This window comes from Perognathus longimembris, chromosome 1 (genome assembly GCF_023159225.1).
Source record: "Perognathus longimembris pacificus isolate PPM17 chromosome 1, ASM2315922v1, whole genome shotgun sequence".
NCBI classification, from domain to species: domain Eukaryota; kingdom Metazoa; phylum Chordata; class Mammalia; order Rodentia; family Heteromyidae; genus Perognathus; species Perognathus longimembris.
The window spans coordinates 125,128,563-125,249,706 of NC_063161.1; the positions used below are offsets into that span (position 1 = coordinate 125,128,563).

The 121,144-nt window shown below is 39.4% G+C and overlaps 2 protein-coding genes and 1 pseudogene across 3 annotated transcripts; 1 reads left to right on the forward strand and 2 right to left on the reverse strand.

The window, feature by feature from the left end:
* Positions 1 to 2,622: 2,622 nt before the first annotated feature.
* On the forward strand, positions 2,623 to 95,030 carry Tek (TEK receptor tyrosine kinase). Of its 2 annotated transcripts, none has more exons than XM_048360047.1 (23): positions 2,623 to 3,014; positions 39,460 to 39,771; positions 48,308 to 48,418; positions 48,755 to 48,907; positions 50,822 to 50,953; positions 51,552 to 51,692; positions 55,701 to 55,829; positions 60,120 to 60,271; positions 62,379 to 62,523; positions 67,253 to 67,414; positions 69,614 to 69,748; positions 74,589 to 74,876; positions 79,377 to 79,676; positions 80,746 to 80,897; positions 81,841 to 82,051; positions 83,340 to 83,450; positions 85,923 to 86,113; positions 87,363 to 87,476; positions 89,569 to 89,639; positions 90,806 to 90,846; positions 91,673 to 91,769; positions 93,090 to 93,189; positions 94,032 to 95,030. In XM_048360047.1, exons 1-23 carry the CDS (start codon positions 2,963 to 2,965, stop codon positions 94,104 to 94,106), a joined length of 3,375 nt encoding a protein of 1,124 aa, XP_048216004.1. In that variant the 5' UTR covers positions 2,623 to 2,962; the 3' UTR covers positions 94,107 to 95,030. The 2 variants fall into 2 exon arrangements, with proteins under 2 accessions (XP_048216004.1, XP_048215925.1); XM_048359968.1 differs by having other exon boundaries at positions 2,624 to 3,014; positions 80,746 to 80,900.
* A 6,512-nt stretch (positions 95,031 to 101,542) lies between these two features.
* Eqtn (equatorin) lies at positions 101,543 to 115,891 on the reverse strand. The gene is made up of 8 exons (XM_048348091.1): positions 115,837 to 115,891; positions 115,030 to 115,329; positions 110,219 to 110,305; positions 108,248 to 108,331; positions 107,302 to 107,346; positions 106,127 to 106,186; positions 103,087 to 103,240; positions 101,543 to 101,810 (listed from the first exon to the last, which is right to left on the reverse strand). The coding sequence occupies exons 1-8, from the start codon at positions 115,889 to 115,891 to the stop codon at positions 101,543 to 101,545; spliced, it is 1,053 nt and encodes a 350-aa protein (XP_048204048.1).
* A 2,735-nt stretch (positions 115,892 to 118,626) lies between these two features.
* Positions 118,627 to 119,077, reverse strand: LOC125355930 (annotated as a pseudogene).
* Positions 119,078 to 121,144: the final 2,067 nt, after the last annotated feature.

The following is a 121,144-nucleotide window of genomic DNA, read 5'->3' on the forward strand; positions in this document are numbered from 1 at the left end:
GATTCTCAGCTGATTAACAAGAATCCTTAGAAAACAGAGGTGCCACAATGATGGCTGCATTGAGCTTTCTAGGGGTGAATTTTGACAATGTCAAGGTCTGAAGTATTTCTTTAATATCTAAGAACTGTGAAAATGTCTTGTACACGGAGAACGATTGATCCTCTCCCTTCCCTTGGAAATCCTGGCATGCCGTTCACTTCTGTGACTTCTCAAACTTGGCAATAAGCTCTTGTGAATTCTTGGACTCCATATATATGGTGAAGCTCACATTGTCGTTCCTGGCTAGGTTCTTCATGCTCTAACATCCATAGGGCATAAATCTGATGTGGAGTGGATCTGGGCATTTTCATGAATGAATTACCTTTATTTCACAGTAGCAATTTGTAGCTTATGTTAAAGAATGTGCTAGCCCATAAAGAGTGTGCTATAACCTACACAGGCTCAGGAAAGCTAGCATCACTTAGCAAAATGGAGCCACTTTTCTGGATAATAATGGAAAGAAACAAAAGGAATGATTTTTGTAGACTGCAAAAGATTACATTAAGCGATTCCATTTTCCTGGAAAACAGAGGACTGAACTAAATTGAACATCCTATCTAAATGGCATAGAGAAGAAGGAGATGGAGTCAACACTTTTACTAATAGAGGGAGATAGAACTTGAGTAACATTTCTGGACAGTGGCAAATCTTATGAAAAATGAGGGAAAGAAGAAAACTGAGCTGCTTTTCTGAATTACAGAGGAAGTCATCTCTGAAAAAGCAGCAAGGTAGCACTTTCATCCCACAAGAGCTAGCCAAAGGAAAGGCTGTAAGCATGAAGACTTCCTCATGGGACCATCAAGCACAAACAAAGGAAGCTTGTGCCTAGAAGGTAGGTACCCTTGAGTTTGTTCCAACGCCTTGCATTAATATTTGCTTGGCTTGGGGCCAGTGGACTTTTCAAAGCTTTAGCTGCCATGTTACTAAAACAGTACATTTTCTGTTCTCCCATACTTTCATAGGGGCATAGATAAAAAGCTAGCATTGTCTTTGCAATGTCAAGATAAGAGGACCTGGGAAATCAACTTGAGGGTGCTAGGATTAGGACAATTTATTTGATCATTTTAACTTAAGTATAAAACCAGAAAAGAAAATAGCCACCGAGTCTAAATACTTTCATTCTACATTTGAGGATAAGGGCTTAGAGATGGAAAGTGACTTGCCTAAGGCCTCACAGTCAGATCATAGCAGAGCAGGAACTAGATCTCCGAATATCTGATTGTTAAGATGGCCCTTTATAATGCCAAACTTAAATCCATCTCTCAGAAATAGAAACGGCTTTTTGGCAGATGGTTTTTTAGACCTAAAACAAAATCAGAATGGAAAGATGACAAGATATAAACTTATTAACTTCCAATGAAAATCTTCAAGGAATTAAGCCACAGTGCCAAATATTTTATGCATTTTTCAATTTTATTTAATTCTGATCTGGGCATAGTAATGTATGCCTGTAATCGCAATATTTGAGAGGCAGATGAGAAAAGATCATGAGTTCCAGGTCAGTTTGGCCTATGTAGCATGACTCTGTCATAAAAAATAAAACAACACAAGAAAGACCCTATGAAAGAGGTATTATAATAATTTTAAACAACTGATCTCAAATCAGATGTGGTGGAATCAGTATTTGACTTCAGGTGTGCTTAAAGAGAGAGTCTAGAGTGAGAGGATCGTTCCTTTCATGATAAACCCTGAGCCAGAAATTAATCTAGACTAAAAGCTATCTTCCTCTTACTATGGGATTAGGGAAAGGGGTGGACAATTCTTCCCTCCTGTGTGAAGACTGGTGATAAAGAGCACAGACTTTTCTGAAGTCAGTTCACACAGTGAAGAAATAAGCATCTGGGTAAGTTTAAGGTATTTGAGCTCATTGTACCTAAAATCACTCCAGTGGCCTTTGTTCCTTTTGGCCATGGACTCCCTATATGTATGGTCACTCTTTTTTATTTCCACAGAACCCCCTTTGTTTATTTCTTACACTGTTTATTTTTAAGATTTGAACCTGATTTTCTTCTGAAACACTGTAACTATGAAATTCTTCATATTACAAAATCTTCCTCTGCCAAGTTCTTTAAGAAATTAGATCACCCTCTGATGAAATGTTAATAAAAATTAAAGCTGCAGCCAGTAGCATGCGTGTGTTTTGGGCTCGTGGCCAACAAACAGGCCATGTGTGTGAGGGAAGCCGGGCTCACAGTTTGGATTGTAGTCTCTTGTGGCTATGTTGAGGGTTGATCTAGCTGGTGTGTCCTGAAATGAATTGCTTTCTAGGTTGTGTTTTCTCATCACAGGATACTTCTTTCCCCAATTCAACCCATCTGGGTTACATGAAAAACAAACAAACAAACAAACAAAAATACAAAGCAAAAACTGTCCCCACTCCACAAAGCCCCATCTGTGGGGGATCCTAAGTGGACCCCAGAGAGTTGCTAGAGAGAAGGGTTGAACCTCATCGCATACCACACATAGGTGGAGGGCTTGTTATTCACAGTTCCCCCGCCTAGGAGAGGACACCCCTATTGTTTCTGAAAAATGCTGACCAGGACTATACTTCCAACAAAAATTCCTCTACCCCTCCAAAAGCAGCGAAGGCAGGAGCAGAAGCAATAGATAAGTGTTTTGATGAATTGCAAGATGGCCAGGACTTGCAGTGCCCCCAGCCCTGCTGATACCAAATGCCTTTAAGATACAGCCTTTCCCATCCTAATCTACAAAGGAAACAGGAAAAAGGAACTTAAAACTCCCTGTGCTCAGTCAGAAATGAGACTGTTACAGCCTGCTTCTGTGCTGTTCTTTCTTGCCTCCAACTTGTAAACAAGAGCTAGGAGAACATGCGAATGGAAAGTAACAAAGCTCTGGGCTTTTGAAAGGATCTTGAGGACCTCATGCACATCTGTGGACGCTGGATGGAGAGATTTGGGGAAGCATGGGCTCTTTAGCTGGCTTAATTCTCTACGGACTCAGCTTACTCCTTTCTGGTAAGGTTTGGTTTTATTTGTGAATAGTGTTTGTGAAAAGTGTTTATCATGAATGGGCTGGCTCAACCAAATCTTAGAGCTTGTTCTCCAAGGGTGACTGTTGTGGCATAGAGGCTGTTTCTTGGTGACTCTCAGTTAATAAATGCAAAGTCCTGGTGGCATGAACTGATTTTTCTAGGATTCTCTTCTTGGACCATCACTTCTTGTGCCATAGATGCTCTGAGGGCTGGTTAATTCATCAGTCCTCTCTGTGATTTGAAGAGATCTCATTACTAGGGTGCATTATTTTCTTGTTTCTCTTGTTCTGGAGTGTTTTTCTTTTTTCCTTATTAAGAATAGAAAAAAAACCTGGAATAAAACCTGGTTTAGCTTGCTTCAAAGAAAACCTTCTGTAAATTAAAAAATAAAATAAAATTTATGCTATTATGCCACTTAAGGCAATATGTAGGTTCTCCGTAATAAATGAGACCCAAAATACCTTTCTATAAAGATTTCATATTCTGTCTAATCAAATAAATTTAAATAAATTCTGGGCTTTTATTTTATCTGATAGTTAGGGTCAGAGACATTTAGGTGATATACTTTTCCTTTCATTTTAAAAGATGTTTGGTATATAGAATTTCAATGTTTATTGGCCCAGTGATGCTAAAGCTTTACCAGGTTACCAATTTCTAGACATAAATTATTAAATATGTGGGGTATTACTGGAGAAATGGTTGGCCAGAAAAGCTTGGGCTTAGTACGTGTACTACATAGAGTTTAGGCAGCTGTGAATTCTATAGCCCAGGTAGTCCATGTGACCCAGGCTGAAAGTGGCTTCACAATCTGAGCTTCGTATCAAATTATGACTACCATTTATCTCTCTTCTTTGGTTTTAAAACATTCTAATGAGAATTGCATTGATGATGTTGGAAATGTATCTGGGAAAATTTTACTGCACTTAATTACAGATTAGCCTATTATATACTACTATAACTACAATATACTATAGTATGTTACATATAGTTTAGTTATGGTATATTGTAAGGTTACCTTATAGTAACTGAAGTCAATCCGAATATACATAAGTAAATGCTGCGTTATTTTTATGTTTTTCTGGGTTTAATGTATTCTATTGAATATTCAATGATTAAATTATTCTGATAGAGTAATGCCACTTCATGTAATGGTCTTCAGTTTGCTTTCAACCACAAGTGTTTTAAGATTTTTAATAATATTTTTAAAGGAAACAAGGCATTCACAAATTGCTGGAAATGAGAGATTAGACTAAGATGGACTTTAGTATTTATATAGAAGTTGTTTGTAGCAGTGTATAAATTATATTTCTCTAGTAATACTGTCTTTTAAATAGTTAGGTTTCTCTATTTTTGGTGTGCTTTCAAGTGCACTATTTACCAGTGACATGAAATCTGGAACTGATTCTGCACAGGGATTAGAGCACTGAAGAGCCCCGGGGTCTATAGTTGCTCTACGTATCTTTTATGTTAAATAATACACATACTCTCACACACATAACATTGTTTTACCTCAGCATTTCCTTGAAAATGTTTATGTTAGGGCACTTTGCAATATAAGCTTAGAAAAGCTGTCATAAAGTAAAACAAAAAGATTCTCCGGTCCAAACAATCACTCTGAATTGACTTTACTTCTCTGAAACAAAACAAAGCACAGCACAACAAAACAAAGCTAACCCCAGTGCTGACTTGAGGAGAAAGGACGGGAGAGGAAGAATGCTCATGCTCTTGTTAGAAGTCAAGGGTAATGGTAACAGTATTAGTTGTTGGGTGAGTGTGTTGTATCAAAGGCAAACACACATTTCTAATCTAAACCCCCATGACTATGAATATTCCAGGAATGGGGCAAGTGCAGTAACGTGAGTCCAGGTTGCTTATGTCTCCACTATAGGAGCCCATTCTTCAAGCCCAGCTCCTTTAATAGGCTACAGTTCTAGGTTACTCTATCTAGTCTGATAGGCTAGAGATCTGCCACTTGAGCCACAGCACCACTTGAGGTTTTTGAGTGGTTAATTGGAAATAAGAATCTCATAGACTTTCGTACTGAAGCTGGTTTTGAACCACAACCCTCAGATCTCAGCCTCCTGAGTAGCTAGGATTACAAATGTGAGCCACTGGTGCCTGGCAAATCTATTTCTTCTAAGCTATGTCCCCAGGATGGAAAGTATCTTCCAAGTCCATCCAAGACTATGGTATATGCTCTGGGGGACTTACATGGGTGGGTTCTGAATTTTCCTGAAATTATCATTTGTCTCCCCAAGGCTCCATTCCACAGAAAACATATGTGGGTCAGGCACAGATGATTCACACCTATAATGCTAGCTACTCAGGTGGCTAGGATCTGAGGATCATGGTTCAAAACTAGCTTGGGTAGGAAAGTCTTTGAGATTCTTATCTCCAATTAACCACTAAAAAGCCAGAAGTGGAGCTATGGTTCAATTGATAGAGCACTAGCCTTGAACAAAAAGCTAAAGGACAGTGCCTAGGCCTTGAGTTCAAGCCTAGGACTGGCACACACACAAAAAGTGACATTATGGTATCTGCTTATTCCCTGTGATGGCTTGCTTGTTAGCACAGGATCAGCATTCATGTAGATTTCTATAAGTAAGAAAGGTGGTTCAACCTTAGTCAGATAAATTCTAAGTTCTGTGTTTGGACTCAGATGGCACAATTATGTGTGTTAGTGTAGCGGAGAACTGGTATACTGAAAGTGCTTTTGATTCACATCTAGGTGATACAAAACAGTTGTGGGAGCCAGCATATTCTATGTTTGCTGAAAAGATAATACACAACCTGGAATAATGTCGCATTAGCAGAAATATAAGGTCCAAATCAGAAATAGTAATTACTTCATTATGCATAGAGCCTATCCATTAGACACTAAAGACCCCGAGAAATTTGACAGCAAACCTAATAGACAAGCTGAGGGAGTTAAATGCATGTATTTTGAAGTCAAAAGCCTGAGATTATTATGTCAAAGCCCAAATCAGATAACCATTACAAATTACTTAAGTTCTTGAAGCCTCTGTTTTTCTGGATGAAATTTTCAGGATTGTCATAATGATGATTGCTGTGTCTAGCTAGTAAGAACTCTCTTTTTAAAAAATGACAGCAGTGTAATTAAAGAAGTATTGTTGCTAGGGCCACCGGGCTAGTTTAACTGATCTAATCTTTTCTAGGATGCAAGTCTCTTCTTACTCAGAGACTATCTCCTACACAACCTCAACATAATCCAGTCCCTCAATTTTTGTGCCATCCATTCCTCATCAACCTATGTACCTCACCTAATACTCAATACCTTTACTTATCCATTTGTCCCTGTTCATTGCCCATCTATTCAGCAAGACCCATCTCCATGGTCAGGCACATTCATTCCTCATTCTATCCATCAATTTAGAAATGGCCTTTTTTTTTTTTATCTCCACTCAACTAAAGCCATTCAGCTTATCCTGCCTAAGCCAATGTTTCCTCTTTATGTTCTTCTCCTAATTCTGTGCAGGCCATGTGGACTGTGTCTTTGAGATTTGGGCATGTATATTTAACCCAATTAGCCTCTAAAATCTTGGACAACAGAGCTTATTAAATGAAGTTTATTAAATGAAGTTTTAATAGTTGTTGTAACGAGTTGTTGATACTCCACAGCTGACCAAAGGAAAAAGGAAATGTTGTAGAAAGGATTTTAGCCATGTTGAAATAATAACACGAATTATATCACATCAACTTTGTATGCATTGAAAGTAATATTCACTCATAAAAGGGTAGTAAGTATTAAATATTTCAGCTTAAAAAGTCAAAAGAAAATGTCTTTCTTACTTTCAGTGTGGAACATAAAGGATACCCTCATAAAAGGGCATTTATTCAGACCTTTGTTTAAAATTAGGTATTGAACAATTGTTGGATGTTACTCATAATACAACCATACTTTTTATTCAGTAGACATCTATCAGTCTTGTTTATGCCAATCTTCATTCATTCATCTATCTTTTTTGTCAGTGGTGACTCACTAAAGGCTTACTTAGGGCCACGTTTTACTGTATGGAAACTCAGAATATAAATAAGTATAGGTCATTTCCTCTTTCAAAGTGTGTGTGTGTGTGTGTGTGTGTGTGTGTGTGTGTGTGTGTGTGTGTTGGTCTAGGTCTTGAACTCAAGGCCTGAGCAGTGTCCTTAAGCTTTTTTTGCTCAAGGCTAGTGCTGTACCACTTTGGGCAAAGCTCTACTTCTGGTTTCTTTGTGATTAATTGGAGGTAAGAGTCTCATGGATTTTCCTGGCCACTCTAGCTTCAAACAGTGATCCTCAGGTCTCAGCCCTCTGAGAAACTAGGATTACAGATGTGAGCCACAGAGGTCTGGCTTCTAAGCTCACATTTTAGTGGTAATAAAAAGGCACTGGCAGGTAAGTTGTAAATTTTTGTAATTAAGTAATATAATGAGGTATTATATAAAATAAATACAAAATCTAAGTTTTTCAAAAACTACAGAAACCTTTATTAGATCTAATGCTATAAAATTCAATTCCAAATATAAATTAAGTATGGATATTTATTTTTTGCAGTGCTGGGAATCGACCCTAGGGCATACACAACTCCCTCACTTTTGTGTGTGTGTGTGTGATGGTCGTAGGGCTTGAACTCAGGGCCTAGGCACTCTCTTTGAGCTTGTTTGTTTTGTTCACGGCTAGTGCTCTACTACTTGTGCCACAGCTCCACATCTGGTGCTTTTGTATCTTTTGGAGTTTCGTGGAGATGAGCCTCATAGACTTCTGGCCAGGCTGACTTTGGACCATGATCATCAGATCTCAGTCTCCTGAGAAGCTAGGATTGTAGAATTGAGCCAATGAAGCCTGGCTAACAACTCTCTAATTCTTAAACACAATATTTAGGGAGATATGGTGATGTGTGGAATATGCATGCTCCCTGGCAGAGTGCTGGTCTAGCATGTACCAGGTCTTTGGTTTGATCTCTAACACCAAAACAAAGACACACACAAAAAAAACCAAATAAATGTTAAGGTCATTAAGGAGAACATTAGTCCTTCTTCTGAATTACTAAGTTTAACATAAAGAAAAAGAATTACATATGAAAATCAATTTTAGGTTGGATTTTTCCTATGTTTCGTGAGCTCCTAAACAGTCATGGATATTGCCAAAAATCACAGCCAATTATAGTTTTGTGTTATACGTGAATCTAAAGTCAAGATAAAGAAGGGAAACAAGACCTCACATTCGATTAGGGGGAGCAATCTATAAAGGGAGTGGCAGGCTGGAGGAGGAGTTGAGTGAAGTTGGAATGTTAGTATGAAAGTATTGAATTGAGGTTGGGATCAGATCAGAAAGTGTCTTGGGGGCTCTTTAAATAGCTTGTGCCTCATTGTGTATACGTTGAAATTTACCAGAGTGTATGTCCTATCATATTTGTGCTGTGCACTTAGAAAATTAATTGTGTGGAGGATAGATTACAGTGACAGAAATTGTTGACCAGGGCCAATTTGGCTTTTCAATATTCCAGGCAAGTAAGGATATGGGAGTCAGCACAGGACTTTCTCAGGAGCAATGTAGTGTTTTCTCCTCCTTGCTCAGGAGAAGAAAATGCAGTGTTTGTGATTTGTTGCTTTTGGAGGTTGACAGGGAGGAGCAATTCTGTTTGGATAATGGCAGCGCTATTTCATGTGCCAAAAAAAAAAAAAAAAAAAAAGGCAGAAGGAACTGGTCAGAGATTGGTTTGGTTGAAGTAAATAATGGTTTTGTACATATTGGTTTTCATGTTACATGTAAAGAGATATTTAGTTAATTTGTTTCTCCAGATACAAAGATCAAAAGAAGGGAATTTAGTGAAAGAGTTTAAGAAACTTTGGTTTATGGTAAGTAAATCCAGGGACAAGGATATAAACCAAGAGCCAAAGAGAGAAAGAGGAGATGGCTAAAGGAGAAGCAAAACCAATCAAATTTCTATCCTGGGAGAATGGAGACTTTGTTGTTGTGGTACCCACAGGAGGAGTGTGTGTGTGTGTGTGTGTGTGTGTGTGTGTGTGTGTGTGTGTACTTTTATTGTTATATATATATATATGTTATTGCTATGATTGAGGAGTACAGAGGGGAGGGATTACTGTTTCCTAACTCAGATAATGAGTACATTTCTTTGTGGACAATGTCACTCCTTCCTTCACTTTCCCCATTTCCCCCCTCCTTTTGATGCCCACAAAGGAGGAGGGAATTTTAAGAAGGAGATGGTAAGATGCAGGCATCAGGGTAACTGCCTTCAGGCTTGGCATCGGGGACCAGTTTACAGATAGGTTATTTTAAGAGCCAGCTTCCCCTGGCGCATTATAGAACCAGAACTGGGAGGGGTGTCAGCAGATCAGCTGGCGTCACTCCCAGCTTTCAGGAAAGGGACGTCCAGAGTTACCTCCCTCATTTCTGGAATTTTAAACTGATAACCCAATTCCCACCAGTCTGGCCGGACTCTTCCTTAACTCACATCCCACGTGAAGAATACTTTTTACCTCTAGCAATCTCACCGTGTGTCTCCCCATGTCCCTTCTCCGAAGCTATAGGAGGAGGTATGAGACAAAAGCCTGCCAGGTGGGTAGAGTGTTGGGTCTTCAACACACCTGTCAACCAGGGGCAGTGCATTTTAATCGTCTGGCAGTATCACCTCCCACTTGGTGTGGGGGTGGGCAAAGACTGGGGAGGAATTTAAAGACCAGCTCACAGGGGCTAGTTAAGTATCTGAGTGAGGTTGTTGTAGGCCCCTTGTCCAAGGCTTGACCAGTGAGGTGTGTGTGGTGGGCACACCCAGCACAGCAGATCTGTCAGCTTTCCCGCTTTTGTTAGAGGGTGATATCATGCTTCCTGGGGGGAGCATTGGAAGACAATGCTCGCCACTTTCCTCCAGATACAATAGGCGGAGTCAGGAAGGCAGTATTGACATTGCTGGGGCCAGGGAGGCACTCACTGCTCTGTGGCCATCAGATGGTGAACCAGCTTAACCTTGGCACACGGGGGCCTGGGTTGTGCAAGGCGTCTGGCTACAGAGCCAAAGGAGACTCCACCCTACAGACAGGAGTGCTTGAGACATCTGGGAATCTAGGACGGGATTCAAATGCTGGCCACAAAACAACAACCGTACCAGTAATAATGAAAACAACTACCATCAAGTGAATGGTGTTTCATATGAGCTTGAATCTGAGCTCTCATATGTCACAACAATCATGCCCACTAGGAGTTATTATTACTCATCATCTGGATAGTTGAGATAATCAAGGCTCACTATAGTTACATGACTTACCCCAAGCTACAATGTAGTGGGAATCCAGTCTGGAGCTGCCTATCCTTCTTTTTGCCAGTCCTGGGGCTTGAACTCAGGGCCTGAGCACTGTCCCTGACTTCTTTTTGCTCAAGGCTAGCACTCTACTACTTGAGCCACAGCGCCACTTCTGGCTTTTCCTATATATATGTGGTGCTGAGGCTCGAACCCAGTCTTCATGTATATGAGGCAAGCACTCTACCACTAGGCCATAGTCCCAGCCCCAGAGGTCTTTCTTTTCTTTCTTTCTCTCTTTCTTTCTTTCTTTCTTTCTTTCTTTCTTTCTTTCTTTCTTTCTTTCTTTCTTTCTTTCTTTCTTTCTTTCTTTCTTTCTTTCTTTCTTTCTCTCTCTCTCTCTCTCTTTCTTCCTTCCTCTCTCTCTCTCTCTCTCTCTCTCTCTCTTTCTCTCTCTCTCTCTCTCTTCCCCCTCCCCCTTTTTCTTTTTCTGTCAGTAGTGGGGCTTGAACTCTGGGCCAGGGCACTGTCCCTGAGCTCTTCAGTTCAAGGATAGTGCTCTACCACTTCAGCCACAGTGCCACTTCCTGTCTATCTTTTTTCAAACCTGCCATGTAATTCTGATAGGACCACCAATCATAAGGGGAGAATGTCTCATTCATCTAATGATCGCAATTAGTTCACATAGAGGAGGTAAGAGTCACCAGCCATTTAGACTTTTTCCCTGCAAATTCATGAGGACTTTGAAAGCAAAATGCTCTCTTTCTTTACTGAGGACACTTTCTGCCTGCAGCTATAGCTTCTCTAGCCACTTGAAGGAAGATGGTGTTTGGTAAGAAAACAATGAGCCCCAAACAAAGAACAGGGCTGTGATAGGCATTCTCATCATATTTGATCCTTGGGTGAACAGGTTGGGATCAGAGGCCTGTCCCCACCTCTTCCAGTTATAGGACCCAATTTCTTTTCTCTGCTTGACCTGTTTTGAGTTGGTTTCTCGTTCTAGAAAGGGAATCAAGTTGAAAGGCCACATACTTTAGTGGGATATGATTTAAACTGAGAATGACCTGAACCTAAATTCTGCAGTCTCTGAAACACATCATTGTGCTGTCTTCTAACTAGTGTTTCATGGTCACCTCAGGCTGAGTCCTGAAAACAATGAAGACACTGATTCATATGCTTTGGAGAAATTTTTTTAAAAGAGAAACTATCCTTTTGTCTCTTGTGGGGCTTGAACTCTGGACCTGGGCACTGTCCCTGAGCTTTATCACTCAAGGCAAGCACTCTACCACTTTGAGATACAGTGCCACTTCCAGTTTTCTGGGGGTTAATTGGAGATAAGAGTCTCATAGGCTTTCCTGCCCAGGCTAGTTTAAAACCATGATCTTCAGATCTCAGCCTCCTGAGTGACTAGGATTGCAGGCATGAGGCACTGATGCCAGGCAGGAGAAACTATTTTTAGTATACTTAGTATGGTACAGTACTTGTGCATAGTAAGCATTCACTAAAAATCAGATGGTCTCAATTGCTTGCTTTATGCACAGAGTTGGATCCTCTTGTCTGTGTAAATCCTTTCCATCTATGTCTCCATGTCCCCATCTTCAATGGTGAGAAGCTCATCTAAGAGAGAAGCCCATGGATTTTTCTTTATAATGCTGGGCTTTATAGCAGGAACAAGGGAAGAAAAACAGAGCTGTCAGTTCTGGTGCTTCTGTTAAAAATCTAGATTGTCAGATAGGAGGAATTCCTTTGTATGGTTCAACCAGCTCCAATTTCTTTTCTCTGGTTCTTGACTGGTTAAAGCACTTCTCTGCCTGCACTGGGGTGTCTTTGTGTATGCCATCACCTCTTCATTTGCCTGCCATAAAATATATTGGAGGTTTAGGTCAGATATCATTTCTTCCAAGAAATCATTCTTGACCTCCTTGTGTGGGTTAGAGCCAGGTGTGCAAAAAACACAACCTGATGGCAAAGGCATGTGTGCAGATAAATTCCCTGGGAGGTGACCCCAGGGCCTGATGGTGATGCATTTGGAGAATGGACTTTTAAAAGGATGCATGATCAAGCCTGTCAGAACTGTTATCCTGGGAACCAGGGTTAATGGATATAAGATCTTGACAGTTTTTGCAGGTGAGGAAGTGAAAAGTCTTTGAGTGGCTCTAGGAGAGCTACTATGAGATTGTTTATAGCTCAGAAATAACTTCTGCATGAACTAGTGCTGAGTTCACATTGAGGTCCCAGAGGTGTCAGTCATGGGCAACCTTGTGCATGCTTTTGATATACGACTTAGAACATTAGATTACAACTCACAGTTCATTTGTTGGCTTTGCCCACTGAGCTTTGAGTGGTGTTTGGAATGTCCCTATTCTTAGCACCAGGCATGCTCCACACTCCAGTGCAGGCAGAGAAGTGTTTTAACCAGGCCTTCGATAAGATGAATTGTCCTCTAAATGCATTATGTCGACTACTGCTGGCCTGCAAGATGAGATTATGTGGTGCTTTGAAGAATATTTTAGTTGTAGCATTTACCTGCATATATTATACTAATATATCCACTCATTTATAGATAAATTCATAAGTATATATGTATAATACCTGCCATTTGATTACATGAGGCTAATTTCTAAAGAGGCTAAGGAAAAAGTTTAGTCAATTAATAATAGGGTTGTTAGAATAAACTGTGTAGGTAGCATATTGACTTAGGTTGCTAATGATGGACAAAGAGATCTGTCTCATCACAAATACTGTACTTTCTCTGGATATGGTCTGAAAATAACCTGAATTACAAAATTATTTTAGGTTCCTAAATACACTGTGGTAGGCTGGATTTTATTTTATTTTTGGCAGGGCCATGAAGAGAAGGATAGTCAGACTTTAAAGATTATAATGTCCTCACAGGATACTAATTCAAAGACAATCTTAAATTATTTTTGACATTTAAAAAATTAATTCATATATATTTAAAGATAGGCTTGTTTTTATGTTTCAGAGGCTAGTCCTAGCCTCCTATGCCAAGTGATTCTCCTTGGAGGATCCTCAGCCTCCTGAGTTGCTGTGACTATAGGTGTGAACCACCTGGAGAATCCTTTTCTTTTGAAATGAGGTATCACATGGAGCTAATGTTTTCTATCTTTCTTTTCTTTTTTTTTTTTTTTTTTCTGTTTGCCAGTCCTGGGACTTGGAATCAGGGCCTGAGCACTGTCCCTTGCTTCTTTTTGCTCAAGGTTAGACTCTACACCTGGAGCCACAGTGCCACTTCTGGTTTTTGCTGTTTGTGTGATGCTGAAGAATTGAACCGAGGGCTTTGTGCATGCTAGGCAAGCACTCTACCACTAAGCCACATTCTCAGCCCCATGTTTCACATCTTAAGAAATGCTGTTTCAATTCAACCTGCTCCTTTTATAGATGCTGACAGTGGGGACCAGAGTTCAGCACTTTGCTGAAATACATGCAGGTCATTAAAGCCTAAGTTTCTTCAGGCATAATGGAATGTGGAGAGTGATGTAAATTAAAGCATAAAGCTGGTGTGTGCAGTCATAGTACCTCAGCCTCCTCATTCTTGCATTGGTTAGTTATCACAGTCTAACAAATGACTTCCAGAATGACCAGTGACGGAATTACTGCTAATGATTACTTATGTCCTTGTGAGTCATTTAGAGTTTGGATGGTTCATGCATGGCACAGTTGCACGGCTGTCCTGGCCTTACAAGCTGGGGTCGCTTCTTGCTTCAGGGTATGTGGGTTGTTTGATGGCTTTGTTTTCACTTCCTCCTTCTTGAATCAGCAGATTAGGAATTTCTTTTTCCTGTTGATGTTAGAAACACAAGAGGACCAAGTGGACACAGGGAAATGAGTGAGGCTTCTTAGGGCCTAGGCTCAGAACTCCCACACTGTTAAACCCAAACTCAAAGGCTAGAAAGTGCACTTGGCCCTGAAGAGGACAAAACAAGTATGTGGATGCAAGGGGGGTTGATGGGAGGAGGGCAATGATTTAACCTACAGCAGCACTATTGGATTTCATGGTGAGAGAAGACATTTGTGTTCTTCTATAAAGCTTACATCATAATGGTACCTACCTCATGAAATTTGGAGGGAAGAATGGGTTAATCCACATAAGCCATTTGGAACAATGCTTACATTTAAAAAACACTAAATAGATCTTAGTATTGTCACCAATTTTACCCATCTATCACTACCCATGTATGATGGAGGCTTCACTATCCGAGGAGCTGAGAGAAAGATTGGTTACCCAAAATGGCCTACTCACTACCCATTTCAACCCACTGAAGGACTTGAAGGAGTGACCTTCCGCAGGGGCCCAAGTCATTCAAGTTTATATATTCCTATTCTATCTCTCCTAAGTGCCTCCCTGCGAGAGACTCAGGGCCTCTGACTGCCTAAGCTTGCTCTGTACTGCCTGGCCTCTCCAGCCTGTGCATTTCACACCCAGCGTCAGCACTGCTTTCCACACAAACCACCTGCCAAGAGGTATGGAACTGGAGCCAAAAACACACAACAGCTGCCGAAGCTCAGCTGCATTCAGAGGCCTGTAGTAATCTACCAGGTCTGGACACAGCCCTGACCACTGAATGACTCTAGAGAGTATAAGCCATCTGCAAAGTATGATTCCAACGTGAGTAATGCATGAGTCTGCCAGCTGCAGGACTGGGATCAACAAAAGGCAGTGCTGTGGCCAGCCAGGGGAAGAATCACTATTACGTGCATCACTGCTTTCTCATTGAGGCCAACGAGAGCCAGTAATTTGGACTAGCTTCAATTAGGAGATCCTTTTTCTTTTTCCTATAGATCACTTCCTGGTGAAACTCACATATTATAAGCCTTACCAAGCATATCTTTGCATCTTCTGGTCAAGTGGATAAGAGGATAGATGCCATGGACAGATAATCTGGGCTGGAGCCCTATTTGACGATGTGATAGCTGTGTGCCTTTGGACAAGTCATTTCATGTTTAGGAAACACAAGGTCAATAAATATTACTTGTTCTAAAGCATTGTGACAATTACATGATATGAATTATGTTGAATGCTTAGCCAAACACAGCTCATAACAATTGCTCCAGAAATATTAGCTGGAATTATTTCTGATGTCTCCCTGTGCATTGGGAGTACTTCTCCTAAGAGTACTCTGTCTTCGACTCTGGATGTAGTAGTCCTGCCTTAGCTGTAGCTTTGCTTTCCACAGTTCTAGTTATCTCCAGTAAACCTCAGGCCAGAGAAACTACAAAGAGAAGTCCAGAAATAAATAATTCATAAGTTTTAAATTGCCCACCAATTTGACATTAAATCATCTGCTGTTCTACTCTGTCCACCCAGGATGGGAATTATCCTTTTGGCATATCCAGCCCTCTAAATTCTACATGCCCACCATCAGCAGAGTAGCCATCTTGGTAGTCAGTTCAATGGTAACAGTGTCATAGTTCTTACGTTCAAGTGACCCTGAATAATGGCCCTAAGTTCTATAGTAGTGGTGCTGGACATTGGAAGATGTCAGAAAGAAGTCATATATGAAAAAAAGTATAAGACCTTGGCTTAATAAGGAAGGAAAAGTATATACTGAGGTTGCTATGCTCTACAGTAAGAATGAATCATAGGCCAGGTGCTGGTGGCTCAAACCTGTAATCCTAACTATGCACGGTGGTAAGGTCTGAGGATTTTGATTTGAAATCAGACCAATAGGATGGATCCTTTTCTCCTGTTAATCAGAAAAAAATATGGAAGGGGAGAGTGGTAAAGTGTGAGCATTGAGCAGAAAAAGCTAAGGGAGAGCACAAGGCCCTGAATTCAAGTCCCAAATACACACACACACACACACACACACACACACACACACAGAGATATACACACTAAGAGAGAATGAATTATATATTTTTTAAATTGTGTAGAAGGAAAAAGCTCATGCTAGTTTGGCTCTTGTCTCTTCAATGGCAAAAGTTATGCCCTTGGAATGTGCTAAGTGCTTAATTAAGATGGAAATGGCATTCAGTTTGTATATGCATAGGAAAGAAATAGCATATACAGGGTCTGATACCGCATCCTTCATGAATAAAAGGACTCTTGTAAATGTCATTCCAGTTCACCTGACCCCCTTTCAACACATCTCATTGCCACCCAACCCTTTCTAGCCTATTGTGCCTAGAATTGGGTCAGATAACTCTGCACATATAAATACAAATAAAACAGTTTGCGGCTAAGGATGTTGCTGCTAAGGTGTGATTTCCAGCTAGATACTCAGTAGATTCCTGTTATCCCTGTTATCATAAGCACAAGGCCAGATTCCTGCAAGCCTCTGGTTATAACATTTCCATTAACAGATAAAATCCTTATTTATGTGTGTTTTTGTTTAATATATGTGGCTGAGTCATTAACACTGAATTCTTGTCCAATAGCACTCTTGCCTGGATAAAGCTTATCTAACTCATATTTTTCTCCTACATTACCTAGCAGGCATCTTGTGCTTAGGAGTGCTAGATAACATTTTGGCATTCATGACTCTTGGGAACCAATGAAAATGGTAAAATTGACAACAAAAAGCAAAAAAAAAAAAATGCAAAAACTGTGACACTACACATAGCACAGAGAGGAAGCGTATTTATCATATGAGAGATGAACAGAAAGGTGCTTGGTGCCCCTCCGTTGGGACCTTGTGTATTGGCAGACTTTGTACGCGTCCAAATGCCTGGGAAAAACTCACTGCCAGCATGGATTTTGAAGTAAAAATAAATTTTGCCGATTGGGAAAATTCATAGATATAAGACTTGTGAATAATGAACATAGGCCATGTATGCATACCACCAGGTAAGTTCAGACAGCAATGAAGTTTCCTTCAAAGCTCAGAGCCAACACAGTTCAAGGCTACATAGGTAAGAGAGACATTGACTCAGCCAGGGGCAGTCAGGCTCCATGAGCAGACACCAGTGTTTCCAGACTTAAAAGAGCATTTCTAATAAAGGAGACAGGAGTGATGGAAGCATGGGGCGATGAAACTGTGTCAGGTGCAATCAGACTCCCAATACTAGGTTAACAGTGGGAAGGTTTCTTGCTTTGGTGATTGTACAGAACCTCTAGCACAGGTCTGACTGGATTCCTTGAAGCAAGATCTTCTTACCCACATCCATTCCAAACCTGATCCAGCATATTTTTTTTCTAAACTTCAAATGGCTGTAAAAGGGGGTTATTTCATTGGTGATAATTAGTATATGTCTAGGATAGTCCTAGCAGAAGATCACAATAGCTCAATAGTTATGTACATATGAACACATAAGATGGTGCTAAGCGAAATGAACGGCAAGTTATGGGAATAAGTGGTTTATCGTTGTTGTTATTGTCAACCTACTATGTGAAATTATACCTTTTTCTTTTGTTGTTCTTCCCTACGGTTTTACTTCTGATGTCACTGTAACTGATTTCGCTACCCTAACTAGTGTGTGTGTGTGTGTGTGTGTGTGTATGTGTGTGTGTGTGTGTGTTTATCGGACCTAGGGAAGAGAAAGGGAACATCAAAATGGAGAGACAAAGGGTAAAAGGCGAATCAATGCAACAGCAATACTTACAAGACAATATGCCGTAAACCAACTGCATAACTCAAGTTAGGGGGAGGGAATTGGGAAGAGGAAAGGTGGGAGAAAACCAGGGAGGAGGTAACAAGTTTGATAAGAAATGTACTCATTGCCTTACATATGAAACTGTAACCCCTCTGTACATCACTTTGACAATAAATAAAAAGGAAGGTTACAATTTGACATGCCCATAGCTTCCTAATCAGAAGAAAAGCAAGTTTTATCCAGAACTGAGAGACTGTGTTATTTCTTTCATCCTCTTTATGAAGATAGAAAAATAATCAGAAATGATGATATATCTCTTATTTATAAAAGGATATACTGTTACTACTATCTGTTAATAATTTATTCATCCCTTTATTGATATAGTAACTCATTTAATCTTCTGAATAGTTTTCTTTTTAATATAGTTTTATTGTCATTGTAAAGGTGATATACAGAGATGTTACAGTTATATAAGTCAGATATTGGGCACATTTCTTTTTAAACAGTGTCTCTCAGTTTTTCCCTCCCATCCTTACTCCTCAATAAGTTGTATAATTCATTTTCAACATAGTGTCTCATGAGTAACCAAACTGCATTTGTTCATCCCTTTTCCCACTATTTCTGTGCTCCTCTTTACCCTCCCCTAACAAGAAAACATGTACAGAATTAAAAATACAGCAACAAAGGAGAAAAACAAACAAACAAAAAAACCCAAAGCAGAATAACAAAACTCTCTTGTTTCCATTTCTTGGGGTTTGTTTCAAGAAACATCATTTTTTAAATGATGGTTCACAAGGCCCAATAGCTATACCCTATGAACACCTAAGATGATGCTAAGTGAAATGAACTCCATGTTATGGAGACAATTGTTATATCACAGTTGTAACTACTTTCAACGTCTCATGTGTATCTGTAGCTTCTATTATTGAGGATGTTCTTGTATCACCTTCCTGTGGTTGTACCTACACTATCTCTGTAATCTTATCTGAGTATATTGGAAACCGTGTATACTGGTATTGGAACTAGGAAATTGAAAGGGAATACCAAAATTGAGAGACACAGGGTAAAAAAAGACAAACAACTACAAAAGCAATACTTGGAAAACTGTTTGGTGTAAGTGAACTGAACACCTCATGGGGGGAAAGGGTAAAGGGGAGGGGGGAGGGGGGTATGAGGGACAAGGTAACAAACAGTACAAGAAATGTATCCAATGCCTAACGTATGAAACTGTAACCTCTCTGTACATCAGTTTGATAATAAAAATTGGAAAAAAAATTTCATTTGAACTAATTAATAGTGGGGAAAGACTTTATTGGAGGTGAAGTTTAACAATGGATGAGCTGTCTTCATATAAGACAATAATAATAAAGTAAATGTTATTTGCAAAAAAAATGATGGTTCAATACTTTAATTTAATAAAATTTGATTCCACAGAGTTAGTAGCATGGCATTTTTGATAGGTCAGAGAGGAAGGGAATTGTGCTGGGCAGTGTGCGAAACAGTACATCGACTATACTCTATCTTCAACTCCCGACCTGCTCCTTTGTTCTCTGTCTTCCACTGCCTCTGCTGTTCTAGGCAATGCCACTTTCACAATACCCATTGCCCACTCTGCATATACCACTCTGTAAAAACACAGCCTATCTGAGCAGGACATTGTATTGTTAGACATGTAGGGCATGGATTTCAGCTTTGACTCCATTCTCAGCTCCAAGTGGTTCATCCGAAGACCCGCCCTGTAAGAGATTTCCTCCATAATTTAGGATAAGCAACAAAAAAAATGCAAGGTCCCAGATGACTTGCCACTCCCTATAATGGCCTCAGCCAGCTGGTCCTCCCAGCATAAGTATTTTCTCATCTTAGAAGCATGATCCCTGGATTCTGTAGTTTCTGTTGCGCCTAGCCCTAGCCACACTAGAGATTCAACACATGATTGAATTTCCACAAAACTGATGACTTGGGGAAAAGAGACATCTTTGTAATGCTTACTTTCAAAAAACTGATATGCACTTTGGTTATTATTTTCTTACCTCTTTAGAGCAATGCTTGATTGTTTTCATCCCATATGTTTTAAATATTGCTTCCTAATATGTCTCACTGCCCTCAGGATATCAGTTTTGAAACCTCACTGAATAATTATAAGGTTACTATAAAAAAAAATAAGGATGTCTGCAGTGGTACTCACAAGACACCATGTTGAAAATGAACTATAGAGATGCAAGCCCAATGTGGCCCATCCAACCCAGTCCAAGAAAGATAGGACTCAGGGAGTAGAAACTGGGAGAGAAATGTCCTTGGAAGGTCTTCCCCAAAAGATGTCGTCAATGAACTTTACCCATCAAGCTAGTAACAGAGGGCTCTTCATTTCTTCTTTCAGTGTTTGAAAGCTTTACTAAGTTTACTAATTGGCTCAACTAAAATGGTTTTAGAACAACCATAATTTTTCAACCTCAAAAAAGAAAAAAAAAAGGATGGGAATATGGCCTAGTGGCAAGAGCGCTTACCTCCTATACATGAAGCTCTCAGTTCGATTCCCCAGCACCACATATATGGAAAACGGCCAGAAGGGGCGCTGTGGCTCAGGTAACAGAGTGCTAGCCTTGAGCAAAAAGAAGCCAGGGACAGTGCTCAGGCCCTGAGTCCAAGGCCCAGGACTGGCCAAAAAAAAAAAAAAAAAAAAAAGAAGATTAACTATATAAATTGGGGAAACAAATAAATAAATTGGGGGAAAATGGGAGGAAGCAAAAGGAGGTATGCATTGTCCAAAAAGAAGGTTCTGGAAAAGCCCAACAGTATCTTAGGAATAACTCTACGAGATCTTAAGGCAGAGTATAATGCTCTAATAACAGTGGAAGGTGGCCCCAAGACTTTGTAAACACAGATACACAGGAAGCATACATGATCTCTTATGAAGGACACAAGTCATTGGAGAAAAAAATAGTAGTTCTAGGAAAATTGGCCTTCTGCTTGGAAAAAAAGAACTATTTAAAAAACAACAAAAAAAACATAAAGAGAAAAATACTTGTGAAAAATATGGCAAATAAAGAATTAAAGTAACATTAAAAATAACAACAACAATGTGAGTTGAAGCTGAGCATTGGTGGCTCAAGCCTATAAAACTACTCAGGAGGCTGAGATCTGAGGATGAGTGTTTGAAGCCAGCCCTGGCAGATTCTTATCTCCAATTCACCACTAAAAAGCCAGAAGTGAAGTTGTGGCACAAGCTGTAGAATGTTAGTCATGATCAAAGAGAGACAAAGAGAGAGGGGGGAAAAAAAGCCCAGAAATAGGACCAATCCTTTAGATTCAAGTCTCAGGACTGGCACAAGAAACACCACCACCTCTACCACAAACAACAAAAACCTGATTGAACTGATAGAAATAAAGGAAAAAATACCAAAAGAAAGAAAGTTGGGGATGTAAAACACTGGCTAAGCCAGAGTGAGGCCCTTATTTTAACACACACACACACGGGGGAGAGGGAGAAAGAGAAAAAACAGAAAAGAAATAGAGAAAACTAGTTCATAAAAGGAGAACTGCAAATTGCTAATAAGCATATAAAAAGTTCGCTCTGTAAGAACATTAAAATTGAATCAAAATGAAACAACATTTTTTTTCAATGTCAGACTACAAAGATTAAAAACAAGTGAGAAAGCTCACTAATATGTGCCAGGACTGGTGAGAGGTCACTCTCCTGTGTTGCAGCTTTTTAGAGAAAACTTGGCAGACTAGAGCAAGCGCCTTTAAAATGTTATGATAAGATTAAGTAAGCATTCAGGATATGAAATTGTATTCTATTTCAACCTATAAAAAAAACTAAGTTGGTCTCTGCAGTTTCTCCCTTACATATGTTCTGTGGAAAAAATGAAAGTTCCATATCAAAATGTTAGTTCCCAAACTTTTCTTGTCTTTGTGTTTGGATAAAGCTGAGGTGATGTTTTACAATAAGGATAGGTCTTTTTTTTATATAATGTTTATTCAAAATGCTTTGAAATAGCTTTAAACATTATTTTTGAGATTTTTAAGAATACTCTGGTTTTTAAAAATCAAATTACTATCACCAAATAGTCTAAAAATGATTCACATTTATCAAGATTGTTTATTTTGAGTCTATAAAATGTGTATGGCTATTGTGATACTCATTAAAGCAACGTTACTGTAGAAATAAATAGATTTCAGAGACAACCTCTCACTTGGACATTTTTATTGGGGTATTCAGATGGCCAACTGAAATAAAAAGAGGCAATGGGAAGTGTTTGTTTCATGGTATTCAGTTGACATAGAAGTTTGAGGGAAAAAACCTGAAAATCAGAACTCTGGGTAATTATTTCAAACTAGATAACATCTGTGTGCTTTAGCTTCATGAAAACATGAATTTTTCTGATTATGAAATAATTCCTGTCTGCAGAAAAGCTTGGACATATAGAAAAGCATCTAAGAAATTTAGCCAATAGTTTAACTCTCTCTCTCTCTCTCTCTGGCACCGGTCCATGTATTTATTTAAATTTCTTTTTAATCTTTAAGAAGCTGTACAAAAGAGTTACCATTCAACAAAGGAACTTATGACTATAATAAATCATGACTAACGTCATACTTTCAACATTCTCACATATCTCTCCCAACTCAATCAATATATTTCTTAGTAATATAAGAAAATACCTATATTTATTTGTAGAAAGAGGATGAGAGAATAGAAAATGACAGAGACAGGTTTTGTTGTTTGGATTAAACATTTGTTATTGTTATTTTTAAACACACTGTAAGCACACTTGTATATGGTGTTTTGTATGATGAAAGCTCAGAGAGAAAAAAGAAACCCAAGGGTGTTAATTTACCATAGAATTGCTGGCTATAAAATGGAAGGACCTCCATGGAAAGCAAAATCACTGAGTTAATGCATGAGGCCCATGCTACTGTAGTGTGAAACAAATGCCTTCTTGTGGTCATCCTCTTAGCCCTTAGACTCTAACCTGAAGAATAGGACGAGTAATGGAGTGTGAAGGTACATACTAGAAATGGGATTAGAAAGTCATATGTATATTAATTAGAAATAATATCTATATTAATTATTAGGAAAATCTGGAGAAGACATGACTTATTTTTAGGGTCATAAAATAGCTGGAAATGTCCAAGAATTCCCAGCATTGAAGGGAGACTCTCTTGATATTTGCTTCTCCATTTGCCTTATAAGCTTAGAAGTCACAGTCAACTGAGTTTGGGTTAGGTGAGGACTATATACAGCATGGTCCTTCACCACTTCTCACTGTACCACTTCGTTATTACAGTGGCTGTGTGACACATCCAACACTGAAAGCTAATATCCTCACTTCATTGCTGCCTATTAATGATTACGTCCAAATCAATTACCAAAGCATGTTTCATCTTTCCATAACTCTCCTATTCGACTGCAGCCTTTCAAACTGGTGTGAGAGAGCTCCAATGGCTCTAAGAACATACCTGAGGGGCTGGTGAGGGCCAGGTCCACCCAGCTGGGAGTCTCTCTCTGTGATCATGTTTCACTTCAATCAGAACACACTTGGGAACTGCTGATTGCAGCTGGAAGATTTGTTTAGGAAAAGACATCCCCACCCTGAGCTGCAAGTTACAGATGGGTATTCTACATGGGGAATTATTTCCAAGGCAATGAGAGAAATGCAAGTTTGAAACTGAAATATGAGACATGGAAAGTAGATTTGCATCTTCCATTTGCTGTAGGCTGGAAACCAGGTAATCATGGCCTATGTGTAACAGCTAGTAGTAAGTATAATGCCGTGATTGAAAGTTTGACAATTTTAGAAGGAATGCATTCTAAATCAGAGACTTTATGCCACTGATTTTTGTCATTGGTGTGGTGAAGTATCCCTTCCATTCAACTGAGTTTGAGGTGGATGAACTGGTACTAAGTTACTATTAATATTTGTACTCAGTATTAAGCGTTAGCATCACCTTGTTTACTCTGTGAGATTTATTGGCCACAAACTTGATGTTTTTAAGGAGGTTGAAGGCTTTAGTGCTTGAACATAGTGATTTCCAAGTGGACATGTCAGCATTGCTCCCTTTAAACAGTAAAAAATTGAAATTAGCTCCACAGACCTCAGCCAAGTTTTAATTTCAATCACTTGCAATAGAGCAACATTTTGGCTTTCTTTGAACACATTCTACATTACACAATCTAAGCACTAAAATCAATTTAGCTGGTTTTTAATTCCTCTAGGGCCTATATTATGGGAATCATAAGTTATATTTGAAACCTAGGGTTCTGGCTAATTAGTCATGTTTTAAAATTTGGAATCCAGAGATTTTAGATTTCAGTTTCTAGAACAGATGGTCAATTTTGTCTTCCAGCTGTAATCTGAGACTACAAATGTGTATTATCTTTAGGTTGAGTCAGGTAATCATCCTTAAATAGTTTGAGATCTGTAACTAGAAGTAAGATCCAGTTAATGAAGAAATAAATAAAGAGAATAGAAATTTTAGTAGCATGAATCAGCATACCAAGACTTAGGGGGAATATAGCTCCGAGTTTTAAGGAATAGTTATGATGACTGTGCCTCTATTATTTATACAGCTTCTTGCCCATATTTTTATCCCTCCTATGCACTATTATTATATAAAAACAAGGATGAAATGAACAAAAATAAATGTAAAAGAATTCTGTTGTGGCTTGCCATGATTAATCTGGGGAGAATTTGTAATTGAGCTTGGCAGTGTTCATTAGCTTGTGCTTTGGAACTCTTCTGTGTCTGTAGATTTAACAAACAAAAAACAACAAAAAATGCTGCCACAAATATTAGCTTTTCCTGGTAATTAACTCTGCAGGCAAATTGCACCTCAGAAGGATCTGCTTGTGGCTATTTTAAAAAAGTAATCTTATTGTTATTGTTAAGGGGTTATACTGAGGGGTAGTTGTGGCTATTTTGCAGAAGACTCACCCCTTTTCCCTTCATTAGCCTTCTAATTTTAGGGACTCACAAATCATTCCATTTATCATCAGTCATGATTTCAATCATATATTTTTCTTTTAAAAGAGAACATGTATACGTATAAATATGTATATAAAAATTGTACATACTTAGGGGGTATTATGATGTTTTTTTTTTTTTGCCAGTCCTGGGGCTTGGACTCAGGGCCTGAGCACTGTCCCTGGCTTCTTTTCTCGCTCAAGGCTAGCACTCCGCCACTTGAGCCACAGTGCCACTTCTGGCCATTTTCTGTATATGTGGTGCTGGGGAATTGAACCTAGGGTGTCATGTGTACAAGGCAATCACTCTTGCCACTAGGCCATATCCCCAGCCCCGTATTATGATGTTTTGATACATGAATTCATTGTATACTGTTCAAAATCAAGGTTAATCTCTCTAATAATCATTTATCTTTTGTGATGAAAAGATCCAAATCATTTTCTCTAGTTTCTTAAAGTCTACAGGATATTATCATGACCAGTAAAATCTTTCTATTGTGTCAAACAGCTTATTTCTCCTACCTATCACTCAATACCCATTTATCAACCTTTTCCCATCCCTCTTTCCCTCTATTCTGCCTGCCTATCCTTCCTACTCTTTTCCCACAACATTCTTAAAATTTACAAAAACATTTCTGTATGTATGTGTACATCTCTACATCCCCAGGGAAATGCTTTGATGTAAATATAGTTACCTCCATTATACAGAAGCTGAAGCACTTGTTTATGGACTTGTATTAAGGTGGCATATATAGAAGTCTATCTCCAGGATCTGACCAGACCGTATTGCTCTTTAGATCAGCCGTGCTAAGCTTCCTATGACCTATCTTGAGGCATCTGGAGATAGTGGAGACATCTTGAGGTCATTTCCATGAAGAAAGTGCTAGCATAAATCTAAAGCTTAGTATGTAGAGTACAAAGTCCTGTGCTTGCCTTCTGGAGAATTCAAATGTTAAAATGTTTATCTTTTAATTCTGTGTATATAATACTATCATCCAGATACCGACACTGTTCACATTTTCTAGATAAGATTAAATTTTATATCTCTAGCTGAGGAATTCAAATGCCCACTGTGAAGTTTCCCTTGTGAATTTCCAGGGCACTTACATTCTCATGGCTTCTCTGAAGCTGATCCTTGGCTTCAGTTTTTATTTAGTTTCATTCATACAGTTCTTGCTGACACTCACCTATGCCTCTCAACTTGGTGTCAATACAGACAGGCAATTCAGTACTGACTTCCCATATTGAGTTGATTAAATAGAGATGTGGGTTAGACTGAGGCAAGTTAAACTACTTCGCATACAGTATTACATGTTGGCCATATTTGTATAGCATATTGCATTGCTTGTCTTTTCTCATTTTTCTTCCTTTCACATGCTTGTTGAATTTTGATAACTGTTATATTATGTTTCACATCAATTTAGAAAGTGTTTTCTTTCTTTTCTTTTTGTCTATAATGGGACTGTCCTGGAGCTGTTTTGCTCAAGGCTGGCTCTTTACCGTTTGGAGCCACAGCTTCACTTCCAGTTTTTAGGTAATTATTGGAGGGGATAAGCGTCTTACTGACTGGGTTGGCTTTGAAGTACATCCTCAGATCTCAGCCTCCTGAGTAGCTACGATTACAGGCATGAGCCACTAGTACCTAGCAAAAGTGTTTGTTTTTCTTTCCAACATTCTACCTTTCTAGTTAAGAACGTAAAATACCTTCTTATGTATTTAAAGTTTATCATATTTATTTCATACTGACCCTTTGCATTTAATAGTCAGTTAAGTCATCTATAAATATAATTGCAATATATTATTGTATTCTTGCCTTCTGGATAAATACTCTGTATCTGTAGTAGAGAACTCATTTACCAAGTTGGTGAACTTATTTGCTAATAATCAGGATTTTTGTTTTTTTCAAAAGTGAAGTAAAGAGCAGTTTTTATTTTTCTAGCTATTCATTTTAAGGTGAGTAACAGGACCATTCTGGCTTAAAAGAATTTATAGATTATAGCCAGACACCTGTGGCTCACACCTGTAATATAGCTCCTCAGGAGGCTGAGATTTGAGGGTCACAGTTCAAAGCCAGCCCAGACAGGAAAGTCCATGAGACTCTTATCTCCAAATAACCACTAAAAAGCTAGAAGTAGAGCGGTGGCTTGAGTGGTACAGCACTAGCCTTGAGCACAAAAGATCAGGGATAGGGCCCTGAGTTCAAGACCCAGAACTGGCACATATACATTTTTTAAATAAGATTTCTACCTTTAAAAAAAGTCTCATGGGGCTGGGGATATGGCCTAGTGGCAAGAGAGCTTGCCTCGTATACATGAGGCCCTGGGTTCGATTCCCCAGCACCACATATACAGAAAACGGCCAGAAGTGGCGCTGTGGCTCAAGTGGCAGAGTGCTAGCCTTGAGCAAAAGGAAGCCAGGGACAGTGATCAGGCCCTGAGTCCAAGGCCCAGGACTGGCCAAAAAAAAAAAAAAAAGTCTCATATTATATAAATTCATTAGCAAAACCAATTGTCTCTGACATAATTCGTACATTTTACTTTTATTGACCATAGGAACTTGTATTTCTTAGTAAAATAATTTAACACGTATTATAAATTTTATTAGCTGAAATTTATGCATAGGATTTTTTGTGATTTAAAATATCATCTCAACAGGAACTATCTAACTTCTTGTTTTTCTCTAAATGTTAAAATAGATTTTAGCTGCTTGCTACTATGAATTTGACCTTGTTAATTAGGCCTATCTTATAAACTTCTAGTTTTTCTTTATGTAGTTATATTTTTTCTCTGCCTTTTTTGAGTCTAAAGTTCTTTTAAAATGGTTTTCTAAGAAGAGTTTTTTCATAATAATAAGAAAAATATTAAAATGATAACTGTCTCTACAGTAGTCTAAGTGAGAGAGTGGGGGTATGGAAAGGAGTTTTCTGGGAGAAACAGCACAAAGCTAGAATGGACATGCTGTGGGGACTGAATGCTGACAGGGAAGGAGAGAAAGAAATGATGGTACTTCAATTTTCAACCACCTATGACTGGAATGATGGGACCTTCAGAAAGGAGCAAGGAGGAGAAGGGGATGTTAAGAAGAAAAAACAGAGGCTGAGCTCATTCTGGGCATATGATATTTAAGATGCTTATCTAAATATTCATTGGCTTTTTCAAAGCCTGTGTTTATAGCTGAGGGGAGTTTAGAATGCGAGATCCAGATTTGTAATGCCTAGGTGATAGCTGAAATTCTGGGAGTTCCTTATGAAAATAGAAATGAATTCTTCTGCACTGGTTAGGCCATAATCTCTGGGTTAAGGCCATTGCCATTCCCTGAGTCTTGGCATGGAGGGTAAACGGGAAGTGAGCTTCAAGGGAAATTTGCTATTTTGGTGCCATAGTCTCACACAAGTGCATGGACTGCTCATGTCCTACTGTGCTGATCAAAGAACAGAGGCAAATGGACACTCTATCAAACAGTGCATATGGTAAGCCCTCTCTGCCAAACTGTCAGGGAACCGGAAAGGCTGCGAATTCTGGATGTTTTAGATCTGAGGTCTCATTTAGGTGTCACTGCTCCTATTTTGTCTAAGTGAGTTTCCTCATTGTATGAAGACAGAAGATCCAAATCATGCAACGGCTTTAAGACTTAAAAAATAATATGCCTAATGTATCCAGACTGTGGTCTGTACTTAATAACTTGTAACTATTTGCAATAACTATAGTAATTGTTCTTGCACAAGTGAAATACTGCTCTTGACAGCAATGATTTGTGAACTGTGTTCCTTAGGGAAATAGCAGTACTAGGGAGGTGCCCAAGGGACCTCTTCAAGGCTGGGGGCTAAGGGACAGGTACAAAGCCTTGCTCCTCCATGTCCCTGCCAATCCACTATTTTGTCTATTCTTGGGTGTTGCTTCAGATAAGTGTGGACCTAGAAAGCAGGTGCTTCAGTAGGGAGGGAGTTAGAGGAACAGTGACACAGGCCACGCTCTCCTCTACATTCCACCTTGCTGGAGCTACCCTTTTTCTGGGACCAGCAGGACACAGGGAGCCTCCACAGGCTCAAAGCTTGATAGTAAAGGGTAGAATAATAGATGGAGAAGGGGTCTGGTGTTCGCAAGTGAGACTATTTATATTATGATTCCTAAATCAGTGTACTAGCTGGGTATAGGTGGTACACACTTGTATGACCAGCTATCTAGAAGGCTGAGGGGGGAAGATTGCTTGATCTTGAGAGTTCAGGGCTAGCCTGAGCAACATTAAGACCTTGTCTCAAAAATAAATAAATAACCCACAGAAATGAAACTAACAACAATAGCAACAACAACAAAATCCAGTAACCAAATTGTGCATCCAATGTGACTGTAAAATGGTTCTGGCCCATGGTCAGAATATCTTAGCTATAATGTTTGATGAAATTGCTCATCTGGCTTTTCATGTCTGTGGCAGCTTTCCTTCAAGAAACTCTACAGATAGGCCCTGTCTCCTTGCTGCCAGGAAAATCTATGCAGATCTTACATCATTTTCTTAAGGAGATAAGGAAGAGCTGTCCTCTAGAGCCATTAGTGTGATGAGATGCATGGCAGCTGCTAGGCTTAAGATCATAAACTGTCACTAGGTATCAAGTCTCTGTGGTTCGTAAGACACAACCTCTGCTCTGTGCTATCTGTCTGTCTCCCGGATAGATGAGCGAATAAACCATGTCTTGGGCAAGCAATTGTTCAGCCAGAGAGGAAAAGTGTCGGAGGGCAATACAGACAGTGAATATAAAGGTCCTAGACATGATTTCTAGAATTTCCAGTGTGTTTGAACTGGTGTCATTTGCTGTTGGAATAAAAGTGGACCTGGAGTGGGCCCAAGAGGATTACCCTAAATATAGTCACCCATGAACACTCTCAAGTCTTCTCTTCACGTCTCTAGAGACATTTAGGCTTGAGTTTGATTGGAAAAAAAGAATTTCCAGTTAGAGTTTGAACTGGCGAATGTGCCAGGTTTGGAAGTGTATAGATTTTTTGAAAAATGGAGACAAGCTCCTTTAGCACAAAAGGCCCAAAGGACAATAGATTCCCATAACAAGGAACCTAGAGAGAAACTGTTCGCAAGGCCTGGGGCTTCTGCTGATGACTCAGTGGGGAGGAAATTGGAGGAATCATTACACAGGCCACGCTAAGCCAGATAATATGAATCCAGGGCTCCTCATCCTCTTCTACTACTTAACAAAGGTCATGATCTCAATAGTGAGCCAGAGGGATTGATGATTCTGAATATCTTCTGAATATCCAGGGAAGAGAAGCACAGTACACAATGGGGAAGAGGAGGAAGGATACACTCAGTAATATTTGCAATGTACATTTTATCATTAGGTCTATATTTAACTAATGAAAGATATTTTTTTGGGGGGGGAGAGAATTAGGGTTAGAAGACCAGTAGGGTTTCTATTATTACAAAATGGCAAGAAAGTTATTCAGCTTTCCTGCAGGAAATACTTTTGTGATCATAGGCATTTTCATGTAGAAGATCTATTTAATTTGTTGTTGTTGGTGGTGGTGGTCATAGGGCTTGAACTGAGGGCCTGGGGAGTGTCCCTGAGCTTTTTCACTAAGGCTAATGCTCTACTACTTTGAGCCACAGCTCCACTTCCAGTTTTCTGGTGGTTCATTGGAGATAAGAGTCTCACAGACTTTCCTTCCCAGGATGGCTTTGAAGCATGATCCTCAGAGCTCAGCATCCTGTGTAGCTCTGGGTAGCTAGCCTGGCTTTAACCTTTATAACATTCTTTTAAAAAAGATACTTTGACCAACATTTTGATGCTAAAATATGGATGTAGAAGACTGAAGTCAGTATGATTTTAAAGCAAATATATTCCACAGAACGATTGGCATGATTAGAATATTAACTGTCCACCAATTTACTTTTCAAGACAAAGAAGAAAGCTGGGTATGGAGGCATACGCCTGTAATCCTGGCAATTGCAAATCTTAGGCAAGGGACCATAAATTGAATGCCAATCTAGGCCAGGTAGTGAGATTTTCTTTTTAAAGAGAGAAATAGGACAATGAAGACTATGTAGGGAATGGTTCTCAGGCCCCAGAGACACATACCTTTGACTTAGATCATGTGGATGGTCTCTATGAGATTCAGTACAATGGCCCATACAAAAGCCCAGGTTCATTACTGGTAGTCTTCTTGCCCTGCCTCTCCAAGGCAGCTATCTCACCACCAAGCTGCATGTGGTTCTGTACTCCTTTTCTTTTTTTTTTTTTTTTCAAATTTTTATTATCAAACTGATGTACAGAGAGGTTACAGTTTCATATGTTAGGCATTGGATACATTTCTTGTACTGTTTGTTACCTTGTCCCTCATACCCCCCTCCCCCTCCCCCTTACCCTCCCCCGCCCTGAGGTGTTCAGTTCACTTACACCAAACAGTTTTCCAAGTATTGCTTTTGTAGTTGTTTGTCTTTTTTTACCCTGTGTCTCTCAATTTTGGTATTCCCTTTCAATTTCCTAGTTCCAATACCAGTATACACGATTTCCAATATACTCAGATAAGATTACAGAGATAGTGTAGGTACAACCACAGGAAGGTGATACAAGAACATCATCAATAATAGAAGCTACAGATACACATGGGACGTTGAAAGTAGTTACAACTGTGATATAACAACTGTCTCCATAACATGGAGTTCATTTCACTTAGCATCATCTTAGGTGTTCATAAGGGTATAGCTTTTGGGCCTTGTGATGCTCTGCTATGACTTGCCTAAACCTGTCTGTACTCCTTTTCAAGAAGCACTTAAAATGATTGGTTTCCTGTTAGGCTCAGCCCTGTAAGAAGGAAACAAGAATCAAAAGGCATTGAAGGAAACACAGGAGCAAATCTTTACTTTCTGACTCCTGAGGGTTTAAAGTATGAAGGAGAGTGAGGGAAGGGTAGGCACCCACAGATTGCAAAAACATTATTACCAGAACTTCTTCCTAAGGCTATTTTAGCTTTGAACTTGGAGCAACAATAAATAAGGCCTTCCCATGGGGTTGATACAGCCCCTGATTTCATGCAGATTTACTTGGTCAAACTGGCTTTGTGTCATGAGAATTAAAATAGTCTGTCATTTAAAAAAATATTTAGAGGCTATTCTCTCATTTTTACAGATGAAGAAAATGAGGCAGCACTTCAATATCAAAACTCTTCCAAGTCCCATGAGTAGTTACTTGTGCGAGGCACAAAACAGTCACCTGGATTCAAGATGAATTGCTTTTGAATGCTAATTTCTGTGAGCAGATGATGACATGGTTGGAACTGTAGATCTGTGCAGGTTCACTTACACACCTGCAGTTAGCTCTATTGGACTCAGGTGGAATGCGTATCTTCGTTATGTGGTCCCTCACTCTGCAGCGGGTTAGTAGAAGCTTCTCCTTAGGGTTCGTAGAGCAATGAGAGAGTGCAAACCAGTGAGCCAACACCTTTCAAGCCTCAGCTTCAGTCACATTTGTTAATGTTTCATGGATCAAGTCCCGAGACCAAGCCTTGACCCTAGGGTTTGAGAAATAGAAATTACATTTCCATGCACAGAAATGTAAAATATTTTTGCCACTTGTTTCCCAGCCTACTTACTGGTTGGCTACTTCTTTCTTCCTCTGTAGATTACTATTGTCTTAGTGACTTACAGATTTTCTTCATATAGTCACATACTCATCTTAAGTTTTACATATAAAATATTTTCCCATTTGATAATTTAGCTTCATTTATGTAATACTCTAAAGCTGGAAAGAAGTTTTGGTAATTTTGTGTAGTCAAATATGCCAATATTTTTCTTTGGGGCCTTGAGTGTATACATGGTTTTGAGTGAGCTGAATATAAAGAAGCCTAATCATGCTTGATTCTTATTTTCCCTCACAGAATATAGTACAGAGCCTAGGACTTACTGTCTATTCAGTGAGCTAATCTATGAAAGGACAGTCTCACTCATTTTTAATCTTTTGTTAATGCATCAGTGTGGCACAAAGCTATTATGTACTAAGCATTATGTGAATTGTTAGAGGTGGAATTGTTAGAGATGAGCAAAATAGAGTTCTCTGGTGTTTAGACTGGTGAGTAATTTTCATTAATAGAACTTATTATCAAGTAGACATCAGTTCAGATTTCATCTTTTTACTTTGTGAGAACCTAAGTATACTCTTGAACAGGCTTGAGTTTCAGTGTTTTTATTATTTTGTAATTTATTTTAGCCTAGAAAGAATGTAAATCTTTCTTTCAATATTGTGGGAATTCAAATGGGTAGTGCTTGTAAAGTATATAAGACAGTGTTAACTAGTAAATAATGATGATGATGATGATGACGATGATGATGATAATGATGAAGTCAGTTTTCTCCTCCCTATGGTATAATTGTATACCTGTTGGGAAGGTTGAGTTTCTCTTGTCAGTCTCATTTTTGAAAATACCTCAGTCCTGAGTTTCTTACATTGTATGTTCAGTTCATTTGTTTGATCCTCTGATAGTTCTCACTTTGAATGATTCTTGGTTATTTTCTTTTTTGTGCAAGCAAATCAACCAAATTGCCTTCTCTATTGGGCCATGAAGAATGGGGAGGTAAGAAACTAGAGTCTTTGGGCAGTGTTGTCTTGGTGGGTGTGGGCATACCTCTTCTGGGGAAACAAAGGGTAAAGAGTAATTTGGTGGGTGACTGAGTCAGGAGAAGAGCATGGAATGAGAAGATGGCTTGAAGCCATAGCCAGAGTGGTCTCACACTGAACACATTTCCTGGTGCTGGATAAACATGGCTCAATTAGAGAGCATCCTTCTGCATTAGTTTTATCATTGCTGAGAAAATGCCTGAGAAAACACAGGGATAGAGGGTACATGTTGGCTCATTGTTTCAGAGGTTTTTTTTTTTTTTAAATTTCTAATCTCTGGCTCTATTGTTTTTGGGTCTATGGTGAGGCAGAATATCATGGTATCAGGAGCATCTGGAAGAGCCTACTCACCTGCTGATGGACAGGACACAGAGAGAGTGAAAAGGACCTGGGACCAGTTATAACCTTCAAAAGTGTTCCTTCTCCTCCCTGTGGCCTATTCCAGCATTGCTCCACTTCTTAAAGTTCCCTTCATGTTCCAGCTGAGGTCCAAGCACATAACACATGGGCCCCTGGGCACATTTCACATCCAAACCATCACACCTTCTCTTGGGAGAAAATTAGATGGGAGAGTTTATTAACCTCAGATTTAGGGCTATCTATGAGGTAGGCAGAACAAATTTTTGAGTAATTCTAGTCTCCTTGTCCTCTATCTTTGCCGTTTTCTAGCAACCTCTTCTCAATGTTATTACCTCCGTTGTCCTCATTTCTTCAAGGCTCTAGGATTCTCCAAGTGCCACCTGCCAGGTTTATAAATGTTCTGAATTATTTCACAGTACATATTGGTAATTTATACAATGCCTCTTTAGATTGACAGAGAGGGCCCTAGAAGGAGATTAAAACTCAAGTCTTGGCTTTACCACTAAGCTTTGTGGGACTTCTGACCAATCTTCTTTATAAAGTGACACTCAAACCAGAAAGACTCTGAGGTCCCTTTGAGGGTAGACAGTCCTTAATGGGATGATACTACATCTCCTCTAACCTCAGCACCTCCCAGAATGGGGTTTGAATGTAAATTCACAGATGAGTCAAATGTCCAATAAACTTTTACTGTATAAGTGCTCTATTTCTAGGAACACAAAAAATTCTCATCAGTTGGCTGAACTTAATTCTAAGTAGAACTGTTATTTTGTCTGAATGTAAAATTTCTGGCATTTGAAGGTAGGAAGAAGATAATATCTTCTCTAGTAGATAGACCATGGCCCCTTCTGCCTGAGAAGTAAGGGTGTAGAAGTAAGCATGCCCCTGGGGGAAACTGGGTTGGCACAACACTTGGTGAAAAGTTTGTTGTTTTGAGATGCAACTCAGTCACATCTGGAATGCCCTTTCCTAGCTCTCAATTCCCAGCTCTATATCACAAAATTAATACTTACTTAGTCTTGTGTCCTTTGGTATCTTCTTGTTAAATGGCAGTATTGTCTTGGAATGAACTTGGAGGATGAATCTGTTGTTCAGAGACTTAATGATATACCTAAAGGGATCACAGAGAACAATTTAAAAAGAAAGACATCAAAATGTTGGAAACAAGTCTGGGAACTGGATTTCTTCAAGGGATACAAGAATGCATAAAGGAGACCAAAAATACTTTACCACAGGAATGGCACAGAGAAATAGTGCCAAGTGGTCTTAGGAATCCAATTTAGAAATCTATGCCAACTTTAGGATTGATGTAAGAAGAAAAATTCAAGAAATGATTCCTAATAATTCTTAAAAAATTATTCCTAATTCACATTTTTAAAACTTGCTACCTAAAAGCATATCCTTTCAGGGAGGGTTCTATTGTAGCTCTCTTGCTTTGCCTCAATAACTGCAATAATCATTTCAGATTAAATGTCCACAGACCATCCTCCCACTACACAAGTAAAGTCTGATGAAATTCACATTCAGTATTCCATAGTGTCTTGTAGTTTTCTCTCATAGTACCTATCATGGTACCAAAGTTATATTTATCAGTGTGATTAATTTCCTACTCCACTCGTTCATATTTGCTTATAAGCTATCAGAGGGTTGAAATCACATCTGTTTTATTCATTTCTGTGTCTCTAGGGCCTACTGCTATATCTAGCACATGGAAGGTACTCTATAAATTTGTTTAGTAAATGGATGAATGGACATAAAAATGGCACAATGTTCTTCAGAAAAATTTCCTTTTCTAGGTAGCTGTTTAAAATAACTGAACTAAAGGTCAAACCCACAATAGCTTTTGGGTTGCCTATATTTTTATGGCTCATTGCCAGGGCCTTAGTTCCGTAAATGCTTTTGACTAGTACCCATTCAATTCATTCTCAGTACCCTGATTTCTAACGTGCTTTTTGTCAAGAAAAACAAATTGTCATTTCAAATATTGAGAACTTTAAGTTATCTACTTCTGTCATCAGAATGACCATGAATACCTTCAAATAATGTGAATGAGGGCTGGAAATGTATCTTAGCTGTAGAGTGCTTGCCTAGCATGCACAAAGCACTACATAAATAGAAAAAGATGGAAGTGATGCTGTGTTTCAAGTGGTAGAGTGCTAGCCTTGGCCAAAAAGAAGCCAGGCACAATGCTCAGGCCCTGATTCCAAGCCCTAGGATTGGCAAAAAATGTGAATGACTTCCCAAGCACCATGAACACAGTTATTCAAAAGATATGATGTATTATTGCAAACATATAGCAGTGAAACTCCACCCAGTACAATCATGAGGTAACAAAAAGCACATGGGAATAGACTCAACTATGTAATGTTTTAACCTGAGTTTTCTTCTTGGCTTGCCAGTGTTTCAAGATCAGGGAGCTAGGTTAATTAGAACTTGACTATCTGCAGCTGTGCTGAACTTGGATACGGAAAAAAGCAGATTAATTAGAACAAGCGTGTTGTGCTTCAGTGGAATTTACTTTAATTGATATGCATGTTTAAACTTTCATTTTTTTCATCTGTTAAAAAAGGAGTTAAAATGAAAGACCTTTGAGGTTTTATAAGTTTTCAATTATGCCAAATACTTTTCTTCCTAAATGAATCTATTGTGGAGCTTGAACACACACACACACACACACACACACACACACACACACACACACACACACACCCCAAAAAGAGAGAGAGAGAAAAATGAAATGTTGAGTGGCTCAGCAAGAGTATATATGTATGTGAGTCTCTGGAATTCATTTTGTCAGTTTCACCCTTCTTATGCTCAGAAACTTCTAGAATGCTGCTGTGGTTTAATGTTTCACACAGACTCATAGGAGGACTTGGTTCTCAGCTGGTAGAGCCATTTTGGGAGGTTCTTGAAACCTTGTCCCTGGCCTCTTTCTCTTTGTGATTCCTGCCTGCCATGAGGTGAAGCAGCTTACCAGCCATATATCTCACCATTACAACATTCGGGTCAACCGTCTGAAACTATGCACCAAATAGACTCTTCCTCCTTTAAGTTGTTTCTGTCAGGTATTTGATTACAAAGTATGGCAAACACAAATGCTTTTTCAGAAAATAACAGTTTCTTGAAATGCAGTTTGAAAATTATGGCTCTGTGTTTAAGTTTTACTTCTCATGGGTAGTAATTCAGGTCTCAAATAATTTCCATCTCTCAATGTATAAAAATATTTTCATGTCTTAGTTAATTGTCATTTTTAAAAGCAATATTAAATCCAAAAGGTTCAAATGCAAGAAAAAGAGTTAAATAACCCTGAGTTCACCGTGAAGATTTGCTGAGTTCCATTACTGTGAAGAGTCCCATGGAGAGTGTAGCACACAGGAAACTCAGTGAAAGGGCCATCTGAGAGCGCTGTGAATCAACAACTGTGACGGCAAAGCATCTGCTAGCATGGCAGATGCTGTAGCATATGGACATATAAACAATAATTAACCTCCCTACAGATAATGATGGAGTACTTAGATCTTTACTACACTGTAGCAATATTAATCCCCAAATATACAGGATGCATGAAATTTCACATGCATCTTACATTTAGAAAACTTTCACCCTTAATGATAGAAATATAAATTAATTAATACTAATTAATGTATTTAGTCAGAGGTCCTCAGGCTGTGCACATGCAGGGGGGGAAAGTCACTAGCAGTCTCCAACAGGACTTGGAATATGTAAGGAAAGGTGTTTGGTGCAGGCATCAGCAATGGTATGAGCCTCTATGGGATATGAGTGATGCCAAGAGTGAAGGAGAGCATTCCAGTAGAGTTCCTTTTGAGGCAGGAAACAGCATGAAGTATTAAAAGACTGAAAGACCAGTGAACAGTTGAATCCCACCTGGGCCTTTGATAGTAGATCAAACAAGATAAATCAAACAAACTACCAAATCTTTCGAGCCTTCATCTCTCCATATATAAAACTGAGATAATGGTGCATACATAAAGAATGGTTGGGAGAATTTAGAGGGCATTAAATGAGATGGCCTTAGCTTATTTGAATCATTTTACAAAGGTCTTTGAGATTATTAGTTGGGCCCTCAGTCACCTAATGTCCTTGATAGGTCCAGTCTTTAATCATTTTATACAAACTGGGAAGTCAACCATCATGACAGCTAGAAAATATTTTCCATCCTTGATACTTCCATATTTAGAGAGGAGAGACTAGGCAGTTCCATCTGCTTATGCTAAAAACTTAGGAAATCAGAAAAGAGACAGGGAGAGACAGAAAGGAAGGTATACAGAGGAGGTAAATGTGGTATGTGGGGTGGGGGAGAAGAAATACTGAGAAGATAAAATAAGAGGAGTTTCTTTTTCTTTTGTTTTTCTTTTGTGGTATTAGAGATTGAACCAAGTGTCTCACATATTCTAAGCAAGTGCTCTGCTACTGAGATGTAACCCCAGCTTGGATTCTTTTCTTTCTTTCTTTCCTACTTTTTTCCTTCCTTCCTTCTTTCTTTCCTTCCTTCCTTCCTTCCTTCCCTCCCTCTTTCTTTTCTTACTTTTTTCCTTCTTTTCTTTCTTTATCTTCCTTCATTCCTCTGTCCTTCCTTCCTTTTATCTTCTCTTTTTTCTTTTGCTTTTGTGGCACTTAAAAATTAGCTTGCATAAGTTAGACAAAGGAGGATTTCAGTGTTACATTTCTGCACATGTTTACAATACAGTCCAATCTCTCCCTATCAATCACTCTATTTAATTTCAGCAGATTTCCTTGTTGTATCATAGTTGTAAAAACTGTGGATTTTCTTGATTACATTATGCTTTATCACTTATGGAATAAATGGGAGGCATCAGAAAGAATTTTTTAATAGTTGGAGAGGTGATAAGGTTTGGGGCTCAGAAAACAATACTGAGAAATCAAATATTGTCATTGATTATTTAGATAGCACAGTACATGGCAAGTTGTGTATTGTAGCTTATTTAATTTTACTGGAAGACAGGTCTTATGAAATATAATTACTAAATAATAATGTGATATTTATCCTATTGCTACTTAGTAATAATGCAATATTTATATTATTTATTACAGGCTAAATATATATTAGATATTTTTATGAAAGTTAGGTCTTAGCACCATTTTTTAAACTTGAGGAAAATGAGACTCAGAGGAAAATGAAGACATTACTTAGTGATGGTTTCTCTATTTTCTTTAGAAATTTGGTATGGATCTGGGCAAATTATTTGACAGAGAAGTTCTAAGAATTTGGCATGGTTCTTTTGAATGCTTTATTTTGGCAGTGCAACATTGGCATCTGTTAATAGCTAATAACAGTTATTATAATAAGTAATAATGTCATTAACATTTCAACTCAACAAACTAAGTACTTAACTATGACTCAGGCAATATATTGGGCATGAGATATGGCTGGTTTGGGTATGAATAACAGGCAGTCTCTGGTAACCTAGGTACTCAGTGGAGCAGGGGGTTGATTAGGATCTAGTTGCTAGAAGAACTTAATACCTTGGTGAGGAGTTTTGGCTCTTGTTCATTGGAAGATAGGCCCACAATCAGAAAGTTTTTAAAGAGACTTCCCACAGACCTATCTTTAGATAAGGTTTTAGACCAGATGGCCTACCCTATGGGATCAGCTTAATAGGTTTCATCATACATTATTCTCTCTGTTTTCTTTCAGGGTTGGTGGAATGTGCCATGGACCTGATCTTGATCAATTCCCTACCTCTTGTGTCTGATGCTGAAACGTCCCTCACGTGCATTGCCTCTGGGTGGCACCCCCATGAGCCTATCACCATAGGGAGGGACTTTGAAGCCTTGATGAACCAGCACCAAGATCCACTGGAAGTTACTCAAGATATGACCAGAGAATGGGCTAAAAAAGTTGTCTGGAAGAGAGAAAAGGCTAGTAAGATCAATGGCGCTTACTTCTGTGAAGGGCGAGTTCGAGGACAGGCCATAAAGATCCGGACCATGAAGATGCGTCAACAAGGTAACACATCCCTAAGCGATGGGGAGATGTGTTCTATGCGGGCATACCCACACATTTGGTTTTGTCATTTGCTGCCTTAAAGGCTGCAGGAGTTCTTGTGTATAGAGCTTGAAGACCTTGTCTATCTCTTCCTAAGTACTGCTTTCTCTCTTTTGTTTATTGTCAAGGTGATGTACAGAGAGTTTACAGTTACATACATAAGATAGTGAGGAAATTTCATGTCAAACTTGTTACCCTTCCCTCATTTTTTTCCCATTTCACTCTCCCCAACCCCCAAAGTTGTACAGTTCATTTCCAACATATTGTCTTGTATTGCTATTGCATTGGTTCACCTGCTATCTCTCCTACATGGAACATTGGAGATAAAAGAGACTAGCTCCCTCACTAGATACATACCATGCAGTCCAAATAGTACAACCCATTAGGCATTGTGTCTAGTTTATAACATGAAATTAAATACATCACATGATCTACTTCATGGCACTTAAAAAATGACTGTCTGTATGTATATAATGCATATGAAACTTGCAGCAATGGAGGAAAATATTACCAAATAATTGGTATTTTGACATTTTCACTTGACACTTTGTGTGATTTGACTTTAAATATGTTAACAGAAGGTAATATATTCAAGAGAAAATTATAATAGAAATAAAAATTTTCAAAAGTGAGCAACACCATAATAATAACAATAAACCAGGCTCTGGTGGCTCATGCCTGTAATCCTAGCTACTCAGGAGGCTGAGATCTGAGAACTGTGGTTCAAAGCCAGCCTGGGCAAGACAGTCTGTGACACTCTTATCTTGAATTAACCACCAGAAAACTGAAAATGAAGCTGTGATTCAAAGTGGTAGAGCACTAGCCTTAAGCAAAAGAGCTCAGGGAGAGTGCCCAGGCCTTGAGTTCAAGCACCATGACTAACAAAACAAAATTGATTCAGATAAGTAGTACAACACTGCTCTGATTGGCACTCCCTCTCTCCCTCCCTCCCTCCCTCCTTCCCTCTCTCCCTCCTTCCCTCCCTCCTTTCCTTCCTTCCTTCTTTCCTTCCTTCCTTCCTTCCTTCCTTCCTTCCTTCCTTCCTTCCTTCCTTCCTTCCTTCTTTCCTTCCTTCCTTCTTTCCTTCTTTCCTTGCTTGCTTGTTTCCTTCCTGCCTGCCTTTCTGCCTTCCTGCCTTTCTGCCTTCCTTCCTTCCTTTGCTGTGAACTCAGAGCCTGGGCATTGTCCTTAGCTTTTTCATTCAAGGCTCCCACTTTACCACTACAACCATAGTTTCACTTCTGGCTTTGGGGTAGCTAATTAGAGATAAGATCTTATAGACTTTCTTGCCTGGGCTAGTTTTGAACTGTCATCTTCAGATGTCAGCATCTTTTTTTTTTTTTTTTGCTGGTCCTGGGGCTTGAACTCAGGGCCTGAGCACTGTCCCTGGCTTCTTTTTGCTCAAGGCTAGCACTCTATCACTTGAGCTACAGTGCCACTTCCAACTTTTTCTTTTTATGTGGTGCTGAGGAATGGAACCCAGGGCTTCATGTATGCTAGGCAAGCACTCTACCACTAGGCCACATTCCCAGCCCCAGAGCTCAGTTTCTTGAGTAACTAGTATTATAGCCTTGATTTACCAATGCCCAGTTGATTGGAAGTTTCTTACAGAAGAATCTGTAGGATATTTTAGATCAGTGTTTCTCAAGGCAGAAAATGTTTATAAATCTTGTTTATAAATCTCTGACCAGGTAAATTGTTGGGGAGTTGGGTCCTGAGAACTTATCAAGATTCTATCTTGCCACACCATGGCAGAGTTCAGAGGTTAGCTGCTATACCATGGTAGTGCTCACAGTTACTTGCTATCTGAGGTTCTGTTTAAAAAATTCATTGAATTTGCTAGTGGTAGTAAGTAAAATATTTTAAGACAGCAAGCTCATTTTAAGGCCCAAAGTGATTAAACCACTATTCATTACAAATAAAGCAAAGTATTTTCTTAGCGAAACTATAATGTTCAACTTTCTGTAACACCAGGGCAAGTGGGAAAAGTGCACAATAGACATTCCCAGGAATGCAGCTCTCCTGTGAGGGAAGGGAGGTTGAACAAAGGGATATGAGGTGTGCCAAAGCCATCATGGCTAAAAGTCAGCTCTATTATTTTTCACAGGTGTCATTTTGGATTGCATTTGTGTAAAGAGTAATGTCATTGCTGAGTTTCCACATTCTGAATGAAGATTTGAGAATGATACCCAAAGGGTTTCATGGGGATCAAATGTGAAGTGTCACCATGGGCTGTCTAGAGATTGTTCTTGACAATGTATAAAGGATAAAAGATAGTCTTAGTGAACCAAAATATTGTTATGTCAAAAAACAACTATAATAATTTCTCCAAACTGAGAGCCCAGGTCATCACATGTAAAAGGTATCTTAAATTCAGTTCAGTGAGGTAGACAGGTTTGGATAACGAGCATCAGTGGGGAGAAGATGTAGTGGAATTACACCCTTGACTTTGAACTTTTTTTGAACTTTTCCTCACCGCACGAAGCTGTGTGTATGTGTGTGTGTGTGTGTGTGTGTGTGTGCGTGTATGTGTGTGCTTATGCACTAATGCATTGGTCCTGGGGCTTGAACTCAGCCTGGGTTCTGTCCTTGAGCATTTTTGTTCAATGATAGTACTCTACCACTTGAGCCACAGCTTCACTTCTGGCTCTTTGCTGGTTGATTGGAATTAGAGTCTCACAGACTTTCCTGCCTTTGCTGGCTTCAAATCTTAATCCTCAGATCTCAGCCTCCTGATTACAGGCATAAACCACCAGTGCCCAGCATGCTGTGTGACTTTAAGCAAGTTATTTAACCTTTATTAGTCTCATTTATAGCTATCTGTGAAATGGATATAATAAAAGCTACAGAATTCTGTTTAGTTTTAAATAAGATGGTAAAAATTGTTGATTAGAAATATACACAGCTTCTATATGTGCACTGACTTACACAATAATGTGCTCTTAAATGCTTGTATAAAAACACATTTCAAAATAAGACTATTGTCTGCAATGGGATTTGATAATCTGACTTTAGTACTTATCTTGATAACCATAACATTTCCTTTTGCATATCAGTCTCACTGTTAGAAACTCTTTCTCTGATTTGAGCACTGGATTTAAAACGTACAGTGATTCCATTTGAAACCCTAACATGCAGCTGTGGACACAGAAAAAAGATGTGGGAGTAGAAATCAGCCGGGCATGGGTTTGAGTCTAACTCTGCACTGTCCAGTCTGGTGCAGAGCAAGTTACTTAATTGAAGTCATTTTTTATTCATCTGAAGAAGAATGGGGATACAGGGTTTTTTTTTACCAATATATTTGAGAGTCAATGAGAAACCTAAGGATTACAGTAAATGTTCAGCATCAACCAATATTTTAGTGCCTTGGAAAAATAATTCAGTGGACCTGATTATTTTCTTACTTAATTGCACAATGTTACATATTATGAATTTCTGAGGCTTGTATTAATTAGGAAATTAAGTAATAAATTTTCCTCCTAACAATAAGTACTAGGTTGGAGAAGTGGTTCAGTTTTTCTTGTTGACCATTCAGCTGGGAAAACATAGCTTGAGGAGAAGAACCATTCTTAGTGGTGAACCAGAAAGACCTTCAAAACTGTCTTCATGCCAGCATTAATCTTGTAGTCAAGCATCAGGGAAACTCAGATATGTCTGCCCAGGACACAGCAGGATAGAACAAACATCACCATATTCCTGCTTGTTGCTGACTCGTACTTCTGGGAAGGAAGTGGAAAATCCATTTGAGATGTGCCAAAACACAGCTGAAATTGGCTCACATACCTCAAATAACCAAACTGTTTTTTTTTTTTAATCAATAGCATCATCTAAAATAATCAACAGTAATGTGCTCAAAACTCAATGGGAATTTCATTTGGGAGTAGTGAGTTATGAAGTTTCTCAGATCCAAAAATCTGTTTGAGAATGATTCTTCAAAGCTATGTAGGGTTCCTTTTTCCTTTGAGGTTTACTAAGGAATAGCTTTGCATTAGAACATCACACTAGCCAAACATGACTTAAGTTGATAAAGAGTCTGTAGGTACGTAAAAGAGGAGCTAGTCTTTAGGCACATAACACAGATGTTACGTAGATATGTTATGTTTCTTCATGATAAAATAATGAGGAAAAACTGAAAGCAGAAGTGTTTGTTTATCCTTTTGCATCCTACAATTATTCTATTTGTGCCATAGATTGGAGAAGCCAGGATCTTAACATTTCCTGAATACTAAGTGTCTGACATCTCTCCTGGCAACTTTACATACATTGCTGTCTAATTTAGTCTTTACTAAATGCATATCAGGATAGCGTTCCTAAGACCCATTCATAGATGGGGGCCTATCACACTTGTAAAAGTTGCTGTCACTCATAGTGAGTGTTGGAGATGGGAGAGTGAATTCAGTCCTGAATCCCACAGACCAGGCTCTATCCACCTGCCTGTGCTGACTTTTAAAACAACATACAGTCCTGATCTCCTGGAAAGCTCTGTCTAGTAGAGGCAAACACCATTTGCAAGGGCATTTAGACAGTAGCTATGAAGCTAGCTACCCTGTGTTCGAGGGGCTATAGGGTCCTCAGAGACACCTAGGTGGAGATTGATAAAAGGATAGGAGTTGGTGGATGCTAGTAGGAAGTTGGACAAGAGAAGGGAGGAAACTCATGATTTGATAGCAGAGCTAAGGATAGGCCTGGAAACTATTATGTCTGGAGAGAAGGTGCTGTGGAATGAATGTGGAGATCTTCAGATTGTGCCTTGACTTCCACATGAACTCACTGTTAGGAGGCTTGAAGTCAGGGACTTTGTCTTCTATAACTCTATGCCCATTTCAGTGAACTGTAGATATGCTGTCTTGATGGGGCTGTTGTTAAAAATATACAAAATAGTGACATAAAAATACAGTATTACCCTGAGTGCTTACCTAACATTAAATTCAAAGGAGACAACAGAAATTTTGCTCAATTGTTTTTCATTCATGATAGGCATATCTGTTTATAAATTTAACTACTGTCTACTTTCTTCCTCCAGAGCTTGAAGAATAAGTTAATTCTGTTCTTAGGGTTCTTAATCCATCCTAATAATTTTAAGCAAGTCATGTTCCAACCTAGGCCTCAGCCACATGAAATATAAAACGAGGTGGTTGGAGAATTAAAATCTCTGGGTGCTAATGTTAGGTAAGCCATGAGACAACCCCGCTCCCCCCTGCCCCAGCACACACACATACCCAGCCAGCTTCCGTGGCTCAAATCCTAACTCTTCCAGGTACTTGTGTGATATTATAACTTGGATGAACTTAAACTCTTTGTAATTTACTTTTTCTCCACATTTTAACTTTTTTTACTTGTAAAATTTGGCTAATGATAATAATTATAGGGATATCATGAATATTAAAATTAAGTAAAGTGTTTAGAATACTGCTTAGCTTATAGTAGACACTATTATTTAGGATCTAGTTAAGTCACTTGACATTACTATATATACACCAAATACAAGCTAGACCCAAGTGTTAGAAGGAAGGCCAAGGTAGGATATGAAGTTAGAATATCTTTATTAATAATCAGCAGATGATCAGCCTAGAGACATAAGCATAGGAGGTAACTGAAGGCAGCAGCTGAATTCTGCTGTGACCGTGCCCCTAAGAAAACAGGAGCTTACAAGGTGCAAAGTCTGAAATAATAAAAGAGCTAGAGGATAGGGAAAAAGCTACATTGGAATTGAGCCTACTGAGGAATCTCAGTTCCTTTTCAGAATACAATGCTGAGAAGTCCCACGGTCAACTGAACAATCTTCACAACAAAGGGGCCATAAAAATATAAACAAACCACATAGAAAGCAACGAGGAGAAATTATCAGAAAAAAAAAGTTCTCATAGAAGCCTAGAAGTCAAGAACTTCACACACACACAGGGTGGCTGAATGAGGCACTTCGTCAATGTGAGAAGAAGCTCCATGCTGCCATCTTGCTATATACCCACTTTGCCCATCCTTGCCGATCTTCCCTGCATAGTTTATAGGACAAGTGTCAGCATAGCCATGTGGTCATTTATTTCTATTTGGGAAGAATACTGCAAACCCCTGGGGGCTTGACTTTTATCACCTAATATTCCTAATAACATTGATGGCAGATATTACTTCTAAATTACAATGAGGACACTGAGATTCCCAGAGGTGAAATAACTCACTCAAAATGGCCCAGTAAGTGGCAGAGATTTAAGCCCTGGATGTTTGATTCTGTTTCTCACACTGCCTCTGCAGCATGTCATGCTCCCCCTGAGTTTGCCCCATGATATCTTCCATGCTATCTTTTGTATTCACACATGGCACACAAGGGGTCCTGAGAGGGTACCAGGCCCTAGTAAGCAGGCAGGGGGCCTATAGCCACAGAAAATGAGTCAACAGTGTGTTTTTGAAGCATCTTCTGCCCTCTCAGGGTAACCATCTAAGCCAAAAGTACACTCAGCCCTTGAGAAATGTCTTTCAAGTCCCTTATGCAAAAGACACAGATGAAATAAGAGCCTAGGCACAGTGACTGGGTGATTCATTCCATGTTTTTCAGGAGTGTCTGACACTAAAAGTTCAGTCCTGGGCTGAAACTCTACAGGAATTCATACTATAGGATCTAGGGTATTTTGCTATTAATTTCTAAGTTAGAGCATTATGGTCAGAGAATTTGTTTTTCATGGAGATGGATTTTGTGACTTAATGGGGAGGTAATATACTTGAAAAGGACATGTATCATACAACTAGGTGCAGGGTTTCATGAATAGTCAACAGATATTTAGAGGTATTATTCTATACTTTTTCTTGGTAGCTTTCGGTCTGAATGATCAATCTGTTTTTTTAAATTTCTGCTGTGCTTGTATATTTTTCAGTTTCTTGCTTTAATTCTGTTAGTTTTTATTTCATGGGTTTTGAAGCTCTGTTGTTAGGTGCATGTACATATTCATGATTATTATCTCTTTCTGAACAAGAAATGTGAATAAAATGGTCTAGTGAAATTTTACTAGATGGTATATAGTTCTATCTTGTTATCTTGTAATGATTATTTTTATACCTAAAATATTAAAAAAAAGCTTCTTTTAGTTTAGTATCCTTCATTCCCAAGTTGATATGCCATTTTCTTTAATATGGTTATGATGTAGTTCATAAAAAAAGCTCATGCTTTCATTCACTTTGTGATTCTCTACCCTCCACCCACCCCCACCCACCGTCGCCGCCTTGTACTTTTCAGAAGGAACAAAGGTTTAGTAGGGTGCTTTATGGAAAAATGACAGGCAGCTATTTCAACATACATTGGTCATAATCTTTTACCATCCTATTCTGTCTTTTCTGTGCCTTCATTTTCTCTATACCTATTTGTTCCCATTTTAGTCATTTGTTTATTTCTGTTCTCTCTTGCCCTTCGTATTTAGGAAATTTGTACTCTGCTACTTTACTCATGTGTCTAGCCCTTTTCATTTTTGTTTATTTTTCAAATAGGGCCTTATGTTTTTGCCTGGGACTAGCTTTGGTACCGCCTTTGCTTTCCATGTAGATGGGATTACAGGCATATAACATGTTGTTTCCTCTACTTTTAATGGTAATTCTTCCATTGTTAACAGTTGGCTTAACTTTAAAAAGCACAAGATTAATTTCCCTTTATTCCACAGAGAGTGAGTGATACTTTGAATATTGTGATATAAATTAAAGGAATTCAGAAACTGTTTCAGAAGGGAGAATGTTAGGAGATTTTATTCATAAACCAAGGGACTCAGACAATATTGTGTTCCAGGACTGATACAGGGGCAGAAGCTTTCAGTCACTTGACTTATGATTTTATAAGTCAGAGAATAACTTGCTGTTTCCTCCTGGTATTGCCCAATTCTCCTATGTCAGCTTGTACATATCGAATGACAGAAGATAAGATAGTAGGTTCCTTCTTTATCTTAATTCTTTAATTTTCCAATATTTATACCATTACTAAGTCAAGCATTGTGCTCACTCCATTTGGGATATGCTTGGAACATTCTAAAAGAATTAAAATTATTTTGAGCAACAACAACTGTCACACAAAAGGACCAAGGGAAAAGCAAGTTGGCAGATGCTCTTTTTCTTTTCCACTTTGCGGAAACTTGGTATGTTTTGGAGAAAGATAAAAGATTCATAGTTAATATGGTTTGTAGTTAATAGCAAGACTTAGTTTGATAATGGATGTTAATCAGCATAAAGCCCCAATTTCCCCCATATAATTACATGGAAAATTGAATTAATATATAATGTATGCGTATGTTTGCCTTTTCATAAAAGTAATGACCATTTTTTTATTTGATTCTTAAAAGATGCATAACTTTAAGCTCTAAAAGTCACTATTGTTTTTCATATTACAAATCAACTGACTTCTGGCAAATTCTGGTATTATAAAAACTCCTGGGAAATGCTGTGTCTTATCTTCTGAAGCTCCATATTAGTTGCTCCTTGGAAATGCATATGATTTCATTTTTGGTATTTGTTTTCTTTTTTAAAGCTTCCTTCCTACCAGCTACGTTAACTATGACTGTGGATAGGGGCGATAATGTGAATATATCTTTCAAAAAGGTGTTAATTAAAGAAGAAGATGCGGTGATTTACAAAAATGGTAAGTGTATGTTTAATTTTGTTCCAGCGCTTTGGTGTGAAGTAAGTTTGATCCCATTCAAGTTCGAGGGCAGGCTGTGACCATGGAAACCCATTTAGTTCTGTCTGTGTTAGATGTCCTCTTAAGCCATGTGTTTGGTTATTTAATAAGAATAAATTAAGATGAGGATCTAAATGCATACATATAACACATAGTGTACATTCATCAATGAACATGATGCATATATAGGCAATACATACTTAATGTGTGAGGTTGTCTGATTGTGAGGACAAACAAGAAAACAGGGAAGGGGGGGTAAAGTGCAACTTATTGTTCTGTACTTATCTCTCCGACCAGGTTCCTTCATCCATTCAGTGCCCCGGCATGAAGTACCGGATATTTTAGAAGTACACCTGCCTCATGCTCAGCCCCAGGATGCTGGCGTGTACTCAGCTCGGTACATAGGAGGAAACCTGTTCACCTCGGCTTTCACCAGGCTGATAGTTCGGAGTAAGTGATTAGGTGTTTTAGGTGCAAGTAGCAGAAACTGACTTCAGATGCTTAAACAAAAACTAGGGATTGGTTGGAAAGACACTAAGGACTCAGAAAAGCCAACAAGCAAGTTCCAGAGGAAATAGAATGCAGGGGGGAACCAAAGAAAGAGGTGACATTGTCCGAGAAGCATTGTACTTATGATCTGACTTATGGAACTGTAACCCCTTTGTACCTCTATTTGATAATCGCAATAAAAAATTTAAAAATGTAAAAACTAAAAAAAAAAATTTCAGGCTCAGTTGTAAATACCTGAGCTTCATTCTCATTCAACTGATGACTGATATCACTAATTCATGATGGTAGCTTATTTTCCTTTGCATTGTGTTCATTCATTCATTCATTCATTCAACAAAATGCATCGATCATAACTCTATATTAAGCACAGAGCTGGTGTTGAGAATAGACCCCTGAGCCTTGGTGAATTCCCAGTCACAGCAGGTATACATGTACTGGGGTAGACAGATGCTACATACTTTTTCAAATTTGAAAAAGTATAGTTTGTCTAATTTTGCCACATGTTACATTGTCTGCTACTTTTTTTTTTTTTGGTTGGTGTTTGAACTCAGACCCTTTGTGCTCTTGTTGAATTTTTCACTCACACCTAGGGCTGTATCACTTGAGCAACTCCTCTAGCTTCACGTCTGCCATCATTTTTTGAACATGTGGCCTGGATCTCCAAAAATCACAAATTGTGCAGAGACTTTCCCCTTTTATATATTAAGGAATCTAAGTATTGGCTTTTTGACATTTTGTGGTTTTGTCTATTATGTGGAAGATTGATAGAAATGGTTCGTGTTGACAGTCTTTCCGATTATTTTAGAGAAAATATTGATAACCAGAAGTTCTTGCCAATGAGATTGTAAGTGACATCAGTGTAGGCTTAGGTCCAAGCTTAACACTGTGAGACTAATGTTCAGAGACAAATAGCTCCATCCCCTTCAGACTTAGACAGGAAACTGAACTCCTGACCAAAAGGTGACCTCCCCCTCCCCCGGTTTTCTTTATTTTATAAGGTATTCTTGGATATAGTTAACAACAAAAAAGACCACCAAGTATTAGAAGTAACTAGGAAAGGTGAATCTAAAAAACATTGTGTCGTTGGTTTTGTGTATCTTGTGTCACCATTTTTTTAATATATTTTGCAGCTGAATTATAGTGGATACTGCTGGCTGTTCCTTTCTTTTTGGCTTTCTCCCTCCTTGCATCCATACCAAAAGTTCTCACACTCTAGTTTGGGAGGGTTTCCTGGGCCATGAATGTTTGGCCTGGTCAGGGACTGAAAACCCTGAAAACCACTGCTGGAATCTCTACCACACTTACAGCTCCCTGAACAAGCCAGGATTTCTTCCCGTCTTCACCCTAGAGTACATTCTCTAGCTTTATTTTCTTTTCTGCTAAGGCAGTCCTAGACTCTGTGTGTGTGTGTGTGTGTGTGTGTGTGTGTGTGTGTGTGTGTGTGTGTGTGCATGCTTGTGCATGCATGTGCACATGTATACATGTGTGAAGTATTTTGGCTTAAACTCAGGATCTCACACTTTGCTCAAGTTTTATCCTCATGTCTGATGCTCTACCCTTTGAGCTACATCTCCACTTCCAGCATTTTGCTGGTTAATTGGAGATAGAGTCTCATAGGCTTTTCTGCCCTGGCTGGCTTTGAACAGACAGCCTCAGAGCTCACTCTCCTGAGTAACTAGGAGTATAGATATGAGTCATGGGTATGTGGGTGGAGACTATATTTTATCTCCATTATCTGTATTTTATTCACTAGTGTTCACTAAAATACTAAAATGATGCTCTCATAAGTTTCTCAATAAGGTTTCTTGAGTGAATGTGTTATACTCACTACTATGTTATTTTTCTTAACAAAAGGATGTGAAGCTCATAAGTGGGGCCCTGAATGTAACCAGGACTGTACTGCTTGTATGAACAATGGAGTCTGCCATGAAGATACTGGGGAATGCATTTGCCCTCCTGGGTTTATGGGGAAGACATGTGAGAAGGGTAAGTGAAGAATACTTGATGAGTCACCTGTGAATGGAGTAATGTGTTCATTCATTTGTTTGTTCATTCATGCCTTGACTTATTAAGTCAGAGTCTGACTACAGATCCCAAACTGGCCTCACACTCATGCCCCTCTTGCTTCACTCTCCCATGCTCTGGGGTTACATGTGTATATCACCATGTCCAGCTCTCAACTGTTGATTAAAAAGTCATTGTTCCTGGATCTAAAAGTTTATATTTAGACATAGATGGAAATGATTGTTAAATGGCCTTTATTAGGTAATAGGGTACCTTTGTGTGAATTAGGAAAAGATATTCTTTTCCTAAATGTCCTTTATTGCCAACTACTGGAATGTTATAATTTATAATACTAGCAATGTGACAATCACATCTTAGGTTTGGGCAGGGCCCAACCTACAAACTGTGAAAGGTGATGTGTTCTCTCTGGGTGAGGTGGTCTCATTTTCTGCGACTGAAGAACACTCCTACTGTCCATGCTGCAGATGAGATTGTCTGTGTTCCTTATTCATTACTCTAATAGAGACTCTTACAGGGGTTGCCACTTGATTCTGAATTAACTTTCCTTTTCCTCCCAAAGCTTGTGAATTGCACACATTTGGCAGAACCTGTAAAGAAAGATGCAGTGGAACAGAAGGATGCAAGTCTTATGTTTTCTGTCTCCCAGACCCCTATGGGTGTTCCTGTGCCACAGGTTGGCAGGGCCTGCAGTGCAATCAAGGTAGGTGCCCATCATACCCTTGAATTAAAGAAGTGGCATCTGGGGCTGGGGATATGGCCTAGTGGCAAGAGAGCTTGCTTCGTATACATGAGGCCCTGGGTTCAATTCCCCAGCACCACGTATACAGAAAATGGCCAGAAGTGGTGCTGTGGCTCAAGTGGCAGAGTGCTAGCCTTGAGCAAAAGGAAGCCAGGGACAGTGCTCAGGCCCTGAGTCCAAGGCCCAGGACTGGCCAAAAAAAAAAAAAAAAAAAAAAAAAGAAGTGGCATCTGGTACACAAAGGTGATACAGTTTTCTGGGAATCACAAAGCCGACACAGCAGGAAAAGTGCGCTGCCACGTATTGCTGGACTACAAATTTTCAAACCACAGATGCTTCCATCCAAAAGAAGTGATATTTTCACAGTAAGAATATGGTGCTCACAGAAAGGTTTTATCATATACATCACTAGGGGGATCTTGTTAAAACACAGATTCTGGTTTGGTGGCTGTATACTGGGACCTGAGATTCTGCATTTCTAACAAGCTCCTAGATGGTTCCATTGCTGTTCACTTTCAGAGGGCACTTGCAATAGAAAGACCTTTGAAGATTGTTTGTTTGTTATTGTTTTTACCAGTGGGCCATAAAATTCAGAGTTTAAGATTCCGTCTAGGCAGACTTAAGGTTTGAAAATGATAAAGATCTTTTCAGCAGTGGGCCTTACCAAAGTGCTAAATAATTACCACTCTCAAACTAATTACCCATTACCTCATAGTTATCTTTTGTGTGTATGTGTAGGGAGAACAAAAATTTGAAGGGCACAATGCATTACTATTATTTATTTTTATTACAGTGTCTTGCAAAATGTAGCCCAGTCTAGATTTATACTCTTGATCCTCCTATCTCACTCTCCCGACTGCTAGGATCACAGGCAATTACAATTCCTGGCTCCACAATCCATTGTTATTAACTATAGTTTCTATGTCATGTATGTCCAATACTTACTTAAACTAGATAACAAAAATCTTTCGTACTTTGACCTACATCTTTCTATTTCCCTCTACCTTTGTGTCCTTGGCAGCCATTATTTTCTGCTTCCATGACTTGAACATTTTTATCTTCTATGTAGAACATCCATCATGCAGCTTCTGTACTGATGGGCCTGGCTTATTTCACTTAGATGGTGTCCTCTAGACTCATCCATGTTGCCCCAAATTGGAAATTTTCCTCCTTTTTAAGGATAAAGTTGTGTGTGTGTGTGTGTGTGTGTGTGTGTGTGTTGTACAAATATATCTATTTTCTTTACATAAAATAGTGAGGTAAAGTTGATTATCATAGTTGATTCCCTATCTTGGCTGTTGGGAGTAATACTGCAAAGAATATGGGAGGAGAGCAGATGTCTGTCAAGATACAGATTTTTATTCTTTTGTTTGGGATTGTATTGAAGTTCTGTTTTTGTTTTTTGAGGAACCTCCACATTGTTTTCCATATTTATATTCTCCTCACCCATGTACAAGAGTTGCCCTTTCTCTAGGTTTTGCTTGTCCTATTTATAACAGCCATTCTAACAGGCATGTGATGGTATCTCATTGATGTTTTGATTTTTCCTTCTTTGTTGACAAGTTGATATTAAACATAGTTACATATGCATGCTGGCCTTTCGTGCAACTTCTTTTGAGAAACGTCTTTTCACGTTTTTTGCCAATTTTTAAATCAAGAGGTTTTTTTTCTTCTAGAGTTGAGTTCTGTATGCATTTTGGACCTTAACCCATTCTCAGACAATGGTTTAGAAGTATATTCTCCCATTCTACCATTGTCTCTTCAGTCTGTTGTGCATAGTTTTTACAGTGCAGAAGAAACCTTTTAATTTGATGCAATCCCTTTTGTGTGTTTTTGTTATTATTTCCTGTGAGTTCAGGTCATACCCCAAGGATCTTTGCCCAGACTAAAAGATTTTCTGTTTTCTTTTTGTAGTTTTACAATTTTGGGTCTTATGATTACGTTTTGAATTGATTTTGGGTTGACTTCTGTATATGATATGGAATGTCACACTGGCTCCATTCTTTGGATTATGGTTATCTAATTTTCCCTGTGCCATGTATTGATTTACTTTCCCCATTGGGTATTCTCAGTGCCTTTCTGGAGTCAACTGATGGTACATATATACATTTATTTCTGGGCCCTCCATTTCATCGGTCTGTATGTCTGTTTCTGATGTGACTGTCCTACTGTCTCGATTACCGTAGCTTGGAAGAATATTTTAAAATCAGGTAGTAAAAAGCACATAGCTTTGTTATTCTTGCTCAATAGTTTCTTGACTATTCTGAGTCTTTTTTGGTTACACATGAGTGTTAAATTTTCTTCTTCTGTTTCTGCAAAAACTCCCATTAGAACATGGATAGGGACTACATTGACCCTAGGGAGATTTTAGTTGTGAATGATAGCTAAAATGAAGACTACATCTGGGCTGGGTGAGTAAATTATCCAACTACAACAAAAATCTTGCGTAGGGACAGGCTTTTTGCATCCGTTTTGGTAATATTATAGTTGACAAAAATGAGGACAACTAGTCAACCGAATCCATTTGTTACCTACCAAATTGTAAGAACCATCTCAGGACATTCAGCGGGCCTCAAAGGTAAAAGAGTGGTTCTGCCTTCACCTTCCCAGGAGTTTTTGTAGAACAGAGCCTATTTAAATGCATTGCTATGCAGTGAACATTAGAAATAAGATTGCAAAGACTAATATTTTAGTTTGCAACAATTTGATCATGATATGCCTTAACATCATTTCCTTTAATCTTATTTTGGGTCTCCTGAACTAGAATCGTGCCAACTTCAACAAATTGAGGATTCCAAACCACAATTTCTAGAAATCTTTTCTTTCTTCCCTTTTCCCTCTGTTTCTTCTTGAACCTCCAGTTACATGTGTGCTGTATCTTATAATATTGTCTCATAGTTCCCTGAGGTTCTAATCCTTTTTCCCTGTGTTCTTCAGACAGGATATCTATTGATTTAGCTGCAAGTTCAACCCTTTGCTTTGTCACCTCCATTCTATTGCTACAGCCATATAAGCATAGCTGTAGTTTTCTATTATACTGGTTCTTCTTGGGTAATTTTTTATCATTTCCATTTCTCTGCTGAAATTTCCATATGTTTCCATTGTTTTTAATATATTTCCTTGTGCCTCACTGACATGCATACTTAGGGTTGCTTTAAGAGTATCTACTCTTTCTTGTCTCTAGGTCTTCACAGTTGGTTTCAACTTACTTCCATTTCTCCTGAGAACAGATTATAGTTCTCCATTTCATTCTATTTTGCATAGCATGGGATTACATCTTGGACACTGGGAATGTTACACTGTGGGAATTCTGGAGTGTGAAGTATTCCTTTGAGGAATGTTGATTTTGTTTTGTTTTAGTAGGTTTAGTAGGAGTCCAGCTTCAAATCCCAACACTTGGGCATCAGGTCAAACTTTGTTCAGTTATTTTATCTTCATCTGAGTTTCTGAGTCTGTGCTGATTTTGTGTGCCTGAAGGGCAAAAGCTTTGAATCTTCTCTCTGTTCTAGGGTTCTCTCTTACTTTCAAGTAACTGCCGTTGCGTGAATTATTTCTTCTGATTTGGCAGACAACTAAGACTACAGGACTTATGTGGCATTTTAACCTTCAATTGCATTGAATAATTTAAGGGAAAAGCTAAAGAAACGAGTCATGAACCTATTTTCCATATTTCACATCTTTGATAGAACCCGCTTGCTCCCCCTGCCTCACAATGCTACATACTTTCAGGTTATTGGTGTCTGAATACAGTTGTATCTTGGGAAGAAACAAACAGGTAGGAACTTATTTAATGCTTTAGAAGCAGACACCCCACTCCTCATCTTTCAACATTTCTGATAAATCAAATAAACCACGCACTAACTTATGTGCGTGGGCAAAGTTGATAACATGATGAGAGGATAAAACTGTTTTCAGCCTTCATTTTTTCCCTCTCTCTCTCTGATTAACACTGTTCTGATGTCTTTACAGCATGCCAACCTGGTTACTATGGGCCAGATTGTAAACTGAGGTGCAGTTGTTCCAAAGGGGAGATGTGTGATCGCTTCCAGGGATGTCTCTGCTCTCAAGGATGGCAAGGGCTCCAGTGTGAGAGAGAAGGTAAAGCCAGGTAACACTGTCATGAGGGTTATTTTTAGCACCTCAGAACAGAAGTTTCTTGCTACATTCTGGGCCCAGTATCAAGTTACTTTTGTCTTCCTCTGGATAAATGTATCTGTAATCTTTTTTTTTTAAGTTCCATTCATCCCTATGAGTTTTCCTTCCAGCCTTCATTTCTCTTTCCACTAGGAATAAACATGTGTTCTTTGTAGCATAATAAGTAATAACTGGCAAGCTAAGAGCTCTTCCTCCTTCTCCTTCTTACCTCTCTAGGACCAGCCTTTTCCCTGGATCTGTACCATAGGAAAAGTGTTACTTGGGAAAAATTTGACAAAGAAAATTTTCAAAAAGGGATGAAAGAATGAAACAAAAGATTACACATACAATGATTGTCACTAGAAGTTGGACCCAAGGTTTTGTACTTATTACACATCTCAAAATGGAATTTTCGGTTTTCAATTTAATAATTCTGGCTTCAAATACAATTCACTGTTTTAGAATTAAAAAACCACAACTGCTTTCTTCACACACACACACACACATATATATGTATGTATACACACACACGTAGTATTGGGGCTTGAACTCAGGGCCTGTACTCTGTCCTTGAGCTGGCACTCTACCACTTGAGCCATAGTCCCACTTCTGACTTTTTGATGGTTAACTGGAAAGAAGAGTCTCACGGACATTCTTGCTCAGGCTGGCTTTGAACAGTACTCCCCAAATCTCAGCCTCCTAAGCAGGTAGGATTACAAGTGTGAGCCAGTGGCACCTAGTTTTTTTTTTTTTTTTTGGCCAGTCCTGGGCCTTGGACTCAGGGCCTGAGCACTGTCCCTGGCTTCTTCCCGCTCAAGGCTAGCACTCTGCCACTTGAGCCACAGGGCTGCTTCTGGCCGTTTTCTGTATATGTGGTGCTGGGGAATCGAACCTAGGGCCTCGTGTATCCGAGGCAGGCACTCTTGCCACTAGGCTATATCCCCAGCCCGGCACCTAGGTTTTGAGCTATAATTTTATTTTATTTTTATTTTTATTTTTTTGGCCAGTCCTGGGGCTTGGACTCAGGGCCTGAACACTGTCCCTGGCTTCTTTTTGCTCAAGGCTAGTACTAGCACTCTGCCACTTGAGCCACAGTGCCACTTCTGGCCATTTTCTGTATATGTGGTACTGGGGAATTGAACCCAGGGCCTCATTGTATACGAGGCAAGCACTCTTGCCACTAGGCCATATCCCCAGCCCCATGAGCTATAATTTTAATATCATGATGTTTATACCTTTGTAATGCACAAGTCAATGGATTTTAGCCTGTTTATGATGTTGTGAAGTTATCACCATAATCTAGTTTTAGACTGTTGTCCTCATGCCCAAAGAAACCTTGAACCCATTAGCAGTAACTCTCATCCTTACCTCCTTTGTCTGGAAATCATTAATGTGCTTTCTGACTGTGACGATTTGCCTACACTTGACCTTTTATACACTGTAAATGGAATCACATAACATTTGGCCTTTTGTGACTAGCTGCTTTCACTTACCATGCCTATATTGAGATTTATCTTGGATGCAATTGTGAATTAGCATATCATTTCTTTGTTTTTTTTATCATCTGTTATTGTAGAGACGATCTTATTAGAGCACAACCACACTCATTCACTTACAATACAAATAGTGGCTACTTTTGTGAGAACTGGCTTTGCAAAGCTGAAATATATTCATTTTCTTTACAGAAAAAGTTTGCCAATCTATATCCAAAAATACACATTAAAAATTAAAACAGAACACTTTAATGTATTTTCAAACTAAAAACATAAATATAAATGTTATGGAATAAGGTAGCTATATTCTTTTCTCTGCCTTCAATATGGGAACGCACATAGCGAGACGATATCTATAGTTGTTTTCTCAAGGCTTTAAGATTTCTAGCTTGTATTCTTTTCTTCTTCTCTCAAGTCTGGAGTTTTCTCCAGAGCAAGAATTAGGGAGTGGCCAGCAAAGGAAGGAAATACTTTGGGACAACCAAAGGTTGGATTTAAAGGCGGCAATTACTAAATTTAAGGATTCATATTTTGTACCTTACTTCTTTTAGTTTCAAGCGGTTGATGTGAAAGGCATGTGCTCTCATTGGGAGAACCTAAAATTTACCCAGATGTCCTAGACCTCAGCTGTCAGAGAGTAGCTTCCTTTAAATTATTCTATTCTTTACCACACGTCTACCTCCATCCAGAATGTATAAGAGGACATCTACAGATATATCAAGGGGTTGCTTTGTAATTATACCTCTTTCCTTCCTGCTCCACACAATTTTGCCCATTTCAGTTTGGGCCTGAGACAAGGGATATCAGAATCAAATACCAGTACTGATGTATTTACCTTGACTCTATCTTTTCCTACCACCATTTGCAGAAGCCCATAACTTATTGCTGCTCTCAGGGCACTTCTTGCTACTGTATACTTTACTAAGTATTGGATAACTTTTGGTCTTTCATTAGTCTGTTTTCTAATTCTATCACAAAACACCCCCAAGCTGTGTATTATATAAGGCAAGGAAACTTTTATATAGCTCACAGTGTTGGGAGCTGAAATTCTAAGTTTGGATGGTTCTGTGTCTGTTTGGCTTCATGATAGATGAGGCAAGTGCATTCAGAAGAGATAATTTAATACTATAGGAAGCCAGAGAGACTTAGGACTCACTATTTTTATCAACTTACCCACTCTTGAAGGATTAGTCAGGATCCTACAGGAGCTGCATCAATCCCTTCTGAGGGAATTCTTCCTAATGACTTTACATTCAGTCCTCTCCTCTCCTCTCTTCTGCTTTCTCTTTTCTTTCCTTTCCTCCCTCCCTTTCTCCTTCCTTCCTTCCCTCCCTCTCACCTTTCTTCCCTTCCTTCCTTCCTTCCTTCCTTCCTTCCTTCCTTCCTTCCTTCCTTCCTTCCTTCCTTCCTTCCTTTTCTCTCTCTGTCTCTTTCTCTGTTTCTCTCTCGCTCTCGCTCTCTCTTGTGCTGGTCCTGAAGTCAGCTGTTAGGTTCTGGGTGCTGTCCCTGAGCTTTTGTACTCAAGACTATAATGCTACCACTTGAGCTACAGCTCCATTTCAGCTTTTTAATGTTTACTTGGAGATTTTCATGCCTAAATTGGCTTTGAACCACTATCCTCAGATCTTAGCCTCTTGAGTAGCTAGGATTATAGGTGTGAGCCACTGGTGCCTGGCTTTAGATCCCATTTTTTAAAACCCCTACCACCTTCAACATTGTAACACTGAAGATGGACCTCCTTTGGTGCACACACTTGCACGACACTCAATCATGCTTAAATGTCTCTTAATTTCAAATAGACTGAAGTTCTCTAAGTCCCTATAGTTCAGAAAAAAATTCAGTTCGGAGAAAATTTATTTCCTAGTATGGAGCTGTTAGCCAAGGAATTTTGATATCATTACCTTCATTCATAATGAATATTTTTTCTTCATTTAATATTAGCGGTACCATTTTTAATTTGACTGTTGAGTACAGACTGATTGAAGGACTCATAATTCTTTTACTTTTTTGATTAATTGTCAATTTTGTAAGCTGGCATGTTATCTGTCATTGGCAGGATTCCCAATCTCTGACATAGCCCTCACACATCTTAAGGCTAAGACTGATGGGCAGGAATATTGTGTGAATATGTGCTGGGTGGAAGAATGAGATTTTTTAAAATATATTTTTATTATCTTTAAATAGTTGTAAAAGAAGAAAGAGTAACTTGTTTTTAGTTATTATACTATTAAAAAGATAGGTGGGAGCTGGGCACTAGTAGCACACATCTGTAATCTTAGCTACTTAGGAGGCTGAGATGTGAGGATTGTGCTTCTAAACCATCCCAGTTAGGAAAGTCTGTGACACTCTTATCTCTACCTAACAAAAAGCTGGAAGTGGAGGCGTGGCACGAGTGGAAGAACAATTGAGCAAAAAGGCTAAGAGATCCCCTGAAAAATATAATATAAGGAAGATCGGAACTGAGAAGTAAGGCATGGGAGTGGTGTGGCCTTATTTTCTTTTTTTTAATACTGAGAGTCTTGGGCACTCTGCCAGCACACAGAATTACAGTAAAGAATGTGGACTTTGGGGTCTGTGCTATACTCTCCTCATCTATAAAGAGGAGAAAATAACATTCACCTCACAGGTTTATGATGTGAAGATAAAACAAAATATTTTCAAACTTCTTTCATTGTTCATAACTTGCTAAGGAATTATTTTTGCTAGCATTGTTGTTGCTATGTGGAAAATTCAATTTCATGGCAATATTTTCTTTATTCAGGCAAGCCAAGGAGGACCCCACAGATAGAAGATTTACCAGATCTCATAGAAGTCAACAGTGGTAAATTTAGCCCCATCTGCAAAGCCTCTGGCTGGCCACTGCCTGCCAATGAAGAAATGACACTGGTGAAGCCGGATGGGACGGTGCTCCACGTAAGAGACATTCTTACTCTGCCCTCCTCAATGAGATTGTGTCAGTACATGTTTACGTCCTCCCCAACCAGTGTGTGGACAGCTTTGCTAAAATACCCTATTCCAGACAATGTAGAAGAGCCTCACCACACCCTCTTCATGCTCAGTGCTATGGTGCAAGGTTGAGAAAATGCCACTGCACTGATGGATACCGTGGAATGTCAAGATGGCCCTCAGTCTAGAGGACTGTCCAGCTGTGTGGTGAGCTACATTTATGTGTCAGGCTGTGCAAGGTGTTGCCTTCATGATATCTCCACATCTCTGAATCCTCACATGAGGAACAGTAAGATGTCCCACTGGCCACAGAAGGGATGTGGCATCCCGTGACTTGGCAGACATCCTGTGCTTTCAGCACACGGAGCTTCATGAGTGTCTACTCCCATCACGCTCTCTGTCAATGTTTAGGGAATATAGAAGAGGAGGGTTCAGCATGATCTATTTCACTCTACATGGATAGATCTTGCATCTGTTCTTGACATTTCTAATTTGGAAACTCATCCACAGAACCCTTTAGGCCTGAGTGTACACATTGGGTTTTCCTATACCTCTTCACTCTGCTTTCCTGTTACTTGCCAAGGATGAGAGCTATATCATAGTGATTCCTCTGTGTTCTTCAAGTCATTCTTCTTTCCTCTCTCTCTCAACTATTCCAAACACGCGTTTCTGTGTTACAAGTGATCCTCAAGAAGATCACATATTTTCTTATCTGCAGATTTTTAAATAATTCTCTTCCCCCCACCAAATGACTGAAAAACAACTAAAGACAGACATGAGAGGTCATTTGGGGATAAGAACTATAAAATGTCCCCCCGCCCTCATTCAATGGAAAAAACCTAATGAGTTTCCAAAAATCTTGTTGGCTTTTTCATGAGTTAGTAGAATTAATGTCTACTACTGGTAAAGGATAGCTATCCTATATAAAACTCCTTTCTTAGGTATTTATTTTCATTTTTAAGATTTTTGCTGATACATAAAGGTTATACATGAAAAATATACAAATTGTGCCTATGGACTGCCATGTGGCATATATACGTTGCATACTGTTTACATCAGATTAAATATATCTACCACCTCAAAAATTTATCCTTTCATTAGAATGCAAACACAATCCTTTTTCCCACTTTTTTGAGACAATTTCTCATTGTGTAACCTAAGCTATCCTAAAACACATATGTCCCTTTTATTTTCATACCAAATCTGGGCACTGTGGTTTCTTCTGTGGCCTCCTCATTTCTTGTGATGGTAGTTTGGTATGTGCCTAGTTTTTCAAATTGATTCATTTGTGGTAAGAATGTTTTTGGAGCATCTTACTCAGCTGTCATCTTGTTCCTTTATCTGCACTTCTCAGTATCACTTGCCTCCCCCACATTTTTTTTTTTTGGCCAGTCCCGGGCCTTGGACTCAGGGCCTAAGCACTGTCCCTGGCTTCTTCCGGCTCAAGGCTAGCACTCTGCCACTTGAGCCACAGCGCCGCTTCTGGCCATTTTCTGTATATGTGGTGCTGGGGAATCGAACCTAGGGCCTCGGGTATCCGAGGCAGGCACTCTTGCCACTAGGCTATATCCCCAGCCCTCCCCCACATTTTTGAAAAAGGGGAAACTGGATGAACAAGAATACTTAACTGGGGAACTAGAAAGTAGCAGGGGTCCATGTGTCCTCAGAGTTCTGGCTTCTGTTCTACTGCTCCTGACAGCCCCTCAAATAGTTAGGAAGACTCTTTGTCTTCTCACCCAACCATTTTTGTATCAGATCAGAAAGGAACAAACGTTATCTGGAAACATTTATAAGGAATTGAACTCATTGCTTGTAAGTGTTTACCCTGCACTCCCAAACACAAATACAACAGCAGGATCTGAGAGGGCTTCAATCCAATGTAAACTTTCAGGGCTACTACAATAGCTTTGGAAATAAGCCAACAGTTATAATGGCATTGCACTTAGCTTCTTAATCTCTCCTGGAAAACTTCTTATTATACAATGAAATAGGGTCAGTGTTATGGACCTTTATGTTTATGCCTCTCTAGAAGGTTCAAAAATATTTTTTGTGTGTGTTTTTTTTACTCTTCCAGCCAAATGACTTTAACCATACAGACCATGTCTCAGTAGCCATATTCACCATCCACCAAATCCTCCCCCCAGATTCAGGAGTTTGGGTCTGCAGTGTAAACACGGTGGCTGGGATGGTGGAAAAGCCTTTCAACATTTCTGTTAAAGGTAATGTAAGCTTCATTTTCCAAAGGGAGAGCCTGTGTTCTTGATGTATGGGGGGTTGTGCTTTGCTGGAGAATCATGGTGCTTCCTGACAGAAATGTTATTTGACTTCTAAAATACTTGAGTTACTTTCCAGGTCATTGAGGGGTGTGTGTGTGTGTGTGTGTGTGTGTGTGTGTGTGTGTGTGTGTGTGTGTGTGTGTCTCACAATACCCTGTTTATGAAAGTAGAATGAAAGACACAGAGTGCACTCTTTGGGGGGAAGGAGTGACAGCTCTGGTTTTCATTTTGTCTCTAGCCATGTTATCTTGTTGATGGCCTAGAAGAGGTGAATATCTCCCTAAGTCATCCTTTACTAGTAAGCGAAGCTTAGTTTTATAAGATATTGTGAGAATTTGTTATATAAAATAATCTTATGCCTTTCAGTGCCACCAGTAAGTGGTTGCAGAGGTAAAGATCCCAGATTCTTGGGGTAACCAACAAAGAATTGCAAGAAAGCTAAGCAAAGAGTTTAATCGAGAGAAAAAAAATACAGTGTTTACGGAAGCCATAGGCTGGAGCTTGGTGACCCAAGAGCAAATATGTGGTTAAGGATTTTAATTTTCTAGGATTTGGAGTATATGGGAGTTCTGGTAGTGATAGCGGACTGATCTTAGGGAAATGAGATCCCAGCTTGGTAAAGTTTTAGAGAGATCTACATGTCTTTGAAGTAGTATGCATAGGAGATACAACCCATATGCATATGGCCTTAAGTAGGAGTTTGTTGGACAAACATACAGTTCCACTGTGTCACCCCAGGTGCCTCAGTTTGATTAGAACTGGTCTAGAGTTTTTCTGTCCTAAGGGAGAAGTATTGACTGAAAACAGACCTCGTAATTACACCTAAGAAGGGGTGGCTCTGGGAAGTACTAGGGAGGAGATAGAACTCACAGGCATGTCCTAAGGCATGTCTAAGAGAGGGGCTTAGGTTTAGCTTCCCCCTCTCCACATATAGTTAATCTGCCACAGCAGAACATGTCTGGCTGGTTGTGGCTGAATTTTACTAAAAGTTTAGTATCATCATTGTGACTTTCTACTCATTGTAAAGACTGATTTGGAGAAACTTTGCTTGGTGAATTACTCAAATAATATAAAACATTACTTCATAATTAATTTGAATGAGTTTTCACATCTAGGATGGTGGCTGTTTTTACTACTTGATTATGAACTAGTATGCACTTGTGGCTTGAAAGGAAGAAGTAAATCGTAGTTAAAATCAAAGTTAACTGGGCTAATGTATTCATTTAGACAAAAGCCCTTAATAGTCCTCTGGTCTACATCCTAGAAAATACACTGAGCTAAGAGCATCACATACTCTCATCCTGTGTAATCTTTGCAGGTCCTTTGGACAACAGGTATTTTTATCTCTACTTTGCAGGCCAGGTAACTGAGGCAGAGGACTTAGTTAACCTGTAGAAGGTGCTCAGCTGAAAGGTGGCAAGTCTTAGTTTTGAGCCTGACTCCAAAGCCAACACCATCACTGTTTTGCTTCTGAGTCCCGTGGTGTTACAGATGAGGAAGCAAGATGACCAAAGGAAACTTGCTTTGGTCCATTTAATCACTAATTAGTAACCTTTTGGGAGACCCCAGAGTTAAATTCCATAGACAAAATGGCCCTAGTATTTAGAATGTAGTTTTTTTTTTTAAGGCCAAAAGAAGCTGTATTATATACACAACCTCCTAGACTTGGATTCTCTATTCTGAGAATCTATGTAACTCATGTCAAATCCTTACTATTTTCATGATAATAGGAAAAAAATTAGAATTGTATTCAGTAGAACATTCACATCATCAAAATAATTCCTGACATTTTCTATGTCTTTGAAGGAGAGGAATTTGTGTGCCTACAAGACAAATTATCTTATTTTTTTAACCTTGGAATGTTTGATGCTCATGGAAAAGAAACAATAACTCAAAAACAAGTCATGTTCATATCATACAGGAGAGGTTCTGCTTTTAATTTGTGTGTGTGTGTGTGTGTGTGTGTGTGTGTGTGTGTGTGTGTGTGTGTGTGTACTGGTACTGGGACTTGAATTCAGGGCCTCATGATTTCTCTTAGATTTTGTGCTCAAATATGGGGCTCTACCACTTGAGCCACACCTTTGCTTCTTAAATTTTCTTTTGTAGTGAATGACACAGAGCACAAGATCAATGCACCAAAATATCTCCAGTCCTCAGGAGTTTTTTGAAGTCATATGGGCCAGTAACTATGAAGTGGAAATAGACTTTAGAGAAATAAATGGGTCTTTTTACTACTGTTCAAAAATAGGACTGAGCTTTCTTTTTTTTCTGAGCTTTCTTGTTAAAGCACACATTGGTACATTGATTTTGGAAAACTAGCATTACAAACTAAAGCTAAACATGACACCGACCTCTGACCCAGAAGTTCTACTTGTCATCATAAGCTTGAAGGAAATGTATGCATTATTTTCCAAAAAGATATCTGCTAGAATGTTCAGAGCACTCTAATGCATAGTGAACTTAAAATGAAATGAGAGATGAACCCAAGTATCCATTAACATTATAGTGGATAATAAACTGAATTGATAATAAAGATTATACAAATATGTTAGTTTGCCAAGATGGTTTTAAGAGAGACCTTTTCAGGATGGGATAGCTTAAACAGTAGAAATTAATTTCATTGCAGTTTTGGAGATCACAGTTTAAGATCAAGGTGTCAGAAGAACTGATTTTTTCCTGAGGATTCTCTTCTTTGTTTGTATGTGGCCTTCTTCATGTCTTCATAAGGTTCCCCATACTCATATATCCTAATTGAATCTTACAAGGATACCAGACTTTATGGATTAGAACATGCCCTTAGGGCTTCATATTTAACTTAGTTGCCTTTTTTTTTAGACATTAACTCCAAATAACTTTACATTCTGAGGTCTTGGAGGTAAGACCTTAAGTGAATTCAGCTCATAAAGTCATGCTGTGGAGTATTAAATTGCAATAAAATAGAATTAATTCCTGCAGTAATATGTGTGAGTCTCCCAGTCAAAATGCTGTGCAAAAGAAAGTACTTCAAAATTTCATTTCTGGCAAATGAAAGAACAGGTAATACTAATCTCCAGTGACAGACAGCAGGATAATGGTTACCTATGGCTGGGAAAAGGCCCTAGGCTACCTCCTGGGAGGAGAGACATGTTCCCTATCTTTATTATAGGTACATAACACTTAGGCAAAATCATTGATCTAAATACACTTAAAAAAAAATTTTTTTTTTTTTTTTGGCCAGTCCTGGGCCTTGGACTCAGGGCCTGAGCACTGTCCCTGGCTTCTTCCCGCTCAAGGCTAGCACTCCGCCACTTGAGCCACAGCGCCGCTTCTGGCCGTTTTCTGTATATGTGGTGCTGGGGAATCAAACCTAGGGCCTCGTGTATCCGAGGCAGGCACTCTTGCCACTAGGCTATATCCCCAGCCCCACACTTAAAATTTTTATACTTCACAAATATACATGTTTCATCGCAATAAAAAATGATTAACAGACTCCAAACATTAAGTGATCGAGTATGAAAAAGATTTTGGGAAAAATTATTTGCTTTTATGAAAGCACGGATGGCTATAATGAAATAGCTGGTGGTCTCATTTGATCATATGAAGGAAGCTCAAGCTCATCAGAAAGATCATCAGGAACAAGGGTCAGGGACCTGGTGATATTGGCTTTGAAGGTGGAGGAAGTAACCCTGAGCCAAAGAATGTAAAGATGATCTCAAGGGGTTGGAGAGAGCTTCTCAAGACCAATCCAGATTCTCCCGTAAAGCTTCCAGAAAGCAGCACAGCCCTGAGGCTAGTAATAGTCTGACTTGAGATCTCAACAACTCTAAAATAGTAAGTGTGTGTTATTTTAAACACATATACAAGAGAATAGGAAAATGAACATGAGTGAATAAATGAATGAGTGCATACACAGTCTAAAGGGAAGGCTAGAACCAGACAATCACATTAATTTACAAAGAGAATAACTCAGAAAATTACAATAAAGGGGCAAATCAAGGTTCTCTGAAAGCATGGGATATAATGATTAAGGCTCTGGAATAAAGGGTTTACTGAGAGGATAATGGGAGGAAGAATTTTCCTCAGAGGAGAAAAACATGTATGAAGAGAAGATCCGAAGTTAGGAAGGTGCATGATGCTGTGTTAATTGGATGAGTTGAAAGCATAACAGGACTGGAGGGTATTGGATGAGGGGAAGAAAGGGAGCGAACATGCAAAAGCTGGCAGGTCGTGGAACAAATGTTAGCTTTTACCCACTGAAGAGTTGTGAGCACAGGAGACATTTAAGGAAGCACTTTATGGATGTTGGGTGGAAGCAAGAGGGAAGCAGATTGCTCAGAATCAGGGTAATTATATTGAATCTGAGCAGAGAACTTTCTGGAAATGGAAAATTTTCATCTTCTTTCCCTACTGAAGAACAACAAAAACACAAAGCATGGGCTGGGAATATGGCCTAGTGATTAAAGGGCTGGCCTCATATACATGAAGCCCTGGGTTTGATTCCTCAGCACCAAATACATAGAAAAAGCCGGAAGTGGCATCTTGGCTCAAGTGGTAGAGTGCTAGCATTGAGCAAAAAGAAACCAGGAACAGTGCTCAGGCCCTGAGTTCAAGCCCCAGGAATGGCAAAAAGCAAAACAAAACAAACAAAATCCCAAAGCCTAAGTACTAATCTGGTTGCTGAAATTTGATTTAGTTCTTCCGAAGCCTTTGAATGCTCCTAATGTGATCGACACTGGACATAACTTTGCTGTCATCAACATCAGCTCTGAGCCTTACTTTGGAGATGGACCAATCATATCCAAGAAACTTCTATACAAACCTGTTAATCATTATGAGGCTTGGCGACACATTCAAGGTAAGGTTTTGACATAAGAGGCTCCGGCTAAGGATAAGACACTAGGAAAAAATATTCACCTGTCTTCCGGATATAGAAATTCTCCTTTTCCTACCTCAGCTGTCTACACCATGGTGGTGATTATAATAGAAGATTCCATTTCAGAATATTTGGGAGCAAATATTCTCAGCAAAAACTCAGCTGGGACACGCTGAGTTCTAGAGCTGATCTGGAATTCACTGTGTGCTGGGGTATACAGAACTGCCCCTTTCCCTGGGTGATTGATAATCCATGTCAGTATCTCCTTCTGGGACTATTCTGGGATTCCCCAATCCTGTTTCCAGTCCTTGACCTTGCTGGTCATGGTGAAAACTTGTGTTTATTCTTTGAACATGCTAACCGAATAGTTGAGCATCTGTAGGAAAGGCCATGAACGTTGATCTACCTAACCCTAAGGGTGATTGCTTCTTCCATATATACTTGTTAATTTATTTTTCTTGCCAGTACTTGAATTTGAACTCAGGGACTCATGCTTGCTAGGCAGGTACTTGACCACTAGAGCCATATTCCCAAGGCCTTGAGTTATGTATTTTTTTTCCTGTCTTGCCCTGACCTGTAGACACCTTAACATGCAGACACTTTTAAAACTATTTGAACCTGAAAAAGATGGGTTATGGCAGAAAGGAGTAGAATTGAGAAGATGAGGGAGTGTGAGTAGAGAGTTACATACAAGCCTCCCCCCCCCCCAATTCTGAAAAGGAAAAATAATAAGCCTGCAAAATACCAAAAGTTCATGCAAAATTGTTACATTTATTTGGAAACCACCACAAATGACGATTGTATTTGTTGCATGGTAATATAAAATCAAAATTAAAGAGGAAAGGAAGGAAGGAAGGAAGGAAGGAAGGAAGGAAGGAAGGAAGGAAGGAAGGAAGGAATGAGAACAGTATTACTAATTGACCAGGCTGGTTTAACTGGGCCATCTTATAGACACACCAGCCTCTATCAAGCTTGTCATAAATATATCCCTCAACCAATACTTTATTCTTAACATGTCTATGATTACCCATACAGCATCCTCTACTTATGGTATATAGAAAGTTATAAAAAAGAAAAGGAGGATTTCAGCTTAATAATGCTACTTGTATGCACTGAGTGAAGTCATAACATAATTGCTTATGGGGCTCTTCATACTGTCTCAGCAAGTCTGTTCTCTGACTACAATATGATCACAACAGATACCAACCAAAATGTAGGACATAAGGGATGTAAAGCTTGCTTGGGAGATTAGAGACTGGCTATTTTTTTGTCATATGGTAGTAATTACGGGGGTTAAACTTTTTTTTGTCAGTTGTGGGGCTTGAACTCAGGGCCCAAGTGCTGTCCCTGAGCTCTTTTGCTCAAGATTAGAGCTCTAACTCTTTGAGCCACAGCACTACTTTTGGTTTTCTGGTGGTTAATTGGAGATGAGTCTCATGAACTGTTCTGTGCAGACTGTGTGTTCCAATCCTGATTCTCAGTTCTCAGCCTCCCTCCTGAGTAGCTAGGATTGTAGTCGTGAGCCACTGGTGCCCAAGGGGCCTACCTTTATGACAATGGGTATCCACTGGCTGTTGTTTTGTTTTGTTTTGAACTTCAGCAGTTTATCATAGGGCATGGCGAAAACTTACCTTTGTAATATTCACGGAGATGCAGGGTTTTCTAGTGCAAATAGTTAAGGACAAAAACCATGCATCCTTTGTTGATGAAAATCAGTTTCAAGCAACTTCAAAGCCCTTCATTATAATCTTTCTGTTAAAAATGAGTTGTATGGTCTGGGTAAGCAAACCCTCAGAGTCTTTCTCTTGATAACATGTTTGCAATTAATGTATATGGTTGAATATAGTAGAAATGAAATCATTCTATAGTCTTTTAATTGTTAAGTTTCTCCAACTAAATCTGTTATTCCACATAGTAATGTTCTATTTACCAATGAGAAAAAATACCCCACTAGCACAGAAATTTGTGTGAGTGTTCCAAAGATATACAAATGCTCATGTATGCCCTGTCATCTTGAACTAGCCTCTTCCAAGCCTCATTTCCCTTGTAGTCCCCTTGAAGATGAAATCACCTCACTGATTTACTAAGACATTAGCTTTCTCAAAGACTAATTTTAGTTAACTAGTTTCAAGGAGGTAACAAAATGTCCATTGAGATTTCCTGGCCTTTCTCTCTTCTTAGTGACCAATGAGATTGTTACACTCAGCTATTTGGAGCCTCGGACAGAATATGAGCTCTGTGTGCAGCTGGTGCGCCGTGGAGAGGGCGGAGAAGGGCATCCTGGACCAGTGCGACGCTTCACCACAGCTTCCATTGGTCAGCTGAAGCCAACAGGCATTATTCCTGAGCTGGGTGGGAGGGGGAGGAAGGGGAAAGAGGAAGGAAGACCAGGAAGGGTGGTGGTGGGTGAGTGGGTGGGTGGGGATGGAGGTGGAAGGGGCTTGCTTTTGAATGGGTGGGAAAGTGACAGGAAGGTTAGCAGCTTCAAGCCAAACAATTCCTTTATTTGGGCTGGACTCCTGGAGGGAGAGTTCTGGAGGCATCTAGAAGGACAGAGAAGGAAGCAGATGAGCTCTCAGGAAGGCAGGGTCATCCCTTAGGACTTGGTATTTACTTAGCAACAACCGTGCTGGGATTTGGCTCCTGCATTTCACCCCCAATTTCCTGTTTCCATCTTAAGGGTCCAGCCAGGCTTCTGCCACATGCAGTTTATTTACTTAAAAAATAATAATTTCTAACTTTTCAAAGTACTCATGCACGTGGTTAGAACATCAAATACAAGGAATGGCTTTTATCTAAAGAACAGTACTTCCCTACTCCATCCCTCCGCCACTCAGTTCTGTTTACTGTTGGCTGCCATTTTTATCTCCTGATGCTTTTTTTTTTGTCATTAGGCTTGAACTCATGGCCTGGGTACTGTCCCTGAGTTCTTTTCGCTCAAGGCTATCTCTCTACCACTTTGAATCACAGCTGCACTTCTAATTTTCTGGTGGTTAATTGAAGATCAGTAGATCTTGTAGACTTTCCTGCCTGGCTGGCTTTGAACTTTGATCCTCAGTTCTCAGTGTCCTGAGTAGCTAGGATTGCACACATGAGCCACCAGCAGTGCTCAGTTTGAAGCTATTTTTTAAAGTATAATTTCATTTTTATTATCAAGGTGTTTACTACAGAGGAGGAGTCACCATTTTATAAGTCAAGTAATGAATACAATTTTTTTTGGACAATGTCACTCCTTCCTCTATAAAGCTATTTTTAAAAAAAATTAATCTCCATGTTGATAAATCATTGCTTTTCAAACACTAGTACATATCAGAATCACCTGGCGAGTTTATTAATACAGATCTATCTATCTATCTGTCTATCTATCTACCTACCTACCTACCTACCTACCTACCTATCATCTATCCAATTTGCTGAAACTGGATACTACCCACAGAGTTTTTTATTTAATAGGTTTAGGTTTAGGACTAGAGTTAAATAATTTGCAGTTTTAATAAGTTCACAAACCATGCTGGATACTCTGAGTCTTGGATCTACATGTTTGAAATAGGATGTTTGGTTTTTTTGTTGTTGGTGGTGGTCATGGGCCTGGGTACTTTCCCTGACCTTATCTGCTCAAGACTAGCAGTCTTCACTTTGAACCACAGCTTCATTTTCAGTTTTATGGTGGTTAATTGGAGGTAAGAATCTCTTGGGCTTTCCAGCCCAGGCTAGCTTTGAACCACATTCCTAAGATCTCAGCCTCCTGAATAGCTAGGATTACAGGCATGAGCCCCCAGTGCCTGGCTAGATACATTTCTTGATTTATCAGGGTTGTGCAGTATCTGTTGGCCTTCTGCTTTGTGAATGGAGAAGCTTGTGCAGCCTGCTGGGTGCTAACCTGGGCTCCAGCTTTCTGCTACCAGGTAGGAATTCCTTTGTTCTACCCAGATGGAAATTGGACAAGTAAGCACATCTCTCTTAGTGCTGATTGTAACTTTGAATTCCAAACCCAGAATTTTTTTATTTTAGCTCTAAATTCAGAACCAGAGCCTTATAGCTGCAATCTTTTAAAGCTGGAGGCTTGTTGAACAGGGCCTAAAGCCTGAATGCCTGTGGCCAGATTTGTGGCTTTCAGGCTTTGGGTGTCCGGATGCTTAGGACTGGGGCCTGCAGTGCTTGTAGCTTTGGCTCCCAGCTTTAACTCTTCACATTCTCTCATCCTCCATAGTCTCTACTTCTTTTCCATCCCTCTCTCCCTCAGCACTCCCACCATTCTCAACTTCTTGCAGATCCTGCCCTCCATGCCATTGCCCTTGATTGCTCTCGAGCCCTCTTCCGCTACCTCCTTGCTACCCAAGACTTAGTAATTTTTGAAAGTATTTTATTGTTATTTTAAAAGTGATATATATAAGGGTTACAATTACATACATCAGGTAATGGGTACATTTCTTTTTGGACAATGTCACCCCTTACCTTACTCTCTCTCAGTTTTTCCCTCCTATCCCCACTAATAAATCGTACAGTTCATTTTCCATACAATGTCTACTGAGTATCACTGCAGCATTTGTTCACTCTTCGTGCCTCCATTTTTTGTCCCCTTTACCCTCCAAAAGACAGATAAATGAACAAACAAGAAAAACAAAAACAAAGAAAAAGAATCTTTGTTTCCATTACCTGAAGTTCATTTTGATCAATATTATTTTATATGATCAGAGGCACACAGCCATTGCACCTTTGTGTTCCTCCCCTACGAATATCCTCCTTTGGTCTCACTATACGTGAATGCCTAGAGTTCTAGGTAGTTTATCATGCCCCAGTGTATTTTAGATATAGCTTCCATATATGAGAGAAAACATGTGCCATTTGCCAGTTTTCTCTCTGAGCTTGGCTTACCTCGCTTAACATGGTTTGTTTTAGGTCCATCCCTTTCCCTGCCAATGACATAACATTCTTCTAATAGCAGTGTAAAATTGCATTGTGTATAAATACCACATTTTTTGATCCACTCATCTATTGTTTTCTTTCACTGTGATATTTTCATATATGAACGTAACAACATACTTTAATCAAGTTTACCCTCTCTACCACTTTCTTATTCCTTAAACCTTTTCCCCATTTTTTTATTTCACAGTTTTTAGTTTATTTATTATTTTTAGTTGTGGGGCTTGAATTCAGGGCATAGGTACTGTCCAAGAGCTTGTTTGTTCAAGGCTTCTCTACCACTTTGAGTCAAAGATCCAGTTCCAGTTTTCTGGTGGTTAACTGGAGAAAACAGTTTCATGGACTTTCCTGCCTGGGCTGGCTTTGAACCTCAATCATCATATCTTAGCTTCTTGAGCAGCTAGGACTATAGGCTTGAGCCAGCAGGACCCTGCTTTTAGTTTATTTCTTACTTAATCAGCTCATCTTCCTCTACCCATAATAAAGACCACAAATAGGCAAAAGACCATTTGGAAGAAGCCTTTATTTATTAGATCATAATATTGCAATACTAGGAGAGGAGGTGCCACGATATTTTTTAAGGCTATATTTTGTTGTCTTTAACTAGTTGTGCAAAACATTTAACAAAGCTGTATGAATACAATACATCTTGATCAATGTGAACCTTTTTGTCATTTCTACCAGCCATGACATTTCAATACCACAAATATACTCCATCTATTTGTATATTATGCCCCTGTCAGCCAATGTAATCACCTAAAGTTTTGTCATAACGCCAGAATCAAATTTGCCCTCTAGTGGTGATAATGAAAGTGCAGAAATGAGAGAAGAGAAATTCTAGTTTGTTCTTTATATGACTTCTGATCTGGAATTTACAAATCACTATTATTAACTCAAATTACAAGTTCCTTTGTTGTTCATTGACACAATATAAATGAGAGAAGGAAGAAAGGTATGATGGAGGAACTAACAGAGCCTTAAATAATCTCCCAAACATATTCTTACTCACTGCTTCATTTATTCATCCTGTGCAGACTGAAGATGAGTATTTTTTTCCTGTGAACTTACAGAGGTTATAAATTTGTCATGGTTACTGAAGTAACATGCACCTATCTGTCTGATTCAGAAGCCCATATTGTTTTTTTTTCAATGACCTTTTCAGTAGCCCGTGTTCGTATGAGTAATTGTGGCCAGGTAGCAGGTTTGATGAGGAGAAGTAACTGTGAAATTACTTTGAAATGTAATTCCAAAATGGTAACAGAAATTCTAAATATTCGTGATCCTACAAGCTTAGAAAATCCACTTTTTATTTTTGACCATTTCCTCTGTTCTCTTTTCCAAATTATAGACTTGTCTCTTATCAAGTTACAATAAAAGTTTTTGTTCATGTGCAATAAATATTTTTATTGGGCTTCCATACTCTACTTAATGATCTCTTTTAATCCATTAGATGGTTGTATCTAATTCATTAAAGTTCCCTAGAGCTGCCTGGTGGTTCACGCCTGTAATCCTAGCTTCTCAGAAGGCTGAGATCTGAGGATTGAGATTCAAAGCCAGCCCAGGCAGGAAAGTCTATGAGACTCTTATCTCAAAATAACCACCGGAAAACCAGAAGTGGTATTGTGGCTCACAGTGGTAGAGCCTTGAGATGAAGAGTTCAGAGGCAGTACCCAGGCCCAGAGTTCAAGCTCCACAAAAGTTCCCTATTTTGAGTATTTAGATTTCTTCTGGTTGATTGTTGCTATTGGTAATGTTATAACAAACATGTATATAGATTATCTACTTTCTATGCAACATTTCTTCAGGCTAAATTCTTGGTAGTCAAATAGTAGGACTAAAGTAGATGGTCAGTTTTAAGGCTCTTGATTTCCCAAAGAATCATACATTTTTATTAAAATAACTCAAACTATACAGTACAATTAAAGATTTGCCTCTTAGTTGAGGAAAAAGCATCAAATGGCTACTTGCTTGTGTTTGTTTGACAGCTTTTAAAGTTGTGTATTGTGCTAAAAGCTTTTAAGCTATCTACTGGGGCTGTCATTAGTGTTTTGTTTTGTTTTTCTTTTTGGTGCCAGTACTAGGGCTTGAACTCAGGGCCTGGGTGCTGTCCCTTAGACTTGTTCCCTCACGGCTCAGTTTCCTGAGTAGCTAGGATTACTGAATGAGCCACTGGGACCCAGCTGTCATTACTTTTATCTTCTGTAAAAACACTTGTCTTTCTGGTTTCTTCTAGGACTCCCTCCTCCAAGAGGTCTCAGTCTCCTTCCAAAAGACCAGACCACACTAAATTTGACCTGGCAACCGATATTTACAAACTCAGAAGATGAATTTTATGTCGAAGTGGAGAGGAGATCTGTACAAAAAAAAAGTGACCAGCAGAACATTAAAGTGCCAGGCAACCTGACTTCCGTGCTGCTGAACAACTTAAAGCCCAGAGAGCAGTACATAGTCCGGGCCAGAGTCAACACCAAGGCCCAGGGGGAATGGAGTGAGGATCTCACTGCTTGGACCCTCAGCAACAGTAAGTAGCTTGTGCTACTCACCTCACTGGGCCATTTGGATCTATCTTCCATCATTTCAAGGCTAGTTTTAAGGTATCAAAGGGAGTTAATTGTGAGTAGAAGCTAGCTAATATCTGCCCACTTGCTCTGGAGCCCTAGAAAAGGTGAGGTGGCTCTTGCTCATGTTTACTACGTAAGTCAGGATTATGTGGTCCTTGCCAGCCCCAGTGTCTGAGGCTGTATTTGGCAACTGGTGTGATAAAAGGCACAGTGTTTCTTCAGCCACTTTTTTTTGTACCAGTAACTTGTGAAAGTATGAACTGTCCTGTCAGCATTTAGGGATTGTATGTTATATGAGTGTATGTATATATGTGTGTATTGTGAATATATGTACACATATATAACTATGTATATATTGTATATATGTGTGTGTATGTATATATATGTACGTATGTGTATGTATACACATATAGGTATGTATATATAGTATATATGTATATAAGTGAGTATATGTTTGTAATTCTGTGAAATTTTAAAGTTACAGAACCATGTAGATACTAACAGAAGAAATACACTCTTGCCATCCATGACTAACAACTGTTTACTGTCATATTTGCTCTCAGCATTTTTCTTCAAAGTAGTAACAATTCAAATCTGTTAAATCCCTCTGCCCTTTTTTGTGCCAGTCTTAGGCTTGAACTCAGGGCCTGGGTGCTGTCTGAGAGTTTGTTCTTGCAGCTTGTGCTTTACCACTTGACCTAGAGCTCCACTTCTGACTTTTGGTGTTAATTGGAAATGAGAGACTCATGGACTTTCCTGCCATGGGGAGATTTAAACCATGATACTCAGACCTCAGCCTTCTGAGTAGCAAGGATTTGTATTAAATCCCCTTTGACCACCCTTGTGACTCCATTTTTGTTCCCTTCACTCAAGAGATGATCAGAAGTATGAGTTTATATGTCTTTCCATTCATTGCTGTATAATTTTAGTGTGGATCCATGAGCATACAATGCCTCCATTCTTTGCTGAGTAAACAACAAGATGTGTGTGTGTGTGTGTGTGTGTGTGTGTGTGTGTGTGTGTGTGTGTGTGTGTGCGCGCGCGTGCACCATTCCTGGGGCTTGGACTTAAGGCCTTGGCACTGTCCCTAAAGGTTTACGCTCAAGGCTACTGCTCTACAACTTGAGCCCACAGCTTTACTTCCAGATTTTTGGTTGTGAATTGCAGGTAAGAGTCTCCATAAACTTTCCTGCTTTCCTGGCTTTGAACTGTGATCCTCAGATCTCAGCCTCCTAAGTAGGATTATAGGTGTGAGTAACTAATGCCTGGCTAAGTAAGATGTTTATCTGATAGTTTGGTAGCTTTGATGTATGTATAAACTTTGTATACGTATATTTTATGATTATACTCTATCATCTATTCATTTCCTTTCAGATGGGCATTTGGATAGTTTCTATTTACTATTACATGTAATAATGCATTAGCTATGTGCATGGATGGGGATCTTTTCTTCTCTTCTTTTTCTCTGGCCAGTCCTGGGCCTTGGACTCAGGGCCTAAGCACTGTCCCTGGCTGCTTTTTGCTCAAGGCTAGCACTCTACCACTTGAGCCACAGCGCCACTTCTGGCAGTTTTATATATATGGTGCTGGAGAATCAAACCCACGCTTCATGTATATGAGGCAAGCACTCTTGCCACTAGGCCATATTCCCAGCCGTGATAGGGACCTTTTCTAGGGAACATGTCCAGAAATGAAACTCATGGACAATGTCACTCCAAAGTGGTACTCATTGTGCACTGCACCCAGGAGTGTGAATGCTTTTATTTCTGAACTTACCTCTATATCTCTGTCTTTTCCCTATTGTTGCACCCCCATCCCTTTTTAGTGTTGTTGAGCTTAAAAGTGAAAAAAGGTATGCATAATCCATAGCCTGTAGTGCTGTGTGCCTGTCATCCTAGACTACAAAGCAGGCTGAGATTGGGAAACCATAGTTCTAGGCCATCCCAGGCCATTTCTCAACAGAGAGCTGGAGGCTTGTGCATGAGCTGGTTATCCTAGCCATGAATGGAAGTCTAGGAGGAAGAGTAAGAGGTGAATTGTGTCAGGAACATGACTGGGCAAGAAGAAAGACCTTATCTTAATATATACCAAGGAAAAGGGGGAGGGGGCTCGGGTATAACATAGTGCTGAGTGCTGTCTACAAAATTCAAGGTCCAGAGTTCAAAGGTTGATACCAAAAAAAATTATTAATTTCAATTTTCATTGCCTCGTTAAGTAGGACCGTTGAGACATCTTATATTCATGGATCATATTTTTCAATACACTTGATAATATTATTTTCTTATTTTCTATAAACTGTCTTTTATAAAAAAAATCTATGAAAAGCTTGGTACTAGATGTAAAGGGGGGCTGGGGATATGGCCTAGTGGCAAGAGTGCTTGCCTTGTATACATGAGGCCCTGGGCTCGATTCCCCAGCACCACATATACAGAAAACGGCCAGAAGTGGCGCTGTGGCTCAAGTGGCAGAGTGCTAGCCTTGAGCAAAAAGAAGCCAGGGACAGTGCTCAGGCCCTGAGTTCAAGGCCCAGGACTGGCCAAAAAAAAAAATAATAGATGTAAAGGGAGTTAAGACATATTGCTAATGAATTATTGTGATTTGAGGGTAATTTACCACATGCTAAACATAGAAAGTAATCAATTTTGGGGCTGGGGATATGGCCTAGTGGCAAGAGTGCCTGCCTCATATACATGAGGTCCTGGGTTCGATTCCCCAGCACCACATATACAGAAAATGGCCAGAAGTGGCGCTGTGGCTCAAGTGGCAGAGTGCTAGCCTTGAGCAAAAAGAAGCCAGGGACAGTGCTCAGGCCCTGAGTCCAAGCCCCAGGACTGGCCAAAAAAAAAAAAAAAAAAAAAAAGTAATCAATTTTGTAAACATAAAAAGCTAGCATCTAATTCTTATAAACTGCCTTGGTTACCTAAGGAATATGATTTGGGGACTTGCTATGATGGAAAGAGGAAATTCAGAATCAAGAAGTCTTTGAGAATTAAGATAGAATGAATGTAACTTAAGACATGACTCAAAGTTTCCAATTTGCTTAAGAGCAAATTTTATATGGAAATGCAATGGTATATACAGTGAACAGCCTGAATCTACTGATTGCTTGTTGGGTCCTATGCAAGAACAGCCCGAGTCTACTGATTGCTTGTTGGGTCCTATGCAAGTCCTTTAAGTAATACACTATAGTTTTCTTGTCTGACATTTGGAAAATAAAAGTATTAGCTCTGCTTATCTATCTGACTATGTAAGTACAGGGTCTCTATGTAGGATCTCAGTATAAAATAGCCTAAGTTACCTTGTAGCCTGTGCTCGTTGGGAAAGGAGTCCCAGAGAGATTGTGGGCATGGTTCTGGTCATGTCATTTTTACCCCTGGAAACCTCAGAGATCTCTCCCTCTCTCTCTTTCTCATGCTGCCAGTCTCCTAAAGAGAAGGTGATCACTTCCCCCAACATTCCTGTAGGGCTTTGTCTAGTAAGTGCTTTATTTACCCTTAGAGATGCATTGGCCTGCTTATTGTACTATATATGCATTTAGAGAAGATGGGCCTATTGGTACAATAGTTAAGATGATAAGACTTGGAAGCCAGCCAGAGTTGAATCTTGTTTCTTCTACTTAAGAGCCATGTAACTTTGGCTGGGTCACTTAATGTAATTCTGCATCAGTACCTACAGTAAGACTATCAGGAAGAGGAAATGAGTTACACATGGAACAACACCTGGTATATTGTAAACAGAATGCAATGGTCTTTTCGTTGCACCTGGCATCTGGAACACTGTATACAAGTTGGTAAAGCACAGAATTTCTGAGGCCTTCAAGAAGTATAAAGTAGGGCTGGGAATATGGCCTAGTGGCAAGAGTGCTTGCCTCCTACACATGAAGCTCTTGGTTCGATTCCCCAGCACCACATATATGGAAAACGGCCAGAAGGGGCGCTGTGGCTCAGGTGGCAGAGTGCTAGCCTTGAGCGGGAAGAAGCCAGGGAAGGTGCTCAGGCCCTGAGTCCAAGGCCCAGGACTGGTCAAATAAAAGTATAAAGTGACAAGTGAGATGCACATTGGCACATTGCCATTTCCCTATCTTTCAAGTATCTTTCAAGTCTGCACAGACTCTGGTATCACTACCAGTGGACTGGAGTTGTGGTCAAGGAAAACCTACTTTCATTCTTGGTATACAAGCTAACATGAACTGTTTCTCAAAAGCACAATAATCTGAGATGGTAGCATATCTTAAGTGAATTCTTTTTATTATTTTTTTGCCAGTCCTGGGGCTTGAACTCAGAGCCTGAGCACTGTCCCTGGCTTCTTTTTGCTCAAGGCTACTTGAGCCTCAGCACAACTTCCAGCTTTTTCTCTTTATGTGGTGCTGAAGAATTGAACCCAGGGCTTTATGCATGCTAAAGCACTCTCCTGCTAAGCCACATTCCCAGCCTTTAAGTGAATTCTTTTTAACTTTCTAGTTATCCCTCCTCAACCAGAAAACATCAAGATCTCCAACATCACAGACACCTCAGCTGTAATTTCTTGGACAATATTGGATGGCCATTCTATTTCTTCCATTATCATTCGTTACAAGGTTCAGGGTGAGAATGAAGATCAGCACATCGACGTAAAGATCAAGAACGCCACCATCACTCAGTATCAGCTCAAGGGCCTTGAGCCTGAGACAGCTTACCAGGTAGACATTTTTGCGGAGAACAACATAGGATCAAGCAACCCGACCTTTTCTCATGAACTGATGACCCTCTCAGAAGCTCAAGGTTGGTAGACTGGCCAGGTATTTATGCAGAGTACTTTGGACAACATCAGAAAATCTTCACTGTCTTGAGATACTTATTTCATGTGTATGTCAAATATTCATCCTAATAGGCCTTACTATCTCTACATAGGTTCTTGAAATCAGAATGCCCCTCTTAAGCAGTCTGTTGATACATTTTCTGTTATTAAACTATAGAAAAAAATTAGCAACATAAGGAAACTCTTATGTGACTTTTGCTACTGTAGAGAAAACAACGCATGTGGAACCTACTTATGGGAGGCAGGGCAGTGTAATAAGGGCATAGCTATTGGGTTCTTGTGATCTTCTGTTGTGACTAGCCTAAACCTGTGCTAATTATTCCCTATGAGGGAGACCATAGAGTCCATGTTTCTTTGGGTCTGGCTCACTTCACTTAGTATAATTTTTTCTAAGTCCTTCCATTTCCTTACAAATGGGGCAATGTCATTCTTTCTGATAGAGGCATAAAATTCCATGTGTATATGTACCACATTTTCCTGATCCATTCGTCTACTGAGGGGCCTCTGGGTTGGTTCCATATTTTAGCTAGCACAGAGCCATTTTTAAAGCACAGTTGCTCATGATTTAAAAAAAAAATTAAAATTTTCTGTGCCAGTCCTGGGGCTTGAACTCAGAGTCTATGCACTGTCCCTGAGGTTTTGTGCTCAAGGCTAGTGCTCTACTACTTGAGCCCACCACTCCTCTTCTGGCTTTTTGGTGGCTAAATTGCAGATAAGAGTTTCATGGACTTTCTTGCCTGGGCTGGTTTTGAACCATGATCCTCAGATCTCAGCCTGTTGAGGAGGAGCTAGATTACCGGTATTAGCCATTGGCCTGTACATGTCTCTAGAAAATTCCCTTTGAGCTCAACTCTTTTCCACTGAGTTTCCGAAAAAAAACAAATAAGTAGCCAAGGTAACTCAATAATTAAGTGGCAGGTCTGAGGCTACTGTCATATTCCCATTGCAGTGTGTCTCTTCCTGCAGATGGTCTTTCTTTGTTCATTTGTACCTGAGCTAATGTGGCTGCTTCACTTCTGTTTCCCTGCACAGCCTCAGCAGACCTTGGAGGAGGGAAGATGCTACTTATTGCCATCCTGGGGTCAGCAGGAATGACCTGCTTGACGGTGCTGTTGGCCTTTCTGATTATGTTGCAATTGAAGAGAGCAAATGTCCAAAGGAGAATGGCTCAAGCCTTCCAAAATGTGGTAGTGTCTTATCCTCTTGTTAACTAATCAGAGCTAATCTACTTAGAAGTAGAACCTTTGCTTTTAAAAAGTGGGTGCTCTTGGGCTGGGGATATAGCCTAGTGGCAAGAGTGCCTGCCTCGGATACACGAGGCCCTAGGTTCGATTCCCCAGCACCACGTATACAGAAAACGGCCAGAAGCGGCGCCACTGTGGCTCAAGTGGCGGAGTGCTAGCCTTGAGCGGGAAGAAGCCAGGGACAGTGCTCAGGCCCTGAGTCCAAGGCCCAGGACTGGCCAAAAAAAAAAAAAAAAAGTGGGTGCTCTTGAAAGGCAAATAATTTCCATTATACAAGGGCAAATAGCATGGCTATGTATTTTTTTTATCCAAACAAGAACAAGTTTGAAAGTGAAAGGAATATTATTTTGCCCACTTTCATAAAAACTTGTTAATGATAATTAAATGAGGCAAGGCCCTGGTATGGCTGGTGCTGCAACATAAAGGTCAGCTTCACATCTATGCAAATGATTTCTCCTGCAAACAATGTTCTGCAGTGTACTGTGTGTTCAAGGAATGAAGAAGAGGAAGGCTGGTGCTCTTCCACTTGAGCCACAGCTCCACTTTTAGCTTTTTGGCTGGTTAATTGCAATTAAGAGTCAAGGTGGTTTGTTATTTTTTTCCTGCACAGGCTGGCTTCTAAACTGCTATCTTTTCTTTTTCCGTCTTTCCAGTCCTTGCAGGTAGATGGGTTTTCTCTCCAAGAACCAGACTTAGATCTATGCAGTTGTTTTACACAGTAGGAGTGGGTTTGTCTGTTTCCCTTACTGTCTCACAACATCCTCCACTGTTTCTTCACCTGGTTTGGATACCACACAGAAGACATCACACAATGTAGAAAAATGATTCAAAAAATATCCTGGCATGAACACGATGAAAAAATAAAACAACTCTTTTTTCCCAGAGGGAAGAACCAGCTGTGCAGTTCAACTCGGGAACACTGGCCCTAAACAGGAAGGCCAAAAACAACCCGGATCCCACAGTCTACCCAGTGCTTGACTGGAATGACATCAAGTTTCAAGACGTGATTGGTGAGGGCAACTTTGGCCAGGTTCTCAAGGCACGCATCAAGAAGGATGGGTTGCGGATGGACGCGGCCATCAAGAGGATGAAAGGTCAGTGCTGAGACAGAGAGGCAGCACATCCTTAGGGTGGGGAGAACATGTGATTCCTGTTGCAATCCTTCCTCTGTGCCTCACATTCACTAAGCCAGAAGTTTGGCCTGGTGTCAGATGTGTCTGCTGTAAGTGATGTTTGCTTTTAGAGATGGAGCCTGTTTAGCACCAGGATATAGATATGAAAGATGAAGGTGGGGGCTATTTGGATACTAATGTCTTGCTTCCTAGGGATTTGGGAATGCTGTTTCTCTACCATATACCACTAACTTGTGGGCAACATTGTTTCTCATAAGGTAGTAGTTCTTAAGATCCACCTGCATCAGTATCACCTAGGAGGTGGCTCCAAAACAGACTACTGGGGCAATCTTGCAGTTTCTGAGCCAGGAAGTTTGAACAGGGACACAGAATTCTGCATCTCTGATAAATCCCTAAGTGTAACCGGTCCTGTGAGTCTGGAGACTGCCAAAGAATAGTCAGAGGTTATCTGAATCCAAATTTCTAGAGGAAATGTTAGATGGAAATGAAAGAATAGAAGAAAATCCAATCCAGCTTCCTGACAAGACAAGAACTTTTATAAAATGTCATTGGAGTTTGACTAGTTTGTTAAAAATTAAGTTAATAAATTTGGCTTTGGAATTGGGGAAGGAGAGATGAGGGAGAGTGACAGAGGTGAAGTAGTGAGTCCGATCTGGATACACTGCATGCATAGATGGTCATAAAATCGTCTTATACCACTAACTGATGTTAATAAAATGTGTGTGTTGGGGGGTGGGGGAGAAATACAGAAAAGAGTAAATTAATGTTATTCAGTAAAGTAAGGCATATGCATCTTTGAGGACATTTTACCAAAACTTTGGTTATTCTCTTTATCTATCTGTCCCTAGATAGCATGTTTAACTGAGCGAGCTAGAGATTAAAAATTAAAGCAGCTTACCTCTACCAAGTCCTTTCCCTGAGTATTTTAAGACTTAACAAAATGTCACAGCAGTGGTTCTCATTCAGGGACAATTCTTCCCCCTAGGGATGTGTGGCAATGTTTGGGTACAGGTTTGGTTGTGGTGCTGGAATCGAGTACATGGAGATTATGCCCTGCAATATATAGAGTATCCCCAAACCACAAGGAATTCTCAGCATGCAGTCAGTAGTGCTGAGTTTCAGGAGCTCTCCTGTTTTTGGTATAGCTTCCCCGACTTGATGGTGACTGAGTGCACCCGAAGGTCATAGGGAGGGTGAGAGGACAGAAGGTGTAATGAAGAGGGATTGCAACCCTTGTCTTCCTTCCTAGAATATGCTTCCAAAGATGACCACAGAGACTTTGCAGGAGAACTGGAGGTTCTTTGTAAACTTGGACACCATCCTAACATCATCAATCTCTTGGGAGCATGTGAACACCGAGGTAAGATGCTTTCTTATTCATGTTTTCCTTTCCAGTAAAACAAAACAAAATAGGCAATTCCATACTGAAAATAAATATAATGATCTGAAGAATGCTACCTATTTTTTTTAAGTTGTAGTTTCATTCAGAGTGTATATCTCATCCCATTTGTAGATGTGCTAAACTTAGCCATCTTTTTGGAGGTAGGTGTGAGACTGGATCATTTGGCCTCTGATGTGGTTTGGCCATTGTTGCCCAAGAGTACCTATGGCCCTAAACCACCCTCATTCTCAGTAATGTGGGGGTTTTCTCAAGTACTGTTACTACAAAGGGAGGGGTGCAGAGCCCTCACCACCAGATGGAATCAATGGGTTCTTCTTCAGTGTCTGCCTTATCATTGTTCCTTGACACCAAGATATTCTCAATGTCAATGCCACAAAACCAAACAATGTACTGTACGTGCAAACACTGATGATGTTTAAGTAATAATAAGTGTCTATATGGTAGCTCTTTATTTCCACTCAAAGTGCTTTAATGTACATCTTGGAGTTTTACAACTGCTCTTTGTTACCTATGCTGTTCAACTGATACATCCAAATTATTACTGGGCACTTGCTACTGAGATGTGTCTAAGGAGCTCTGAGTAAAATAAGGCACAATAAAAATCTTACATGATTTTCTAGCTGCATAATGTGGGTGTATAGCTTGGAATCTATGTTTAAGCTGCATTGCTCATGGAAAATTTTGCTCCCATATGCACAAAGAAAGTTCTATGCAGTAATTATTTATCATGTTGACAACCTTTTGTTGACTTGGCAGCAAAAACACCAACAATAGAAAAAAGATGACTTCCATTTCCTCAATTTATTAAACTAAAAATATGAGTGCTTTTAAACAATATATCATTCTATGGTCCAATAAGGGTACAACTCTGAAAGCCAGATCATGTCCTTTGAGTTAATTAATGAAATAATGACATTTGTTTTTGAGTGATTTCTTGGAAACAGTTGTCAGTGTGGGAAAGCAGTAAGCGAGCTCTTTTTTTTTTTTTTTTGCCATTCCTGGGGCTTGAACTCAGGGCCTGAGCACTGTCCCTTGCTTCTTTTTGCTCAAGGCTAGCACTCTGCCAACTTGAGCCACAGAACCACTTCTGGCCTTTTCTATATATGTGGTACTGAGGAATCGAACCTAGGGTGTCATGTATGAGGCAAGCACTCTTGCCACGCAACCATATTCCCAGCCCCTCAGTGAACTCTTTTAAAGCCCATTCACAACAGAAAAATGTGTATCTTAAAATTTTACTCTATTAAAACATTAACACACAAGTGTTTGTTCTTTAAAATTTGTAATTCAGTAAAGTTATGACAAAGTACTTTCCCACTGGAACTTAGACCTGCCTTTCTTTATAATTCGGCACTAGAAGATCTGTTCTCTGCCCCTGAATTTTAATTTCTTAAAATATATTCAAGTTCAAATTTATTTGACATTTTCATGAATGATTTGCCAAAAAATAATGCTCCTTTAAAAAAGCAGGACAATCTATTTTCACTAGCTCTGAATACTTTTTAAAAAATCAGAGTGACAAAGAGAAAAAAGACAAATACTACATGTTCTCTCTTACATTACGAATGTATGCCTGATACACAAAAGAATGACATGACTGTAAAATAGGATAGGGATTGGAAGGAGGGTGAAAGAAGCTGGAAAGGGAATGAATATGATCAAAGTACTCTATATGCATGTGTGGAAATGGAATAATAAAACCTGTTACAAATTGCTTAAAAATGAGGAAAGAGGGTGGGATGTAGCTCAGTGGCAAAGTGCTTGCTTAGCAAATGCAACATCCTGGCCTAGTGGTAGAGTGCTTGCCTAGCATACATGAAGTCCTGGGTTCAATTACTCAGCACCACATAAACAGAAAAAGCCAGAAGTGGTGATGTGACTCAAGAGGTAGAGTGCTAGCCTTGAGCAAAAAGAAGCCAGGGACAGTGCTTAGGCCCTGAGTCTCAAGCCCCAGGACTGGCAAAAAACAGAAGGAAGGAAGGAGGGAGGGAAGGAAGAAAGGAAGGAAGAAAGAAAAAAAGAAAAAAAGGAAAGCTATGGATAGACTAACCTGCTTGGTCTATATTAAGTTGTTGATGAATCTTGGGTAAAAAAAATAAAAAGCACTAAGGAGAAGGAATCATAGACAAGGACAAGGATGCTATGGTAGTGAGCATCGCCAAGCAAGTAAGAGAATTCCAGAAGGCTGTTAGTCTATGCTTAGTAAGAGCAGAGATGGGAGTGGGAAAGAGGAAGACGAGGTGCTCCAGCTTGGACTGTGGCAGGAGGATGTCATTCTCCCTGTCCTGTCCTGTCCCCAGAATTGCCACTGGATATGTGTCTTTTGGATGGAGTGGAGTTCATAAGCAATTTCCAAAGTCTACACAGAAAATCTGAGATTCCGCACCTGTTGGGTCTCTGATAAAGCATTGTTGTCTATTTTTCCCACAGGCTACTTGTACCTGGCCATTGAGTACGCCCCTCACGGAAACCTCCTGGACTTTCTACGCAAAAGCCGAGTGCTGGAGACAGACCCTGCATTCGCCATTGCCAACAGCACCGCGTCCACACTTTCCTCCCAACAGCTCCTGCACTTTGCTGCAGATGTGGCCCGGGGAATGGACTACCTGAGTCAGAAACAGGTGTGTTCTGATGACCTTCATATGACCGACCCTCCTCTGGAGCTCCCTCAAGAAGCAGTTCCTGTCTTTCTTTTCTTTTAATCATTTCAAAAAATTATCTTTAAGTAGCTGTACAAAGGAGTTGCCATTGGCTGTTCATGAATACAATATATCTTAATCAATATCACACCTTTCAACATTCTCTCCCTCCCCTCCCCTACCCATCCCTTTCCTCACTCTGCTTAATTCTGTAGGATATACCTTAGATTCTTGTCTGCATTTTCCTTCTCTTCTCTTCTTCATGGTCTACCCCTCTCCCCTGCCCTGAATACCCACTTTCTGGCATTCTGTTTTGCTCAACTTTGATTTTGGCTTTCTAATGAATTACACTATTTGAGATCTCCCATATTTCAGTTAATACATCCATATACACTTGCCTACCACTCAATGTGTGTACTTGCCCAGAGAGATAAAAGATCCATGATTTCCCTTACATATTAGAGACAGTTTCTGTTTGTTTGCATGTTTTTTTTCACCAACCTCTTTTTCTTAGTTTCTTCTTAGAGTCTCCCTAACTTTAACTTACTACTATTCTATTTATATGAAACTTAATGTTAATACTGACAGCATATTTAGCTAGTGAATATTGGAACTTGTGTCTAGTAAGGTGCCTTAACTTACTTGAGCATGGTGTGCCTCCAAATAACTCATGATGGCAGAAGTACTCCATTGAACAAATTTATTGACAGCATATTTCCCCCTCATGAAATGCTTCTCGTAGTGTATGGCAGGGCCATGTGGCAAAATTCTCTGAGAGATGGTGGAGAGGTGCTTTATGGGAACTGGATGCTCATGACTTTTTTTTTTTTTTTTTGTCAGTCATGGGGCTTGAACTTTGAGCCTGGGCACTGCCCCTGAGCTCTTTTGCTTAACGCTAGTTTTCTACCACTTTGAGCCACAGCTCCACTTCTAGTTTTTGTGTGGTTAAATGGAGATGTGAATTTCATGGAGACTTTTCTGCATGGCTGGCTTCTAACCACGATCCTCAGATGTCAGACTCCTGAGTAGCTAGGATTATAGGCGTCAGTCACTGGCGCTGGTGACATTTTAATGCATCTTTTCATATTATGTTTATTTTCTACTTCTCATACTTTGTGTCTCCCACCACCACCCCACAATGTGCCCTCCTCTAAGGTTTTCTGCTAATAAAATAAAGTGAAAACAGAAGTATTATGTTGACGATACATGATATATATTTTTTTAATTTCAGTTTATCCACAGGGATCTGGCTGCCAGGAACATTTTAGTTGGGGAAAACTATGTAGCCAAAATAGCAGATTTTGGACTATCCCGAGGTCAAGAAGTTTATGTGAAAAAGACGATGGTAAGTTCAGACTACAGACACTGATAATTTTCCTGGGGACCGTCTCTTAGAGTTCCTTATGATATTACTCTTCTGTGGGTCTGAAGCATCTGTCTGTGTCCTGGCAGATATCAGCTAGGCCAATAAGTGTTCTTTTAGATTTGGTTTCCTAACACCATCTATTCTTCATGTTTACAATGAAGGGGATGTAGTCATCCATGACCACAAATTTGAACATTCAAGTGTTGGTCAGGGTGTCTGGTCTATATCCAGTTTGGACCCCCAAGTGTTTTGCTCAGAAACTTTTGACTAGTTCCCAACCCTTCTATACAAACAGCAAACTTAAGAAGAAAACAAAAACTTAGCTTCTGCCCCCCAGATCAAAGAAATAAACTAATGGGTTCATAAGTCCCAAGGAGGCTCCATAAAAATGTATAACTTCTTAAAGACCCACATAAGATTTATTTCTTCATTGAAGGTTCCTCATTCACTTAGCCCAAAATCAAACTTGCTTTTTCTTAATGATAGCCACTCTCCTAAATAGCAATATTTTGTCTTCAAATACAAGGTTGGAGTAGAACCTAACCAGACAATCTAAGAGGAAGAGGCAAACAACTCTTGCTTCTGTGGCCACACTAGAATCATAAACTCCATTTGTGTTTGCTGAGAACATGCCACCATTCTGCCTTCCTGGGGAGGAACAAACACAGAGCCTTGGGTGGGGGAGGGGGATCATAATCCCTGTGTAGGCAATTCAGTGTACCTTCTCTGTGTTCCCATGCATAGTAGCTTTCCTCTCCCTGAGCACTTAATCATTATTATAGCTGATAATCATATTTATCTTTGAGCTCTTTGAAAGCAGAATCTGAGTCTGACATATGCTACTCTAAGACCTAGCATACGCACAAAAGAATATGGTATTTACTCAATCATTGATGAAGGATGGACTCCTAACCACTTAGTATATATTTTTAACAGTAAAATGCCCTAGAAGGACTGAAGGAAATACCTAAATACTGGATATACATTTCTTATTATTGGATGCAGAGTGCGTAGAAGGTAGACTTGAAACACTAATATCTTCTTAAAGTTACCAGATGTCAATTGGAAACCTATGATTTAATCATTGGACCAGAGAAAACAGCCACTCTGCCCTCTAGTGGTGTGTCTTTCATGGACAGCAGTCTTGCTGAGAAAGATCTTACAGTCCTCCTGAATCAGCCTCACCCTTTGGCTAATATAGGATGAAGTACTGCTTTTAACAATTTGGACAAATCTCTGGGTGGGAGAGAGACAATATGATTCCTGAAGTACACAGATAGAAAGTAGCCCAAATCAGAGAGAATTTGAGGAATCTAGGACGTCATGTACCCTGTAAAGCCCAGATTATAAAGGGCTCTGGCTATGCTATTACAATCCTGATAGTGGATATGCACACTTGTTCCTATGGCCTGAAATGCTTTCTTCCTCTGCTAATGCACGCTGATAAAGCAAGGCACAGTTGTCTCCTCTTCTGAAAAATATATCTCCCTTACCTCCAGATACACTTAGTCTCTCCAGCTCAAGGGTAGCCCCATTATCCTTTCCTATGCCACAACTCAGTTCTCAATTCCATTCCTGGCTTCCCCTTGAAGCCCTTGGGTGCCCCTGAGAGCTGTAGGTGACTCAATGGAATGATTCAGTGACTGTCAAATGTGCACCCATGCACACAAATAAGTAAATGCACGATGGGCATAGATAAATCTCTATGATTTTTTTCTTTTAGGTACTAGGAATTGAGCTCAGGGCTTCTTGCTTATTTGCCAAGCACTCTACCACTTGAGCTATGGTATAAACTGTTATACCACAATTATACTCCACCTCTGGGGCTCCCAGAAGTGAGCCTTACAATATTAGCTTGCCCATGAAAACTTGCTCACTCATAGTTGGGACATTCACAAAACAATGATCAGTTGTGCCTTAGTCTGTGCCTGAGTCTGTTGTGCCTTATGTCTGGTGAATTCCAAACAATTCCCTGTGAGTCTCAGGAATAGAGAGTGCCCCAGCTTCAGGTACACATAGAGCCTGTGAAGAGTCCCTATCCTGCCCTAACTAGTATCTTTGTTCTCTCCAGGGAAGGCTCCCCGTGCGCTGGATGGCAATCGAGTCACTAAATTACAGTGTTTATACCACCAACAGTGATGTGTGAGTATGTTCCTTATTGGTAAGGGATTGCTTTTCCTTAGATAATAGACATTTAGGTTTTAAAGAGAAATAAGAATATCCTGTGTCTCTACAGATGAAAAAAATTGTGGAGTAAATGAAGTCAAAGTTGGCAGTTTGCAAATCACTGGTGGCAAACTTTGGGGTCCATTGGTTTTCACACAGACTTTAAGTGGTAGACTCTTGATCTCTATATGAAGAAAGGACATCTGGGCCTTCCCATGATTCCACACTTTGGAATTAGCTCAGAGGAAGCAGCTCAGAAGAGCACTGTGCTCACAGATAGTGGGTCAAGACTAAGACAACAGAGCTCACCTCAACATGTAGCCACAGCGACAGATCTCTGGTTGGCAGTGACAGGAAGGATTGAGATTGGATTTAGGCCATTTTGCTTTGTGCCTCAGTTTTAGAAATAAAAATGGAGGCCCAGAAGATTGTGTTTACTTGTTCCAAGAAATTTTTGGTTACATAAGGAAGAAGAGGAGACTAATAATGACTGTGTCCTCATTCTGTACTAGGCTCAATGTATAGATTGTATAAACCTGAGGTGGAGATTAATGTCCTCACTTTTGGAAAAGGACACTTAAAGGTTCAAAGATATTCAGGAATTTGTCCCAGGTTACATTTGTCTTTGGTGGAAAAGGCAGGATTTAAAACTCAGATCTGTCTGGCTTAGGATGTCACTTGTTTTCTATGGAGTCACCTTGAATTCTCTACTTGAAGTGAGTTTAGTGCTTTGTCAAATTAAGCCCTGTTTTCCTGTGGCAACCCTCCCACTGTCCTAAGAAGAACAGAGCCCATGCAATGTGTGGGGCTCTGTAACCTTTCCTTTTTTTTTTTTTTTTTTTTTTTGGCCAGTCCTGGGCCTTGGACTCAGGGCCTGAGCACTGTCCCTGGCTTCTTTTTGCTCAAGGCTAGCACTTTACCACTTGAGCCATAATGCCACTTCTGGCCATTTTCTGTATATGTGGTGCTGGGGAACCGAACCCTGGCCTTCATGTATATGAGGCAAGCACTCTTGCCACTAGGCCATATTCCCAGCCCTCGTTCCTTTCTTATTGAGGATCATTTCCCCCAGCTTTGGGAGCAAGAAACAGAGTGGCTGGTCTGTTAGCTAATGATTGGTTGTGTCTCTGTCTCTCCTGCAGATGGTCCTATGGTGTGTTGCTCTGGGAGATCGTCAGCTTAGGTGAGTGTCTACCTTTACCTTCCAGGAGACACTCTGGGCAAAAGACCTTCCAGCTCTCCTTCCTAATGATGCCCTGGGGTGCCATTTGTGGGTACTGCTGCCATATGGGACAAGTTAATAGGCTTCCAGGAGAAACATAGTTATCTCCACACTTCTCTTCCTGAAAGCTATATACCTCACATCATATTTGATAATGACTTAGTGGCCATGAACATCATTAGAGATTGTTCCTTCTTGTGTACAGATGTTACAAAGCTTTAGTAATGTTTTTTGGAAACAATATGTTGTAGCCATTGTGAGTCACATTTTCAAAGGCGATTGGATAATATAAGAATATGTACATGCCAAGAAAATTCCATGTATACCATACTGGCTTTATGTATATATATTTAAATCTATGATGTGCTACTCAGAAATGTACTGAGAAATATTACGGGTTTTCTCTTCATTTATTATTATTTTTGTATTCCAAGTTTTAAACAATGACTAGATATTGCTCTTATGATTAAAATTATACAATAACTAGTACTAATAAAATAGGAATTGCATAATCTAACTGAAAAAAGTTGGGGGGGGGGACCCTGAAGACAAGATTTATGCTTTGGGAAGAGTCTCAGCACTGCGGGGAATGAGGCCTGGGCTGGGACTCTAGTGTAGTCTGTGGTGAAGTCCAGCCCAGTGGGCTGTGGGACTGCTCACGGGGACTCACTGAATGCTGAGCCCCACCATCCCATGCTTTCCCTCCTCCCATCTTAGCTTTGGAGCTTGGACAGGAGGCCCTGGCTTCCATATCAAAGGGACTCAGGCCTCACTTCCTGTCTTGCAGGTGGCACTCCCTACTGTGGGATGACTTGTGCAGAGCTCTATGAAAAGCTGCCTCAGGGCTACAGGCTGGAGAAGCCCCTGAACTGTGATGATGAGGTGTAAGTCAGGCCTTATCTCAGGGCCCTTTATTCTCATTTTCCTTTTGTTACAGTACTTGGATTTGAACTCATGGTCTTACACTTGCTGGGCAGATACTATACCATGTGAGTCATACTTCCAGCCTGTCTCTAGGGTTTTTGTTTTAGCCATTCAATTGCTTGACTTTGATAGAGAAATCATCTGATACATAAACATAATCATGCATCCACACAAATCCCACCTGGTTGGAAAAAAATGGTGGGTACTTCTTTACTAAGACCAATATGCAATATTTCCAGGCATAGAAATCCAGAAGGAACTTAAAGAAAACTTTCAGGAAATTGAGATGAAGAGAGACAACAAATGCAGAAAAATATGAAATAAACCAATCAAATTGCCCATGAATAAATAAACGTATTGGACCTTGGGGGAGAAAGAAGTCAATTTCTGCTGAGATTTCTGTACTGGAGTAAGAATTACTTAGAGAAAAAGGACACTTAACTCTGGTGACCCTCCTTCCAGAACCATCATGGTAGAGGTTGCCTAAGGTGCTTTCAAGGGTGAACATGAAGTACACCACTGTCGTCCCAGTTATGTGGGAGGCATACATAGAGAAGAGGGGTCTATGGCCAGTCCTGGACATACCTGAGACCCTATCTGAACAACTAAAGCTGGGGGGTGGGGCTAAGTGGTAGAACACCAGCCTAACAAGCACAGGGCCTAAGTTAGAACCCCAGTACTGTCAAGTAATTGATGATGATGATGATGATGATGATGATGATGATGATGATGATGATGTTACTGTTACAAGAAGCATACATTGAAGCCATCCTGGGGCAAATAGATGTTGTTGGATGATCACTAGACAAAAGTCCCTCAAATTTCTATTCCTGTGATTCATTTCATCCCATGACTAAGAAATGTTTGGTAGCAAGTGTCATCTGTGACACCTAGGCCAGGCCCTGATGTCTTATGTAGAAGTAACTCCTGAAAATAAGTACATGACTTGTCTGATGCATCTTGTAAGCATGTGGGTCGTAAGCCCACTCCCAAACATACTGATTCTAGGTCTATGGAAGGTCCCAGGAGTCTATGCTGTCATAATAAGTATGAATGAGTACTTCTGACCACACTGGTGAAAATGTGGCCACAGATCAGTTTGTTCACCAGACAGGAAACTAAGAAATGACACAAAGACAAAGGACACTAACTAGGTGCCATACTTCCATCGTTGGCTGCCAGAGCTTTATTCTTGTGCATCAAGTGGTTAATTTACTTGCATGCCACTAACAGTAAAGTAGTCCTGGAGTCAACTGTGTTGTAATGCTTTTCTTTCAAAGGTATGATCTAATGAGACAGTGCTGGAGAGAGAAGCCTTATGAGAGGCCATCATTTGCCCAGATCCTGGTGTCCTTAAACAGGATGTTAGAAGAACGGAAGGTGAGCATACATTTCAAACAGGGAGCTCTGAACTGAAATGGAATCTTTCAGATGCCTGTGGTGGTTTGTAATAATCCTTGATACACTTCAACCAGATTTTGGGGGGCATAGCCTTAGGTACTACAAGGACATAAAGAATGTGCCCTCAACTTTGAATAAGCTGCACTTTGAAGAAACTAAGATTTCTGTGCAAGATATAATCATACACAAACATGCATATACACATACATGCAGAGTAAAACAATATTTAGAATTCACCTAGGAAAGCTAGAAGGAATCTCAGTCATACAACCTGACCCTTTACTTTTAAAAGTGAAGCAGACTCAGAGAGGCAAAAGAAAGCTGCCCAAGGACATAGCAAGTAAACATTCAACCTGGACAACAGAATGCTGTGTAGAATTAGGGATTATCTAAGTTCCTAAAAGGTAATTGGATGTACCAATGCAGTGGTCAACAGACAAATTAATCTAGGTTAAGGAAATGGATTTTGGACATTAGCAAAACTAAGTGGTAATACAACCAGAGATGCAGGTGAGACCCCACAGCAGAGTGTGAAGATGAGATGAGGACAGAGGAAGGGGTCCCAGGAAATGCAACATAGTCAGGGGGACCAATGAGGGGCAATGAGAGAAAGGAAAGGATTGGTGGAGTATCAAAATATTATAAAATATTACCAAGGGATACATTTCTGAAAAAAACTCATCAAAACAACAGAGTCTACTGTCCCCTAAGTGTGTAGTATATAAATTGAAGCAAGCTAAGATCCAGGGTATAGACATAACTGCCCACACAGAGGCACACCCAAAACAGTGCATATCTCTGAACCATTCTTGCTCTTCCAGACCTACGTGAATACCACGCTTTATGAGAAGTTTACCTATGCAGGAATCGACTGCTCTGCCGAGGAAGCAGCCTAAGACAGAGCATCTTCCATGTCCTCTACTTCCCTTTCCCTGGCATGAGATCCTTGAGGGCTGCTAAGCAAGCAAGCCAGCCCCTTCTGGATGTGATATAAAAGTGTACATATATGGCGCTACATCAGAGATCTTGAGCAACCCCTGCCTCCGTGTGGATCTAGAGAATGCACAGACTCTGAGGAGATTGTATATACTGTTTTGAGGAAGAATGTGCTGAAATTAGAATGCCTGTTTGTTGATTTCATATAATATATTTTTCTAAAAATGTGGACTTCATAGGAAGACGTGAGAGTACAGTTACTTAATATGTAACTCATTATTGTCCTAGATATTTTTGATATTTACCTTTATACATGAATGCTATGACATGTGTTGCTGTGCAGAAGTAAAATATTAAGAAACCTAATAATTAGCCTGACAGTAGAGGTAAGAAAAGTGAGGGACATGTATGAATTTTAACAGGATGTGGACTAATATTTAAGAGGCTAACATTTCCAAACAATGTGTCAGAGATTCTCCTGTTTCTCAGTCTTGTCCCTCACCTGTAGCAATGATTCCAATTTCATCTGGTCATGTGATAACTTCACCTTGTGTCTCCACAGCCCCCAAGTCAGTCCAGAAGGTTAAGTAATTCATTTCTTGGAATCCTAAGATGCTTTAGAGAAGTATAAATAATCCTAATAGACATATTAGTGGTGTTTACTTGTACTTCCTTGGGTAATATTGACTTGCGTAGTTTGAAAAATAATAAATAGAAAGGCAGGAGTGACATTAAGGTAAGGTGTGACATGTATTGAATTAACATTGAAAGTGTACTTTCTATGAGGTTTTAGCTTTGATCAGTTGTGAGTTTTATCATTTATACTATAAGCAGATGTTGCACTGGGATCATGCTGTACATGAATAAAATGTCTTACCTATCCACATTTTGTTCAGAAGTGTGTCTCATGGGCCTGGAGAACCATCTTTATTATACTTCATGAAGAATGTCTTCGGTGACCAAATTCTCACTTGGCACTGTGAAGTCTGCAGAGCCACTGGGGATTACACTTCATTTGACATGAGTCTGAAGCTCACATGACTGGAAAATTCTCCAGCCACGGGAACTGCCCAGTTCATTTTCTTGCCCCAGGCTGGTGCTCCAGTGTGCATTGTTAAATGGTAGTTTGTGATGTCTAAAGTCCTACATTCCTGCTTCCTTAAAAATCCCTGCCTTCTTATGTGTTCAAAAATGACTACACATCACATCTCAATTTATTCCAAATACTGTGGGGTTTTTTTTTTCCACAACTGCACATTCAAGAGGAAGGCTGAAACCGAGCATTTATTTATAACCAGACACTCAAAGGAAGTTATTGAAATAGAGATCCAGAGTGACACCATGAGAGTGGTGGGATAGAAAGATATCAGCCTTTATCCTTCCTTCCACAGTGCGCGCACACACACACACACACACACACACACACACACACACACACACACACTCACAAACCAGAAATGGGCCAGAGAGGGTTCAAGGGCCCATTAGGGAATCTATATCAACATATTTGAGCAAACTCCCAGAACAGCTACATGGAGAATCTTACTGGTGATAATGGCATGCCTGAGATGCCAGGGACAGCCAAGTACAAAGAAAAAAGGTGGAGCCTGTGGGTGTCAGCAGCCCTGCAATAAGAGCTACTTTGGTCCCCAGGAACTTTTTGTTTGAAGGAAATATTGAAGTACGTCATATTGAGATAACCAACCACATTTCCTATCTCTTCAAACATTTATCACTTCTTTATGGCAAAAACATTGCAATTCCTTTCTACTATGTGTATCTATATATTCCACTCTAAATAGCAATGTGAGTGGTGCATGTATCTACATCATAAAGTTTAATACAAATTATGATGTAATCGTAATAAAATTATCTCAATGGGCTTAAAAATGTATAAGGATGTAATTTATGTGATAATGTTATATATGTGTAAATTATCCAAGGAGCCACATATTGAAGGATCGAATCTTGGAGTTTTTATTTGAACATTAGCAGTCTGCAGGCAGCTGGTTGTTACAAAGGCCTGCAGCCTATAAATACACATCACTATCAGGAAACAGGCCAGAGAGGGAAGAAAGAACAAAAACCATATGAACAAACAATCCAGTTCCAATGGAGAGCTGACTTGGGATGCCATGGTGACCGGAGATGAGCGAGGAGACAGGACACAGGACACGAACCCAGAGACATGTGGCATGACATAATGGCACCAGAGCTGGCATGACCCTAAATAGGGTCAGGGCAGGGGGGCTGGGTCACAGGAAGCTCTGAGACCCAGGCACTTGACTGACAGATCCAACAACCCAGGCCATGTGCCCACCCCAGTATCTTGGGATTCAGGAACATCCTCACCTGGGGATGGTACTTAACTTCCTCTAGGAATCCAGCCACACCCATCAAGACAAGATGCCAGATACTACAACTTGCCATGTGGCCAGTGATGGCACTGGCCAGATCTGACCTACATATTAAAATAATAATAGTTTTAAAAGGAGAGGAAAGGGAATGGAGGTGCATTGGGACAAAACTTCTTCATATGATTGAGACTAGGACAGTATTAATATGAAATAGATTGCAATACAACAAAATGGCAATTATACTCCTCAGGACAAACACTTGCAAAGGGCTTGAAAATAGGAATCAATTCGGTAACTTACCTCTTGTTGCCCTAGTATATGATAAGATACTAAGTACTAAAGTAACTTAAAGCTGGCACTGACAAGTCCCACATTCTTTACGAAAGTTTTCTGCCATGTAGAAATAAGGACTAAAATCACTAGTGAGTTACAATAAATTAGGCAGTTTATGTGTAACTCTGTTTTACACCATAGTGCTTCTGCAATAAAAATATATCTTGCTATCTTCAAACCAATGGGACTATACAGTTTTATTTATATACATTTGTATTATCATAGTACAGCAAATGTATTCTACTTCTTGGAAAGTCACATGAATCTAAGCTACAAACAATGAGGTAAGTGATTAGAATGAAATTCACAAAAGCACTGATTGAGTAATTTTACATGCATAGATTCCAATAAAGAATCTTCTAATTTTGCAAACCAACAATAAGGCATTTTATATAAAATATTATGAACTCTGGCAACTGCTAAACTTGCAAGACACTGTGGCCAGCCAATCAACATGTCTTTTTCCTCATCATAGCTTTGTCATGCCAGTACATTATTGCTCAAAAATGTTCAGAAATATATATATATACATATATTTGTGTGTCTTATAAAATATACAGAATATGTTTTTTAAAAGGAACCTCCTGTACATTAAAAGATAATAAAGGGAAATGCCCACCAACATGGTAATGATCTCTTCCTTATGGTTTTTACTCTTTGTAAAAACTCCATGAAAGGGCTGGGGATATAGCCTAGTGGCAAGAGTGCCTGCCTCGGATACACGAGGCCCTAGGTTCGATTCCCCAGCACCACATATACAGAAAACGGCCAGAAGCAGCGCTGTGGCTCAAGTGGCAGAGTGCTAGCCTTGAGCGGGAAGAAGCCAGGGACAGTGCTCAGGCCCTGAGTCCAAGGCCCAGGACTGGCAAAAAAAAAAAAAAAAAAAAAAAAAAAAAAAAAAAAAAAAAAACTCCATGAAAAATCAGGACATTCCTTTATCGGGTCCTGAGAATCACGTTCAGCTGTATTGCTGTCTTCAAAAGTAGTGATCTCCTGCAACCGGCCTTGCCTCCTCAGCACAAGACCTTTTGCAGGCTCCCCTGAAGTCCACACAGGACTGGCAGGGTGATCACCAATGGTCAGTGACTTTCTCTTGAGTATTGTGAGTTTTATCTTTGAAACCACAGAAGAGGAAAGGCAAATTCTAGAATCCACATGAACTCTTCCAGACATACACTCCAGGCAGAGATGGGGGAGAGGTGTTGCTCACTGATGGGTCAGTTCTTAGAAGGAAAAAAAACCAAAACAATGCTTTGGGGTCACAAGCACTAAAATTTTCTGCCTCCCCAGAAGCTAGATTTAGAGGGTTAATTTCAAAGCTTGGAAGCACACATACAATCTTTCCTGGGGCTGTGGTTAGTTGGAAACATCTGGTTTTGATTGGTAATTAATCCGTGTCCCTTCAGTAGGGTTTCCCCCCTCCCCCTCCTGCCCACCCCAGCACAGAAAACCCTTGATAATCCTTCCTTCATTCCAGTGTGTTTGACCACAAGACACAAGACACAAGCACAGGTGTCCACTGGCAGTCTTGGGGTGGGTGGGGGGAGAATCTTGGAACCTAGGTCCTGAACCCTGTGGAGAGACCACATCATACCCCAGTAGCCCACCTGGACCGCCCGCCCCCCCTCGGGAGCCCAGTAGCCCTGCCACAGTGAGGCTCCAGGCATTCTGTCTTGCCAAGACAAGGGGGGATAGCAGGGGTCTCTGGGCCCCTACCATTGCCCAACAGATTCCTGAGCACACTGGGCCTGCTCCTTGCACACCCAAGACATCAGGAAAAGGCCCATGAGAAACATCCTGAAAAAGGCCCCTCGCACTCTTACTGTTGGGCATATCTCAGTGGGAGTTGCAGCAGGGAGGGAGAATGTGGAAATCAAGGATGAGGCCCTGTCCTCTCTCTTATCGCCTCCATCTACAGGAACTATCCCTCAGTACCTGAAAGAAACAGGCAATATATCATTCTAAGGAGACAGGATGAGTCCCTCATCCCACTTTGAGAGCCTGGGAAGGGGCAGATGGTGGTAACTGAGCATCTTAGATTAAGAAGGCTCTGATTCACCATGATCTTTGAGAAATCCAGATCAGAGGTCCAGAAGACATGTTTGGGGATGCAGGTTCAGTAATGGCATTGGAGGGCCAGTAGTGGGCAAATAAGGCCTTTCTCCACCATCCTTGGCTGTTTGACTTTTGTACTTCTAGACTAGGGCAGGGTGAGGAGGCAGTGGGGACCAGCAGACAGCCAGATACTCTTGCTGTACTCCTACCTAGTTGCCTTAAAAACAGCAAACAAAAAAAACCCAACACCTTGACTGATCTTCACAGCAAATCATATTTGTAAGTGGTGCCCAATGTCTGAGGATCCAGAAGCCAGGTTTTAAAAATACAGTGAACATGTTACTGTTTGGCCATTTCAGAATGCTACACTTATTAACTTTCTCCATGATGTTTCATAACTAGAAACAAGTTTTTATATTCTAGTCAAGAAAATTCTTTGTACCTCTCAGGGATGGAATGGTGGCAAGAGAGAAAATGGAGGTGTAGTTAGTAGTCATTCTTTGTAGTAGTTAGACATTTTTCCCAGGAGCCCCTTGCGCACCCATGGGCTCAACATGACCAGGCTTTGCACCTGGATCACTTTCAAGCACCTGCCATCATTGGCCCTTAGCAATCCCTACCAAAGCTCTAGGTTCTTGAACTGGAAGTACACATGTTGGCAGCCACCTCTACGAATGTCAAAAAGGCAAGGTAAATTATTTGAGCCAATGACAGTAGAGTAGAAGGTGAGCTCTGATAAAAGTCATTCCCACTGGCTGGCAAACTAGCCAGCATAGGCAAAAGAACAAAAAAAAAAAAAAGCTGAACCCCTATTCTATTACTTCTGTCCCCTCAAGACTAAGATGTCCAATAGTCCAACACTACTCAGTGACAGACCATTACTTTTTTCAACCAATGGTGAGTGATGCATGTTGGAGAAAATGGTGAGCTAAGGGCTCACGGGACAAATCAAGAATAGAAGTGGCAAGTGAGAATCAAGAGCTTTCTGTGGGAAAGGAAGAACCTCAGTCCAAGGCAGGGTAAACAAGTCATGAGCTGAAAACACTTTCATTAAGAAACTTTGCCCCTTACATACTATGACTACTGCTCTTAAAGTTCTTGGACTTTAGTCATAATTTTTTTTTTTTTTTGCCAGTCCTGGGGCTCCACAGCGCCACTTCTGGCCATTTTCTGTATATGTGGTGCAGGGGAATTGAACCCAGGGCTTCATGTATACGAGGTAAGCACTCTTTGCCACTAGGCCATATCCCCAGCCCCCTAGTCATAAATTTGAGTGTCCAGTTTCACAATTATGGAGAGAGCCTGTCTAGAAGCATATGATAGCTTTGTCCCTTTCAAGCCCATAATTTTAGGCAAGGTATCTGGGTTACCCACGTATTCATTTTTTGATTTGTACAAGTCATCTTTCATGGGACAGTAGAATTTGGTGTGACGTTAAAGAGAACATTCAGCAAATGGAAGTGACAGTACAGACAGAGCAAAGAAATTCCTTCTAGGGACGGCCTCCTCCCGACAGCCACACAAAAGACCTAAAACCCTTCCACTGCATGGGACAGAGGATCCCTATCTCATTTGCTGTTTCTGTAAATTAGAACACTCTAGTCTCAAAGGTCACTAATAAACTTGAATTCTACTTTGAGGTGCTTTCCTTTTTTTCTAATGGAGAACTATGATCATGAGTGCCTGAGGGCTAAGAGAGAAAGCAAGTAGAGTTCTACATTGAACTCAGCTCATGAATCTCCCTTTCTGGGAGGTTCCCTGCTGATGCCAGCCCTTTTCTTCTGGTACATCATGCTATCTTGATTGTGGACACTTTGGAAACACACACACACACACACACACACACGCACACACACACCATGAGAACAGTTTCATAACTTTGAAATAATTTGTCAGTTTCTACCACCGATGAGTTTTCTGCTTGATAACCTAACTGTTTAGAAAATAAAAAATAAGCCAGGTGTTTTTTGTTTTGTTCCAAGAATCCTCAAAATGCCCCCAGAAAAATATGGAAATTTCCTAATTTAAAACTGAATTACTATAGTGTGCCTAACTTAACAAAATCACATGTGGGCTGGGATTATGGCTTAGCAGTAGAGTGCTTGCCTTGCATGCATGAAGCCTTGGGTTTGATTATTTGATACCATATAAACAGAAGAAGTGGCACTGTAGTTCAAGTGGCAGAGTGCTAGCCTTGAGCAAAAAGACAGGAACAGTGCTCAGGCCCTGAGCCCAAGCTCAGGACTGGCAAAAAAAAATTGCATGTATGTGCATATGGATGCACATTGTGTGTGTGTGTGTGTGTGTGTGTGTGTGTGTGTGTGTGTGTATGCTAGGTATCAACTTAAGATCAGGAACATGATAGGCAAGCACCATGCCACTCAACTGCATTGCCACTCAACTGCATTCCCAGCCATGACAAGCTGCTTTTCAGAATTGTTCATATTGAATACAATTTCCATACCTTCTTATTTCTGTGTACATTTTTCTTTAAAATAATCCTTATAACTAATAATAATCGAGATGATTTTTATTGACTATATTCTTCTCAAAAGACAGCAGAAAACTTGAATGGCTCATCAGTTTCAAAACTATAACAATATTGTAAGACACAAAGATCTTTTTTATGACCCAAAAAAAGAATTAGTTGTCTATTCATCGGTATTGGCTTCCTCACTGTTAAGTAATTCTAATTCCTCATTTAAAAGTGTATCATCGGAGCCTGTGGAAGTATCCATAACTGTTTTAGATTTTGACAATGTGCCTGATTTTTTCATATCTGAGGAAGTAGTGCCCCACAATGTGCTGCTGTCTGCACTCTTAGAAAAAGATGTATCTGATACACCTTCGGATGGATGGAAGTAAGACATTGTGGCCAGCTCTGGGTTGATGGAGTAATTGCTCTCTTCCCTTTTCTTACTGTAAAACAAGCAAAAAAATGTAGATCAAGAAATGTTTTTCACAGTACTCTATTTAAGACAACATAGAAAAGCATTCACAAAACCTAAAACATAAGCACATTCTTCCCAACATAATAGCTTAAGAGAGTTACATTAATGAGGTTTTTCTTTCAATACAAATATATTATATTTAATACTCAATGTGACTATCACATTCTAAATCTCAGGACTAGGATTTAGAAACTAATTTATTAAAACAGTAAAGATTGCTTTAGTAAAGACATTAAACTTGTAAAATGAAGTTGAATGACGAGAAGTAAATACTCATGATCATGGTTTCCATGAAATACATTATTCAGCAAAAATACCAAAATCAAAACAAATGACTTATTGCTAATTGCGAACATTAAGCAGTTCCGCAAGGATATTTGAGAGCAAGCCATTACACTGTTTTTTTTAAAACTGTCAGAATAAACAACTTCCTCACTCAGATTTGAGTTAAATTTAATATTTTCATATAAAAGAATAAATGGATGGGCCTCAAGATGTCTATGTGGAAAAAGTGATCTGAAGTTTTTTGAAGGTCTCAGGGAAGGCTAGCATAAATGCATATGTGCTATTTAGAAGAGAATGTATGGTGGGGACGTGTGCGTGCACGTGTGTGTGTGTGTGTGTGTGTGTGTGTGTGTGTGTGTGTGTGTGTTCTGCAACTACTGAGGCTTGAACTCGGTGGGTCTGGGTGTTCTCCCTTAGCTTTTCCACTTAAGGCTGGTGTTCTGCCACTCGAGCTATACTGCCATGTCTGGCTCTTTGCTGGTTAAATGGAGAAAAGATTCTCATGGACTTTTGTGACAGGGCTGGCTTCAAACCACAGTCCTTAGCCTCCTGAGTAATTAAGATTACAGCATGAGATGCCCAACAAGAATATGCAGTTTTGCTCCAAGTCTAGAGACAAAAAAAAGCAGCAAAACAAAAGGAAAACACATATGTAGATTCTCTAGCCCATTCCAATTTATGATGATTATTCCTATATCTAAATGACGGCTTTAAATATTGAGAGCAAGTCCAAGTAAGCTAATTCTTGGAGAGTCTCAGAATCCTTTTGCATGGAAGAAATGGAATCAAAACTAAGTACCTCTCTGTACATCACCTTGACAATAAAATTAAATTTTTTGTAAGTACCTTATATATACGTGATTTAGGAGGAGTCATGTTTTGCTAATAATGTGCTAAAACCAGGAGAGATCTTGACATCATGAATTAATTATAAAGACTACAGAGATGGGTGAGCTTACCTCAGTTGCCTTAGTCTATACAGCGTGGCAAAACAGAATATCAAGAGAGGGACTAAAAGGATGAGGGTCATCAATGCGATGCCCAGCATTAATTTGATCTTGATTTCCTCTAGCTCTGATAGTTTGTCTCCACTTGTAGCATTCAAATCAGAGTCTGAGAGGAAAGAAAAAAAAATGCAATGGAAGGTCGGGTGTCAGACATGGGTCCCTGGAGGAGTGAGGATGGCAGACAAGGATCTAAGGGATCTTTTTGAAGAGGAGTGCTCTAGGGGCTGGGAATGTGGCTTAGTGATAGAGTGCTTGCCTAGCATTCATGAAGCCCTGGGTTTGATTCCTCAGTACTACATAAACAGAAAAATCCAGAAGTGGTGCTATGGTTCAAGTTGTAGAGTGCTAGCCTTGAGCAAAAGAAGCCCAGGTACAGTGCCAGGTCCTGCGTTCAAGCCCCAGGACTGGCGGCGGGGGTGGGGCGGGGGAGTGTGCTCTAGGTATATTAATCAAAGTCATGGTGAGAATCAAAGAAGACTCTGGAATTCCGAATCACTGGAAGGGCACAAGAGTTAACTAATTGGGAAAGTTTTTGCTCTAAGACTTGGTTTGTTTATCTGTAAAACTGAGATAACTAACTCTATAGAGTTGATGTGAGAATTAATAAAATAAGGTAGGCAACATAGCAGAATTTGGCCTGTAATATCTGTCCAATAAATGATAGAAAGTAAGCCAAACCAAAGGTAATTGCTGAAATCTTAGAGATATAACAACATATTTCTAAAATAATCAAATATTTGTCATACAACTTTCCTAAACAAAAAGTTACTCAACTATATTTTGAAACACCACAAGGCAAATGGTTATACTTTTCAAGTAATCCAGTGTAGAACTGGGCTTTAGAACCGAGTCTTAGAGATATCTCCTGATGTATTTCGTTTCCTTCCTTCCTTCCTTCCTTCCTTCCTTCCTTCCTTCCTTCCTTCCTTCCTTCCTTCCTTCGTTCCTTCCTTCCTTCCTTCCTCCCTCCCTCCCTCCCTCTCTCGCCCTCCCTCCCTCCTTACCTCCATCTCTCCCTTCCTTTTTGCGAATTCTGGAGCTTGAATGCTGGGTTTGGGCAGGTGTCCCTGAACTTCTTTTTGCTCAAGGTGAGCACTATACCACTTAAGTCAGCACCACTTCCAGCTTTTTTTTCCAGTGGGTTTTGTTTTTTGTTTTTGTTTTTGAGATAAGATCTCATGGGTTTACTTGCTTGGTTTGGCTTTGAATGGCAATCCTCAGAGCTCATCCTCTTCAGTAGCTAGGATTACAGGCCTGGCCCTGAATAATCTATATCTTTTTCCAACCATTTATTTGTACAGGAGTTTGGGTCGAAATCAGTCCATTGTCTTTTCATGCATTTTCTCAATCAAATGAGTTCTTTTATAAATACACTCAATCCATTAATGAAAGCTGTATTTGAAAAAAAGGAATTTTCCCTCATTACTGGTGAGGGTGCAAAACATTACAACCACCTCAGGAAGACAAGTTTGATATCTTCTTAAAAAGTTCAAGTCTCAGTCTCACTATACAGTAAAGTCATTGCATTCCCATACATACACCCAAATGAGCTGAAAACTTTTGTCAACACAAAAACCTGCACACAAATGTTTATAAATGCTTTATTTTTGATTGTCAACAATTGCAAGCAAGAAATATATCCTTGGAAAAGCTAATAAACAGGCACAAAATACAAAGGAATATCAATGACAGAAAGAAATGAGGTAGCCAAGTCACCAAAAAAGACAAGGAAACTTAAGTGCATACTGTTAAGTGAAAAAAAAAAGACTGCATTAAAAAGAAGACCACAGGACAATCTGCAAAAGGCAAGGAAGAGAACAATGCAAGGATAAATTGATGTAGGCAGATGGGACTCCGTGTAGTGAAATTTTTAATGACATTGTGATGAGAGGTTTGTGATTATGCTTTTGTCAAAACCCTATAACCAGGCACCGGTGGCTCATATTTACAATCCCAGCTATTCAAGAGGCTGAGATCTGAGGATTGCAGAAGCCAAACTGGGCAGGAAAGTCCATGAGACTCTTATTTTCAATTAAACTACACACACACACACACACACACACACACGCACACGCACACGCACATGCACACGCACACACACATGCACACGCACAACCTAATTTTCTTTAAGCTGGAAGTGGAGCTATAGCTCAAGTGGTAAAGTGCCAGCCTTGAGTACAAAAATTCAGGGACAGTGCCCACTCAGGCTCTGAGATCAAGCCCAGGACCATCACAAAAAACAGATAAACATAAACAACAAAAAAAAACCCAACAGATAAAGAAACCCTATAGAACTGCACAGGGTCTGGGAATGTGGCTTAGACTAGGGTGCTTCCCTAGCATGCATGAAGCCCTGGGTTTGATTCCTCAGAATCACATAAACAGAAAAGGCTGGAAGTGGCACTGTGGCTCAAGTGGTACAGTGCTAGCCTTGAGCAAAAAGTAGCCAGGGACAGTGCTCAGGCCCTGAGTCCCAAGCCCCAGGATTGGCAAAAACAACAACAACAACAACAACAACAACAACAAAAAACCCGCACAGTACAAAGTGATCCCTAATGTCTATGGACCTTACTTAGCTCCTGACAATGTGTCTATACTTGTTGAGAAATTTTAACAAAGGTGCTACAGCAATGAAGAGGTTGCTAGCAAGGGAAATGAAGAAGAAATGGGATTTAGGAACTCTGCTTTCTTGCTAATTTGTTCTTTGAACCTGAAACTTCTGTAAAAATTAAAAAAACACTTTTTAAAGAAAAATAATGTACTGTGTATATTATTCACCCACCGACTCCCTTGTTTATTTCATAAACGCTATAAAAGAGGAGAATGGTACTAGTCTTTGGCAAAAGTATAAGCGGAAAATGCTCCTGAATCAGTCTACATCCTCGCTCCTCCCATATTAGCCACCCCACCTCCTCCTACACATGCCACTTTAGGAGGGCTAAAATGTGTGAGACCTTTATGTATCTACTATTTAAAAGTATTTTGTTCTTACTTGGAATTGCTTGAAATAACTCATCTTTATCGTCCATGCTCACCGTTGTCTCATTTATAGCTGTTAAGACAATAAATTTGTGTTATGGTAAACAACATTCACTGGATGGAAGTATTGTGTGCATATAAATGTGTGTGCATAATATGGGCAATCTACCCTTATTATGTATGGAAGAGATGTTGCTATAACTCGTGTCTAAACAAAGTTTAACACATCACAGCCCTCTTTCACATAGGACATGAACTAGCAATTTAACACTACAATGGAAGGCTAGCTGAGAGTATGGCTGATCATATTAAAAATATTTGAAGCTATGATATAATAAGCTGTAATGTCCATAACATGCCTTGAAGGTACTATAAGTATTGATTTGAGGATCATACAGAATTACAAACATAGACTATCAAATAATGAGGATTGACTAAGTATGGCATATATTTTGCAGTTATAATGTGTCTGGCTGTAGTACATGCATGATGCCTATACCTCAGTGTATGTACACAAAATGTGTATGTGTTCCTTGGTATATATGCACATTGCAGCGTGCTGGCATGCCTATATAATATTTGTGAGATAAATACTAATTTTGCACAAACATATGTTTCATATATTTTTGCATTTATACATTCATCTTTATGTGTTTACATGCATACTGCTCCAAAGACAAAGATGGAGTATACTGAGCAAGAAGCTTACTTTATTATTGTAATGATCAACTAAGTTGAATTATTTTCAAATTTTGTCTATTTCAGAAACAGAAGCTATATAAAAGAGAAGATAACTGTGACTAGGGAGTATTTAGCTACTGGAATTCCCCATAGGAGTATCTGTGACAATGTCTTCTCTAGATTTTAATAGTCATAGGCAATAAGACCCTTTTCTGTGGAGAATGAATCAGAACAGTGTGACTTTATCACCTCTCTGACTCAGTACTGAATTTCATTTAAAAACTTTAATGTTACCTTTAAGTACTTGTAGAGTGGGGTTTAAATTCAATATTGGTAATGTATGAGTGTAATGCCTCTTGATCAGTGCCTCCCATTACTCCCCCACTGCATATGACAGCAAAACATCGATACTAATTCTTAATGTTACAAGTATTTTTATATCAAGCTTGGCTTATTTTGTTTGAAAACCAAAACAGTCCCCCAGCTAACCTATCTGTATGAATTTACCTTTAACTAACATTGTCCAAAATGCAGGCACATTTGGGGTTGTTTCTGTTTAAAAAAAAAAAAAAGACAACGAGAAGAGGAATGACAGGTAAGAATCTATTGTCTTCAGTTAAAACATTCATTCAAGAACTTAGAGTGGAACATCGTGGGTTGTTATGACTTCACAAATATTTTATAAGGCATGCTATTCTTGGCAGGAAACTAAAATGGTGATTTATTCATTTTTGTAGCCACCCCCTGTCCCTCAAATAATATTAGGAAACATTCATCATTGTCACCAGAAATATTTATTCCTCAAACACATTGAACTTTTTACATTATTATCAAAATAAGTCATAGTAAACATACACTCAATGTATTTATATTTGTATAAATGTATGCTGATACATACTACACAGTACAAAATGAACCTTAATGTCTATGGACTCTAGCTCACAATAATGTATCTGTACTGGTTCAGAAATTTTAACAAAGATGCCACAGCAGTAAAGACGTTACTAGCAGGGGAAATGGAGAATAGAGATGGGAGTTGGGAACTCTATTCTTTCTGCTAATTTCTTCCCTTTATTTGTACAATCCATGCTAAAACATAATATAGAAATATAATCAATAAAAATAAACATTTGCATTTCTTTGTGTAAACCTTTGCTTATATTTATATAAATACATATATATTTATAAAGATGTTTTATAGAGGTATACATGCAATACATTTTATTAAATAACATTTCTAAGGGCTTCACTCTTACCCCTCATCAGGTATATCTGAGAACTGACTATTAAGTATTCACCATTTCAAATGGTTTAGAGTAAATTTAAAACTTAGCAGTATAAATTCTTTCTGCATGCTATTTCCTTTGTGTAACATTCAGGGCAGTGAAACTCAAGTTCCTAAATGATATAATGATATGCTCCAGATATTAATACAGTGTAGTGACTTTAATACTTGGCATTGTCTCAGGTTCATGTTGTTCAGGTTGTTCTTCCTTTGTAGTTTCTTGAGATGATGTTGTTGCTTTGACAGATTTGTCTAGGAAAAGGGACAAAGTATTATCAGCAAATAAAAATATTGACCACATATCTGAGATTAGGCCTATTTTTTTTGTTGGTTGTTTTTTTTTTTGCCAGTCCTGGGCCTTGGACTCAGGGCCTGAGCACTGTCCCTGGCTTCCTTTTGCTCAAGGCTAGCACTCTGCCACTTGAGTCACAGCGCCACTTCTGGCCATTTTCTGTATATGTGGTGCTGAGGAATCGAACCCAGGGCTTCAAGTATAGGAGGCAAGCGCTCTTGCCACTAGGCCATATCCCCAGCCCTGGCCTATTTTTTTTAAGTCAGAAATGGAATAAAGACAAGGAGAAGTGAAGGAGAAAGACATTGACATTTTCCCAAAATAAGATAGGGAAAGAAGAGACATTGAAGATTTTGTATGTGTCTGTGTGTGATTATGGGTTGTGCAACCTGCTCTATGCCTATGGTTTATGAAAGAGGAAGAGTGGAGAATTGGGGCCACAAGCTTCCTTCCTTTTGGGGGAAGGGTGGCCTATTGGCTGACATGGCTGGCTTTCAGGATTCACTGCACAGATGGAAATGATGCTTGCAGCACAGAACAGTTGGTCAACTAGTCAGGTTGATATGGAAACAGCATGTGTGTCCTTGTAAATTGGGAAACAATATCTTAGAAAGGAAGATGCTGGAGCACAGAGCAAGGAATTGTGGGCCTAATTTAGAACTTGCTGCTGCCTATAATATGTTCATCTGCTTTTGACAAATGTCAAGGGATAGGGCTTGACTTGTGGGAATATGTGTTAGGGATTACAATCTCTTCCTGTAGTTTTCATATCCTAAAGTAATTGGAGGCACCTGATCTGCTTAAGAGTTACAGCTGAATACCATAGAGTCCCATGAAGGATTATCAAATTAATATTTGCCCTGGTGATGTAACCATCTCAGGGTTTGGAATGGCTAATAATATTTTTATTGCCAAGTAATTTTTATTAATAACTAATCATTAATGAGTCTAGCTTGTCCTATACCCAAAAATATTCTTTTTTTTCTGTTTAAGGATTTGGAAGGCAAAACACAGAAATGTGCAAAAATGAAGGATAAAGAAAGATGAATAATTTTCTAGCGACCTAAATTGCATTATTAAATTTTCTTCCCTTGTAAAGAAAAAAAACATGCTTAAGCTAGGCACTGGTGGCTTATGTCTATAAACCTAGCTACTCAGGAGGCTGAGATATGAGGATTAAGGTTCTAAGCTAGCCTGGCAGAGAAATCCAAGAAATGTTTATCTCAATTAATCATCAAGAAGGCAGAAATGGGGCTGAGGATATGGCCTAGTGGCAAGAGTGCTTGCCTCGTATACATGAAGCCCTGGGTTCAATTCCCCAGCACCACATATATAGAAAATGGCCAGAAGTGGCGCTTCAAGTGGCAGAGTGCTGACCTTGAGCAAAAAGGAAGCCAGGGACAGTGCTCAGGCCCTGAGTCGAAGGCCCAGGACTGGCCAAAAAATAAAAAAAAATAAAAGTTCTTTAAAAAAAAAGAAGAAGAAGAAGAAGAAGGCAGAAATGGAGGTGTGGCTGAAGTGGTAGAGCACCAGCCTTGAGTGACAAAGCCAAGTGAGAACAAGAGGCCCCAAGTTCAAGTCTCAATACTAGCACAAAAAGAAAAGGAAAAGAAAAGAGGTTTGGCAATATTTGGACCTTCTGACTTCTGAGATGACCAGAGCAGTGGACATAGTGCCTCAACTGTGTGACTGGGGAAAAATACCTAGGAGATAACCAAAAACTCAACTACATCCCCAGATCAGTACGTCTACTAGAGGGAGAAATGTTTGGACTTGTTTGGGAATGAAGACTTCTTTCCTACCTAATGCCTTCCAGTGCTGTTTTAAATCCTGCTGTCGGTACTTACAGTTCTTTAGAGCAAATCTCAGATCAGTGGTTGCCCTCACGGATATTTCAGACTCAGTGCCATTTGGATTTCGTGTGGTGAACACATCTGAAAATAAAAGTCAAAAAGCATCAGCTACCAACTAGTTATTAATCATCCCATTTTCTCTTGTATGATTAAAAATATGTATATCAACTCACTAACTAAAGGCAAATGAATTACAACAATGAGGAATGTTTCATCTTCAAAATAAGAAAGCAAGTCAAAGGTGAATAAAAAAATTCATGAGGAAAAGAGTCAAACCGACATGCTTGTGGTAAATGACCTGCGAAGACATTACTGAGGAAATTTACGGAAGGATGCACAAGTATGTAAGACACCAAAACACATTTATAGATGTGCAATTTATAGACATTAAATTGGCATTATCCAAAAGCCCACAAGGTATTCACCTGACCCTTTTTAGTCATACAACACTCCAGCTCAATGACAAAATGATCCTATACATGTACTCACATTTACACATACACATGAAGAATCTTGTTCCTCAGTCATGTCAGGTTGGCTGTAATTTAAAACTAATAGATATATTCACCTACCCAAAGGGTCAAATAAATTGTGTGGAGCTGGCAGACTAAGCTTAAACACACACCTGTCTCTTCCATCAAATTCTTATGGAATAACAGAAGTTTTATGTATACACAAATGTGTGTATGTTTAATATTGACATGCATTTGTTTCTCCCAACATGCACCAACAAAAAGTTGTTGCTATGAATGTCATCTCTTTTTTTTTTTTTTAGGAATTCTTGTGAGAGTGCTGAGGAAAAATAAAACAAAAGGAAATTACAGCCTGTTATTTAATGTGATGTGAATTAAGAAAATGTACATTATGTTAAAAATGAACTTTACAACTTAGGGGGAGCATGGTGGGGGAGGGAGGGGAAGGGGGAGAAAACAAGGGAGGGTTAACAATGTTCGACAAGAATTGTACTCATTTCCTTATGTATGTAACTGCAACCCCTCTGTACATCACCTTTACAATAAAAAGAAAAGAAAATGCAAATAATATGTGTTATTTTTGTAGCAACAGACATAGTGAAAAAAAGAACTATGAAAGTATAACTGACCCAATTTAGACTATATTAAGTGTGAGTATCACATAACTAGATAACAAATGCTAGACAGTTGGCTTCCTTTTTTGAAAAATATGCTTTATCCCAATTTTATGACAAATACCAAAATATGGCCCAAAGCAGGATATTGTTATGAAAAGTTAGGAAAACAATTTTGCATTTTGGATTGTATAAGCCCTGTCTTATACAAGCCTGATACAAGCCTGATACAAAAGGTAGAAATCTGAAGGAATTCATCAACTGGACTGATTTTATAAAACATTAAAACTACCATAGGATTAAAGATACTTATAACTGGTTTAAAGATAAGTAATAGCCTATGAGAAAATCTCTGATACTGTTAATCACACGAAAAAGATTAATATACTATGTGCAAAAAGCCCTTGCAAATAAACAAAAATATGATCTAATAAAAATGGGAAAAGAGTATGAATAGATAAGTCATGGAAAAATGAATAATCAGTAAATTTAAAGAAAACCACTGAATCACACAATTAGAATGCAAGGAAATAAAACAGTGGCAATATATTATTTATTAGATTTATGAATTATTATATTATATTATTGTATAGTTATTGTTGATATTCACTGTGACTGAAGTAGTGGGGGTGTAAATTGGTAAGTAGTTTTCATAGGGCTATTGCATGTTATCAATATTTCAAAGGATTTACATTTATCTCACAGTTTAATACTTTTATTCTAAATAGAGATACACTCATGACATGAGAAGAATATATAGCAAAAATAATAACGTAGATGTAAAAAGAATTCCAGAGTTATTAAATGAGAAAGATAAACCCTTACAATGACCACCTTATGTTATACACATATAAAATTTAGCAGAGATTTTTAATCAAAGAAATTAGCAATCACTTTACTTATTGATCTGTGTAACACAAAATAGAGATACATACTGAATGGGACATGATTAGTAGAGTCATTCAGCAGTCTGTTCTATGTCAGTCCTACTGTGCACCCTGTTAACTATTAAACTTCTCTGAGTATTAGGGATGGTCATCTAAAAATCAGGGTTATAAAGCAGGATGTGGGTGGTGCTTGCCTGTAACCCAGGAGCTGAGATCTGAGGATTTGAGGTATGAACCCAAACTGGACAGCAAAGTTTGTGAGACTCTTATATCCAATTAACCACCAAAAAGCCAGAAGTGGTCAAGTAATAGAGCACTTGAGCAAAAAGATCAGGGACAGCACCCAGACTCAGTTCAAGCTCCAATACAGACAACACACACACACACACACACACACACACACACACACACACACACACACACACACAGAGCAAGAGAGAGAGTGAGATTCGTCAAAGCAAAGTCAGAAGTACAATTTACACATTTAAAAAAATGTTAATAATAATTCTATGGTAGTTAAATTTAGTCCTCCAGCTTTTTTTTTTTTTTTTTGGCCAGTCCTGGGGCTTGAACTCAGGGCCTGAGCACTGTCCCTGGCTTCTTTTTTGCTCAAGGCTAGCACTCTGCCACTTGAGCCACAGCGCCACTTCTGGCCATTTTCTGTATATGTGGTGCTGAGGAATCGAACCCAGGGCCTCATGTATACGAGGCAAGCACTCTTGCCACTAGGCCATATTCCCAGCCCCCCCCCCTTTGTTTTTTTTTATACTAGGGTTTAACTCAGAGCTTTATGCTTGCCAGGAAAGTATTTTAGTACTATATTTTCATTGATTAATTAATTAAATTTGTGTGTGTGTGCGCGCGCGCACGTGCGCCGGAAAGCACATGAGACATGCTTTTGCTTGGCTTTTTTGCTCAAAGCTAGTGCCTGCCCTATCAATTGAGCCACAGCTCTACTTCTGACTTTTTACTGGTTAATTTCAGATAAGTCTCTTGGATGTACCTGCCTAGGCTGGCCTCGAATTGTAGTCCTTAGGTCTTAGCCTCCTAAGTAGTTAGGATTACAGATGTGAGCTACTAGTTCCTGGCAGATGTTTATTTTTATAAGTTTCTTATGACTTCTTCACCTTTTAGAATGGCATGCCTTGTAAGGACATGGAGGGGCGATCCATGAGGTTATAGACTTAAGCTTTCATGGAATCTTCCAATCATGTAGAAGTTGATTTTTTACTGGTTGAGTTGTGCGCACTCTCAAAAATCTTTTCTGTTACAGTCCTCCCTCAATACCTCAGAATGTGACTGCATTTGGAAATAGGTTTGTCCAGTTCATAATTAAGATGCTGCCAATCCTAGGGCACAGTGCTGTTGATGACTAATGTCCTTATTGGAAATCTAGACAGAGACAGAGACAGCACCACGTGAAGAGAGTGAGGCAGAAATTAAAATGAAGCAGCCACAGCTGGGAACACTTGCATTGCCAGGCCCTGGAAAGGCAAAGAAGGAAGCCTTCCTTATTGGCTTTCTAGAGAGCTTTAACTTGATTGGTTCACACTCTGAGTTTTGGACTTCCAGCATTCAGAATAATGCAGGAATAGATTTCTGGTGTTTCAAGCCACCTAATTTGAGATAGTTTCAAAAGCCTTAAGAAATTGATTTTTTTAGGCCAGGCATGTTGGCTCACCCCAGTCATTCCAGGGACTTGGGGAGGTAGAGATCAGGAGGATCATGATTCCAAGACAGCTCAAGCAAAATGTGAGTTAGACACCCATGCAGTGGTGAGCCCAGCACAGGTGGGAAGCATAAATAAGATTGTAATTCCGGATGCCCTGGGAAGAAAAGGAGACACTGTCTCAGAAATAACCACGAGCAAAAAGGGCTGGAGGTGTGGCCAGGGGTGGGGTAGTTTTATTTATTTTTGTTTACAGAACCATATAGATTTATAAAATAATTTATGGGCCCTACAAAATTATCCTGGACAAGTGACAAGAAGAATTGCATGTCTGTTCTGTCATGTACGCAATGGTTTCTCTGGCCTTCTGTGGCCATTCAACTGGACGTTTTTCTGCCCTTTGCAGAGAGCTTGCCTAGCAAGTGCAAAACTCTAAGTTCAAACCCCAGTAACATGAATAGATATATAAATAAGTTAAATTTTTAAAAAAGCGTAGGCAGACTTTGTTCTAGCCACTTCACAACTAAAGAAAAGTGTTTGTTTTCAGCCTCTGAGACCCAAAGTAAAGGTATAGAAAGATCTATTTTATTTATTTATTTTTCCAAATCCATCTTAGAAAATCTATGTTGCTAGCTTTAGTTGAGTTAAGGGAACAATATAACTAACTTGGTACATGAATGCTCCATGTTGCTTATCCCTCAGTGCTAATCAATAGGAGCAGACAATTTTGTCAGAAGATAAAAGAATATTTTATATGTGCTATAATACATATAAGAATTTATAAGATATAAGAAAATTATTACAAGAAGGTAACATAAGCTCTGTATTCAAACCCCACTATTACTGAAAACTAACAAAACACTGAAACAATTTTTGGTTAGCTTACTCAAAGCAGGCTAACTCTTACTAGTGTGAATAGTCACAATGCTATGATGAACCACAGTAGTTAGAAATGGCTCCTAAGGAAACCTTGCTAAACTCAGGAACATCTCATGAAAAAAGGCATAGAAAACATGATTTTCATTGTACACAGTGGTAAGTCTATAGAGTAAGATTATAATTTTAAAAGGAAATAAAATTATTTTAGGAGTATATAAAAGACAATTGAGATCAATCTAATCCTCAATACTTTGACATGTTTCTGTTAACTTGAAAAACTTACATTGTTTGATATCTTTGTAATGATTGTCCGTTTTGGGATTTGCAGGAGTGTGATCCGGATACATGTATTCTGTGTGATCTGGATACTTGTATTCTTCTTTGTGATCTGGAAACCTGTATTCTTCTTTATGGATTACGTTATCATCCATGTTGTCTTCATCTTCATGTATACGAGTATTGTGTAGAGTAGGATCATATACAGTAGAATCGTGTACAGTAGAATCAGTAGGCGGATAATCAGTATGGTCATCATCATCTTTATAGTCTGGATAGTCGTCTGAAGACACTGCCTCAGGAAACTCTTTAAAAATCAGGACACACCATGCATCAGGAATATTACCTTTACTAACTTTTCTCCCTCAACTTTTCTCCCAATTTGAAGCTGGGATTTAAAATCTAAATGAATACTATATCTCCAACAGTATACTTTCATCCTTTCTTCCTCTCTTTTTAGCTTACTTTTTCCTCCCTCCCTTCCTCCCTCCCTCCCTCCCTTCCCCCTCCCTCTCCACCTCCCACCTTCCTTCCCTTCCTCTCTCTTTTTCTCTTTGTTCCTTCTTATTTTTCTTTTCTCTTCTTTCTCAGTCCAGGGACTTGAAACACATGGTCTGGGTGCTGTCCCTGAGCTTCTTATGCTCAGAACTAACGTTCTAGCACTTGAGCCAAAGCTCCACTTTCATCTTTTTGGTAGTTAATTGGAAATAAGAGTCTTATAGACTTTCCTGCCCGGGCTGGCTTCCAACCATGATCCTCAGATCTCAGTCTCCTGAGTAGCTAGGATTACTGGTATGAGTCATCAACAATATACTTTCAATCATTTTGTAGAAAACTCGCACATACCAGATTTTCATAATTAAAGCCATCTTTCATATGTACTATTTCTGGGAAGATTAAGTGCTTACCTTCTGTCTGGGTCTTCAAATTGCTAATCTCTGGAAGGAAAACCCCAGATAAAAACATAAACAATATAAAATTCATTTGGAAATTAATGTGATTTATCCAGTAATATAGTAATACAATGCCTTCTCAGAGCTTTCTTCTTGTGGTCCCGTAGGTCCTGAGACTAGCACATTATGACATCATTTCCTGTGGGAAGCAGAATGTGAGGGAGATCCTCCAGGGCTTTGTGACTTCCTCAAGATGATTTCATCTTTGGCACTACAGTGGTTTTTAGATTAAGAAAATCATCACGAGATTTTCCTTGGAAGTGAAGAAATACATTTTTATGAAAGAATGTTAATTATCGGTACATGGATTTGGTACATGGATTGGTACAAGAATCTTTTATTGTGTTGGCAGTAAAAACTGAAAATGAACTTTTATGTTAAAAATTTTATTATAAGTTCTTTTGGAAAACTGCAATCAAATATCAATTACAAGCTAGATGCTGGTGGCTCATGCCTGTTATCCTAGCTACTCAGAAGGTTGAGATCGGAGAGTCTTCATTCAGAGCCAGCTTGGACAGGAAAGTCTGTGAGGCTTTAAAAAAATAATATAACCTTTATTGTTTTCAAATATATTTTGATTTTACAGATCTGGCCCCTGAGTGATTTTCTACATGACAGCACAAATGGTGATAGATTTTCTGAAGGTTAGCAAACATTTGTTCTTTTGATTATTGTTTCCTGTTCAAGTGAATTTGTACTGCATCTGAAATCATGTATTTGCCAATAAACTACCTGTAATTAACTTTTAATTATCTTAACTACAAAGAACAGCAACACACTATTCAAGTTATATTAGTTAACATTTGGATACAAATGTAACCCAAGCCAGACAGTGTGGAACATCTGTAATACCAGCAGTGGGAAGTTGAGCCAGAATTTTGAATTTGAGGCCAGATATACTACATAGTGAGACTTTGTCTCTATAAAAGTAAAATAAAGTAATTTAAAGTAAGTATTTCATCTAAATTTATGATACAAATAATGGGGGAGTGAAGCTAGATGAATACCTTATTTTAAAATTTTTGGCTTTATACATACAATAGAAGTAATCTCTTGTCCCTAAAGTTATGTAAAAATGTTTCATTGACCCCATAAAGAGTCCTCAAAGTTCTTTAAATGAATTCTGACTTACACTGTACATATAAAGGAATTATTTGAAGGCATAGCATCATCAGTATGCTGCAGTCAATGATTCATTAAAGAACACAAAATGCATTATATTAGTAATGAGGAATTCTCTCATACATATAGACAATTAATGCTGTATCTTTTTTGTTTTAATTTATTTATTTTTCTTATTAAAGTGATGTACTGAGAGGTTACAGTTTCATATGTTAGGCCTTGGGTACATTTCTTGAACTGTTTGTTACCTCCTCCCTCATTTTCCCCTCCCACCTCCCCCTTTCCCTCTCCCGCCATGAGTTGTTAAGTTGGTTTACACCAAATAGTTTTGCAAGTATTGCTTTAGTAGTTGTTTGTCTTTTTATCCTTTGTCTCTTGCTTTTGATATTCGCTTTCACTTCCCTAGTTCTAATACCAGTATATACAGTTTCCAATGTACTCAGATAAGATACAGTGATAGTGCGGGTACAACCACAGGAAGGGGATACAAGAGGATCATCAACAATAGAAGCTACAGTTTCACATGGCATGTTGAAAGTAATTACAACAGTGATATAACAGTCGTTTCCATAACATGGAGTTCATTTCACTTAGCAGCATCATATGCATTCATAAGGGCATAGCTATTAGGCTCTTGTGATCCTCTGCTGTGACTTGCCTAAACCTGTGCTAATTATTCCCCATGAGGGAGACCAACAGAGTCCATGTTTCTTTGGGTCTGGCTCACTTCACTTAGTATAATTTTTTCCAAGTCCTTCCATTTCCTTACGAATGGGGCAATGTCATTCTTTCTGATAGAGGCATAAAATTCCATTGTGTATATGTACCACATTTTCCTGATCCATTTGTCTACTGAGGGGTATCTGGGTTGGTTCCATATTTTAGCTATGCATTATATTAGTAATGAGTGATTCTCTCATACATGGAGACAACTAATGCGGTATCTTAAAGGACTCTAACATGGAAAGGGTAGAGATGCCCAATGTCAAATAATTATTTTGAAACTTCCATTTCCTAAATTACATATAAAGTTGATAAGGGCTGAGCTCCCAAGCTTCTGACTCCAAAGTTTATCTTTCTATAGATGCCAATCTACCTGCTTCACTTTCAACTCTATGCAATTGGACTATCATATTGATCACAAAGATTCTAACTTTATTCTGATGACCTTAGATGAGATAGGTCTACAGCAGCATAACTTTAGCAGCTAAAGTTAGATCTGAAAAAGTTATTTCAAAGAAGCATTTTGCCAATTGCAGGGACATGATTATGTTAAGAAAAATTTCTTCACCAAGAAATAAAAGTTCCCATCTGTGAATTGATTGGCACGTCTTTTTTTGTGGTAACCAGTAAATATAAATCATAAGTACATATAAACAATTTTTTATTAGTCTGAGGTGTTCTTTGCTTGATGATCTTGTATTTTCTTTGTTGGCCAAAAAAAAAAGAATTCATTTCTGAAGTTTGAGAGGCTCCTTTTTAATTATCTATGAATATTCTGTTAAAAGTATTCCAAGCACTGCACAAGTTTAGCTGTAAGTAAGGAGTTTTATAATTAGTGAATGTGCATCACAAGCAATCAGGTTAACTTCTGCTTCATCCTTGGAGATGCTATATTTTCTACCACATTGGCAATTCAGCGAAAAAGAATGATCATCTTCATTGCAAGACGTTTCTTCAGATATACTGGAGCACCTACTGCTCCCATATTTTGTAGTTCATTACCATGCAGCAGCAGGTCATACTCTTCATTTTTTATCTCTTCCTTGTCTAGAATTTTCCATGCCTGATCAGTTTTGATGAGCTTCTGTATATATGCTCCCACCGTTCCTGCTGGAACATCTGTACTTTGTATTTCTAGATATCACTTTCATATGAGTTTTCGATTTTTTTTTCTTGTAGGTCAGCCATATCTGCAGATGGGTCTGCACCCAAAATACTGTACCAATCCTTTTATGGTGTCTGCTCAAATTCCATCATTCCTTGATCAAAAGTGGCCTTCCCTAAACATAGAGCTCCTCTATGACCCAGCAGCCCCACTTTTGGGCATCTTCCAAAAAGATTACAACCAAGACCACACCGAAGCCACCAGCACAATTATGTTCATCGCAGTACAATTTGTCATGGCTAAAGTATGGAACCAACCTAGATGCCCCTCAATAGATGAGCGGATCAAGAAAATGTGGTACATATGTACAGTGGAATTCTATGCCTCTGTCTGAAAGAATGACATTGCCCCATTCGTAAGGAAGTGGAAGGACTTGGAAAAAATCATAATAAGTGAAGTGAGCCAGACCCAAAGAAACATAGACTCTACGGTTTCCCTCATCATGAATAATTAGTACACAGCTGGGATTATCCTAGCAGAAGAGCACAATATATCAGTAGCTATGTACATATGAACGCATAAGATGATGCTAAGTGAAATAACTCCAAGTTATAGAAACAAGTGGTTTAATACTGTTGTTATTTTCAACATATCATGGGAAACTATGTCCTTGTTCTTTTGTCTTTCTTTCCCATGGTTTTACCCGTGATGTCACTGTAACTGATTTTAGTACACTGGGTACTGTATACACATGTATTGGAACTCGGGAAGGGAAAGGAAACATCAAAAAGAAGAGACAAAAGATAAAAAGACAAACCAAGGCAACAGCAAAACTTACAAAACTATATGGTGTAAACCAACTGTACACCTCAAGGGGGAGGAGGGAAGTGGGGAGGGGGAAAGGTGGGGGAAAATGAGGGAGGAGGTAACTAATTGGATAAGAAATGTATACACTGCCATATGTATGAAACTGTAACCACTCTGTACATCACTCTGACAATATAGAAATGAAAAAAAAGAAAAAGAAGTGGCCTTCCCAGATCAGCAAACTTCACATGGCCAGGGAGCAACCCTGCTTGTCTGTCTGCCACTTACCAGAACTCAGAACTGGCTTCATTATGAAACTTGTATCTCCAAGTAACCACCCCAAACCAGAAGTGGATCTGTGGCTCTAGTGTTGTAGCACTAGTAGAGCAAAAAAGCTCAGAGACAGGGTCCTGGCCTCAGTTCCAGCACACACATACAAAAATTCATTAAAACTAGTCAGAGAAGGCAAGAGTCTGTCCAAAATTCTGGTTCATGGATTATTTAACTATGGTTCTTTTCTTCTCAGTTTTTTTTTTGTACTAGTCCAAAGATATTTCAATTTAACATGTCAGTTTGTGAGTACAATGCATCTTGATTGCTGTCATCTTTTCATCATTTACCCTCATCTTTCAGAATCTCACCTATTTCTTCAATTTACTCGTTACCATTTTTACATATATACATTGAATATTATGACTATTCTTTCTAAATTATATTTTATTATCTTTAAGTACCATTCAAGAGATGATTTTATTAATATAATATATATTGAGCAATGTTACCCCTTTCATTATATTGCCCTGTAACTATAATTCATTAAGAAAAGTTCTGAAACTCATCCTTTTATTTCATGATATGTTTTCCATAAAATATAAACTATGCATTTTGTTTAATATGCTTTTTAGCAATGAGGTCCATTTTTGGCCTCAATACAGATTGAGAAACTGATCTACTATTTATCTGGTTATAAGAAGATTTGGACATGTAATACTATCCACAGATTATTCATATAATTAGTAATAAGCAATGGACAAAAATCAATAAATCCCATCATCCCTTGTGATATCAAAGCATCATCTAACTTCCTCCTCTCAAATTTATGATTGTTGATGGTAGCCTCCACTTTAGAGGATACTCATGATCAAAATGCCACAAGCATCAGAAAGAAGCAGCATATCATTTGAAGAACTTGGAAGCTTTCCTATGTATGTAAAGCTTACAAAATAAGTCCAATCTATGGCCCTCTACTGAACATGCTTGATGATGCAGACAGTGGTCCCAGCCTGGTCTCCTTGAATAAGAGGATGAGGAAGCGGAGAGGACTTGTAGACAAGAAAAGATGGTCAGGCAAGTTGGGCTCAGGGTCAAAGCCTTAGTCAAATAGAAGCGGTCCTTTGTGTAACATCATTTTC

What these genes read in the sequence shown, in the direction of transcription:
- Eqtn (XM_048348091.1), bottom strand. Translation starts at nt 115,891, where the DNA reads ATGGCTTTAATTATGAAAATCTGGTATGTGCGAGTTTTCTACAAAATG. An exon ending in TTACAAAGATATCAAACAAT is followed by an intron (nt 110,306 to 115,029) that starts GTAAGTTTTTCA and finishes TTTTATTTTCAG; the next exon opens with ATGTGTTCACCACACGAAAT. An exon ending in GAGATTTGCTCTAAAGAACT is followed by an intron (nt 108,332 to 110,218) that starts GTAAGTACCGAC and finishes CCCTTTTCCTAG; the next exon opens with ACAAATCTGTCAAAGCAACA.
- Tek (XM_048359968.1), top strand. Translation starts at nt 2,963, where the DNA reads ATGGGCTCTTTAGCTGGCTTAATTCTCTACGGACTCAGCTTACTCCTT. An exon ending in CTTCACCACAGCTTCCATTG is followed by an intron (nt 69,749 to 74,588) that starts GTCAGCTGAAGC and finishes GGTTTCTTCTAG; the next exon opens with GACTCCCTCCTCCAAGAGGT. An exon ending in TGCTTGGACCCTCAGCAACA is followed by an intron (nt 74,877 to 79,376) that starts GTAAGTAGCTTG and finishes TTAACTTTCTAG; the next exon opens with TTATCCCTCCTCAACCAGAA.